The sequence below is a fragment of the Rhea pennata genome, chromosome 4, assembly GCF_028389875.1.
Source record: "Rhea pennata isolate bPtePen1 chromosome 4, bPtePen1.pri, whole genome shotgun sequence".
NCBI lineage: Eukaryota > Metazoa > Chordata > Aves > Rheiformes > Rheidae > Rhea > Rhea pennata.
In genome coordinates, this window is record NC_084666.1 from 26,131,184 (window position 1) to 26,275,362 (window position 144,179).

Consider the following 144,179-nt stretch of genomic DNA (forward strand, 5'->3'; position numbering starts at 1 on the left):
TGTAAATCAGATGAGTGAAATGATCTAGCTTAAAAATAACTTTTGCCTGAAAGAAAGGAGGGAAAGGGAAAGGGAAGCTGGGTCGTTATAACCTGGATTATAACCTGAATCATTTCAATGGCCTTGTGACTGCCAGCATATCAGAGAAGGTGGCAGCATATCACACAGTGCAATCTCCTTACGTGAGCTCTACTATGACAGCCAGGGTATCACAAAACTAACAGTGTGCACCTACTATTGCATGTGCCTTGACAGAATACAAAGTCTACAAAAATAAATTCAATATTTAGTACATATAAAGAGTGAATCATCTTTCTACAACCAAAACCCAGTTTAGGTATGGATATATTGTTTTTTATTTTGTGGGTAGGCACTTTTGCAGAAAGAAATGTCTGCTCCTATCACAGCCAAAGGATACAGTATTTATCCTGTGGTCCAATAAATGAGACCGTTTTCCTTATTCATGCTCTACCATTGCTCTCATACCGCACAGTTCTCTTTCAAAATATGGCATCACCGCCAGAAGCATTGTTGCAAGTCACTAAATTGCAGACTCCCATACTGCCTTTTTTAAAATTTATTTTTAACTCTTTCTGCTTCACATGGTAACTGGAAGAGGCATCTGAAAATAGCTATTTTTAAAAAAGTAAAAACAAATTTCTACTTTCTTCATCGGTCTACCAAGAATAAGTAAGTACTCTGTGAAATGCTATTTCTTATACACCCCATTTTGATGGATTACAAAACTAGAATGATGGGTTATACTTTTTCCTTTGAAAGTAATCCCTAGCATTTGCAACCAATCACTTCAACAAATTTTCTTCGTTTAATGGCAAAGTTTATTCATTCTTTTTTAACAATAAAAGACAAAACATTTAAAATTTGCAGTTCAAAACATGCACAGTCACCAAATGCCAAATGACATCTAACACTGCATAGAACTGAATGTATTACTAAGAGAGAACAACTATTTATAAAACACAGTGCATTTAACATCCAGTTAAAACTAAACCTGAGAAACTACCATAAACACTGAGTCAAAAAGTCTTCATTCATGCAGCTTCATAAGTTCCACAACAGTTTCAGCAGTAATGGTTTAGTGGAGCTGGAAAACCTCACTTTACCTTGAATGCAAACTTTGCTTGGACATAGTAACTGCTTTCCGTAGCAGTTCATACATATCAAACACTGAAAAACTTGATGAAAAATGAAGTTGAAGTATAAAAACAATCTTAATGCATTTATGGCTTCTATTCTACAGTAAAGAAACACCAAAACCCATGATTTTAAACAAACTTACTCTGGTCACAGCTTTGCAATTACAAATCACTCTATATAAGGAAAAGCGTTCATTTAAGTTAAAGTACCAGTCCTCCAAAGTGCCTAACTTTGCACATCATTACTTAGACAAGTAGTCCTTATACTTACAAACAGCCCAATTGAAGCCTATGCGAGTAAGGGTTTGCATAAGCAGGAACAAGGTTTGGAATGCTAAAATATTCCTTTGTTTAATAAAGATCTTTTGGTTAACAGAGAACAAACTTGGGGATGGAGGGCAGAGGAGGGGAAGGAAAAACACATTTGTTGAGTTTTGCTACCAGTGAACACATCCAGTTCCAAAAAGACTGAACTGACAAACTCATTTGCTTATATATCACTAGCTTCTGATTATATTATGAAGAGACTTTTAAGGAAGGCATTAAAAAAAGGGAACAGCAACACATCATACATTGCCTGAGAACACTTTAAAATATTATCTCATGCAGACAGATAAATTCATCAGAACTACACGTGCTTTTGCACAACACATAAGAAGAAAAAAGTGAAAATTTCTCTGCTTAAATTTAACATATATTCCAAATTATTAATCATTCAAGATGGGTTTAAATATAATGAAAGAAGTCTTAGGACATTTAATACACATCTTTGTAACATGGTTGACTTTCTGAATGTACATGGACATACAGGAATTTTCAGCTATGTATTACTGTTTCAAAATATTTATTTATCATTTTCATACAAATAGAATGATGATTAAATATAAATCTGTTGAAACTGCTTTGCAAAAATAAGTCTAAAATTAGGAAATGGCAAGAAAAAATTCCAAATACAAATTATCAATAGGTTTGTTAAAATTTGTTATGTCTTACTTACTGTTTTGAATCATTTATATATATATATATATATGTATTTAAAAATAAGCAACTGTATTTATATATATGATATCTGACTTGTAAGTGGCACTGCTTCAACTCTTTTGAAGGAAAATTTTTAACATTACCTTGTTACTGCAATATAGTGCACATAAAAACAGATGGAAAATTCCATGTGAATTCCATATTTAATACAAGTTCAAATGTTTAAAAAATAAGAAAATCTGCACTGTGATGAACAATGGACTAAATTGCTTTTTCTTTAAATAAATATCTGCACAATCCTCTTAATTTAACAAAGACATGATATACTAAACATGATAATAGACTATATTACCGTGTACTTAACATGAAAATAAAGTGCATATTATATATTGGATCTGATTGAAAAGTGGGCATAAATAGCTAAGATACTCTTTTATTTTAAAATAAAATTGTATGAGCAGTCAAAAACCATAGTTGTAACTGCCACACTGTCTTTTTACTATTTGCCAGAAATCTTCCCAGCACTAATTACCAAACAGTAAATAACAGTGGGTGGAAAATGTTTAGAGACAGAAAAAAAAATACATTAGAAGTAAGCAAAGTGAAAAATGCACTTTATGGGCTACTTACTTAAAATCCTGTAAAAATGTAAGGATGAAACACAGTGGTAAGATTATGTTATCTTAAAAAAACAGAGCAAAATATGGCATAGCACAATCACCAGCACAAATTACAGTCTAAATTCAGGATCTTAGAGATTTTTCAGTGGCTCTCTTCCCTTTTGGTATAGATAAACAAAACTGGAATATACTGTATGCCTCCCCCACTATATTACACTGACCTGATACATTTTTATTTCATATGAAGAATAAGTGATATTGTAAATTTCTCATGAGACATTTACAGTACATTTCTAGTCCTTGTGTCATTTCTTCAAAACCAGTATTTAAGCTGTTTAGAATAGAAAAAAATCAAAAAATAATTTACTAATAAAGAGGATGTATGGATTGAGTTCTTTCATTTGAGTTAAGTACACTGAAAGATTATAAGAAAATAAGTGTCATGGTTAACTTCAGAAATGTTTTAAAGTTTGCCATTGCCCCTCGATGACAGAAAATAGGATCCCCATTTCAGAAAGGGGCATGCCCCCAAATTTCTTCTTGCCTTAGGTCAAGTGATTTGGCCCTCCCATATTGATCCATCTGTTTATCTATGCTTGAAATGGCTTTTCTGAAGGCAGTTCTTGTCTGCATGACTGACTGGCAGCCCTGTTTCTAGTGGGATACATTCCCTTTGTCCCTATGTCTTCTGTTTTCTCTTCCATGTAAAGATCACTCCGGGAAAGTAAGAGGAAGACATTGCATAACATGCATATGAAATGCAGACTGTCTTCCCATTGATATGCCTTCCTGAATATATACCTTCATACAGTGCTTTTTGTTGGAGTTTTCATGTAAATTTGTTAGTTTCTCCTAGAACGGAACATAAGAAAATTGGATGGTGCAGTAAAGTTAGATGCTGAGTGTTCAGTTAGATGAAAGGCAAGAAGATAAAGTCAGCTTTAGTAAGTATACGACAAATCAGGGAGGACAGAGAAAAGATGGGAGTGTATGGCTTGTTACTTAGAAAGAGAAACTGAAGGATTTGGAGAGTAAACAAGAAATTCTTATTCTAACAGATCATCAGGAATGTCATTGTTCTATTTTTCTATCTAGTTCATCTCCATTCAAAGAAAAAACCCTGTCATTTCCACATTATGCATTGAAATGTATTTAAAATTAAAAGCATCTGTTACTCTATAAAAGGTATGTTAAACATGATTTTGATGGCTTTTAAAATCAGAATTAAAGGTGAACTAAAATGTCACACATTTTTTTTAAAGATTTTTTTGGGGGGAATTCCAATTTGAAAACAGCATGGAAATACCAACTATAGCTACTTAAAAAAACTCATCATCATTGTTTTCCTCAAGGGAATAAAACTTTTAATTTAACCTCCCTTCCCTTTTTGTTTTAATTGTGTGTTTTTTCTGTAATCACTTGCTCTCCATTTTTAATAAAAGGTGAGAGTATGTAGGTTTTCTTTATGATTAATAAGTTGTAAAGAGGCCACTGCAGTGCTTTTAGCTCCTTTATAGGAAGTGGCTTTAGTGCAAATAAAAGAGTACATACCACACACTGCTGAAGGGTATGCTTTGCTCTGACTAACTACGTTTCAGATAATTGTAGTAAAAATGTTGAACATTTAATTAGTAGTTAGTTTGTGTTTATAAATTATAAAGTTTTTGTTGAAGCTGCAGTATAAGCAGATAGAACTTCCAATACTAAGCATTCAAAAAACATTTAAAGATCGATAAAGGAAAGTAAGGCAGAGCAATTTTTAAAAATGTGAACAAATCAACAGTATGTGCACTTTATTTTACAAGTGCACAGTCATTTTCAGTATATGCATTATTAAATGAAAACAAAGGAAAAGCTTCTATAAGGCCAAAGGTGTAAGAAATTGTAGTTTTGAAAGCAAATGCCATAAAGGCCACTCAAATTAGGCTCATGGTACTGTAAATCTTTCTCTTCAAGTGTAGAGACTCAAGCATGCAGTTCTGAGATCTGGACTGGCGTTAATTTCCTTTGAAATTAATTCTGAAGAAAGAAAACATTTATGGAACTTCTTTGGCAAACATTTTTTAGGTTAGTTTGACACAAACATCTATAAACATCTTGATTCAAAATCTTTCTTAAAGGTGAGTTAACACCATTAATATATTATTTTGTCAGCACTTGTTGAAATCAAGTTATCAAGGCTTGTTATCAACTGCATTTAAATATTGATCACTTAAAAACCTTAACAGATGCTAATGGTCTGTCAATGTAAAGTATGTTTAGCAATCTGACCCTTACATTCCAAGTATATGACCAGTATTGATTCAGCTTCATTGTAAAATAAGCAAGCTGGCAAGATACAAGATAATTTTCAATCTGTTTACAAAAGCTAAGCGAATACTCCTTAAAAATTTTAGAGATGGTATGTTACAGTATAGTTGCACAGTGCTTATGTCTACTGAATACACAAATCCAAACTTTATGGAGTAAGACCATCATGGATCTTAAAATCTCTGATAATGGGGCCTTGGTCACAGTTCCCAGCAAAGATCTAGCAGTCTGTCTCACTGAAATAATTAATAAGGCCTAACTCTCAAGCTGCGTTCCTTCACCATTCCTCAGGCCTTTGTTTTGTGGTATCATAAGCTCTGATTACTTCAGACTGGGAAACTATTCCATTTTCATCTTGAGAGAAAGCATAGCCATCTGCAGACAGAAAACAAAAATGGAAATCAATTAAGTTTTGATCACAGTCTCACTCATTCCTCAACATTTTACAGTTTTAATGAAAGCAACCTAAAAAGGTCAATAGAGGTGAACAAATATCTTTCCAATGATTAGTAGGTGGAAAAATCATATTATTTCTTACATAACTTTGCAACTATCAGATAGCAGAAAGATCTCTGTGCTGTTCTTAGGAATGAACAGAATCCTGTCAAAAGGCAATGAACATGGCCTGCTCTGAAGGCATTCTGATCCAAATACAGTCACACACATAGTTAAACCTCACAAACAAAATATCTGATACTTACACATTCCATAAATGTCTTCCTTTTTTGAAAAATGATTTAATTAAAACAAGTTAAGGATACAGAAAATTCAAAAATTTAACTGCCAAATGTACATATAATTCAAAATAACTCATTAACTAATTCATTTGTTAAAGCTAATGCTCACATGTGAAAAAACAGTTCTATCCAAAGTTTCAAAAATAAAATGTGTACTCATAAATTGTATACATATATTCTAGAAAGCCTTAAAGGCCCTATGACAAATAGTAAGACATCTTTACTGTAAACAAGTGCAGTGAAAGGTAGAGTTTTATTTCTATATTTTGAATTCATACCAGTTTTTGTTATATCTCTGAACACTTACGAAGCAAGTTTTGCTGCAGAGAGTCAGAGCGATATAAGTTCACATGGTTCTTCTTAAAAACATTCTTCAGTAGCTGGGCTCTTTCAGTTAAACTAGAAAGAAAGTGGACATTTGTGAAAAAACATTTACTTGCTAATTGCAGTATTCTTTTACTCTGTTAAACGAGAGTTAGTTATTAAATTAAAAGTGTCAATTTTTTAATTGTGCCTGAAATAATTATTTAGCTGATTAAAAGCATATGAAAGGGCAGATTTATGAGGTTGAGGTCTCTGATACTGTTTTTATTTGTTTGCACTTGCCACAGTACAGTCAACATACCTGTTTGTCAGTGAACATCACTGCTTCAATACAAATAAATGCATAATGCTGTAAATATTTAGATCTGACTCTTTTAGAAACAAGTATAAAGAATGTATTGGCTTCCTTTAAGGAGCACGGCCCGATGAGGGACAAGCCAAATTACAGTCTTTCCTTTCTCTTTAAGAAGGAGTGCTTTTTGCCTTTGCTGACACAGTACCCAAAGGGTAGGGGAAAAGAAGATAGAGGGAAAGTCACATACATGGCCATCAGCGTTGTGTACTGAAATATGTTGCTTCCTGGCAAGCTGCCCTAGCACGGGGTATTCCCCAGGCAACTCCAGAAGGCATTTTTCTCCAGATTATACCCAGATAATGAACTGCTATCACTACTAGAGGTGGATCATTTCAGCCATATCCTTTCCAGAGCAGTGCTGATCCAAAACACTGTTTTGTTATGTGTTTATTATGCTCTAATGTAATCCAGATGAACTCTCTATTTCAGCCGAAATAGAAAAGAGAAGAAATATTAGATAGTATTTAAACTAACTGTGGCTCAAATACCATCTGAATTTTGCAAATTAGGTAGTGAAGGTGCCAAGTTTCCTTACAGTCCGTTTTTCTTACAGTTATGGTTCTCACAAAATAGGATACTACTTTACTAAATAATAGCTGGAATAGCCTTAGCTCAGAAAGTTTTCAAAATGCAATTGATGATTTTGATAATTTATTAAAAATGTGCAAGGAATTGTATTAAAATTATTGTTCTAAATTTAATATTCATTATGAATTACAGTTTGTATTTCAGAAAAACACTAGCCTGTCATTTAAACATCTCCAGTGGTGGAAAATCAGTGAACTAGTCTAAAAATTAATTAGTTATTTTTTTAAAAAATATCTTACTTTTATTCTGAATACATAGTGATTTGATTTTGTTATAGTTTTGCTATGTTATCAAAGTTGTTTCTTGTGTAAGTATTTAGTATTGAAAGATTTCACGTACATACTTAGTGAGTTTTGACCAGTCAAATTCCTTTTTAATCTTCTCGTTGACTAGCTAAACAGGCTACCTTCCCAGGCTGCCTACTAAACTGGAAGGAATAGAACTAGATTTCTTCCCCTACTAGATTAGCATTCAAACCGTTAAATTAGAAATGCTTGTTCTTTCTTCAGTGAGTACTTAATTTTTCTACACAAAGTTGAATTATTAAGTTAAACCAGAAATACTCTGTTTCCCCTTTCTACTCCCCTCCAGTTTAGCATCTGGTGATTAAAGCATCAACCAGGAGGTAAGAGCTTGTCTGTTTTAGGGTAGAAGAAGGAAATAAAGCTACCATTCCATCCATCCATCGAGGAATGCTTACTACAAAACCTACAGGATGAGGGGATGAGTGGGGGAAACCTGCTTCTGTGGACATACTTTGAACAAAAAGACTTCCTTGTGAAAAGGAAGTAGGCACCAATTCCAGGAAAGGGTTCAATGTCATAAAACCAAAGCCGAGATCTGAGCCAAAATCTGAAGAATGGAGAGATTGGAGTACTGGTACACACCTTACTTTCAATGTTTTTATTAGCTAGCTTGTTATTTTCTTGGTTTTGAATATTTTTTCCCTCCTAACTTTTCATCTAGGCTGCATAAGGGTCAAGTTTCTAGTTTAGGGCTAAAAACTTTTCAAATGACAAGATGACTGAAAAGTTACGGGCCGCAATGCTGTGCACATAGGAGCTCTTTGTAGTTTAAACAACATAAGTACACCATGGGAGTAAATAAATACCTTCAGGTAAGGTGGGAGAAGAAAGAGGTGAAAGAGCATGTGAATATTGACAAAAATATTGCCTGTATCTCTTCTTCAGCACACCAGAGAAACCTTTCCTAATATAAGTTGAGCTGAAATTCAGTAAATATCTATGAAATCTTTGGTTTTGACAGATGATGTATTCTAATACCAAAAAAAAAAAAAAAAAAAAAAAGGGCAAAAAAAGCAGGCTGGTTCCAGCTTTTTTGGTACCATGATTATGTTTTGCTTGTGTTCCAGAATAAAATATTCAGATTCTTTAAATGCTAAGCACTGAAAATATGGTCTTAAGTTTTACATCAATGTGCAGTATGCACCTTTACTATTTTCTCTATTATAAAGTATCCACTGTACATAGATGTGACGGTATAGAAAGTACAAATAAAGCAAGAAATACATCTGGGAAAAGAAAAGTGTTTTCTGCTATTCAGCTATTAAATTCTGCTCTATTTGTATACTTGAGGAAATAATGCAGGCTCTTTGATATGAATCACCCAGCTGCCATTCAAAAATCTATATGTATCAGAGTCAAAAAAAACATTGTTTGATAATTGACTAATGATAAATGATAGTAATCCATGGTTATGTTCATTATGTGCACCTACCTGGACAATATTAACTATTTTCAAATACATAACACATACACATTTACAGGCAATTAATCTAATTTATAGATAAAAATCTTACTGCTTTGTATATTCCTGATCAACCATTTGTACTCTAAAATTAATTTCAAAGTGGTTTGGAAGAAAAACAATGATTATTGCAGCAGCATTTGCATTTACACATCTCTAAAGACATTTGCACAAGTTAGGGATGTTGTTCATGTCATGGTTAGTATATGTAATGTTCAATCCAGTAGAAATATGTTTGCAGTAAATATTAATGTTGCTGTTGCTATTCTTGTTGAAATATTATATACTATGTATCAGAAAAGCCTTTTGGAAAAATAGCTTATATACAAATAGTATCCTTTAGTTTAATCATTTCAATTTTAAATACTTTATAGCATGTCAATTCCAATGGCTGTAGTGATAAAAATCAAATTTTATGGGGTATAAATTTATTAATCTACAAAAGCTGCTCTATTCTTTATGCTCTCAATGCATCCTCAAGTCAGTAGTATTCCAACATGAAAATTTACCTTCAATTAGAAAAGTGACCACATAAAACTTGCACCTTCTTGCTGAAGATATATTCTTACTTAACTGACAAGTATGTGACAAAAACAGTTTTGCTGTGTTGACTACATAAGGACAGAACAAATCATGTGTTGACAGTTTTGGGGAAAAAAAATCTGTTTACACATCTTTTTTTGAGACAGCAAGATATAATAGGAATGCTCTTCCTTAGACTTTACTGGGAATAGTTAAAATATCTTTTCAAGTCAGCACTGGAAAAATATGAGGGATGACAGCTCTTAAGACTATGTCAGTATGTTCTGCTTTTAAAACACATTCTAAGTTATAACAAAGATAAACAATATTTTAAACTATTCCAATCTAAATTACAATTTTATTTGAATTTTAAGAAAACAGCTGAAAGTGCAAACCTAAAATGTAAACAGAAAATTTGCATCCTAAGACAGATAGGAAAACACCGAAGTGTAAATCTTCATAATCTTAGTTATATTTATATGCATGTAATGTCAGGTCAACACAATTCTAACAATATGCAACAAATGCATGTTAGCTGAAAAAATAACATTAATGTACCTTTAAAAAGTCAAATTTCAAATACCATCTGATTATAGCATCTAACCAATGTTAAAATCTTGACTTGTTATTTGTGAAAGTTAAGCCTCTTACTTTGTGTTGTATTAATTTGAAGATGGAGATGAGCAGTAGGAAATAGCTGGAGTCATCTTTCTTACTATTTTACTCTTAATCAAAGAATGCTTTACATTCTCTAAGGGCCTGCATTTTAGATTATTTTGGCATTTCATAAGAACAAATCCCTTTTTTTCTGTTAGAGTGCAGGAAAGTACTTCCAGAGATATGCACACTAGAAGAATATTAGTTAGCTTTGAAGAACATACAAGAAATTGTCAAAAAATCCCATTGGTCTCATGTGAAAAGCACTATAACTCATGAGTAAAAATATCCCATGTGATGGCGTATCTAAAGTAGAGATGTTGAGAACATTCCTTTGTATTTTCATCTCTGCAGTGTCAACAGGCTTCTACAACTTAGGAGGCTCAAATATAGTTTACAGTAAAATGAAAACAAATAATGGTTTTCAGCAAAATTTCTGAAGATGTAAAGCCAGTTCATCAGACCAGAGACCTTTCAGGTCCCATTTTCTTAATGAGGAATACTTTCTACATAAATGATGAAATTTTGGCTCTATTATCTGAATTAAGATACTATATACAAATGTATGTCTGTATGTGTATTAAAAAAAATCATTCAGGAAATAAATCCCTGAACCTTAGAGGTATTAAGATGTCTAACATCCATTGATTTACATGTGAGACAGCAGCTTATATAATTTAAAGAATAGAGCTTTAAAAATGACTTTGTGGAGTAGGAATGGAGCTAAGAAAGATATTCTTGCAGATAAAAGTCTTTATGATACCGTCTGGACTACTGAATTGTGTGATAATAATAAAAAACTCTATTCAAAAATTGTTAGCAGCTGAAGGCTAAAATACAGAAGTAAAAAAGGCTCCACGATTAAATCTATTAAGTGATTTTGGAAAGACAGATTTTCTTTGCAGACTGAATTACTAACCATATAGGTGAGGGAAGAACAAGACTCCCTTAAAAGACGACATATACGTGATGCCTAGTACTTGGAAGCATCAAGTTTCTCTGACTTAAAAAAGAAGGAAGAGGGATGTAGAAGAAATTCTGTAAGATGAAGGAAGAGCATACTGTCCAGATAACTGAAGTAAAAGTAGCTAAATCTGAGATGACATGAAAATTCTTCAGAATGCAAGTATTGAACTCAAAGTGATACCTTACTTTCTTCTACATCCACTACAAGATGTTCACTTTTCAGCACTTTCTCATACTAACACAATTTTTTTGTGTAATTCATCCTTTTACAATTTTTGAATCATCTTTTATTTCTCCAGGTCTACTGAGCTGAAGATTATGTATCAATTATCATCATAATATATTAACCATATGCATATTCATGCTGTCAGTCAGGTAAACCTTTAGTTTTAGTGCTGACTGTTGGAAGACTTCTCTCTCACCTTTCTTTTTTGCCATCACCTTTCCTACAGGAACTTGTGAATAAAGGAGAAAACACAACTTGTATTTAATCTCTAAAGTCCAAACTTTTTCCAGAACAAATTCTGAAGGTGGAGGGGAAACAGTCAATGAGTGTCCTTCCTGAAAGATTTCTACACCCAGTAAGTCCACTTTAGTCTTCTTTGCCTATGTGTCTTGATACTTGGGAGAGGGTCCTAAGCAGGACCTTTCCCAAACCTGTACCAGTTATCTGGGTAAGGATTTCAGGATCCTTAGAACATTGACTTGAAATTTTGCCTGCTGTACCTGAAAGCCTTCATGATGGCACAGTTATTGGAAAGAGTGATCTACAGCAAGTGATTTTTTTCTTGTAAATGCCACTGAAGTTACCTGAACTGTTATAGGGTACACAATTATGAATGTTGGCTTCATCCTGGCAATTTCATAGAAGGTCATCATATAATCTATCATCCAGTGTCTCAATGCTGGATTGAAATAACTAGGCTTCTCTTTCTTAGAAAGGAGAAAAGGAAAGGAACAAACCTTTAAGATTCTGCCCCATGAACACTTGAAAACAAAATATGTTTCTGATATCCAGAGTATGAAGGAGCCTCAGCTCTGGAAGTGAGGGCTTGTAAAAGAACTAATGATTCTTTTTTCAAATTAAATTCAAAAATTACTTCAGATAAAATCTTACAATTTCTGAAAGAGAAGACAATCACAGTGACCTCAATTTCCAACTCTTGAAGCAAAGGTGAGAGTTAACAGAAAAGCTATTTTGATCAAAAGATGAATCAAAGAATGTAAGGCTATGACTTCAAAGGCCTCACTCATGAAGGGATATAAATATTAAATTAAGTCATATGAGCATTAAATTTAGTCTACTGTGGTCCAAGTGTCTAAAAGAAGAAAAAAGATCAATGACTTATTGAGAAACCTTGAAGTGATTGGGTAAGAAAACCAGTTTTTAATGCTACTACGTACAACTTTATGGAACAAGAGATGCAATAAGTATTGAAAGGAGAGAGTTCTTTCAGGGAAGATAGGCGCTTGGCCTAAATGAGCTTTGCAGCAAGAGGGGCATCTATAACAATCGATTTAGATCACTGTTAAAAGTAAAAGAACTCTTGCAAGCACTCGTTGGGTCTTGCAGTGAACAAAAAGTGTTTTGTGTGCAGCAATTATCATCAACTGCAGCACAGGATTTTGCAGCACTTAAGTACAAAGCTACTGCTACAAAGACAGCATATGGAGCCTAGTGGGAGAGATAGGATAGGTACATCCTCTTACACAGCCCACCAGACTAGACTAGGTGTTCCACTGGTGGCAAGATGAGCTTCCAGGCCCTGCAGTATCTCCACTGTATTTGTCTGTGGTACCATGGAAGATGAACTCCACTAGAGCTAAATGTACTTGTAGAAGAATGTCTAGGAAGAAATAGAAAAGTGTCAAACAATGACATAAGCTGGATATTCCATCCATCAGAAATGGTGATCATCATCTCAGTATCCCAAGCAGGGGTACATCATCTCAATACCTCCTGCTAGGAGGTTCCCAAAGAACTGGAGGAGGAATACAGTAAGATTAAATGAGAAAGGGAACTTAAGTATCCTTATGAACAGTCAAAAAGTGCTGCCTGAGGTTTGACCTACAATAAAAAGATGGTTGCTGATGTTTGTGCTGGTCTCCTTCCATGCATGCCTTGATAGGGGAAAAATACTTCTTGGCTAAGCAGCCCCCTCCTCTCCCACTTTCCCTGGAAGAGACTAAAATATCAGTAGTCTAAAAAGATTAAAAAAAAAAGAAGAAAAAGAAATATCAAACATCAATAGTTTTTTGTTTTTTACACAAAATTTTCACAAAACTCATGAAGATGAAAGAAAGCTCTAACCTTGCCAAATGGCACTAAAGAATTGGAAGTAGGGAGAGTATCCTCTTATACTCACATTCAGCAAGTACTTCCTATGAGTTCAGCTAGAGCTAAAAAGTCTGAAGGGTTTTATGAATGCACTCTACACTAAGTTTACAATATAAAAGTGTTCAGTTCTCACATTTACCTTCTCCCTTCTCCAATTAGCTGGCTGACACATGAGGGAGCATGTAGGAATAGAATTTTTGTGGAGTGTTAAGCTGAATTTACTTCTTATCTGATACAGATATGTCAAATTTGATTCTCTTTATTTAGTTGTAAAGATAGAGATGCACCCTCTGCACTGGCAATGGAGAGCAAAGTCAGTTTGTCTTATACAGTTTCAGCAAATCCTGGAGAGATATTGCTACCAACTGATTTTTTTTTTTACTTTTTTATTAAATAGTTGTGCTTAGGCACAAGTTGTAATTATAATCGTGAATGATCTAGGTTTAAATGCACTTTTTCTTAACTGTTTACACATTTAAACTGACAGTATTGAAATTCTACTACAACTTTGTTCAATACACAATAACTATAAATATATGCATCAGGTAGAAAGAAACATACCTGTTAAAAGCTTTGATTAAAAACTACCTACAGCTAAGCACATGAAGAATCACACAGGCTGAGTGCAGCTGCACCCTCTTTATAGATAGCTGCAGAGAATACTTTTGCTTGCGTGTTTTCGGAAAATAACCTTTTGCCTTTGACATATGTATGATGCTGCAAACATTTAGCATTATTATTATTAAAGACAATGTTCTACACATTTTTATAGTACCTCTTGCCATGCACAACTGCTCCAGGATCCTCAGACTTTGCTTCCAACTCCTGCACTTCATCTACCAGTGTCTTAAAAGTAGCTCTTTTCACTCTGTAAAAAAATACAAAATACCGCCAGATTCACTCGCTTGAAATCATTAGATTATTGTTTCACAACGTGTAAATAAACTTCCAGTTTACAAATGCATTTTTCCAGATCACTTAAACGTTGAAAGAAGAAATATTATAAAGCAAGTCTAAATAATACATTTTTATCAGTTGTTCTTGCAAATTATAAATGACAAATATTTTATTTATAAAAAGATTACAGTTATTAAAACACTTAAAATAGTATTAAGGTTTGCAACAAGATTTGTAAACTACAAACAAAGTGAAAAAGAATTTTACACATCCAGCAGATGTGAACTCATTTTTTTTTCTTATATTAGTAATTAGAACAAATATTTAAAAGTCAGTACCTTCCCCCATTAACATCACCATTTCTGTACTCACACTTTGTATACTACATCAAAAAGCAATGCTGTCATAGGAATACATAGAAGTCCCATCCAAAACACTCCAGAGCTGAACATCATAGCTGCCTGGATGGAAAAAAAGCACAAAATGTGATGAAGTTATGAAGAGAACTAGAAAAAAGTTAGAAATACCAACGGCTGCTTGGTTGAGAGCATAAAAATCAAATTTAACTGAAGCCTTCTAGACTCTCTAATGTAAACTAAGAATTTAACTCCTTTCTAAAATCTCCTTACTCACTACAGAAATCCAGCATTTAGTGAGCACTAATACATGTTAAAAGACGGGTAGAAAGATCACGCTGCTTAGGCTCCTTGAGAGAGAGGGAACCTATGCCTCCACAAAACCACCTCTATATCACCATGCTGATTGTAAATAATTCAATTAAAATCAGATTTATTTATTGAAAATTCATTAATTCTCTCCCATCTTTGCCAGTACATTATATATGTTATAAGCACAGACTATTTTCTTTAAGAGTAAATAATTATCACTGGCATTTGATATTGATATTGAATACTGTTATAATCATTTTGCGATACAACTCAGATCAAAGCAGATATACTTCCAATAGAACTTGCTATATCACAATTCCCACACTGCAACAGAGTCCTGTTCAACAAACTATTTAAAAATAAGAACTAAGAAAACGACTAATTAAATAAATACCAAGTAGTTTAGGAAGTATGCAATGTATCATTAAATGGAGATCTACAACGTTATTACTGCATGGTAAAATACTTGTAAAACATGTTACTGCTTTTACTTGTGGGTTTATTGCTTTGTTTTTGAAACACTACATTAATACATGGGAATTTCTTTTGTTCATAACTTGGTTTGTACACCTGCTAAAAATTAAAGCCAAAAACACCCACCAAAATAATAAGGACACTGAAGAAAACCCTTTAATCTATCCTTGTACTTGATGTACCGATATCTTTATCAATAATACTATGGCTGCAAGGAATACGATATAAAGTTAATCAAGCATATTACTGAAAGATTGGTTTGCAGTCAGTATTAAAAATGCCCTTGTAATACAGTTAGATTGCATAGAGATTAAACGTAACATTTGTGCACAATGATAGCCTTTCAAACCCTTTGCTTCATTTCTTGGAGACTAATTCCTTTTTCAGGTTAAACCTCAGCACCTAACTGAAATAAACAAACTGATATTTTACTAATCTTAATTAGCAGACAAATGCAGATAACTTGCAGGAGTTCAAGTCTAACTTTTGAACACATACGCATGAAAGTTTGTTTTAGAATTATACCTGGCATACTGTTACTTGTGTAAAAACAAAAAAGGAAAAAATCATTCCAATATAGAAAAAAGTCTCATTTACCTTGTTTTTGTATCCAATCAGCTGGATCAGTTACACAGATTCTTTGGAAAGCATTAGAATATATTTGAACGAAAACTTGGTAAACTTGCCACAACGTATGTTAAAGGACATATATATTTCCCTGAGATTTTAGCAATTAATTCTGCCAAAAGTTGTCAGCGAAAGTAACAGGTTCAAAAACAAAACAATTCACATCTTCAAAAGGAAGAAAAAAAAAGAAGCACTTCTATCAGGAAGTGGAGAAAATGTATTTGCATTGTCACTTTATAAGCAAAACATGACTTTTGACATACTTGATGACATACTCAGTTCTTAAAACAGAAATGTCTACCACAATATGTTTTGTAAGAGCTTTTATAATTAAGTAAGCGATTAGAGAGACTAATTGTTTCCTAAATAACAACAAAAAAAGCATAGAAAAATTTGTAGTAAGTACCATCCTTTTTTTCCTATTATTAATAACATTTTTTGGTTTATGAGAACACAGCAAAGAGCCGTCCTCGCACTAGCTACCCTGTATTAAATGTTTGCTGATGAAACAGCAAAAGTGATAATGTAGGTCTTAGGATGTTAATTCTGACCATTGTAATGCTAACTATGAATGAAGGAACAACTGGCGCCTACTATTCAGCCCATCCAGCCTTTGGCTTTACAAATGAACGACATGAATTGAAGAAAAAAAAAAAGTTTTTTGCGTCATATTTGAAAGCCTGTCAGATTTTTTTTCTTTTACAGAGTTAATCCAAACCTAAAAGACTTAAAGCCGACATTCGCATTAAAGACAGAGGGCCTCTTTGTATTTTTTGGACGAAGAGGGGAAAAATAAAATCCCACAGAGGTATTTCCTTCCTTTCTGTACAAGAAAGCTCCCCCCTCACTCTGTAGAAAACATTTTTGTTTCTAACTTTTCACATCTCTCTACACATAGGCAGGTCATCTGGGAAATGGCAAACCAATCCTTTTCAGACAATGGCACTAACAGGAGCAGCCTGTTCTGGGGACGGACTCTGGCTGCCTCTGTTCGTGGTTTACAAATTGTTCCTAATGTGAGAGATTTGTGGTCTATGCCAAGTTTTTCCCCTTTAGGCCTTGTGAAACCAAATGGAATCTGCCACAAAAGTGGCTCCCAGGGGAATTCAGAAGTAATCCAAAATGAGAGCTGGAAAGCCTAGTTTATTGTAGGACTAACAAATCCTGCAGGGAGGATAAATAATTTGTTGTCTCTGTAGCTCATGCTCAATTTTAGGACTTTCTACAATGAATTAACATTGCCGGTAAGCACAACATACAGATTTTATATTGGCGCGTAACTTTTTTTTAAGGAAAAAAAAATCTGAAAATTACTCTTTCCCAGCTTGATAGTAGACTAGAAATCATAGCAGTAAAACATTTTTAATGCACTGATGAAAATGTACTATAAGGAAATTACATGCCAAAATGAAGAGTGAGGATATTCCCTTTTTCTTTACTACAAAATGTTCTGCAGAAACAGCTACCACAGATTTGAAAAAGGATAGCCTTCTAAAAGCAGAGAGAGAAAGATGAAAAGAGCCATAAAATTACTACTGCAGAAAAGCTTATGAAAGCCCTTTTCTGTTTATTTATTTCAGGTATCCTCTAGGTAAAAATTCTCACCCTTTTAGATTATTATTAAAATAACACCTCCTCAGTGCTACTAGTCAAAACCAGCAATGTTTTTTTTTCTTACCATCTTATAGAGAAACCTTCATTAATTTTACTTATATGTATGTGTTTGTCTTTATACATAACAAAAAAACCCCTCACTGATGCAACAGTAAAACAGATGTGTTTAATTCCCAATGCAGTGAAGTTCCTACAAGTGAGTTCTACTAATATCTCCAGTCTTTCTTTGCTATTTGGAGCTTAGAAAACCATCTCATAGGTCCTACTAACTCATTAATGAGTTAGAACTCTGCTTACTGAGAGTATAAAGGGGATCCCTCCATTTGCTGATAATACATTTTAAACAAAACAAAGTCTTACTGATACACAACAGAACGCAGAGGTATTTAAACACAGCAGCTGTATGTACCAGGCAGCTGGGGAGCAGATAACTGTGGACATTTGCAGGCAGAATCTAGAACTTCTTACTCAAATAAATCCATGAAATGAAGAATCTCAGTAAGGATAGACTAAAGAATATGCCTTCAGTTTTTCCCAGCTCCTCTCAACTTCTTCAGCTAAGGATATCACCAATCCATTGCAAGACCACTGATTTCCCTGACTGCAGGTGGGATACAAAGGGTGGAATGCATCCCACTGAGGAATAAATTATGAGGATGGAGATACACACACACACACACACATATTTAATGTATATATCCCAAATCTCACAGATACACTCAATAAATCCTAAAGACAGCTTCAAGACAGTATCTCTGTGGTGACACTGGGAGTAGCAATATAGAGAAAACATAGATGAAAGTCTCTCCTCTGTTACAGGAGTGTCCTTAGTTCAGTCCCTTGTTTCCATGAGTACATTAATACTCTAAGTATCCACTGGAACATGGATCTTGCCTTTTTTCCCCAGAGAATTCCTTAATCACTCAGGTAGAGCAAAATCCAGCACAATGTCTATTCTCATCCAATAAATATTTAATTATTCCATACAAAGTGGACTAGTGGAAGGCTTATAGTTCCCTACTCAATGATTCTTTCACCAGACAGCATTACTCTCAAAGCTCCAAAGCACAGAGAAACTTAAATGTAACCCTGTCTAACATGCTCTAGGTGACCCTGCTTGAGCAGGGGGGTTGGACTAGATGATCTCCAGAGGTCCCTTCCAACATTACTGATTCTATGACTGTATGAAATTCAGCTCTTAGTTAACACTGATTTTGGGCAAGTGTTCTAGACATTTAACTATCAGATAAATGTGTATTTTGGAAAAAAAAATAGGTGATATAAGGGTCTAACTGTAAAAGGAATTTTGTGAATTATCAGACTAGTACTTATCTCTAACCAGAGTCAAGCACTTGAGCCCAAAAAGGGATGAAATGTAAAACTGTTTCTTACAGCATGTTCTTGTGACTAGCTTAGGGGTGTATTTACTGAATTTTCATTTTGTGAATTATGTTCATAGGCACTTAATTCTCTCCAAGCATTTTATGATAGTTTAGGGCACCTCATTATGTATTTCACATTTGAAAAAATAACACAGTAACAAATTATAGTGCCAGGAATGGTTTCTATCAGTTGCTATTTCAGTAGCCCTTAGATAGAAGTAATAATAGAAGTGCTTTCAAAAATGAAAAACAAGAAAAGAGTAAAGCTGGAGATCTCATAAGGAGTATTAAATAACTCTTGAAAACTTCCTCCAATAAGTCTGAGAGGACAGATGACTTATAAAAAAACCAACCAACCAACCAACAACTTTCCCCAAGAATTGGAAGAAATAATCAAGTTCTGTTAAGCAAAGGTCTGGCTAACAAGTATGTGCTACAGCACAGATTGACAGATCTGAAACAAAATCACCTTTAAACAAATAATAATAAAAAAAACCTAAAAAGAATCACCTGTTTATTTTTTTTACATTACTTTTAATTGTAATCTTGTTATGGAAGGAAGGCTCATCTATCCTCCTTTAAGTAAAGCAAACACCTATTGCCTTGGAGGGAAAAATTCTAGGGGAACCTATCTGAGTTCATTCAAAGACATAGCAAATAATGCCTTGAGTGGAAGGAGAGGTAAAGCAAGGATGAGTTTTGATGGTTCTACTGAATTTATTATACGGATAAAGAGACTACATGAACTATACTAGGTGTAGAAGGAAGCAAAGGAAACACTTAGTATCACTGAAATTTGCTAAGGAACTGAAATTGTTCCTCACAACTGGTGCACCAAAAGAGAAAGTTGGTAAAGAGAAAGATAGATGCTGAATATTATGAATTTTGTAAGGGTAGTTCTGTGCTTAAGTACAACGGAAAACTGTACTGAGTTTAATTTGTAACACTTTAAACAGAAAAAAAAAATAGTAACTTTTGCTTATAAAAAGCAAAGGGGAAGGGAAGGAAAGAAGGGAAGAAATAAAATTAAATGCTGAGATTGGGAAAAGACTAGCCAATAGAAAGGAAGATTATTAAAACTGCCAAGACAGCCTATTGTAAGCTGAAAAGGCAAATTTGATAGTTCAAACATCAGCTCCACTGTTTCCATTCATAATGAACTCATTAATGAATAACTATAGGAATGTGGCTACTGAATATGTAACAGGATCTCCGAAATTTATCTGGGAAGAGCAGACACTGGCTAACAAGTACCTAGTACTAGAGTAAGTACATTTAAATTGTGAGGTTTTGAGGACTCAGAATTGAGACTACCTAAAGGGAATCTAATAGAGAAAAGGTACTAATAAATGTGAAAAAAACAACTCCTTATAAAAAGAAAATATTTTGGATTCCTGAAGAGAAAAATTAAAAGAAAATTTTTAATATAAAGATCTGAATGAGCTGAAATGTGCTGCTATCACAACTGCAACATAACTTTAGGCTCTCAGGTGACGATAGATGACTAAAACAGAGATCTGTTATGGGATGGATTCTGTTTTGCTTAAAATATCTTCAAGAAATCATTTGAGTTCTGTTAGGCATGAATAATGTTCTCACGTCAAAATACAAAATACATTTGATTTCCTTAAACAGGAGGTTCGCAAAGGTATACAGGGCAGGAAAGAGGCAAAACCCTGATTACTGCTTTGTAAAGATTTACAGGTCTGTATAAGAAAAGCTTGGAAAACTTGGATAAGGAGCATTGGAGAAAACCTGAAAATGTGGTAAGAATGTGGGAAAAAGCTCAGAGGGAACTTAGGCTAAGTATGGGCTGGGAAAGACCTTAAACTGTTAAGTGAACACATTGGCTCTTGTCTGACTCTCTCTGTGTTCAGGAAAAACGGATTTTTTTCTTTTTTTTTTCTTTTTTCTTTTCTTTTTTTTTTCTTTTTGCAAATAAGCAAGCAATATCCCCTCACTAAAAATGTAGTACACCAATTACCTCTTCCAAAGTGAAGACCCAGAATTTTGGCTAGCATTTGAATTCAAGCAGGTAATAAGCAGTGAAAATAGGGGGAAAAAAAAGACAAAAATTACTTGCTAACTCAACATAACTACCAGGTCTTAATGCACACAGTTTTCTGTTTTGTCTTTATTTTTTATTCTGCAAAATACAGAATATAAAAAGTTATTATAACACTACTCTATTGATTTTTAAAAATGCAAGAGAGAAATGTCCATTAGTAGCATATTTCACTAGTCTGACTAGTGACTTTGCTCTCTATTACACTAAAACATCCTCTTCCTTCCTCCTCCCTCCCAATTGAATCAGACTTCAGTCAAACACCTCCCCTGAGAAGATCTTTTCATCAAAAGTTGAAGTATTTTGACAACTACCTTAAAAAAACTCAAAATATTCAGCAATTAAAATTTTAACAATTCCATATACTAGGTTATGGGGAATAATGCAGACTGAAGCAATACTTAAGAAATGAATACTGTTAGTGCAGTATATACTAATATATCTTTCCTATATGGTGCAGCTAAATTGTTCCAACAAGGAGTTTTATTGTTGTTTACGAAGATTCTCTAAATGTCATTCAAAGGATCTGAAATTCTGTAAAACACATGCTTGTTCCTTAATTTCATTTTCCTTCAGTAGTTTTATAGTTCCCCTGAGCCAGATAGAGAAGAAACAGCTGGTGCTCCGCAGAACTTTACAGTGCACTTTACAGTACCGCAATAAATAAAAAAGTTCTGCACATACTGAACTTTTGCTTTTAATCTCAGTATGTCATACTACTTATTTGAGTAAATTTTATATTTTTATACTCATCTGTTAATCAGATAGGTATATAAAAAAAGCACCCACAACCCTGAGTACACAATAACACACCCTAAATTCTCAGTGTAAAAGAACACATGAGCAATAATTCAGACATCTACAGAATCATTACTTGCTTATACAGCGTAACACTTTCCCTACAACATGCCTTGCCTCATAAACTGTTGTACTAGCAGGAAATATACACAGGCTTTGTTTATTTTATTTTTTCCCTCCCACTTAAAGATTTACAACTCAAATCACAACTGTATTTGTTCAAGAAAGAGAGAACTATATTGACTTAGAAATGTATCCAATTTTATCATTCTAAAGAAAAAAACAAAACAAAACAAAACAACCCTGCTTCCCCAAAAGCCCTTTCTCCCACCAATCTGCTTTTTTTAAGTGGTATTGAGAACAAAAGTTGATCGAATAGAAATATTAACTGAAAGAATCCACTGACACGGGAACAGCCAGTAGCTATTTGGATAGGTGATTCAAGTTATAGGATCTCTGCTAGTTAACAGTTTATTGCAAAAAGACTATATAAATAGCAAAATATATAATCCGTAATTTAATCACAACATCATTATTTCTTCCAAGTGGATATAATGCAAATATGGCAAAACAGAGACAACAGGAAATTTCTCTTGGTAATGCACTGCATCATAGATTGAAAATGCATTTGGCTTGGCATCACAGAATGCAGTTTGTTGTGTTACGTAAAGTCTCTTAAAGAAAAAAAAAATCTTTCTAAAAATTAAATACCTTACCAAATACAAAGAGATCTGGCCTTTATTTTTAGATATTTATGCAAACTGGATCTGCTATGTGTGGTTTTATAATGAGAAAATAGAGTGTAGTTCCTTTTAAAAAACTCCCCATAGAAGTAAATGCCACTATTCCCCTTCCTAATATTAGGCATAAAACCAGACTATTGATATAAGTTATATCAAAGCAGTAGAGAAAGAGATACACGCAGACAATTTACTGAGGTCTGCAATGAAGACGTTCTTCTACTAGTCTGCAGTGGCAATGTTCTACAAATTAAACAGCCTTCCCTTGCCAGACCAGGTAAATCACAGCACTGTGAAATTCAGAACCGAGTTTGGACAAAGGTGTCTTTTAGCATTTTTGGCCAACAAGCTGGCATGAGAAGAAATAAGCAGTTCCTGTGCCTAATTCTATGATTACTTATACTTCTGGCATTAGAATAAAGGTGCTAAGGAAAAATAATTTTAAAAAATTATCTGTCTAAAATAATTAAATATAGCAGCTATTTATATAAATTCATGTAGACATTATTAAAAATAAGTTTTAAGAACTCTTGTTTCATGTAATGAGTTAAAACAGATAGGCCATGATATGGTGAACGTCTCCATACTGGTATTAAATCTAACTAAGAAGTGACTGTAAAGAGATATATATTCTTTCTTATGCCCCTACATTTACAAGCACATTTTTTTCAAGTAAAATATCAAGAAAACAAGTTGTAAAGCTGCTTGGGGAGATGCTTCCGCACTGCTGCCACTGCTGCAGCTAAATATTGTACTGTAAAACTAAATTTGACAGAAATTGTAAAGTTACTATAACGTCACTGGCAACTTTTGGAAAGTTTTCCAGATTTTTCTCTCATATACTGTCCGTCAAGTTTCCTCCAGCAGAAATCTCTGTTTTTCCTACTACTACTGAAATTCTCCTAGTAGAAAAGCTGTTTTAACACATTGCTATAAGCAGATAAAACTTGAATCCCTTCTATTTCAGGATCTGTGACTAAGACTAGGAAGAATTTCAGATTATTAGAGTCATTTCAGAATATTAGAAGACTCCAAATGTAAAACTGATCTGCCTATGTCACTTGATCTAGCCAATGACTTAGTTATCACCCCCTTCTGTTATTCTTGTAAATGGGAAAATCTCCTTATAATTCTACAGCTTATTAAAACAGGATTTTTTAATGAACATATTCATAAAAAAAAAGCCCCCTCCAACATAATTTACCAGATCAGGCTACTGTCAAAACAGACAAAGAACTACAGAAATGTGGGTCAGCTTTTGATTTGTTTGATTAATTTCTACCAAATGTAGATGGATGGAGTTAGTTTTCAAGTCCGACTTACACATTAGAAGAAATTAGACAAACCATAACTGTGCTGGCAAATAGAAATGTCCATTTCCTTTCTACAGTTTTTAAATTTGTGAATCTTTTAGTTAGAATACTTGTTCCAAAGGTCTGGGCTTGCATCAGTGCAGTCCAGTGACTTCCAGTCTGCCAGAGCGCACCCTGGCAGGGAGGAAGTGCCCAGGAGCGTACCAGGTTCTTTCAGTCCAGTCTGTACCACAGGATTAGTTGATTAGGACTGACAGAACACCCTTCAGAAAGCTAGAAAACAGAGTTTTAAAAACAAGCACTTAAGTTCTACGAGAAGTTCAGGAGACTGTATTCAGATGTTACAAACAAAGCAACTCCGCACCCCTTGACAGAACAATTTGCAAACTCCACATGTCCTCACACCTAACGCTGCTTTCTACACACACATGCATGCACAAACACACAAGCTGCTACTAACAAAGTAATTAGCTCCATTTCAACTACAGACAAGTTCTGTCACAAGAAATAAGATAAACATGAGTTTTTAAGTCAAGCTACTTCATTGCTATGGTGAAGCCAAACCCTAAGAATATTTATTTTTGTTGACATAAACCTCACATTCCAAACAGCATTTTTTTTCAAGTTTGTAGGACTTTCCTTTCCTTTCAACAAAACCTTTTTCTTACAATAACTTCCTCAGAGACTGGACATGAAATAACTGACATTTTTCTTAATATAACAGAGGAGCAGCCACCTTTCTTTGATGTCCCATGCCAATCTCCTGCTGTTCCCACCGTGCTCATCACTATAAAGGTTCTTATCTTAAGAGTAACCAGACAATATTACAAAACTTGTAAAAAGAACAAATTTTAAAACATTCTAAAATAGTCTATAAGGTACATTGTTTATAAAGAAAAATACCCAGTATGATAGCTACAATTACTATAATTTAACATAATATACAAAATTATTTTTGAGTAATAGAAGCAACAAAGTAATGTATAAAATTAACATATATATGGAGATGAAAGGTTACAATAGACGGGAAAAAAATCATAAAAGTTACAAATTCACTTTTTCGTAGGTTTCCATGTATTCAAATTGATTCCCTGTGGCACTGCATCATGCAGTAGTTACTTAAATGTCTATATACTACTTTTTCATAACAGCTTATATGGGAGGTAAATTTTATGGACCTGAATCACTTCCAAGGAAGGAAGGGGAGTGAACCTAATTTCTCACATCCAACATGAGTTTTTTTTTAATTGCTAAATTATATAACAGAGGCCAAGTGGAGATATGCTTGGAGAACAATTACAAGAGTCTCTTGCTGAAATAAGCAGGTATTCTCAGTTTGTGGCTCCCAATGAGACTACACACCTAATGTCTCAGCTCACGAGGCACTGGCCATGCCCAGAAGCAGGCATTAGTGCCTGGGAAGTCCATACTAAATTTCAGCGGTTTTTGGAACTGAGTGGTTTTGAGAATTGGTAATTAGGATTGAAGTCCCAGTTAGATTTGGGCAGGTAGCAATGGCATTGTCTTTCATGGATTCAGTCTTATTTGCAACAGATCTTATTTGCAACAGACAGAGCAGCTATACACAAATAGAATAATAAATAAAGGCCAAATAAATAATTACTGTCAAAAGGTTAACGATATAGCACAACAACACATTCCAAGAAGCAAATTAATAGAAAAAGAAATTTACATTTGCTGATGTAATTTTAGGATGCCTCAAATGTTTGATGCATTTCATAGTTTCAAAAATTTAGCAAATTTGTAAAATTTAATTTACCGAAGAAAAGATAGCCATAAGTAATACACTACCTGTATTATCTCATTTTGAAGTCTCCAGTCAAATATGTAGTACAATTTTACTGAGTTCAGAATTTGGTAAGATATCTCTTTAAAAAAAATTCCAACTTACCAAAGAATGATTCATAGAATCGGTAATGTTGGAAGGGACCTCTGGAGATCATCTAGTCCAACCCCCCTGCTCAACAGGGTCACCTAGGATCACCTAGGGTCATCTTAGACAGGGCTGTATCCAGGCGGGCCTTGAAGATCTCCAGAGAAGGAGACTCCACAACCTGTCTGGGCAACCTGGTCCAGTGCTCCGTCACTCTCACACGGAAGAAATTCCCCCTCACGGTCAGGCAGAACTTCCTGTGCTTGAATTTCTGCCCGTTGCCTCTTGTCCTGTCACATGGGACAACTGAAAAGAGTTTGTCCCTGTCCCCTTGACACCCTCCCTTCAGGTACTTATACACATTGGTAAGATCCTCCCTCAGTCTTCTCTTCCCCAGGCTGAAGAGGCCCAGCTCTCGCCAACGTTTCTCAAAGGGCAGGTGCTCCAGCCCTCTGATCATCTTCGTAGCCCTATGCTGGACTCTCTCCAGTAGCTCCATGTCTCTCTTGGACTGGGGAGCCCAGAACTGGACACAGTACTCAAGATGAGGCCTCGCCAGGGCTGAGTAGAGGGGCAGGATCACCTCCCTCGACCTGCTGGCAACACTCTTCCTAATGTACCCCAGGAGACCATTGGCCTTCTTGGCCATAAGGGCACATTGCTGGCTCATGGTCAACCTGTCATCCACCAGACTCCCAGACCAACTCTGCAGAGTTGCTTTCAAGCAGCTCAGCCCCCAGTTTATACTGGTGCCTAGAGTTATTATTCCCTAGGTGCAGGACTCTGCACTTGCCCTTGTTGAACCTCACGAGGTTCCTCTCTGCCCAGCTCTCCTGCTTGTCCAGGTCTCTCTGAAGGGCAGCACAGCCCTCAGGTGTGTCAGCCACTCCTCCCAGCTTGGTATCATCAGCAAATTTGCTGAGAAGGTCCTCTGTGCCCTCATCCAGGTCATTGATGAAAAAGTTGAACAGGATGGGAGCCAGTACTGAGCCCTGGGGGGTGCCACTAGCCGCAGGCCTCCAACTAGACTCCACGCCACTGATGACAACCCTCTGAGCTCTGTCTTTCAGCCAGTTCTCAATCCACCTCACTGCCCACTCGTCTAACCCACACTTGCAGAGCTTCTCTAGGAGGATTAACAGCTTATAGCTTACCTGGTAGTTCTTCACTGTACTATATAATCACAGCCTGTTAGTTGAACTCCATTTTCACTAGAGTAAAAATTCATATTCAAGCTAATAAAGGTAAGGCCAATACTGAAAACTAAAAAAATACTCTTTGCACAAATTTGGAAATTAATTAAAATATACTTTACCTCTCCTGACATATCAGGTGCCATAGGAATGACTGGCCACAAAGAAGAGTAAATTCCAAAAAACACTACCCAAAGTGCTATGCTGCCCCAGATAGCTATATGGCTGAACTGTTAAAAAAAAAAAAAAAAAGAAAGAAAGAGAGAAAGAAAAAGAGAAAGAAAGAGAGAGAGAGAGAATAATCATCACAGATGCATTATGACTTAGAAAAAGATCTTTGCTGCTTACTGTTTGCTTTGAAAGCTGATGTTATGGATGAAATTTCCAGGCCTAGTATTAATTTAACTCTACTCCTTTGCCTTGTTATTTGTTAAAACAAGATGATACTTTCAGCAGCAGTAATAATTGCTAATGTGTTTTAAACTAATTTCAGTTCAATTACAACCAATTTGCCATCATTTGACTCTTCTAATTTAGAGATTATTTTAAGCCTTATACCAAAGCCGTCCTTTTCACTATTAAACATTATATTCTGTCCTTCCTCATAGTAACAACAACTTAGTTTGATACTGTGTCTGGCAAACTGTAAGGACATAATATAATAAATAGGAATAAAATAATACAATTATTTTTTCATGATACTTCTATAGCACATTTGAGAATATGATAAAGAGATTTGCTTACCAAAGTCCAGTATGAGGTCTCTAATCCAGCCTTCAAACACACAGTTAGAACCACAAACTTGAAGAAGGAAAAAAAAAGGGGGGGGGGGAAAGAGAGAGAGAGAAAAAAATCGTATTTAGCATATACAGTGTTGATTAGTTTGGTTAAAACTTCAGTAGAACACAGAAAATGAAAGTTAGTTATTTTCATATATTGGTTACGTTCATTGTCATATGTTGGTATGATTATGTTGGTTTTATTTAAACAAATAAAATAGAAAAAAGATAATCAATTTCTTCAATTTAAATGGGATATTTCTTAATAATATTCAACAAAGTACCGTGCAAGTCAATGCACCTAGCTGGGTATTAGTATCCTATCAAAAGTTCAGTAAAGCAAAATGAAGTCATTTTCATGGACTTCCAGAAGCTATGGAATAGCCCTTTCCAGTTCAATAGTTTTTTCGTTAGTGCTTCCATTTTTTTAAAAAATTTTAACATGAGTGAACTTAGATCAGAAGTTTAAATGCACTTTTGAAATGACCACAATAGAAAATTTAAAGATATCCCAGTAATTAACTAGTAACAGACTACTCAGAATTATCAGCTTGCATTACTAATCTTACTCATTCTTTTTGGAAAGCATTCATTTTTGAGGCACTTCTGTTGTACTAGAAATCTTAAACATTTCTTTGCCTCTCAGAACTCTAGAAGTCTTGGTCTTACTGAGTCTTTCGCTTCTGTATCTATGCCACTTTGGTTAGACGGAAAGGTTTGTGATATGTTCTGATTATAGAGATGTGTACCTCTGCAGAGATGGCAGACTAGGCCCTCTAGTTACTGAGATAATTTTCTTTCCATATGAAGAAAGGTTTAGATCAAGATACTGGGCTAAAAATTTGCAACTTGTTTAAGCTTACACTAAAGTAAATCAAACAAATAGTTTGTTCACTTCATTAGTAAATGAGTCACTTTTGCCAAACCCTGAAAAGCCAAAGTGTTAATGTCAATAGCCTAAAACCTATATTCCACATACCAAATAAAAAAATGAATGAATTTATTTTGTTATTTTTACTCTTTTTCCCCCTCATTTTTACTCTTTTCTAATCTTGGAGCACATCTAACAGAGGCAGTGAACAGATGCAGCAGTTTGTACAGCAGTGTCTGGGCTCTGCTTAGAACTTTTGGCGACCTTGTTGGAAGTTGTAGTGAATTTCTGGGGACCCTCACGGAACAAGAGGATGATTGCTGCTAACAGAAAAGGAGAGCTAGGCAAGGACAGCTATGGGAGGCCTTAATTTCTCCTGGGAGAAGCTCTAGCTAGGTGTACATGATCCTAAGGAGCTCTCTTGGTTGCCCCTGATCAGAAGGAGTTGAGGCCTTTGATCCAGTTGGCCCTTGATGAGGGTATATGAGCATGGATGATAACTTTTTGACACAGGTGTTGGAGGAGCCTATGAGGAGGCTGCTCTACTTTGTAATAACACATAAGTAGGACTGGTTGGAGGTGTAAAGGTTGGGGGCAGCCTTGATACAGTGTCCATGAGATGGTGGGGTTCAGGATCCTGTGTGGAGGAAACAAGGCAGTAAGTAGGATCACAACCCTGGACTTCAGGAGAACAAACTTTAGCCTCTTCAGCGACATACTTGGAGGACTCCCACGGGTTAGGGAGCTAGAAGGAAGGGGGTTCAAGAGAGCTGGTTAATATTCAAGCATCAATTCTTCCAAGCTGAGGAGCAGTGCACCCCTATGAGTAAAGACATCAAGTAAAGGGGGCAGGAGACCTGCATGAATGAGCAAGGAGCTCCTGGCAAAACTCAAGAAAAAGAAAGTACAGAATGTGAAAGAAGGGACAAGGCCACTTGGGAGAAATATAGGAATATTGTCAGAGTATGCAGGGATATGACGAGAAAGGTTAGGCCTGTTTGGAATTAAATCTGTCAAGGGATGCAAAGGACAATAAGAAGGGCTTCTTCAAATACATCAGTAGCAAAAGGAAGACTAGGGAAAATGCGGGCCTGCTGCTGAATGGGGTGGCTGCCCTGGTGACGAAGGATACAGAGAAGGCAGTTACTGAATGCCTTCTTTACTTCAGTTGTTACTGCTAAGGGCAGCCCTGAGGAATCCCAGACCCCACAGACAAGAGAAAAAGCTTGGAGAAAGGATGACTTTACCTTGATTGAGGATGATCAAGTTAGAAATTATTTAGGCAAGCTTGGCACCCAAAAATCGATGGGCCTGGATGGGGTGCACCCACAAGTGCTGAGAAGAGAATTGCAGAGGTGCCTGAGGACTAGAAGAAAGCCAGTGTCACTCCAGTCATCTAAAAGCACAAGAAGCAGAACCCAGGAAAGCACAAACCAGTCAGTCTCACCTCCATCCCTGGAAAGATGATGGAACAGCTCATCCTGGATGCCAGCTCTAAGCATGTGGAGGAAAAGAAGGTGGTCAGGAGTAGTCAGCATGGGTTCACCAAGGGGAAATCATGCTTAAACAATGTGATAGCCTTCTATGATGGAATGAGTGGCTGGATAGATGAGGGGAGAGTAGTGGCTATTGTCTACCTTGACTTCAGCAAGGCTCTTGACACAGTCTCCCATAACATTCTCCTAGATAAGCTCTGCAAGTGTGGGTTAGATGAGTGGACAGTGAAGTGGACTGAGAACTGTTTGAAGGGCAGAGCTCAGAGGATTGTCATCAGTGGTGCAGAGTCTAACTGGAGGCCTGTAGCTAGTGGTGTTCCCCAGGGGTCAGTCCTGGCTCCAGTCTTGTTCAACTTCTTCATCAATGACCTGGACGAAGGGACAGAGTGCCTGCTCAGCAAGTTTGCTGATGATACCAAGCTGGGAGGAGTGGCTGATACACCAGAAGGCTGTGCTGCCCTTCAGAGAGACCTAGACAGGCTGGAGAGGTGGGTAGACAGAAACGTCATGAAGTTCAACAAGGGCAAGTGCAGGGTTCCTGCATCTAGGAAGGGATAACCCCATGCACCAGTAGAGGCTGGGGGCTGACCTGCTGGAAAGCAGCTCTGCAGAGAAGGACTTGGGAGTTCTGGGAGTTAACCATGAGCCAGCAATGTGCCCTTATGGGCAAGAAGGCCAATGGTATCCTGGGATGCATTAGGTAGAGTGTCATCAGCAGGTCAAGGGAGGTGATCCTCCCCCTCTATTCAGTCCTAGTGAGGCCTCATCTGGAGTGCTGTGTCCAGTTCTGGGCTCCCCAGTCCAAGAGAGACATGGAGCTACTGCAGAGAGTCCAGCATAGGGCTACGACGATGATTAGAGTACTGGAGCATCATAAGGAAAGGCTGCAAGAGGCTGGGCCTATTTAGCCTGCAGAAAAGACTGAGAGGAGATCTTTGTCTACAAATACCTTAAGGGAGGGTGTCAAGAGGATACGGTTGGGCTCATTTCAGTGGTGCCAAGCAACAGGACAAGGGGCAAAGGGCACAAACTGAAACACAGGAAATTCCATTTGAATATGAGGAAAAATTTCTTTACTCCGAGAGTGACAGAGCACTCGAAGAGGTTGCCCGGACAGGTTGTGGAGTCTCCTTCTCTGGAGATATTCAAAACTCGCATGGATGTGATCCTACCCAACTTGCTCGACATGCTTGAGCAATGTGTTAATGTGCTTGCACCTTGCTTGAGCAGGGGGTTTGGACTAGATGATCTTCAGAGGTCCCTTCTGACCTCAACCATTTTGTGATTCTGTGATTCACTTTTTATATAGAGCAGTCTCTGAAAACATCACATCATTCCCCTGTTGAACATGTTTAATTTTAGTTTAGAGACCAGCTGTAGCTGAAAGTTTATAATTCCACAGCAAGGATTAGTCAATTTAGGAAAACGTTCATCTCTGTAAATTATCCCTGTAAATTCAAAAAAACAAGGAAGTTTTCCAATTACCAAAGAAATAGTTATTAGTTTTGTAACTCACATGTAAACCCATATTATAGGTTTTGCTCTGTGTACAACCTGAAGAACATAAGGCTGACAAACTGAGCCACAAAGAACAAGCTCCATCTATAATAGCTCTGTTTTAGTTTCAGACATCTATGGTTTAACCTCTAACCTACTGGCCAAGATGGCAATGGGCAGTTTGTCTGTGTTTGAACTTCAGTGATCCTCAGACACTCAGAAGAAATTTCCTTCAGTTGGAACCTAAAAGTAACCGATATACTTGATATGCCTTTTTTTTATGTTTGGGACATAGAGGGATACAAATCCTGCTAGAAGGCTTTCATGCCAGGTGTTCATGCTTTTAATTCTGGAATCTCCTATTCAACTAATGCTGCTCTATTTAGGATGACAAATTATATCTCCACAACTCCATTATCCAGAACATGTGTGAAATCTGACAAATTTAAGGCCCATGATGAGTGTTTTAACTTACCTAGTCTACCCAGTACTGGTGCTGTATTTGGCCAAGTGGAAAAAATGAAGAATTATAGAGGAAAAAAAAATACACCACTTATCTGCTATACTTGCTTCCTATTTTTGAGTTAGTCATTAGAAGAAAAAAAAACATTCCTTAGGATCAGATTAAGAATTCTCATTGTATAGACAAAATATATACACAGCCCACATATGCACTCAACTGCAGGTCTCTCTATAAAAGGAGTTACAGATTGCGTGAATATGTACTCTCTTTGCACCTTCACTGTTTTCCCTAAAAAAGTTGTCAGCTATGCACAGCTGCTTCCTCCAGGATTTGGGTTTTATTGCTCCCTTCTCTCTCTGTCCCAGACTAAGGATAGCTCACTGAATCCTACCCAGGAAAAACAAAACCAAATTGTTATTTTTATATACACCATTGAGCTAAAAAGGCCTCTCAAGAATGGTCATACAAATATTTTCATGGGACTCTACTGCTATTTGAAGTTTATGTTTGAAGTAGTAATTAATTCCAGGACATGATATGAATCAGCACACATTCCTGACTTTGTTCATGGATCCAAATAACCTATATTAATTACTGAATCATTCCCCTACTGATTTTTTTGCATAAGAGAGGGATTCATGCAACTTGATGCTCAGATGAAGGATTTTTTTTTTTCAAAAGCCTCTTGCAATGGCAGTTTGGATTGACAATTCATCTGGCATACTGAAATAAAAGTATTCAGTATACTCTAATGTGCTGCTCTTTATCATCTAAAATACTTTGTTTGGCAAGATAGAAATCCCTCTTTGATTTTTTTCTAGAGGCTTACTTCTGGTAAAAATTTTCCTTTTGCTTTTCTTTCTGTTCTTCTGAATGGCCATGTCCTTAAGTATAGAATTCCTAAATGCAGATTAAAAGCGGAGGAAGAAAAGTTCCTTAACCTGTTATGATATGTGGATTTTTCAAGACTATGACTTTCAGCCATCAGTGCAGACATGGTTCATATGCACAGATTTTTTGAAAAGCAGTCTCTCTCAAAGCTACATATATGTCCCAGACCTCCTTGAATTCCCATGCAAGATTAGGAACTCTATTGCATCCTCCCAAATTTCTTTTCAATCTGAACTGCAGGGAAATGGGGAACCTGAAAAAAGGATGAAAAAGCAGATTGTCTGGACCAGACAGATTTTATAACGGTGGAACAACAGTATCTTGGGAAAGAAACTACTCCTCTTTCATTTGGTATTTATTCAGCATAGCAACTCTGCAGGCCAGTAGTAAGCAATTATCCTCTCAAGAGGGCAAAGTTCCAGCTCTCCTAGTAGAAAAGCTCTTTTAAAAGGTGTAGAATTTCCCTGTTGGTTTTGATCTCTGTATAAACATTTATGCATACAGTTTGGCAAACAGTAGTGTGTAACTCCAAGTTATGATGTAACTTGGATGTAACTCCAAGATATAAGCAAGTATCCAAAATTAACTAATTTCTGAAGGTAGCAGAAGACGCTACTGCAAATCTGGATAAGCAGGCGCTGGTGTTTGAGAGCCCACTTACACCACAAATGATACTGAGATGCTCTACAGTACCCTGAGATGCATCCGTCAGTTGATATGTAAGAGTCCAAATGACTGCACTTTTAGAACCCTCAGCTCCACATAACCACTGTAACTCAGTAAACTCTTGCTACAGCATATGTAACTTATTTTCTTCTGGAGCCAAGCTTGGCTTTGGGAAGAAAAGACAGAGCTGACTAATTAGGATATTCTGAGATTGTTTCAGGATAGAACTTCAGATATGTTGCAGCAGTATGTTGAATAATTGGGTTTAACAAAAAGCATACCATGCTAACTCACTCTTCAAAATGATGGCCACTACAAAGGATGCTTTACGTGCAATGAAACAAAAGGAGGTGCCCGCTGTCAGAAAACTAGACTGATGTACTACAACAGGTGAGATTACACAACTCATTTATACATACATAAATTTTCAGAATAAACTTCAGCAGAAGTTTACACTTTAGTAGTAATTACAGTAAATAATTAAACATCTGTAAGCTCAGGACCTGGTGCAGAGAACCTCTCTTCCAAAGGAGAATCTAATGCTGGAGGAAGCACTGACATTCAGGTGAATGGTAGAGCTCTAACTGTTGCTCAGAATTATGAGACCACAATACAAACAGATCTATGCCAGTTGAACTACGTTTGCTGTCATTACAATGACTATGACCTTAGATCTTAATTTTATAAAGACTCGCACAGGCAACTGAGGATATTCCATCCATCCCTAATGCAGATCAGTTTATCATATGATAGATTGCACAATTGTATGTGACTACTGCTGACAAAACATGCTGCGCTTTGCCTTTCAGAACAGGGAAGGAAGTGTAGAGCAAACAAATTTTTCAGAGAATGTACTCATGCAGAGCACACTCAGGGTCCTTGTACACAGTGGCACAAGAATCATTTTATTTTAACTGACACAGCAGTAAAAAAAAAAAACGCACAAACCAGCCTGTGGTTACTGCCCTTTATGCTTTCACATGGAAGCAAGGGGAATAGATTACATATTAGCTGACTAGTCACCACTATTTAAACAGTTATCTCATACACAGGAGATGCCTACAGTAGCTACAGATGCCTACATTCTCAAACAACTACCATCTATTCTAGAATACCTTCCTGTTGCTTCAGTTGTGATGTTTTCATTTTTCCCACCTGAATTAGGAAATGGATTTTGATATAGATCTATATTCATGTTCCAGCCCCCTTACTTTTCTGGAAGAACTAACCTCTTTTTGGTCTAGACCAACAATAGGAATTTGAAAATTAAAGTTTAATTTCCAAGAGCAGAGGAAAGGGACCACAAGTTTAATTTTACTTTTGAGAGCAATCTGAGGAAACCCACATCTGTCAGGTAGGACTGATATCCAACAAGCAAAAAACTTGGTGTTTAACTTCATTAATTTATTCTAGGAGATGAAAGACTAAGAAAAAAAAACAGTAAAGTCTATAAAGTACAAAACTAACAAAAGATTACTGTTAATATGAGTTAGGCATAATTACTTAAAGCATTTTGGTTGTTTTTCAAAGAAAAATCCCACAAGTGTTGGTTCCATGTAGCTCTATCCTTTCATGGTCCCATTATAAATTAAGAGAGTGAGTTCACAAGTCCACAAAACAGTTCCATGTCCACTGATCTGTGATTTCTTTAATGCAGAAACTTAGCTTAAATTAACCAACATGTTAATTAGTGAATTACAGTTCCCATTATTTGCAAATATAGATGGTTCCCAATAAAGAGGAAAGACATATCTTCTGCATCTTTACTTTGCTAAACTGCTATGTTTTATAAACTGGAGTCAGGATGTATACGGTACTTCAAAGCTTCTCAGAGTCATGTAAGCACCATTTCTTATTCTTAAGGCACTCCGCTAAATCAAGTAAAGATAGAGTCAATACAGATAAAGAATAAATAATCAGCCAATAGAGCACCAAATAGCTGTAGTAAAACTTACAGTATAAACAGTGTTTCCCAGGAGCAAGTAATCTGAAGTTTTACCATTGCCAAATACAGTACCTGGAGAAGGACACAGTGAAATAATAAAACATTTAAACATCCAAAATAGTACAATATATATGAACTTTTATTTTTGATACTAGATCTCATGTGCCTAATAAACAAAATGGCAGTACTTCCTACAGGTACTAACAGCAGATTTCACCTTGAAGGGTAGTGAACAGTAAAAGATCTAAGATTGCACACTTTCTAAACTTTTAAAACTTTCAGTGACTTCTGGCATTAGACTAGAATTAAAAGCTTTATGTAACAACATGTACTAAAAATAAGTAATAATATATTCAGTTATAATTTGATTAGAATAAATTTCAAGTTTAGTGTTTCTTCTCTTTAGAAAGGTATGAAACATAGTAACTCTAGTGTGCATTGTTTGTAACACTGAACAGAAAACTTAGAGTTAGATTTTCATTGGTTCTGGATGCTTTTGGTATAGAAACCAGACCTTTGCTCTTTTTGTAAATCAGTATTTCTTAGATTCTTTTTTAAATAAAAACTATACGATATATTTCATTTTAATTCTTGAGATGACCGTTATGCATAAAATTTAAAAAATTAGCCAACTCAAAACTGTTGATTCATATTAGTACATGTATATAGTACATTAGTGTGTATGTATGGATATACACAGCATTTAGGCTAAGACTCAGTACCCTAAAGGGCAATGTGTGTTTGCATAAAAATGACATCTACTGTGGTTTGTAAGTTAAGAATTCTGAAGCACTGTATTTACATCTATTTAAACAGAACTTATTTTATGACTATTGCTAGAGCATGGGCTTTTCTGACTACAATTGTTTGAAATTTCTTTGTACACACAGGACTACATACAGCTAAAATATCTAGAGAGAATTTCTCATTCCCAATTAAAACTAGACTTTTGCATATTCAGTTTTGAAATACCTTTAGTACTCAAGATCATTCCTTGACTGCAGCCAAACCACAGCACTTACTGTGCTGCAGAGGTTCTTAACAATCATTTCGAATCATTGCTTTTCACTGCCATCACTCAAAGTGATATCAAAATACCGTGTATGTAGTAAGGAGGAACAAAAGTACAAGACAGAAAGCAAAAATAAAATCCATTAAGGCTGAGACAGCATAAGGAAGGACATTTCTAAAACCTGATTTTTTTTTTTTTTTTTTTTTTTTTTTTTTTTAAAACACCTCTGTTTGGACTGGTCAGAGGAATGTGACATGCTGATAACCTGGAGTTAAAACGACTTATATTTCGCTATCCTCAGTTAACATAAGGTGTGTTAAATGCTGCTAACTATGTATGTGTATTTGTGTCGAATGTTTTGTTAGCCTTTATATCCCCTTTACACATGCTGGAAATGAAACTCCTTTTAGTCATGAATGGGGAGTGCTCCTTTCCGAAAGCTTTTCGGCATCTGTGAGGCCAGTTTATCACTGAAAGAAGATTTATTTATTGATATTCTGGAAGACACAGCAGGTAAAAGTTCAGATGGAAAATTAGGTAGTCTGCAAACAATAATCACTCTTCAGTATATTCACTCACTACAACAGTTTTGTTTTACAGACACTTTAAGTCAGCACATATAGGAAATAGAAAAGAGTAGCTACATATTGTACCATCCACTTCTCACACATAAAGAATAAAAATGCTTGGAAAACAGTCCTTCTTAACCTAGCCCTTTCCCCTTTCCTAGCTGAGAAGCTCACAATAGCTACCTCCTTAGCTCCACCATTACTAGTTGCACTCTTGACACTTCTCTTGGTTAACATTTCTCCTCGGATAGACTAGCAGACCACTAAGAATCCCAAGAGCTCTGTAAGTCCCAAAACAAAGCGAGTAACATGGGTCATAAAATAGGTAACGGTAGAGTTACTTGTTCGTATACACTTGGCTTCTGTCATTTGCTATCATGTCAACAGAGAAGAAGCTTCTCTAAAGATTCCAATCCTTCTTATTCAGATGACATCTGAATTTATATTCAGATAACACTGCATGGAGGCGAAGGGCCAAGGTTTATGTACTATGCAATGTTCAGGTCCCTTAGAGAAAAATTCTGACAAACAATTCTCACAAACTCACCCCTATTCTCCAATCGTTTGTGTCTTGGTAGACTGAACTACAACACATACAGTCTGAAATTTTCTACTTACAGACAAGACAGACATGAACAACTGAGATTAAGGAGTGAACAAAAGAAAATTCTCAAAGAAAAGGCTGTGAGCTCTGAGTGATTTTCACGACCTTCAAGATTTTATTTTCAACATTCTAATAAATATCAGCTTGAATTTGCACAGTGATGCCTAACAATATATACAAAGCAGTAAAGATCTGTAGATATGTAAGAGCAGGATTTATTTAAACAGAATTTTATAACAGGATCAAAACAAAACAGACCTATAGTAATAGGCAGGCAGCTAAGCCTATTCTCATAAGTTGGAGTGCTGTGGGAGACCCAGCAGTCTTATGCAGAAAGCTGAGCTTCTCTCATTCCTCCTTCAGCCTCCTCAAAGGCCTTGTGCCTCTCTGTTGCTAGGAGAAAGTGGATGTTGAGCCCTCTTCTCACAAGTTCCTCTCTTGGGTGGACCTTGGGAAGTTACCCAACACCACGATCAGAAAGCATTTCTGATCCAGCCAGGGGAATCGGATACAGGAATCTGCAGAAAGTAATTCTGCATACTTTCAGCTCCATCTAAACAGAACCACTTTTCTGTACTAGTGCTTTTTGTGGCTGTTTTCCTGAAAAGCTAGCTTGAAGGAAAGGGACAAGATGCACAGGATTATTTGGTCCAAAGTACCACATGCTACAACCCAGACAAGATCCAACTTCCCCAAAGACTGACAAGATCTTTTTCTTTTCATATATACACAATAAATTAAGCTAGCTAGAAAAACAGTCACACTAGGCTGCAGGAAAGTGAAGGAGACTCTTTGCTCAGTATGAAAGATCTAATACGGAGTGAAGAGGTCCAGGTACAAGATAAGGAGGAGAAAAGGAAAAGCTAGGGAGAAAAGGAATAATATAGTTTCTTATTTAAACTCTTTCTCTCAGATTCTCAAAACCCTCCCTATAGGACCCTAACAGCATTATTTCCCTTTTCTCTTTAAGTAGAGAGTCATCACCAAGGGATAAACAACCGCTTCCATTCTGTGCTCATTTGCCCTGCAGGCAGAACTTTGTCCACCAGCTGTACCCACTGCATGTACTCATTACACTGTACACAAAGCCCACAACCCCCAGGTCCCATTTCTGCTCTCCCTTTCTCTAGGAGCGGACGAGGAAGACAGACAGCAATTTTTGCAGACTTACAGAGGGGCACTTGTGGATTGCCAGCAGGTCAGTTCTGGCCCACAGGCTTTGCGCTGAAGAGGGCTGCTACAGCATTCAGACAGCAACTCTGCAGTCTTATGCAAATCGTTGTGCTTTTCCATTCACACACGCACTCTATTCTGCATCACTGTGTCTACTCATTAAACATGTCTGCACCATATACACCAAAGTTATTTTTGCATTGGAAAATACCCACTCTCACTGAAACTGACTACAGCTTTGAAATGAGATTTTACATTGGATTTGAGTCTATGGTTTTAGAGTATGAATTGACATTTTGGGAGCTTTCTCCTGGGCTGTCTACAGCCCTCTCCAGTGTACATAGCAGCCACTGAACTTGCATTCACCTGACTTTCATAGAAAGCAAGGTTGCTACCCACTTCATTCACCCATCAAAAGTCACCAAGTATAAAATATTCTGCAAGAATAACAGTTTCTCTCTTGAGCTTTTTAGGTATAAGCAGCTGTTACCTTCTCACTATCTAGTCTTGACCACCAGAACCTTCTTAACGTTTCAAAAGGTTGAGAGATGATCAGAATATTTCTGTGCTCCCAGTACGAGGCAGTCTGCCTGGCTATTATCAGAAAAACTGAGACGACTATTACTTTTACAGAAAACCCTTAGGGTACATACACGGTTTCTCTATTTTCAGAAATTTTTCTACAAACTGAAATCGAAACATCGCTAACAAAACCCACCCCTGTAATAGCTTCAATACACACAAACATCCCCGTTAATCAGAAACACTGCTTTCAGTCTCCTCTGATTATTACGGCTTGCCTCACAAGCGTCTAGGTTCCTTCTGCCTCTCAGGTGCACATACAACAGAAAAAAGAACAGTGACAGGACTGAGCTGTCCAAGATATCTCAGTTTCACCTGTCACAAGCCTAATGATATAGATGTTTACTAATGGGTTAATACCTCCCCGAAAGGAGAGAAGGTATATACACAGGCAGTAAAGGCCTCCAAAACATAAGAGACTTAATGCAAGAGACATTAGTGACTGACTTAAGTTTTTACAAGTATTAACACCGTAGATTATTACACAAAAGTAGGGCAACTAATCATCAGGTTTTTTTCCTTCCATATGGTTTCTATTTACTTCAAGTACATTTATAAAATTTTAGACATATGTACATAATATTACTTATCCTTTTAAAAATAATTTAAATAAATCACTTCCTAGATAGATTGCATATTCTACTCTAGCTCTAAACTTAAATTTTAATTCCACAAAACTTAGTATTTATCAAGTGTTTTTAAAGAAAAGGTATTTAGGTATTTAGTTCCTTTCAAGATTTATTTGTGAAATATATATATATACATACACGCGCACACACACACACACACATATTTATATATATTTTATACACTTACCATGCTGGAGGGATTTTAGTGGAAACCAGAAGAGAATGAACGAGTGGAAGAGGCCATTTAAACAATGAACCCAGAAAACCTAAGGGAAAACAAAAATCCATGAGAACCATTTGCAATAAACTAGCTCCGTGAACCCTGACCTTTCTTTTTATCTGTGTGTTAGATGCACAAAACGCGTTTCTGTCAGGCCACCACTGTGAAGTAATATAACTGACAGGCACTTTCTGCCTCTTAGCTCTTCATGGGTCATTTGTTTATTTTTTTTGTTTTGAAAACTGTGTGTATTATCTCTCTCTTTTAATTTCAGATGATAAGGGAAATTAAAATATCTGTGTATGGTAATATGTTCATAAAAATTGAACTAAACCGGAGAACTGAAATAACTGTTATATAGAGATAATATATATAGAGATAATATATATAATAACTGTTATGTAGAGAACTACAAAGGACTCTAGCTTTAAATTTTACTTTTCATGTAATGAAGGAAAATTTTGATGGTAGAACAATCAAATTAGAACTTAAAATATAATATCTATATATTTCTACATAGAAATAAATTTTAAAAGCACAAATAAATATATCTTCCTTGGTTTTCTTATTATATGCTCCATTCATAAAGTGTATAACTTCATCATGTTTTATGTATTTGCTAAATAATTCTAATTTCACTTTCAAGTTTATATCCACTTACAAAGAAACGCCATCTGAAAAGAACAGTATTAAGTGTAAACATAAACCTCCTATTAATGCTTAACATAGTATATGGTATAAAGTTATAAAAAGACTTAATCAAAAATACGTAACTCGTGTCCTTTGGGATAGCAATCATGTTTTCTCATTAGCAATGCTTTTTTACAAACACAGCCTTTATTGTAACTAACTGACAAGTATTATGAGTTTCAAGGTGTTCAAACAATAGGAATTAAGTTGCCTGCCTCACAACATTTTCCACAATGTCTCAAGGCCTTTTGTTAGATCATACAGCTACACTAGGCTGTATGATCCAATTTACACTCCAATACTTTGCACATTTGAACTTGTGCTACTCATTAACCTTTGTCTCTCCTCCTTGCTGTGTCATTACTGCAAGTTTTTATTTGACAGAAAGCACAGGTGGGTGCAAGAAAAATTAGTTCTACTTTTCCATTTTCCTGACCAATACTTATTGTCAGATGCTAATCCTTTAACCTCTGTCATGACCCCATAACCTTTGATCCTTTTTACCATAACAAACATCTGCATCAACATTCAGGGCAGTAATGTTTCCAAATCTTTAACACCAACCATTCAATTTCTATAGCTGGGAATTTTGTAGACAGTTAACCATTTCAAGGGTTATGTGGGAATAGCCACAGAATTTCCACCGAAGTCAACAAGACATCTGTGTAATACCGAAAATTTCAAGAGTCACCATTTCAAACATATTTCAGCTACTGCAATGCTCTTCACATATGTTATTTTATTAAAACTATTGTTAACATAGAGGGGTCTGTATTAATAGACCATGAAAAGTCTTATATTTGTAAAGCATTCATCGTGACACAAGAATCTGACTGTGGGACAGTGAGGGAAGAGTGAAGGAGAAAAAAAGTCTCATAAGCTTCAATGAGCAAAGATGGTCTAGACAAATAATTCTATAAACAATATTCTAGCTCCATAAGAAAAATTGCACATCAATATCTGTTATCAAACATCACATGTAGGCATTGTTAATTCAATGACAAATCGAATGTACTTCCTAGTTCAACACACAATGAAATTACTCGAAATATCCCAACAATGTTTAGAAAAATCCAGTTAGAACTGTCTTACAAATGTCACCTGCATTCATGAAATTGCAAATTCTGGAAAGTTTCATTTATTTTTTTAATGGAGAGTATTTATGGACAAATTTGTAGCAATTATGTGTATTTTATACATTAATAAGCCCTACTTTCTTCTACTACTTCTTTAAATTAGTTTCTGCAAGATGGATATTGCCAATTTCCCATGCAAAGTAGCCTCAGATTTATTTTGATCCATCCACTCACATTTAAAGTATGTATCAAAGTGTTTTTTCCTAAAACTCAAAATGAGACCACAAAATTGCAACTCAAAATTGACAAAGAATAGTGCAAAGTGCTTCTCTGTATAAATCTAGTAACAGTTCTTATTGTCCCCTGCAATACTTCTCTATATACTTCAGTAATCTATTTCCATGTAACAGTACAAATATATACAACCCGATGACAGAGAGCACTAACCACTTCTGCCTGCAGAAGACAGCTTTATTAGCAGCAGTGAAAAAATCAGGCTTTAAAGAAAAATGCTCGTCATCCTTTTTCATATTTGCTAAAAATGGTAAATAAGATTTTTGCCATCCATGGACAACTGGACTACTACTGGAAACAGTAGTAACAAAAATCCCCACCATTTTTAACTATGGGAATATGCAGCATGGAAATCAAATGGGTGTCTATTGAATTACTATTAATTTTTGCTTTAATTATATTTGATTTTCATCTACCTTAGTATTGAAGTCCAGTGCATTTTGGGAAGTCTTGTATAATTCAGGATATTTCAGCATGTTTTCTTTTCGGCAGGATCTCTCAAATATTCCAAGAGTTAGTGGAGGCATTGCTGTAAACATCTAATATAATGTATTAAAAAAAACATATTGCAAAACTAGAAATGTGAGAACTTATGTAAAAGCTTGCTTACTTAAAAAACTTTCATGAATATAGTTGAGACAGAAACTGAAAATAAAAAAAGGATCTTACCACATTGTAAAGACCTATACACCATCTTTCAAAAAGAATTTGTCCTGAAAAGCCATTGACAAAAGCAAACCAGATCTGAAAAAGAGAAGAACCACACTAATCAAATGTCTTGCAAGGTACAGTAAATATATTTTTCCTCTACATCACAAAGAGAGATATTCCTAGAACACATTTACAATGCAGTTGAGGATATTCTGGTTGAAAATTATATATATAAAAAATCTGTAAAGAACCTGCTTTCAGAAGACATGATGCAGACCTGATCAAAAGTGTGAGCAATTCTGTCCAAATATGAAAACATTTCAAAGAGGTAGCCATTTTCAGAAGGAATTCCTTGTTCAATTATTTAAGAGTGATTTAGCTCACTACATTTGTACTGTATTTCAGTCTTCACAAAATATGAATTCTGAGAAATACAGAAGTTCCAGGAAAATACTATAGATTAAAAGTAGTCATCTTCTAATCAGTAGCATCCTCCCCAACTTATGGAATTCATACAGTAAGCTGTAATTTTGAACTGAACACTTTATAGGTCCTTTTTCCTACCTGAAACTCATGAGATAATGAAGACTTACCAGAGTACTAAGTCAATTACAATTATGCAGTTAACAAGTGCTGATTCAATTATAGAGTAGTCTAGAGGAGTAGTTGGGAGCCTTTTTTTGCATAAATATTACCACTTTTGCTAAAACTGAATTTAATTTGAAAGGCATGATTCATCCACATTTTCTTATGTTTTTCAGCACGTTATTCAGCATGATAGTACTTTCTTATATAAATCATTTTATGCTTGCATTACATCAAAGAGAAAGTGGGTAAGATGCATATCTGATCAATCTTTCTTAACAAGCTACATTGCAACTACATTGCATACTACAAATGTAAGTTATAAGGTGACAGAAGTTATTAGCATCCAAACAACATTCTACTCTATTTAACACTCATTTTCCAGAAATCATTAGATAAATAACCTTTTGGCAACATATGTCACTAACAGTAAAGCCAAATATGCACTTCCAACTTAAAAGCTCTAATTCAGTTTAGATAATGGATCAGCAATAGGATTACACACACACACACAAAAAAAAGGTAATTCTGACACAGTAGTCCAGGGAATTTTTAGTTGCAGCTTTGCAGAGACTTTGCTTGCTACAGTTCATGTTTCATTTAACTTTACTATGGCATGAATTGCTACAAATCACCCATTTACCAATACCTACTCAAGCTGGCCTGCAGATGACCAGATCACATGAACAAGCTCGTAACATTTTAACATGTGAGAGAGACATTCATGAATACTTTGAGATAGAAAAAAAATGAAATTAGAGCTAAAATCCAGCTAAAAATTTAATGAAATTGAAAGTAAATAGACTTTTTTGATGGCCAATTATTGCAGCAAGACTGCATACAAAATTATGAATGGTAGAGGTTGCAACACAGAGACATCACAGAATTTATTAAAGTTTCTGTCTTCCTAATATGAAATTTCTTTGGTTTTACTAAAACAACACTAACAGCTATACTCTTCTGTTTTCTAATGCTTCAGTTTATTCACAGAACAGACTCATTTTATGGGAGAGTTTATGGCAGTTGATTAATCAGATTTTTATTAAATCTTCTGGTATGTGTTTTGATTTTGGATTTTTGAAATCAGAGCTACGTTTTAACTACTATGAATTTGGAAGACATTTACTAGCAGCAGTTTCTCAGTAGTTATTCTTCCAAGTTGACATGATTTACCGTATGAATATTGTGGAATACTTTAAGTAATTCTATGTTGCGATGGAGTATAAATGCTTATGTTGTACAAATTGTATCAGAAGAATGTTACTTGAAGTGAAAACCATCAAGTGTTCAAACATTAAGAAATGACCAATACAGTACGCTACATAGTCATAACCAATGCAGTCTGTTTTATGCATTAGGAAATAGTTCTCAGTTGTACGACCACATAACTTTCGTTTCCAACTGGACCGTTTCCTCAATCAGGGAAAGAGAAAAAAGATATTTTTCAAATATTTCTCAGCAGACTCAAACGAATTCCACAAAACATTCCCCTCTTGTGAATTTCTAGAGTCTGCTGATGGCAATAGAGTTGCTAAAGCCTCCAAAGAAAGGAAAATGTCAGGTAAGTATGATGAAGGAGGTAGTTATCACCAGCAATTGCTCAAATTGCAAATAAGAAATTATTTTAAAATCATAAAAATAAGTATAAAAGTAAGTGAATAGATATTAAAGAACTACTTGTGCAATTTTACTTTGAAAAACATTCTAGCTCCCAGGTAAAGAAAGTGTCTGTATTCAGGAAGATAAAGCTAAACTAACACACAACTGGAATGCAACCTGAGCTTTAGTTTTATTCTTAGCATCTTAAAGAAGAGTTGGCTTCACTTCCTTAGATCTACTAGGAAATTCCACCAACGAATACAGTTATACTCTACTTTGCCTGTCAAAAACGGAGGCTATTCACTATCATCCCTCATACTCACTGTTACACAGCTTCTGAAAACCTGTATATGCAACTGTATAAATACTGTAAGTGTGTGTGTGTGTGTGTGTGTGTGTGTATACGTGTATGCCTGAGAATGTGCTCACACGTTCACATGTGCTCAAATGATTATACAGCTAAATCTCACTCTGCTTTTCTTCATTACTAAACAATTGGTTATGCAGTCAACATCAGTACAATGTTTTGGATGCTTTACAACGAAACTAAACATGTGAATCTAATCTAATTTAAAGGAATCTCATCACTACTACCTTCCCTCTTTTCAACCTTTGGATTATGCAGTTACTATATTATTCTACTCCAAAACTAGGCAGATGGCTGGTACGCTACTGGGCTGTATCATGACATGGAAGGACAGTTACAGTGAGTGAATAAGGGCTAACATCTCAAAAGGCATAAGATAATGCTGTGAGACTAAAAAAAGCCACGAGGCAGTCTATGATAAGATATAGCAGCTTCCTTCCTCTCCTTTTGTTTAAGGTTCAAGCACATGCTAGGTGCGATGGTAATGAACATTACCCCTTGAGAGAAGAGGTATTATACCCCTTGAGGTCAGGTATTATGCGAGTTACCCATTCTTTCAAATTTATTTTTTGCATCAAATACTGGGGTAACTTTCAGACTTAAATTTGGAAGGGGTATGTGTGTGTGAAAAAAGACATGCTACTAGAAAATATGTGGCATATGTGCATATATGCAGGGCGTGAAAGTTTGGGCATCTCAGTGCTGGTGATTTCAGAAAGTTTAACAAAAGTACAATTGTTTTGGAAGAGTGTAGAACAAATATCCAACAGACATATTTGACCCCTGTCAGCACCAAGGAGTATATGGAAAGCATATTAACTTTCTGTTGTGATTTAACTAGTAGTCAAAACTACATGACACTCAAAAAGAAAGGACCAAATACATGCATTGAATCTATTCCACATATTCTCTGCTATTGAAGATAAGTAATTTTAAATAACACCTGAAAATGTTTTGAAGCGACTGTTTTAAAGAAATGCAAGTATTTATGATCAAATTTTGATTTACATAGGATGTCAGGTATGAAGTTGCTACCAAGCCTTTCAGCAATGCTATTCCTTAAACCTCTCATCACTTTCAGTTTTTATTTTGTCCAGAATTTAACTTACAATTTTTCAAGCTGTTGAAAGTCTGAAAATTATAATTTTACTATAAAATTGTAAAGCAATCCTTTAAGGAACAATATTAACTTGCTGAAATCACAGATTTTACTCTCTTCCAAGCAAAGTATGCAAGTTACAGGTACTTCAGTTGGAAAGTAATAAAGAACTGGCACAAATCTTGGTCAGAGAAGTGGAGATGCAGACTCTTTCATCGTTCAACAGCTACAGAATTTCCCAATGAAATTAAAGATTTAGGTTCATAGCCAGCACAAAATAAGATGGGCTGCAAATACAGATCCTTACATCTGTTATTTTTCAAACCATATAATGAAAAAGTGGGCATGACCACTATCACTTCTGCTGTCCATGTTTTAAACTGAACTAATGCAGCTTCCATACATTAAGCATACTGATGATATAGCACACAGACCTCTTATAATTTAAGTGTCCCCCTCCTCCATCTTAGTATAAGTGACAGAACAACAGCTCCTAAACTGTGGCTCAGAATCAGAGTATACTAGGAAGTCTGCTTAGGTTTAGATTTATGCATGTTAGGGTCCGAATATGATTGCAGGGATTCATCTGATGTGCCAGGCTAGAGAATCATGAACAAAATGGGAAACTTCACTCATGGACATGAGCAACAGGAAGGGTGTCTAACTTAGTAGAAGAATGCAAAATGCTTGAGGGGAAAAAGATAGTAAATGCAATTTTAGCTATGTTAAACTTGGGAGATAAGAAAAGACATCAGAGGGACAGATATAGGATTGCATAGAAGGAAAAATAATCAGCATTAGAGAACTAAATGTACAAATAATTTGCAAAATAGTAAAAAGTTATGCCACTGTCTGTAAACAGCCACCATCCAAAGTTCAAGGAAACAAATAGAGGTAGGTACAGATAGTAAAGTATTTAGTACAATTTAGTTGTTTACACAAGATCATTTAAATGATGACATATAACCATGTTTAGGAATTGCTGACTGGACTTTAAACATGAACTCCATGAATTGGTTCTTTTGTTTACATCCTGGCCTTTTATCTAGTCTTTGTTTTGAATTTTCTCACCGAAATGACCTAACTAGATCTTTACAAATTCTTTTTTTTTATTGTAAATTGTCTTTATTTAACATGAAACAGTTATTCATTACTAGCTAGCAGATGACAAAGGAAAAATAGTAGGAAAATTTGTTCCTCTGATGTTGAAGGGAGATTTGCTAACTAACTTCAAAGTGAGAAGCTTACCAAAGTGTATATGCACTAATGGCAATGAAAAAAATCAAACCAATTCACAAAGGAGTTCTCAGTCTATCTTAACATCCTAACGATCGTTAAAAGCTAACGACTCTCCCCTCAAACTGGGTCTGAGGCTCTGCATAAGCTTATCCCATGTGAATCTGAGGCTCTGTACAGGCTTAACAATGCACATTAAAAGATTACTAGAAATTCAGAGTTTGAACTTACAATTTAGATTGATATTTTAATATATAACCACAGGAGACTAGTCCCAAACAATAAATGAGGTCCACGTTTAAATATCTACTGAATCAAGACACAGAGTAGAAAAAGTTTTTACAGACCACTTCTAGTTTCTTATGAATGGGAGTTTAAACATATAGAAAGTGTTGCTATAGACCTTTAGTGTGTTCTGCTTCAAGAAACCAATGAAACTTATATCAATGCACAAGCGCCTAGGAAAAAAGCTGTGGTTTAGATTAAGTGGCATCTATCATATTACATGTTCAGTTAGTACTAAATAGACATTTACAAAAATGTGTATATTAAATAAAGGTAGATAGTATTAGTTGTCTTCAGCACATAAAAGGAAATTGATTGTAAAGCAACTTCCAGACATGCTTTTCATAGCATTATTTCCCGAACGCCGAGTCCGAGGAGGCATGGCCACACAGGCCTTCTCCTGAGGTGGCACTTGTGCATAGTAAGCAGCAGCTTACAAATACTCATTGAGCTCCCTGCTCCCACGCCTCATCAGTACAAAAAACTTGAAAAGAGACATTCAAGACTGGCAGTTGTCCTTTCTAGAGACATTCAATGACGAGTATCTGCCCATTCATTCACAGTATTGACATGAGCTATTAACATCCGCAAAGGATTTTTGAGCTGACAAATGTTGGCTATATGAGAATTCAAGTAAAAGTCATCTTGTCTTCCAGAGAAGGTATATATATAATAAAATGCTTGTAGGCACAATATATGAAATGTAATAATCCACATAAAAATAATTTCTTTGCCCTTCTATCTGCTTCTCTATCTCCTCTAGTCTTTATTTTTTAGATTATGGTCTCTGTATCTTGCATTTAACTTTCTTGCACAAGAGAAAACAAATGGGAGGATATTTATACCTGATTTAAGTTTTAAATTCACAAAGAGTGTGCAGGTAACAATGACAGAAAATGAAGAAAAATAAGGTAGTACATCCTAAAGCCTAATTTTGTTTTCTATAAATACAAAACATGCGTTAATACTGTTTTAAATATTTATTTAGTTATTCATTTAACAGTATTTAATATTATTTTACTAAAAGGCTGAAGTACTTAAAAATACCGATGAAGAGCTACAGCTAATCAGTACTTCTGGAATCAAATGTTCTGCTTTGGAAATGCGGGGCCTAAAAAAGCTGCCATCACTTTTAATGCAACTAGGGATTTCTAATGGAGTGTCTTTTTGCATTGCTTCCTACTTTATATGTTATTCTAAATAGACTACAAAGTTGTTGATACTTACATTGAAATCTATTCACATTAATAACACAAGAATAAAGAGAGAAAGCACACAAAATTTAGAAACTGTAAAAAGGTGTTAAGAAAAATACTTACCTTTTGGCTATAACACTTCTACATAAAAAGATGTTTAAAGTGTTTTAAAATATTACAAATTACATTGTAAATTTAAAGTTCAAATCAAATATAAACATAATTGCTGGACATATATTTGGTTAGAGGAAAGCACAAAAGAAGAAAGAAAGAGAAACGGTAAATAAAGGGGGGAAAAGAAACACTTAAAATGTATTTAAAAGTATAATAAAAATGGTATGGATGCAAAGTGGTCACAAATATCATAAATATTACAGTTATATATATATTGTCTTAACTATACCTGCTAGTAAGCATACATTTATTACAACACAATCCTCTCACACTACTGTATTTTTCACAAGACTCCAGTCTCATTAAAATCCCAGATGAGAAAACTAGGTAAACTACTTTTAGAAAAATACCTCTGTTCACAAATTAGAGTCTAGAACAGACATGGATTCCGCATCAAAAAGTAAAAGGTGTAGTGCAATAGTGTAATTAAGCATGTATATAAAAAACACTAAGTACTGTTCTGAACAGCAACAGCCTAAACATGCAGTTCAGCAGTGGTCTGAAAACAGTATTTAAAAGTTTGTAAACAGGACAGCTGCAGACCCCAGTTCAACAGAAAGCTTAGGAATATACACGTCTTGGTAAATTTAAGGCTACTTGTAACTGCATTCCTTAGGTACTGTAAGATGTTACAGATAAATATTTTTAATAAGCTAGCAGTATGATGCAATACAAATATTCAGTGCAATACAATATTCAGTAGGTATCTGCGTGAGAACAAAATAACAAAAATCAGACTATAACATTAATTAGTTTATTATAAAGCAAGATTCAGTCCAGTAAGTGGTCACTGGCAGTTTAATGCTTAGTAAAGATTATAGATAATAATCAAAAGCTCAAAATAATGCTTAAAACTTTGAAAAAGTAAGATTACCTCAATAATATAAAGGACTATATTCTTGTAGAAACAGTATAAGATGCATTTAGCTACTCTGTTATAGTTCCAGGCACCATGAACCAACAACAAGTTCTTCAAATACTTGAACTGCAAAAAATGAAAAAGCACATACTTAGAATATCCCTGCATTGATATTAATATGATTTTAAATTACTTTACTGTAATAATTTACAGTGTAGTAACTTACCTGAGCAATTGAGTAATCTGAAGAATTAGCAGCCTGAAGACCTTCATTTCCACTAATACCAACACCAACATGTGCTGTTTGTATCATACTAACGTCATTTGCTCCATCACCAATTGCTAGAGTTACTACCTTAACCTGTTTTTTAACCATTTCTACAACTTCAGATTTTTGAAGTGGAGATACCCTAAGGGGTAAAAGAAAGCAAAAGGTTTAATATAGGAATTTCAAGCGAATGCATTTTTAAAACATACTTTGTTCTGCAACAAGGTAATAAAAATAGGCCAATTAACATCCTAGTCAGTGACAGCTTCTTGTTATTGCCCTTTAGGATATATGATAAAAGCACATTTCCCAGCAAGATTAATGCAAACATTTAACTTAAGTAAGATGTGAATAGGATGCGAGACACATAGGTCAAACATCATCCACCTGTGTAGGCCTGCTGTGATTTTGTAATAGGCCCCTAGAATGGAATAATGAAAGAAACCCTAAGAAGCACAACTGCCAGTGTTAGCTTAGAACAGTTGCATATTTTTGCATATTTTGCTTTTATGCTGTTTATTTTCCTCTCTGTTTAAATATGTATTTTATAAACAAACAACAAGATATATAAAACATAGATGTCAAACCAAATAGGAACAAATAAGATGTAGGGAAACACCAGTAAATTATCACAAACGATGTCTACACTGCTAAATAAAAGGAAGCAGCTTTGATCACTGAACCCTGATCAACCACTTCGCATAATTGCTAGCTTGCTTCCTGGTTCTTCAGGACTGCTCCAACTATCTCTTATCAAGAAAATGCCCAGCTACAGTTGAGGGGAGAAATTACTCCAGGAATGACTCCCAAAAGCTGTATTGATGAGACTATCATTTTGACTTAGTCTATCAACCTATATATCACATATGTACCTTCCATATCAGATTGCAAAAGTTCTACTCTGTAGGCTGCAACTCAGTTCTTGTAGTATTTGAGACCCCTTAACCGCAAAGATTATAGAGAAATTGTGTGTTCTACAGGCTGCGGAAAGGAAGGAGTAAATCCTAAGCAGCGTGACCATAAAATCTTGTGTTCCTGGCACTGGCGTTACCTCCCCACCCACCACCTTGTTTAGTTGTACAGGCAGAAATAAGGAAAAATGCAGAACTCCTGTGCAAGTCTATTTCTCCTCCCAACCCAGTACTGTTCACTGCCTCCAGCAGAGCAATTCTGGTACCAAAGTGATTCCTGCTGCTTCTAGCTGTATTTTCTGTGGAGCTGCTAAGGTGCATCCAGTGAAGTGCAGATCCTATTTTCAAGCACTTCCACCGCATCAACAATAAATAGCTAAGAAACAAACAATTTATTATGATAACGCCATTCATCCTACGCTTTTCATCTGCTGCTTCAAGATACAGAAAAATTTTACCGATGAGTTAAAAATGAAAAAAGGAAACAGTTGGAAGAAAATGGGTAATGCAGGGAAAAGTTAGGTAAGACAATAAGAATGATCATTCTCGGTTAGAGCAAAGATCTGTAGCTTTATGTTAAGTTTCTAATGACACTCAGGGGCAAACAGTTACGGTATGAGTATTAAAAAAAAAAAAAAATTTCCTCATCTATATTTCCAGCTTCCATTTGCCTTCATGCAACAGCTAAACATGGGAAAGATGCAGAACTTGCCACCGGATACTGAATAATACCAAAAATTGTGGAAAAATATATATTTCTAACTAACTTTCTACAAACCTACATGCACGTTTACAGCAATAGCCCCTCTGGCACTGTAAGCTTGTGTAATTTCCGTAACTTTGAAGCTGGGGCTGTGAGAGATTTTCCCTGTGCAGCCAAAGTTCAGTGCTTAGAGTTATAAAGGGATGCTCATACACTGATTTAGTTCTTTCAGGTTAAAAAAAGTACTCCAAGATAAAATACAAGGTCTGGTAACAAACTTAAAGGAAAAGCACAAAAGAAAGTTAGCTCTGAATAATGTTTTTTTCCTGAACATCCTCTGTATGTTGACATTGATTAGGATACAGACAAGTAATGTGGCCTGTGTAGTTCACAGGTTGAGTTCTCACCTGAATGGAGAATGCAGCAGGGCACTCATGTGCTCAGTAATAAGAAGTGTTATGATCAGACACCAAACATTCAGCACTATTATAGCATCCATGCAGTCACAGAGATTTTCACAGAAGATTCTGATAGCTCGAGGTCCCAAAGGCACTATTCTAATGAGTACCTGAACACTGAGAGGCCTCAGGATACTTGAAAATATTATACCATTATAATTGTTAATAAGATTCCTGGAGGACAAGTTCTTTCCAGTTAGAAGAACTCTAGCTAAAAGAATTCTAGCAAATCTGGTAAGTTAATGTAGCAAAAATCACTGCCCTACTTATATTAATTTATAGGATCAGAAACCAGTGCTAATGAGACCAATAACAAATCACCTACAAAAGAAACAAAATCTTTCTAACTATATACATTAGTCAAATTACTAGTCAGCACAAACTCCTGGTGTAGTAAGATGCTCCTCTCTCCCCACTGAACACTGCCATTACAGCCAAGGCTAAAGGATCTGCTTCTCTTGACAGTGGATAGTCTGACAAGTTAAAGTTCATTGCTCATTATAAGAACCCAAATGTTGATTCATAATTTCATTTTCTAGAGGAAAAGTTTTCTTTCTAACTTGATGTATAAACTTTCTCATCACAATTCTTCCCCTCCCCCCACAACCCCCCCAAAACCTCACACACCTTTCAAAATAAAAAATGAAAAGATGTTAAATTCTCCACGTATTACAACTAAGTTTTATTGGTTAAAGAACAGTGATGTACCAATTACCTTTGTTCACGAAGCACGCAAATACTGTTAATAGCAAAGTTTGGCCTTCACTTTCTAGCTACCTGTAACCTCTAGCACAACTACCAGTAAATACAACAACAAGCAATTGCATGACTGGCTAAAGTTAATGGTGATGCCAACTACCTTCCATTCTGCTTGTGTGATAAAGCAACTGGGTGACACTTTATTTACACAACACAACAAAAATTTACACAACAAAATCCAATGTCCACAGGACAGAGAAGCTATAAACTTAGGGAAAAAGAAAAGAAAACAAAACTTTTCTTAGAATTGGCACTGAGGCTGATGACTGATTTCATATTTCTATTGAAAAAATAAAAGCAAAAGAGTCGTGAAAAAATCAGAAAAAAAGCCCATGAAACCACTCACATCACCCTGCTGTTATTATCCATCTTCTATTTCTTTTATAAACAAATCCAGGTTACAAATCTGAGGCTAAATACTGAGGGCAAAAGGAGAAACGGTCTTCAAGAAATTTTCCTGAAAATGGTCTTTAGAAAATTCTGATTTTTATAAACCTGCAACAGTTTTCTATGATAGGAGAACACTTTCTCATTAAAATAGAGGCTATTTAATTTTTAGCAATCCAAGGATAATCATCATCACGCTGAAATACATCACATCTATCAATTTATGCTGTTAGTCTGTAACACCAAGATACTCATTTTACTATGGAAAGGAATGATACGTGATCTTATTTTGGTTGTCACGGAAGAAATACAAAGCAACAGTATGAAGCACATAGTTCATTTAAAAAAGAAAAGCTTCTCCATTTCTGCTCTAGCAAATGTCAATATTTTTTATTTTGTCTACCTTATAAATTTACAAAAAAAAAGTGTAATAAATAAAGCCAAAACACTGGGTAGGTTACTGAGTTCCCAGTAAAGGGGTATACTAACAGTGGTTGCCTCTCTTTCCTAGACCATGAAGAACAGTGAGATAACGTTGCTAAGCAAAACCAGGTGCCTAGAGTCTACATGTCCTTCCTCCTATAGCATATTCTAATTCCCACTAGGAAACACCTTTGTGGCTCCAATCTAGTCTTCTAATCTTCCTCTCCCTGTGCCACAGGACACTTTCTCACAATTCACCTGAGGGTGATGCCTGACCAGCTAAAAAAAATCTCCCAATGCTATCTTGTGCTAATTAAGTAAAACTTCTTAAATTTCAAGTGCAGTCAATCAAAAAGAGGGTAGATAAAGCCTAACTGCATGGTCTTCCAAAAGCAAAAAAGAAAGGAGTGAAAAATAATACAGACTTTAGTTTGAAGGTTGCTATCTAGTCACTTTATTCAGCAGCCTGTGCCACACATCTGTAGGCTTTTGAAAAAGGTACTGTACATTTTTTTTTTTTTTTTTGCAGAAATTGGGATGGCAGCTTCTAGGAAAGCCCTTCAAAAGAATTTCCACAGTCCAAGTATATCAAGAAGTGCTTCTATGATCAAAAGATTGTATATGTTATATATATATCTTACTTGATGATATCAAAACTAGCTACAGCTAGCTTCTACAGAAGATTCCTGACCCCAAGAATTGAAATAATTTAAAAATGTTACAAACGTAGAAATAAAATTGAGATTACTATTACTAAAAATAAGATGTAAAAATATTATTTTTCTTCATCATCTAAACCTTGTGAGACACCATCTGTCTTTTACAATATTACTCAACAAGTACCTTAAAAGAGAAACTGATTTTTTTTTATTTTATTTTTGCTTCAATACTAAAAAAATCAATTCATGATGGTACACAGATTTACCCTAAATTATCCCCTTCAGAAATGCTGCTTTCCCCTGACATGATAAGATTTTTATTATTATACTGATGAGACACTTCCTGTGTCTACCTGGTAATGAAAAAAGTGGAAGTTAAAGCTTATTTTTAAATGTACTTACTTTTATCCATTTAACTTCCAAGGAATAATGTGTTATTTCCCTTTTGGACGATCTTATAGGGACAGCTGGAAGATCACTCTCTCTTTCATTGCCACATGAAAACGAAGTGTGTACTGGATGCCTTTGAATTCATAGGGAGAGCTGTAAAATGTACCTTCTGTTCAATTTGGTCACTCTAAGCTGTACATTTTTGCTACAGGAGCATCAGTTTAACATTCTTTTTACATATATTCCTTGGAAGCCAATATACGGTCGGAATTCAGCTAGTTAAGTCTAAGCCAAACATCTGCTTGAAATTAGTAGCATATGCAGATTCTTGAAGTGAAACGTCTACTGAATGTTTGTCAGCTTCATCTGTGTTATGGCTACCTTTAGGAGTTTATTGGTAATAAATGCTTCTGAACAAATGAATACAGTCTGAAAACTTCAAAGAAAATGATGTCGTTTTTACTTTCAAAACCAAGGACTGCTTAAAATGTTTACTGCCTTTATACGGATGGAAGAGGCCTGTATTTTGATTTACTCAAGATGATAATATTTTTAGGTGGATAAGTGATTTACATTATTAACTAAAATTTAATTTCTGTGTTTGTGACCAGGTGAAAAGATTTAAAAAAATATATTAGAAAAAATAATATTTAAAGAGGGAGCATTAACAGAAAAAAAATACTTCGGTATAATTTCGGCTTTTGAAAAGCAAGTAATACTTTCCAAAAAATCTGTATGTATTAACACAGTGAGTGCTAAAAGCAGATGTTTTAGTTTGAAACCTGCAGCCAATTCTTAAGGCATGTCAGAGCATATACCTAGACATTTTGAAACTAGCTGACCTAAATATATTATGGAAATGTAGAAATGGCAGAGAGAAAGTTGCTAGTACAGAAACGCTAATTTTGTACTTTTTGTTGCTTAATCACAGAAAAATCACAATAAAAAACAGCTGTTTGTACAGGATATCCTAAAATGGTTCTAGTTTAATAGAAACTGCAACACTGTTTCTTTATACAGCATGAAATGTAGCTTTAAGAAAACAAGAAGAAAAAAGCAGAGGTTCGAAATGTCAATTCTTCACACATTTACTGCTTGTTACTTACTATACTGACCAAAATTAGAACTAGCAGAATGCACACAGAGCTCCTATTTGCCTGTGTGACTGTTGTAAGGACAGTTGTCATAACATGGAACTGATTAGAAAGATGTTTATTCATCACACAAGTGCTAAAGATCTTAGTTTGAAAGAGACTTTCATGCTGGAGCAAGGCCACAAAGCTAAACCTTAAAAATCAAAACAAAAAACGGTTTCTCCTCCTTTTGCAAGACAGGCAAATTTCATTCTAATACACAGATCAACTTTGAACATACTACTTCTTCAGAAGGATCTGTTTTTACCTTAGTGAAACATTTTTAAAGTCTATACCTGAACAGAACACGAGAACTTAAAAAAGTGTATTTAAGTGTATTTTCAACAGTTCCCAGACCATGCCTCTACCTTCAGATACCAAGGTAATGGGGAAAAAGATACTTATGTAATTTATTAAAGGAAGATTTAAATTTGGTGAGATATGATGCTGAATTCTCCGAATTTCTTTATTCTTGTATAAGACACCAGCTGACTTTCCTTTTCATAGATTCTTCTTCTAAACCAATCATAATCAGACTATGCAAAGAAAAGTAGAAATAGATGTAACTTGAGAAGATAAACAACCCTAAAATTTTCAATACTTCATTACCTGTGAGAACTTGAGTCTGTAACACCATATAATTTTGATAAACAGTATGCTCTAGAACAGAGTTTGAATGTCTTGTTCCTGAGTTTATTATTCCAGATCTATTGTAAGAAATAACTTTGTCTATACTAATACAAAGCTCAAAATAGTGAAAACTTGAGAACATTAATTACATAGCCTTACAATAGTCCCCCTAAGCAAATAATGAAAATAGTAAGTTCTGGAATTTTTGACAGCATTTCTAACAAGGGTGTTCTACCTAAGTTCTGATAAAGAAGACTCCTTGCTTTTGCTTTTTGACAAATCAAGTCACTTGGGTTCAGCCACTTGTTTAAACACCAGCAGGAGCAGTTCTTGTTTATCTAGCTAATAGTTGTCCAATTCCCTTTTCTTTCAATATTTGAACGTAGAAGGTGATGTACTGCACAGATGTTTGCTGTTTCTACGTTTAGAGCCATATAGAAAGCGCAAAGAAGGCCCCAAACCACACAAGCTATCGTTTTTACAGTAATGATGCATTCCTTCCCTAAAATAAACCTGGAAATGTTAAAAGCCTAACCAAACTGCTTTCATATTTTGCGTATTTGGAGAACACATATATTGAATTTTCTTTGACCTAGGAAAAGATCCCTTGTTACAGCTCTAATAGCCGCATTTACAGTAGGGGATTTAAGGTCTGATTGTTTTGGAAGAAACCTAAAACAATAACGAATAAAAGGTGTTTCCATCAACTTCGGAAAAAAGTATCACTTAGAATCATATCTTTTACATTTTTTCCGTACTATTTATGCAGCGTAATCCATGCTTTACAGAAATGGCACAGATATAAATTCTTGCCTGCGGAGGCAGCTCTGCAAAACAATCTAGATGTGCCAATGTCAATTTAAGGTTCATATCAATGTCTGAGACTATCCTTGATAGACAACAACTGATTTTTCTGGGTATATGCAACCTGAATCACTTTTTGACAGGTATGCACCTATTTCATCCTACATTACAGAAGCATTTTGCTTGAATGATTATATTTCAGAATTTTGACCACTATAACTTTTTATATTTCATGGTTGGAAGATAGGTGCACATATATGTTTTTGCCTACTCTGAAATGGAAAATATTTATCAATTTTCATTTATCATTAAAAAAAGCTGTAGAGAAAGAAAAATGTAAACCTTACCTGCAACAAATAACAGCTTTACATGACAAAGCCAAATCCAAGAAATACTGTCTCACTCCAAATGTCAAAGCATACTTCAGGGATTTGCCATCAATGATAAGAGCAAAATCATTTTCCTTCCTTAAAGCATCACCAAGAGTACTGCAATGATGGCTAAGCGTCTCTCTTGTTCCCTATTGCACATAGAAGAGTTGATTATTTTTAATTCCTACTCTTCCTATTTTTAATTCCCAAAATATTTTTCAGTGTAATTAGAAACATCTGTATTCACCTTCCAAGGAAATTACCTTTTGATTATGCTATCAGATCTATCAAATATATCACATAATAACAACATAAAATGTATTTGCAATAGATGTGCTATTAGAAACCACAGTGGAGAATGCTCACACTACTGCCGTAAGCCTTTGTCCCCAAAAATGTTCAGAAGTTGTGGTAGAACTTTTAATGCCTTCTGAAGGACAACAATAGCTGCATAAATGACTGCTAACAGACATTACTGAAGTATGTTTTTTAAATAGCTCTCCAAAGGAAAATTCACATATATAGATACCTAGAGAAATATTTTTTGTTCATTGTTATACAAAATAGATATAAAAGTTTAGGAAAAAGTAAAAGGAACCTCAAAGATAATTCACAATATAAGTAGATACATTATAACCGATAATCCTAACCATCTTATTAAAATTATACTTTAAGCCAACATTAACAACATATTATACAAAAGACCATATTTCATATTTTTTCAGCTGCTGTAGAAAGTTTGAATCACCTGCACAAATTGCTATTCTGTGATTCAGTTCTAAGACCTTTTGATTATATTCAGTGGACAATACCTTCACTTGTATCTATGTAGCAGGATTTCTTAATCAGCTTTGGAGAGGTCACTAATACCTAGTTAGTTAAAGCAAAGTTCTACCATACAATGTCATCAAGAAGAAGAAAAAACAAATAACTGCTTATTTTATATATATATATATATATATATATATATATATATATTTTTTTTTTTTTTTCTAAATGGCCTTTATAGAGCTATGACCATCCTTTTCTTCTGCTGTTTTTTCCTTCAAAGACCAGAAGTAAAAGTATTTTGGAAGGGAAAGTATGCTTGTATAAAAGTGTATAAAACTCAATTTCAGACACAGTCAAATCCTGTAACAATAATATTCTTGTATTTTTTTCTACAGTCTTAACAACTGAACAATCATTTTAGCAGGGGCATGCTAGTTTAGGGATGTCAGGTGGATCTAAATGAAATCAAGTGCATCCATCTAAAAGAAAATACTAAGCAGTTGTAAGTATAAATCTTAAATACTCTAAAATGAAATTAATGATAAAACTCTGACTCCCCCACTCAACTTCCTCCTCTATTTGCATTCCCTGTTTTTTGTCTGCTTTGCTTTCACGAGTCTTCTAAAAACTGATTGCTTTAAATTGAGATCAGGCTCTTGGGGTATTCTGCACTTCAGTGGTTTTCTCTCTCTCCTTCTCTGAAGGTGCTGCAATGGAAAGGAGGTGCCACTTTGTTTAAAATTACATATTGAAAAAGTATTAAAAACTCCACAAGTACTTAGTTTACCACAGAGCTTAAACAACACAAAAGCCTGAAACTTCATATGCCTCTCATCTCCTATTGCTCCTTCTCATATATGTAGTATGAATTCTATTGCTTAAGTTGTCATTAATTTTTTTAATCAAAACCAGACATGCCCTCAGGTAGCTCCAAGCAGGCCATGTACAAAAACAAATAAGTAAAAATACAAACCAAAATAAAAACTCTTCCCCTAACTGTAAAGCTGTTTTAAAATTCCTTTATGGCCTTAAGTAGAGCTCTATGCTGAAATCCACTGTCTTAAATCAAAAGCAGTATCAAAGTATTCCTTATTTACTTCTATACCATCTCCATGAAATACTTCTCAGTGAAATTGAATGGTGATTGATTCAAACTACTTTTCAATTTCCAGATTAAACACTTCTGAGTTCGCAGTTAAAACAATAAATTTATGTTCTCGTGATTTTCTTCCATGATAGTAAAACCATATTGAAATTTTATCAATTCATTAAGTTAATACAAAGGCAAAAATCAAATTTAGTGTATAAGACCTTCAAAAACAAAATGTGCTTTTGTTAACAAGCAAAACATTCCTTGGAAAGGAACCTCAAAATAAATAATGTTGCAAAAATGTAGATATACAAATGTTTTGTGGAACTGATTCCAATTCTCCCTCACCTAAAACATGCTAATTCAGGGAGGAGGGATATTTTTAATTGTACAAATATAGGTATCATCTTACAAAAATATGATCTCTTATTTCAGTGGGTTTTTTTTGTAAACTCAGTTCACTGAGCTGAGATATAGCTTAAACATGTATTTTACTGACTGTCTAATTTCCTGTGTTTTGGATGCTAAGGTGATAATAAATTCAGGAGGCATATATTTTGTTAAATCTGTTTTATATGTCTTAGGAAAGACTATCTGTCCCTGAAGGATCCAGGTTATCCTGGCTAATGTTCAAAAGAAGCCATAGTATGCAATAAGTATTGTAGTATAGTTATAACAACAAGGGCAAGAAGAATCCACTAGTGTTACTCTTTGTTCAGGACTAAAGAAATACACTGACCAAGAGAAGCCAGCCTTCTGAACTCTTATAAACCAAAATCTCCACAGAGCCCAGATTAATATCCATTCCTTGAGGAGCCAAGGAGAAGAGGAATGCCACAGCATATAGTACCGTTCTCTGAGGTCTTAGATACACAGGTGCTACTATGCTGCGGGACAGGGAAGTCCTGTGTACTCAGAGAGTCCTACAACATGGTAGCATGTGAGTAGACCTGGTGTTTTGGATGGGAAGGAACTGGAGCTAGGCACGTGTTGTGCGCCTGCCCTAGGCACGCGGAGGCAACCTTGGTGCTCCCAGAGCTCTTGCCTGTGTGCCCCAGTTAGCACGGGAGGCATTTGAGCAGGGTGGCACTCCTAGTAGTAGGTTGGCAGGAAGGAAGGTGAGCTGGGCACGTTATGGGTGTACGAAACGGTAAGCTCAATATCCAGAGTTTTGGCCATATATCTTAATAGATAATATTTCAAGTAATCATCATGGCCTTTTCCCAGATCTCTTCGGTATGCACAAGGAAAACAAATAGTAGTAGTTAAAGTAGTAGTTAAATAAAACTACTTCAGTTTATTTCATTACACATAAAGAAGCACATAAAGCTGTCAATCTTTTTCACTTTAAATCCATTGATTAAGTATGCAATAGTTCTGAAATCCAGTTAGTGCAAACTAACCTAAATACAGGCTAGTAGTTCTCATTCCTCTTGCATTTGTTAATTTTTACTCACAGTTGAGTGTGAAAGAGTCAAAAGCAAAACAAAAGGCGTGAACCAAAAACCATTCATGTTTTTTCAGCAAACAATGTTCGCTTAATCTTTTTTAAGCTATCCAGTGAACTAAACTAAGAAAAGAAAATTGTCTCTCTCCATTAATATCACCGGCTACTTGTGTCAAAAGCTGCTTAGTATTTAAGCAAACTCTGATTCCAGGCATAGATTAATGCCTTCAGCTTACTCTCTGTTAGGATTTTATTTAAATTTTTATCAACAAAATATATTGCTAAAAATAGCTTATATTTAAAATATATTAATCATGACTGCATTCACACTCTGATGTTGAAAATACGTCATGCTAAGTGAGTCAAAAACATTTAGATAAAGTACTTATTTAGAAAAAGAAATATTTTTAATTCATGTTGCATTCTCCTACCCTTACCCTTATAGTTAGTCTGCTCCTTTCTCACTGATTCTTTTATTTTTATTTACCTTTTTTCCCCCTCTTCCTTTCCTTAAACGCAGTCTTGAGCAACTTGAACATAATATAGAGTAAATTAACCTTAGCTTCAGGGTTTTCTACAGAGGCCTGCTGTACAGGAAATTTTTGCTAGAAAAGTGCTTCCATTTTTAAGTTAATTTAAGGCTTCTTCTAAAGGTTGGTAACAGGAATTACATTCTTCTTTTCACAGAATTTTATGTGTAATCTTGCATTTCTGCATTTGCTTATTGCAAATTTATGTGTTTGGTTATTTGCTCATTGCATTTGCTTATCTAGAAAATCTTTTCAATACAAAGCACTGTAGATTGGTAGTTTCAACCTTTATTTGTAGGTCAATATCCTGCTTAGAACTTGAGTTGTTTAACCACATAATAAAAATTATTTTTTGGTAGATATTAAGAATGCTCTAAGAAACAGCATTACAAGAAACTTGGGATTAGTTTGGGTACTGCCTGGTGCTACCAGAAGCATGTGGGGTTGCCAGCTCTTTGCCTGCGTAGGAGATGGCACTACTACTAATTCTTATTATTTGAAATTTTTTTGATTATCATTCTGAGTTTCACATGGCTACACTGTGGTTTTGGAAGCTGTGGACTAGCTTTCTAGTTATTCAGCAACATTTATTCACAAAGAGGACAAGTCTTCCAAACATGCAATACTAAATGATGCGCCAGATAAACAGATGCTAAAAGTTCTTTTTCTACCTTCCCCTCCCCTCTTCTGGATCCTTTTTTTTTTTTTTTTAAGTAGTTAAATAAAACAGTGTTCACTTTTTCGCTTAAAATTATTGCTTATATCGAAAACTTTGCAGGTTTTACTTACATCAAGAGAGCCTTCATTTATAACAATTAGTCCCATGTTCTTTCTCAACAGTTTACAGGAATGACCTGTTAAAAATATTTTTGCTTTCAAAATCTGCTTGATAAAGTCCTTTACAATGTAACGAAGCATTTTTTTATGTAAGCAAACTATAGACAGAATTAAAACCAAACTGCCCCAACTGAAAACAATGGTTAAAAAAATTATTATTTTCCATTCTATTAAAAGTTGGATATACGGAATAAGTCAGAATAGTCAGAATTTTCCTTGTTGAAATTTGCAACTGTTGTTTCTCATCCTGTTGAGCACCTCTGAATAAAGTGCATCTTCTCTATAAATCCCTTTCAGGTAGCTGAAGACAGCAAATAAATCTCCCTTAGACTTGTACATTTTTGGAATGCAAACGCGTTTCTTACAAATAACTGCATATAAAAATACTCTCATTTTTTCTGTTATCTTTTGAAGCTTTAAACAAAACATGTATTCGGTTATGTGACAGAAAGCTCATCTGCACACATGCAAAGGAAAACAGAGGCACAATGGCAGATGGGGAACTTGAGTAACATTTTGCCTGGCTACTCCCAGGCCCATCACAGGAGAGTGGTCAGGTTTATCTCCCCAAGCACAGAAGAGTGCACAGAGGCAAGGTGACAGGCCGAGGAACCCAAATTAAACTACTCAGAGGGATGGACATCCTGTCCAGCTCCTCCCAGGGCTGTCCCAGGAAAGCATCAGCCCTGTTGCCCGGGTATGAAACCCAGTAAAGTGAGTCAGTGGGAGCAGCTGTTCAGAGCACGTTTCAGACTAAGTGGGGTCACTGCCTAGAGGTATGGGATGCCTTGTGGGATGCAGAGGGAGAGCATTTTGGGATTGCACAAGACTTATCATGGGATGTTTAGGGGAGGAATAAACACGGAAACCAGGAATAAAGGGCTGTCCTGTCTGCTTGTTAAATTCCTTTTTCTAACTATTCTCCTGGGTGAGGGAGTCTCTACTCTGTGTGTGTAGGTCTGAGTGCTACAACTGAAGTCAGACCCCAGGCCAGAGGGCTCATGTGTCTGGTACCAGCAACTGGAGGCGTGTGACTGAGTATGGTATCATCACTAGCAGCACACTAGCTGGCATGTCTGTTAACTGCCATGGGAGTCAGGTATGCAAGTACCTCACTCCTTAAGGGTGAGACCACAGAGAGTTGGCTGCTGGAGAGATCAGGGGAGACCCAGCTAACTGCACCAGCTTCTGGATGGACTGTGCCTCCAAGGACAGCTACAGGACAGATCTACAGTATACGTAGGCAGGTGCATGTGTGTATTGTGCATGAGAGTTCTTTACCAGCAACTGGAGTGGGGCTGCAGGCCTCGGGAGCTCCTACGTCCAGGTGCCAGCAACAGCGGAGACTGGGGATCCAGGGCCCAGGTACTGGGTAGATTAAGCTTCTAAGCCCAGCTACTGGGGAATCCACATTGTCCACACACACACACACACACACACACACACACACACACACACACACATATATACATATATATGTCCCACTGATGGATCTTTCTCCTGATCAGTCAGAACAGGAACAGGATGAAGCCATTGGTGCTGTTTGTTTCTGAGTGAGTGCTAAGCATGCCTGTTCATGTTGATCTGTTGTGGTTGGCCGTATGCATATGTAAATATGTGTGGTATATGTGTGTTTGTCTACTGGGAATACATTCTCAACCTCACTGCTGGTTGGACCTGACGGCACTGAACTGCAGCAGCCTTGCCTCTGTCAGGCTTCTGAATTCACCTCCTCCAAACAGTATGCTGTATGCTAATGATGCAGTGGGCCTAGATAGCTAATATACACTACTACTTCTAATAAACTGAAAATACTGGTATTATTGCGTTTCCTCAACCCTGAAGTTACTAACAAAAATAACCTTAGATTAACTGTGTTGCATGCACAGATAAATTTCCTTAAGATTAAAAATTAATAATAAAAATAAAAAGGATCTGTATTATCAAAACAGTGTCTCAGGGCAGATATTTAGATTAGTGCAGAAGTGTTGATACTCTTTTATGCAAATAATCTTAAATCTTAAATGCAGTCTTCATATATTACTATTTAACCTACAGATTTATCACTATTTGAATTAGTTGAGTCATGATTTTTTTTTTGAAAAAAAGAAACCTCTGACTGATAATAAAGATTAAAACACTTTAATGTACAATCTGCCTGTCTTGTTTTGCTTTAGTTGAGATTATGAATAATATCTTTTCTGGAAGGAAGAAAAAATTCAAAAAGGAAACTAAGAATACTTACATTTCCTTAATATAATTCTCTCTTACGGTCAAAAACAAAACAATATATTCTTTATGATTTTAGCTGCTACAAAAAGCACAAACGCCCATTTTTTTTTCCTCCTCTCTAGGATAACATGAGTTTTTCTAGCTGTTACTGTTGTAATGGAGGAAGAATTTACCATTCTCCACTCTCCCCCTATCAGAGATTGAAAAATAAGTTAACATTCTGGAATGCCATATATTAGTATTATTTTTACAAGACACCTTTGTGTTCTGACAATAATTTTACTCTAACAAGATCTATGATTTCTAAATCAGGTAACAAAATCATAAAATAAATGCAAATACCAATGTTAATGGCAGTCTCTTGTTTGTCCCCAGTAAGTATCCAAATTTTGATGTCTGCTTTCATGAGCGTCTCTATAGTTTCAGGCACTTTGTCTTGTAGTTTATCTTCGATTGCTGTTGCTCCAAGCAGCTGAAGATTCTGTGAAGACAGAGTATTAAATACTTGAAGTTTTTTCATTTAAATTCAGTTTTCCTCTTTTAGTGCTTTGCTGGTTTTATTCTTTAAGTTTTCCACATTTATCACAAGACTAGCACTCTGGAAATTCATCAATCACTTAGTATCAACTAACAAAGATCTTCCAGTTTATTCTCATGAGCTTTCAGTTAAATATCTATTTGGTTTGATAAGCTGTACAACACAAACACTACAGCTTCACTGAATTACTCACAAGCTCAATAGCTTGTTTGGCAAAAGCTACCTTTTCTTGAGAGGCAGCTCCGATTTGAAGACCTAATGAGTACCTTAGTTATAGCCTCTTTCACTTGTAATAACTTATCTTCACCTTGTAAAAACTATCTACTCATCTTAAAGACTATAAACTTGATTATGTTTGGTTTTAAATCCTCACACATCTAGTCTACACTGTTTTCCCTGAATACAACCATTTTGATATTTCACATTTCTCTAGCTTTAAAACTAGCTAACTCTCTTAATGCCAGTATTATAAATCTAATTGTGTTCAATGCTCCTAGTAGCATGGTCTGCATACTACAAGGCTGAAAAAGTACTAACACTAGTACTAATTTTTGTCAATACAAAAATTTGTATGGCTAGCAAGATAGCCATGGCATTAACAAAGCTATATAATTTTAAAATTTCTTCTTTCTAGCCGCATAAATTGCATATTTACATAAATTGAAGTCTCAGAAGTGATGGCAGCGATATACTCTCACTCTTTTTTCCTCTTTTTTCTTTTTTTGATAAATTAAACATGTCAGGTTCTTTCAACTTCCAAATTTATAGCAGTTTCACCAACATAATCCCTCCCTGCCTTTAAATAAAAAAAAAGGATTAAAAAAACCTTCAAACGGTATTGATCTCATGAACTCCCTTTGCTATCTAAGAGTCACAACATCCTTTTTAATTGCTGCAATCAAGTCTAATCATATCCTTTGCTATTCCTGCAACAGTGTTGCCAGAAAGTCAAGGGAAGCGATTACTACCCTGCTCTTGGAAGGCTGTATTTAGATATTACATCCCCTTCTGGGCCTTCAGTTCAAAAACAACACTGACTGAAGCAATTCCAGTGGAGGGCCACAAAGATGCATTACCATGTGTTACGAGTAGTTGAGGGAGCTGGCCTAGCTTAACCTGCAAAAAAAGAGAGGTGACTAAGGAGGAATTCCATTAATATTTTTTGCTAACTGAAGGAATTCTGTTAATATTTTGCTTACAGGGAAGTTCTATTCCTAAGAGGTGCACAGTAGCACAACAAGAGGCAACACTGACAAGCTGCAGCAACAGAAATTTTAATTCAGAAAAGAGGAAAAATGAAATTGAGCACCGAAGAAAATGATTACAGCGGCTGGAGAATCTCCATGCTTGTAGATACTCAAAATTTGACCAGACAAAGCCTTGGGCAGCTTGGTCCAACTTTAAAATTAGTCTTGCTTTGAGCAAGGGATTATGAGCAGATGACCTCTAAAACTCTTTTCTATCCTTAACTGATCTATGGGTCTAAGATCATTATACCTGAAGGAAATGTTTTGTCTGTTTCACATTTTATTCTAAATAATAGCAATTCTGAAAAATTAGCTCAACTGAAAAAAAAAAAAAAAAAAAAAAAAAAAAAATTTTTGGCAAGTACTCACTGCAAAAACTTTGTAAAAAGAATCTTCATTTCTGATCATCGGAAGCATAAGAACTACATGACTTGTCTGTCAGACTGCTAGAAATTTTTCTGTCTAAGCATTATTTTTCAATAAAGATTCAGATTTCATGGAATACAAAGAAGGAACATGAATTAAAAAAAAAAAAAAAAAAAAAAGAACACCTCTTCCTCCAACCCCTGAAAACTACATACTTTTTCAATCAGTTCATAGCTCTCCTCAAGTTTGAGTGCTCTATTCTGTATAGCTGTTGAAGCACGATGATAGACATCCAACCACTCTCGATATTCACTTTCTGAAATTTCAGCCACAGCAAAACACAGAGTTCGTAAACCTAAGGAGAAAACAGATAGCAAGCATGATTCAATATTTGTTAGTCCCTTCCTTAATATGCCTGCAATGAGAAACTACTAAAACCTAAATTTATTCTGTATTTTATGTATACTTATGCCCAATTTTCAAGTTACTGTTTCATATCCTGAATGACTTTGTTTCACATATATAAAGTAAAAAATGTAATAAAAACAAATTTTTTCAATGGAGTAACTCTATCAATGCAGATGAATGTATTACGGGTGACACTTCAGGGGGAAAAATAGAATTTTGTACAAGATTTAAGTTATCTTAAACTATACAGATATGCAGGTGATAAAGTGAAGAATTCAATATGTATAGAATATCAGCAAATGTTTTTTCAGGGCTAGTTTTGTTAGCTTTTTTTTTTTTTTTTTTTTTTTTAAAATCAGAACCTAATCATTTTTCTATTTTTAAGAAAATTCTTTTGATTATAATTGAAAAGAAAAATCTTCCCAAAGAAAAATGGAAAACAAAATATCATTTGGTCTGCTTTTTTAACAGATCGGAACAACAATGTAGAAAATAAATACACTTTACTTATCCAAGTAGGCATTAACATTCAAGCTTAATAAATGCTTAAATATAAATGCCAGCCATGCTAACCACTTCATTTTTGAACAACACATCAAGAACATGCAGCAAACGCCAAGGACATACTGTACTGCCACATAAAAGGATACACAGCAGAAACTCTGAAACATCATCAGCTGCAATATAAATTTGATGCAAAAATAAATACTGATTTTTTAAATCGATTCCAGAGAAAGATGAACTTTAAAAATTTAAGACTGAATTTAGTATTTTTGAAAGTTTAACAAGTGACTCTTTTGAAGAGTCTCTTTTTAATCTGTTGAGCAGAAAAGTTCAGAAAGCACTTGAACAAACTTCTCAGCACTAATATATATGAACACTGGTTTTAAAAGGCAGAATTTTTCACTTTTTTCTATTGATTCATTTATGTTGACTCAGCCCTGGCGAGGCCACATTTCAAGTGCTGCGTCCAGTTCTGGGCTCCCCACTACAAGAGAGACATGCAGCTACTGGAGAGAGTCCAGCGTAGGGCTACAAAGATGATCAGAGGGCTGGAGCACCTGCCCTACAAGGAACAGCTGCGAGAGCTGGGCCTCTTCAGCCTGGGGAAGAGAAGACTGAGGGGGGATCTTATCAATCTCTACAAAATACTTTAAAAGGCAATGGGTACAAACTGAAACATAGAAAGTTCCGCCTGAATATAAGGAAAAACTTTTATCATTGTGAGAGTGACAGAGCACTGGACCAGGTTGCCCAGAGAGGTTGTGGAGTCTCCTCCTCTGGAGATATTCAAAGCCTGCCTGGATGCAACCCTGCTCTAACATGCTCTAGGTGACCCTGTTTGAGCAGGGGGGTTGGACTAGATGATCTCCAGAGGTCCCTTCCAACCTCAGCCCTTCTGTGATTCATTCAGTCTAGCTTGAGTGCTTAGGAAATATGGTATCTGTTATATCACTGATTTAATGAGAATGGTAATTAAGAATTGGATTGAAATTATCATATTAATTCACTCAGGACAGCCGATATTAATCTATTTTGCCTTTTCTGCAACCACACATATAGTCTACAAGATAAATTAATTTTTATTACCTTTTCTTGGACTGATCTTGCCCTGAGAACTGTCCAATCAGTTCAGATAACTAGATTCTGAAGACCAAAAATGTATCAGGGGTTTTATGCTGCCGTGATATCAGTCAAATTTGTTTAGTTTTAGTTCTACTTTGAAGTTTCTTCTAGAACAAATTTATTATAACTTTCATACTTTGTAAGATTAATTAAGGCTAACCAAAATGTTTTCTGCAGAGATCTTGTTATGGAAAAGAAACAGAATGAAAAGATTTGAGGCTTACTTCTCCTATCAGAGACAGAATCAAGAGACTGAAGGTGTTGGCTATGACAGTAGCCAAACTGATAAATTCCATGGTAAACCAAAAGAGAATAATTAGAGAAGTCATATGGTAAAACATACAGAAAAAGATCATTGCTGGTACCAAGAAGATTTAGTCAGACCACAGATCTCAGCTATCAAAAGGTAAAGAGCCTATTTAAGAAGGAAAAAGTAACTTTTTCCATAAAGGGAAAATCTGAAAGACAATATGGGACAAGAAAGATATAGTTTTATTTTAATAAAGTTAAAATTTAAGTAAAAGCCTTTTTCTTAAGACATATCACTGATATTTGTAACATCTTAACAACTGTGTTAAAAAATTTGAAGAGGTAAAGAATCTGTAGTTCAGGTTCCTGTAACAATTATAATTCTGCTTCTAACTACTCCCTTGATCAGTTAGAACATTTTGATACTTCACAGTGCAACTCTAATCCTTGCCATGCCTCCTTTCTATTATCTCAGGTAAAGGAAGATCTAAGAACAGTGCTGCAAGAGCTTATACGACAGCAGAAACCCTTCCAGCAAATAGAAAAGTAGTGGTGACAGCTCCACTTATAACCACCAGTAACAGAGAAAATATACTGTAAAGCTGCCTTGAAAACACTATGCTAGTCATCCTAACACCTTTACATCGGCTGCTTTTTCCTGTGCAATTTTCCTTCTTGGGTGAGGAAGATGAAATCCATCAGGGAAAGTGAAATCTTCACAGAAGAACTGTGCAATGTGTTTACTCTTTGAAAAAAATTTACCTTCAGTTTAAAAGCCTTAATTTAATCCCAAATGCCCCTCCTTTTTTTTTTTTTTTTTTTTTTTTTGATGTGAACTTATTACTGAGACTTCTTGGGGAAAAGAAAGGCAGTTTTTGGAAGGCATTACTAAAACATTGTAACTTTCAAACTTAATGTGAATAAGACATTACAACAATATAAAAACCACAAAAATAAAAAGTTGAACAGAAATTGAGTTTCAGATTTAGTTTTATATTGCATAATATTACTCACCTTCTGTGGCAAATTGCTCTAGATGTTTTAAGGTGATTTCTTTGTATTTTGAACTCTCAGCAAGACGATCATAAATTACAGTATCCTGTATTTATAAATGCAAATAAAATGAACTTGGAATAATTTAATAGAATAAATGAGATTTGTTGGGTTGACAATACAAATTATGTAGGAAAATGGCAGAAAAATATGCACAGTATTGATTTATTTTGGTACCAAAAATAACTAGAAGTGAGTTTCTTTCAGGGAAAGGAAAGTACATCCAAAGTCCTCACATCCTACAAATTTACAACTTCTGCTATCATGCAGTTTTTTTCTCCTACAGTTTTTATTGTAGTTTGTTGTTATATTGAAGAACATTTTTTTTAAACCTTTGCCTTGCCACATGAGGCTTTTTGTCTCCTAAAATGTTGTCTTCCTCTTTAATATTAAGGCAACAAGTTAAAAAAAATAATGTTTTTAATAACTCTCAGATTCTCAGATTTTTTTGGCCAGCTTGAATACACAGAATATTAATGATACCTTCTTGTCTACACTTGAGAAGATATAGAATGGACATTTATATTCAATCATCTTCAGTTTTTAATACCATCTAGGATTTGGATCCTTCCCGCCCCTCAAATTTGACTTCAGATATGGAACAAGAACTAATGAAAAACTCTACCCTCCTGGATACACTGTGATCTAAGTATCTTCTTCCCATATATTCTTTTTGTTTCCAGGAAAATTTACTTCTGGTATAACAGCAACGTTAGATCACAATTCCCACCTAGTCACTGGTGCTAGATTACTATTCCTATCTAGTCATTTATACTAAGCTGCGTGGGCAAACAAATAATCAACTAATTCAAAACTTCAAACATTTTATTGGATTACAAAAGAAAACAATTAGTAGCAAGTACAGAGGTGCTAGTCAAAGTACAAAGAATAGAATGAGTAGGTCTGACTTACCTGCATAGGCAGTTAGAAAAAAAAAAAAAACAGTATAAAACACTAAATAATAAAATTAAGTAAATCAAAAAGGCATTTTCCTTCTCTCCATTTTGAATGCTATGACTACAGTTATAATAAACTTTTGCTTTTATGTTTGTGTCAGTAGCACACATTCTTTGATATAATGAAAATAAAATAAAACTCACAGCTCCTTTGCAGTAGAGTCTTAACTTTCCTGTCGGTGTGCGAACTATCACTGACATTCTCTTCCTAGTGCTGAAAGAGAAATAAGTACCCTTTGTGTGTATACAGTTCATAAATATTTGTGTTTGCCGACATTTTTATCTTAGACTATTGGTATGTATGTCAAAGCAAAAGAAATAAGGCCTATTCTGAATGATGTTCTTCAGGTGACTGGGATGGAAAAAACATTTTTACTGCCAAATATGTTGAGTTAACGTGGTAACTGCTTGTAGGCATTTTTCCTTCAAAACTGTATTTCAGAACCTTCATCTAAACACTGTCCATGAAGAAGCATCTCACAGCATAAAATATTTGTGACTGAGCTCATAAAGAGTTAAGGCATCTCTCTCCATTTTGTCTTATCCAAGAAATCTCAGACAAGCAGAGTTCCATAATCTTTAGACAGTACCCAGCTGGACATCTGCTGTGAGACCAATGGAGAAATTCAGATCATCTAAAATGCACTTATACTGCCTAAATTAAAAGCAAGCCTCAGACAGATTCACTTTAAATCCTGGCAAAATGATCTAGCCTATAGCTACTAAAATTCCTTACGCTCCCCTGGAAGTTCCCTTTAATTATGGAACTAATACAGTTATTTAGGGTTTGTATAAACTATAATTTTATATACGTACATATTATACACACACACAGATGTATTTAACAGGTAAAACCTCCATAGCTTTGCAATACCAGAAAACTGCAGTCCCAAAGTTCAGCATACAGTTGCATGTCTATCAGTCTACTGAGGATGTATCAGAGAATAGTATTTTCCTGTCGCCTTCTGAAAATTGAGCTATGAAGACAGATACTGAATCCTGACTGATAAATACATTTTCACAGTAAAACTACAACAAAGCTAGTGAGTAGGACTTACTGTCAAGGACTTCGACTTTTTATGATGTCAGTTTTATTTCTTTTACTTAGTGAAATACAGAAACCATGAAATAACACTATTACAAACAACTGAAAAACTTTTGAATGTTTTGTTTTGTTTTCTTCACCATGGGAAGCAGAATAGCTGGTACCTGCTATTCTGGTATGGAGTTGTTGCTGGATTAAAGATGGATATAAGGGGAAAGAGATGCTTTCTTCTTTCACAGAATTTGCTACCTCCAGAATTTGGGAGTGCAAAAGGACAAGCTCCTGATTGGCTCTGTTACTTTAAAGTCCATCTCAGATTTAAGATCATGATTTCATCATTAGTGCAACAACACAACCACAGAAAACAAACACCACTACAGAGACTTTGGTACCTCCTTTATCAGCCTCTCTAGCTTTTCTTCTGCATTTAGAAGTTTCAGTCTTTTGTTACAGAACAGAATCAGTTTTGGACCTCACTGAATGATGGAAAGGAGCTAAGATCTCAAATTCTCTAGAAGGAGGCCTAGTACAACAATGAAGGCAATGTGTATTATTTGTAGGACGGATCGGATGGAAGACTAGTCAAGCTACTGCTGCATTTCAAGTAAACACATTTGTATACTAAACTGAAAGTAGTCTTTAGACAAGAAGCTTTACTCTATAAAAGCTGTAGAAGGCTTTTGCTAGAATGTAGAGAAATTTCCCAGTGAGGGAGATGAAGATCAGTCATTAAGTCAATAGATGGTGAGTATTCCCAGATATTGAGATATTATTATCATGAATATACTCAATACTTGTCAGTAAAATTAATTTTAGTGCTAAAAATTCAGTTCATTCCTCTAACAGCACAAGTAGGTACAATCAAAACCTCTTAGTAGCACTGCTGGTAATGGCACATGTTGATGCAAGCACTGATGTACAAGCTGTGATGCAGGCTGTGGAAGTCAAGTCATCAGAACTTTAAGGCACATAGTGAACATAGCTTATGCTTACTAAAACAAGGAATTACATGCTTTAAACCATGCTCATCTCTGTGACTGGTTATACCTAGTCCAGGTGAAAAGACAGTACATGTACTTTGCACAGGGATGACTGAAAGCGTTAAGGTATTCTTTAATTCTGGATCCTTAACTGATATGGTACCTTCCCTTTATACTCCACTGAAGGTACATATCCTAGGTGTTATATGTTGGCTTCCCAGAGATAGCCGAGGAGCCCTGGACAATAGAAGGTCTCAACTACTCTCCACTGCCTTGAGCTTAAGATATCACAACAGTTGTGATAAGATAACATCTGAGCTAAGTATCTACTGGGGGTAAACTCATCAAGACACCACTTCCTCCACAGAGATCAGCACTACTTTTTAGGAATAACTGTCAACTAACTGCTTTCGGATTATCATTTGCTTTCAGTATGCTTACACACTGGTAGGACAGAAAACTACTTCCATGCCTATAAAAGTATATTACTAGCATATTTTATAAGTATGCTACTTCTCTTTTCACAGGTACATCTTATGATCTTCGTAAAGAAATAATACCATAACACACAACTCTACCAAACATTCCTACAGATTTTACCTCTGTGACTCACTTCTCCAAAAACCTACCCTTATTAATGCTGGAACGCTGTAAAAAAACCTCATGCTGGAATCAGTACAAGAAATCAGTTTGCATTTTTTTCCCCCAGGAAAAACAACTTACAACACCTGGAAACCCTTAACTCGGGAGTCTTAATTGTTACAGATTACTTCTCTGAAAGTACATTGCCATTCAGATGGTATTAGGTTTTGGAGTTGAAATTTCTTCTGCTGTGGAACAAGGGTGACCTCTAGTGCCTCCAACAAGTCAGTGCCAAGTAAAACTAGGGAATACACAGAGTAAGTAAAGAACAACTATAAAATCTGAACTCAACTTTACAGTTGAGTGATGGGTATCCACTGAAAACCTTAATCCTCCAAAGATTAAGATTCACAAGTAATTCTCTTTTCACTAGGAAGTATCACTGTTTAAATTATAATAAATTGATACTGGTCTGAAGCTTATTCCCCTCAAGAATATCAATTTTCTAATTCATTCCCATGGTGCTAGTGCTTTCAGAAATAAATTTAAAATCTCATTTCTCTATACTCTCTATTCACACTTTAAAAAAATTTTCAGAGAAATTTTTTGGAAGCTTTGAGTAAAAGTGAAAATGAAAAATATTAGCCAAAAAGGAGATGACAGAAAAATTATATACCTCTGAAAATAATGTTACAATACAAACAGACTGTGATCTTACTCATGTGCATTGTTTTGTCTATAGTATGGTCATACACTCTAAAGTAATAAAAGCCATACAACTTGCACTCTTTGTAAAGTATAAAACTTTAAAAAAGATTTTTCTTTACAAATATAGCAAATGCAAATATTTGTATTTGTAAGAAAAATTCATAAAGTACTCTAATAAAAGATGTTAGGTGTTCAACATGCCATTTACCTTGTAAATTCCAGTACATTTAGCAATTCATATCGTTCTTCCTGCCCCAACTGAAAAATAATAATAATTAAAAAAAAAGAGATAAGAATTAATGCAGAAGGATTTGCTGTAGAAAAAGATACACAAAGAAACAAACCACACTTCAACAGATCACAGAATCAAAGAATGTTGAGATTGGAAGGGACCTCTGGAGATCATCTAGTCCAACCCCCCTGCTCAAACAGGGTCACCTAGAGTATGTTAGACAGGGTTGCATTCAGGCAGGCTTTGAATATCTCCAGAGGAGGAGACTCCACAACCTCTCTGGGCAACCTGCTCCAGTGCTCTGTCACTCTCACAATGAAAAAAATTTTCCTTATATTCAGGTGGAACTTCCTATGTTTCAGTTTGTGCCCACTGCCTCTTGTCATGCTGCATGGTGCTACTGAAAAGTGTTCAGCCCCACACCCTTCACATTCCCCCTTAAGATATTTTATAGGCATTGATAAGATCCTCCCTCAGTCTTCTCTTCCCCAGGCTGAAGAGGCCCAGCTCTCGCAGCCGTTCCTCACAGGGCAGGTGCTCCAGCCCTCTGATCATCTTCGTAGCCCTACGCTGGACTCTCTCCAGTAGCTCCATGTCTCTCTTGTAGTGGGGAGCCCAGAACTGGATGCAGTACTCGAAATGTGGCCTCCCCAGGAGTGAGTAGAGGCAGGATCACCTCCCTTGACCTGCTGGCAACACTCTTCCTCATGTACCCCACAACACCATTGGCCTTCCTGGCTTCAAGGGCAAATTGTTGGCTCATAGTCAACTAGCTGTCCACCAGTATTCCCAGGTCCTTCTCTGCAGAGCTGCTTTCAAGCAGGTCAGACCCTAGCCTCTACTGGTACATAGAGTTGTTCCTCCCTAGCTGCAAGACCCTGCACTTGCCCTCAGTAGGTTTCTCTCCACCCAACTCGCCAGCTTATCAAGGTGTCTCTGAATGGCAGCACAGCCCTCTGGTTTATCAGCCACTCCTCCCACCTTGGTATCATCAGCAAACTTGCTGAGCAGGCACTCTGTCTCTTCATCCAGATCACTGATGAGTAAGTTGAACAAGATGGGACTCAGTAATGAGTCCTGGGGAACTCCACTAGCCACAGGCCTCCAACTAGACTCTGCGCTGCTGATGACAACCCTCTGAGCTCTCTGCCTTTCAGCCAGTTCTCAATCCACCTCACTGTCCACTCATCTAACCCACACTTTCTGAGCTTGCCTGGGAGGATGTTATGGGAGACAGTGTCAAAAGACTTGCTGTAGTCAAGGTAAACAACATCCACTGCTCGATAAGCCACTGCTCTAGATATGTGCCTAGATGCAGTTGTTTAGAAATTACTTAATATGGCAATAGAAAATACTGCAAATAATACTGTTATTATAATGTACTTACAGACTCTATGATTACTGAGTCAGGTGTCCTTCCAGTGAATACAAAACGAAGATGCCTGGCTGCTCTGACCAATGCTCCTTCATCTGCAATAAATCAATTAGTACTTTCAAAGAAGTTCCACAAAATTGCTATTTACCCCCATAATTCAATGAGGACAGCCCAAGATTTTCTACTTTTGATTTTCTTTTTCCTCGATAGGTTTGTAAAATTAGAGGTGATGACTGAATAGAAAGACTCTTTGTTTCTCCTATTAAAACTGTGCTGAAATGAGTTTACATTTCAGAGAAAATATGCTCCAAAAGGGACATGCCTCTCAGTGCAGTAAAAAGAGCAACCTGTTTAAAGTTTAAGTTGCAGCCTTGTTAACTCTGCATTGCTGTAGATACGACGATACAGTTTCATCGAGAGAAGGCACCCTGCCTGTCTTCTCCCAATAAGCCTACCTTTTGGAAGTAAGACGTTTGGATGCTCTCTGACTAAACATGGCTTAAAGAACAAACCTCCCACTTCTGGGCAAGTGCCTTATTCAGTAGGACATCACACAAGAAGGTAAGTACCTTCTCCAAGTAATGTTTTAGAAGACAAGGGGCTAACTCAGTCTTGTAAATAACAGATAAATTTAATGCCTACATCCAGGAAAGGTTTCAAGTTGTGACTCAGTCTCCTACAGGCATCAGTTCTCCCCAGACGGTTCAAGATACCAAACCGAATTAGCTCACTATGCCCAACAAAATGCAGCTCTCGTCTCGTTAACTTTATTTTATTTACTTTATTTATTATGGCCCTACCTCTGCCCTGTCTTTTAATTCTTGTAGGACAGAATTTGCAGACAAATGGCTACCTAGGAGTTGAGACAGACAGAAAAAGAAGGCTGGAGACTGAGCTTCATATGCCTTCTCCTATCGTAATTTGTCATATTAAATTACCTCAGTAGAACTGATCATATTTCAATCATTTTGCCTTGCTCCATCAGGCCCTGAATTCAAAATTGTCTATGCAGCAGAATAGGCCTGAACCAGATCTTTTGTACTCTAATCTTTTTTCCACTCTGTTTATCTAGTAGAGCTTATCACAACTTTTATCCCTTAAAAAATATATATTTTTTTCATTTTTGATTAAAATATGGTCTTTGTTATAACTTAATGCCACTGTTACCAAATATGGAACAGGTACAAAAGCAAGAACATCAGCTTGCCTCCTGGTTTATTTTGATTTCTATCTGCATTTGAGTAGTTCACTCAGAATTCCACAGTAATCTGATAACAGCTTAGTAATACTACAGTTACCAATCACCCCTTGCCATTATGTAATCCACAGGAAATCCATACATATTTACTAAAGCAAAGGAAATCCATACATATTTACTAAAGCAAAGTGAGCAAGAAAAAAAAATCTAATATTATTTTTCTTGATAAATCTGTTTTCAGATGACACCAATTCTCTTTAGGGAGGCTCGTCTTTTTTAATTTCAGTAGATACTTCAAAATAAACAATACCTTTTGAATACGATTTTCTTGTTGGACAGACAGAATACTTTGCTCTATGTTCACTCCATTATTTGACTCTCACCTGGAGATGCTGCTTGATATATGATCTTATCACCTTCTCTTTCAGGAACAGCTGTATGACACACTGCCATCATTGTCAAAAACTCACATATTATAGGTGCAGTTGGCTAAAGAAAAAAGCGTCAGAAAGTGATAAATCAATTGAATAATACATGCAATTGAAACGTAACAATAAATACGGACAAATAGGTAGTCAAGAAAAATCTAATGAAATGTTTTTTTTTTGCTTTAACTATCAAGAACTAAATAAAACAGACATTATCTATCCTCCAATTTCAGCAAGCAGAGTAACTTCTTGCTGCTATACTTCAATACAGACTATACAGATATTGTTTAATGGCATTTCCTATCATAATCATCAAAAGGGAATACCTAGAAATGTAAAATAATTCACATAAGCATTTTACAGGAAAGCTAAATTTGAATCCTGTATTGAAAGAATTTTAGTTTAAAAAAAATTGACAACTGGTTTTATTATTCACTTAAGTTTCTTCAAATGTTATTTATTAAAAAATATTCCTCTTTATATTACTTGTTTTGTTATATTGTATTTGACAGCTTTTAAGAACCTTTAGAAAATGCAGCAACAAAACTCTAAGATCTATGGAAAACACTGCCCGGTCAGGTAAATGGAATTTGTAAAGAAAAGAATTTAAAATGGTTTAACCAAGGGAATAAGGGAAAAAGAAAAGATCTAATCAAAATAGTTGAAATGTGTGACTAACATACTAGTAAGACATTTCATGTGCGTCTGAAGTTGGCAAAAGGAAGGAATCTATTCATGAACAGTTGTTCAAAAAACCCGCATCATTTCCCCTAAATAAGCTAAAAACAGCTGCCACCTCAAACTGAGACTTTTTGTAGAATATTTTTAGCATTTCTGATTAGTAGTACACTAAGAATATCAACAACAGAATTGAATTTACAATTACTCTATAAAATATAATAATCTCTCAAAACTTAATTCTGGAAACAACGAATGGGTGAATTCTTATATTATTCAGATCAAATCAAAGCTCTTTATAATCAAACATGGGATCAAGTACCTATTATCTTCAACTGAGAGCCCCCAAATCCTCCAAGACATGCTCCAAAGGTTCAGTTATAGACTCTTTTCCAAAGCACTTCTGAACACAGTCAACCTACAGTGGTGAAGCCTCTCTGAATTTGTGCCTCCATTTCTACTTTAAAATGCATACAAACATCTTTTTTTTTTTTTTTTTTTTTTTAAGGGAAAACAACTCGAAACATTTTGCCCGATTTAATGCATATTCATAGAGATTTAATACATCTCTAAAGACACTTTCAAGATTCAAGTCTTCTCCCCAAGTCTTCTGTACACCTAGGATTCTATAAACAACATTACTCAAAGGAAAATTTATCTTTCAGCCTACATTACCAGCACCTAAACTGGCCTGTACATTTCTGTATGAGAGATCCCTCTGTCACATTTGTAGGAAGAAAATACTTCAATGTCTGCCCATTCCCTGAAACTATCCTCATGGGAAGACAAAATTTAAGCAAAAAGGGTAAACTGAACAGTTTAAGGATTCCAGGCAGGTGTTCTTTGTTAATAGCTAGGTAAAAACATCTCTAGCACAAATGACAAACATTAATGATTAGACTTATCAACTATAATCAAATTATAAACTAAACTATTAATCCACTGTGAAATGTACCATCTCTTTGGAGCAAATATCAGACTCGTGCTTGATTATAAACGTGTATGGTTAATTCCCTACTTTTAACTCAGCCTGGGAACAGAAATAATTAATCACATCAAGATAGTAAGTTGACGCGGCTAATCCTGCAAGCTTTGATGGATAGCATGAGAAACATATGAACAGCATGACTTAGGATGGTAACTTCAGGGGTAAAAATACCCATAGAATCCACAACGTAAGACTACTATATTTCAGTCTTAGAAATTCTGAGTCTGAAATTCCTTACAAAGGAAGGCTCTCCGCAAGTTAACACTGGATGTTAGTTCTAGATGAATCTAAGTTACACACATCAATAGTGAACAATTAAAAAAGTATTCATGACTACACGTAGGTTTTGTGTAAGTACTTAATTTATTTTCCTTCAAAGGAAATCATCTTCTAGCTTACCGAAAGACAAATGTGGTTTCACAAAACAACAGTTATTGTTTCTGTATCACTTACATGATTGCTTTGAAGATTCTCCAGTAATGACGAGTCACTAAATGCTTTATCTTCCCCATTTTGTGAGCTCTGCCTAGAAATAATTAAGTAGAAGAGAGAAAACCATTAGCATGTTCTTAGCAATTCATCTGGAAATCATCTACACTACTGTGCTGAGATCAGACATAAATTTCCATTTGTAAGTTGTGCAACACAGTGCTGTGGCTGCAAACACCTACGATGAGAAATTGAAATGAACAAGTGCTTGTTACATATCTCCAACATTTATCTACTTTAGCTAAACTTTGATTTACATAAATATTCTCACATGCAGGGAAGTTTTTCTACTGACTTCAGATAATGCAGGAGGAAGTAAAAATCTACTAACATAAAAGATTGTGGCTTCTGGTCTCCCTAGGAGGAGATTATTAGAGGCACATAGAACAAGATAGGCCTTAGGAAATAATATTTCTGTGAGAAATGAGAAGCTTCAGAATCGGATTGCACACATTTACAGAAAAGCTAGTGAGGTAGCTAAAAGAGTTAAAGTAAACTGAGTTTGTGCATCAGGGAGGTCTGAAATGAGATGGCTTGTTTCCTATTGCCCACGACCAAAAAGAAATTTAGTGAACTGATGTATAAAGATGGAGCAACAACGCAGGAAGGGATCAAAGACAGAACTCAGAAAACAAAATACTTCTAGATCTGTTTATATCTTGTTACAGACTTGCTAATACAGCTGACTGTTGAGCATGAGGACAGTCCATCTGAGTTTGAATCTCAGTGAAACAAAATAGGGCTGAAAAGCGAGCCTAGTTTGGAGAAAAATTATTCTTTTTCCATTTACATTGGATTTTGCCTTGGTCACACAATCCTAGAAGAGCCTGAACATACTCAGTGACTTAAGTTGGAGACTAAGCCACAGTCACATCAAAGGTATGTCTAAAGATTCTCTATGGAAACAAGAGAGGGCTGTTGCAGTCCTGTATTAACGTGAAGGAACATGAAATGACAGTACCTCCTCCACATAAATTCTCAAGGACCACTTTTTGCACAAGCCTATAACAAAAGCAAGAAATCCAAAGCATTCTCAATCAATGAGAATTTTTTAAAAATAAATATTAAAGCAACTGGCACTTAAAGTGCTGAAAGGTAACAATTTCAAAAAAAAATTAAGTTTCTTTAGATCTTAAGGTTTAAACTTTATTTACTTAAAGCTTTCTGATAGAAAAACTTCAGGATATAGATCTCATCTGTAGCAGCAAAGACAAATAATTTCTGAATTCTCAGTGCTAAAAATAAACTGCACACTAGTCCGAGGTATAACTGTATACATATAAAAGTAATACATACAAGTTTACTTACATATAAGTGTAAGGTATAAGAGGACACAATAAGTATTTTATGAGTAAACATGCTAATTTTATATATAAGCAATAACATTATTTTAACAAAATCACTAATTTGTGCATGGCTAAGCATGCTCATCCATGTTTGTAAGAAATGGGCCACTACAACAAATACAGATATCCAGGTCAGGTAGAATTTTAGGGCACGTGCGGGTGTGAGATTTTTTTGGGGGTGAGTGTGGGGAGAGATTTTTGTTCCCTTTTTTAAAAAAAATCTAGAAGGATTGTTAATTCTAATTTAGCAAAACAAGTTTTTTCCTCACAAACTTTTTAAACATACAGAGACAACATACAGCATAGTTTTTGGTGCAATATCTTGAATAATACATAATGATAATTTAAAAACTGCATTTTTGTCCCCTTTTTATTTGAGCTAATTTTGAACAGAATAGCCAATGACTGGTTTAGGAAAGAACAATGAAGACAGTACAAGGCATCATGCAGATGGGAATAGAAAGGAAGTCAGGACACCACCTTTCCTGAGCTTCTTGTTTAAAAGACTAATGTTGGCTCCAGGTGCATTTGGGTGCTTTAATCTCAATTTCAGTTAAGAAACTTAAAACCCACCAAGACTCAAATAAACAAATAAACAAACAAAAAACCAAGTAGCGCTAATATTCTAAGACCCTGTGTAGAAAATAAAATATTAACAATAGTTATTACATATTTTTTCACTTTGAACTTCAGACTATTCTTCTAACATATTATTACTAACTCATTACTAGGTAACAATAGAAATATTTTCAAAAGTGTCATCAAAGCCACCTTGATACCTTTATAAATAACCAGAACTGTCTCTCTAAAAGCTTTTCTGAATTGTACTGTCAGCAGGACAATTGTGCTATGCCTCAGTGGCTGTATTAGTTAATGATTCTGTTCCAGAGTACCCAACCTGATCACTTACAATTTGTGCTGACAGAACTCTATAAGCCTCAGTCAGCCTGCAACAATTTGAAGCTAAAACACCTTCTGAGAAAAATATCTCCTATTTAGCTCTATTTCTAAAAATCTATTTATCTCACTGATTTTAAGCAAGAATCTTAAACAAACATCACATACTCCATGATTTTTAGAGCTTACCAATCATCTGAAGGAACACTATAATCCTCAGGCTCAGGGCAATGGCTGCACAAAAAGTAAGAGAGGAATAGAAACAGGTAGAGGAAGAAGAATCACAGATGCTACAAAATTTGATCACGTGTAAAAGAGAAGTTAATGAAATTACGTTACTAAGAAGTGAAAGATTTAAAAGCATTTTAATGATTATTTTCCCAGTACCTAGGTAACAATAAAGCATTGCAAAAAGTATGATACTTCTGGTTGAGGCTTTATAAACCATAAAGGATAATTTTTGTTTGATTTAAAGCCTACCTATTTACTAATGTATGCCAGCTGATATACTAGCATTTTTCCTCTTTATAAATCTTGCTTTATATTTCAGTATACATTAACCAACAAACTGTCTTTTACAGAAGTCCATGTCAAAGCCTAATACATAACAGTTGAACAGGCTGTTATGACTGTGACTTTGTTCTGGAAATTGGTAAAAGTTGGTCTAAAATTGGAATATACTAATTTTTAATGCAAGAAAATATAGTAGGTACTCAGAAACTGAGGCAGAACAGCTAGGAGCAGATGTCAAAAAAAATATCTTCATAGTAAAAAGGGAATGAGGTAGACAGCTAGTAATTAGGTTGAAGACAGCTAAAAGGAGAGCCCACTGAAAAAGAGACTCCACTTTGAAAGTCTGAAAACTTTATTGGGCTGAAATGTTACATTGTTTCACTTGAAACATCTAATTGTGTTGTGACTTTGTTTCTGTACACATCAAAATCGGTTCCGCCTCAGCAGCTATCACTTCTAACATCAGATATCACATCGAACCTGCCACCTTAACACATCTAAGAAAGACTCAGTCAGAAAATAGGCAGAAAGTATATCCAGTGCATACTAAACAGAATGAAAACTACCACAAACATAGTGTTTTGGAAACAGTATTTTAGATGCCATCTTACTAATTTAAAGCGTACACTCAAAAAGACAAAGCAATTCCTTCCTCCAACTGCGTGGAATCCTGGGACAGTGCTACAGTTTCATATTAAACAAATAGTAGCCTTTCTTGCCATGTTAATCAGCTTATCCGGCTGAATTCAAAAAATGTTAATGCAGCTAACTGTAGCATGTGAAAGATCTGGCCCTATGACAACACAGGTTCAAATATATCGCAAGTTATACTGCACTGAAAAAGAAGAGGCATGGAAGATGGAACAGTTACTTCCACTCTTTTCTGTGTTCCCAACCTCCTTTCATCTGCACCAATACAGACAGAGTCAATTTGTTGTCAGAGAAGCCATGAGAGCTGCTATAATGATTATTTGCTGTATAAGGAAACTGTTTTCTAAACAGAGTTATGCTCACTGAAAATGCCAACATCTTCTCAATAAGAGGTGAATACGAGCTGGGAAGCACAGCAAGAAAAATGAGATTGCTTTTCTTAAAATACATTAACAGCCTGGTTTTTCAAAGGAGAAGTCTTAAAATTTGTGCTAAATCAGCTTCAGATAAACAGATACAATGAACTGAATATCAAATGTTGATTTTACTTGCTACTACCATTCGTGTATTCTTGTTGGCTTACAAAACTGCTGTACAAAGAATTTGAGAATAGATGTCTCAGAGCAGTTTCACTGAAGTAAAAAGAATAGCTCCTATGCTTGAAGGTAAGCCCAAAATAAAGTGTGGGTTTTGTGGGTTTTTTGAAATACCAGAGTTGAAACTATTTAAAAAATGAAATTATTAATTAAAAAAACATTATGATTAATATATTGAAGATCTAAGTTTTCAGGAAACAAAAAACATGTATCAGACTGCTCAAAATTATTTTAGGATCTTCAAAAGGATCCAAATTATCCCACAAAAGCCTCCCCCCCCCCCCAAAACCACAAAGCCACAAAAGCCCAAACAACACTTTAGAAGAAGTTCAGTACTTAAAATTTCATAATGTCTGCCTGGTCTCTGCCCAACGTTTGAAGAACTAGGGGTATCTAGTTATCTTCTACTGAACATTCAAAAACTTGACTAGGCCCAGCATTTCACTTACTTCTGGCATTTATAATGTAGGCACTTTTGCTCTATTTATTGCTCTTATGAGTTTCTTGCAGGTCAACAACCTTAGAGAGAACTTTGAGGCTTTCACAAACGTGGTCAAAGAATGTGACTGCAACTGTAGACAGTACGTAATAAAATGCTTTGTCTGCTACTATTTGGAGAGATTTTTTAATAGTTAAAAACCTACATTTGGAGTTAGGCCATTTTAAAGCTACTCATAAAAACCATTACATGTTATAGTAGTGTAATCCAAATTCTTGCTCATCTGGCAGAGCATTCAGGTAAGAGCATGGGGCTACATGAAGCATGGACAACTACAGAAGTTTTCTGCAAGTATGTGGGAAGTCATTTTTTTAATAATAGCATTAAACAGACTGAGCTATAGAAGAAGCAGGCATACTGAAGTTGCTTTATGACAATAAATCTTTGGTATCTATATTTTTGTTTCTCATTCCAGAAAGGGGTGCTGTAACTGAAGTGATAAATGTTACAAGTAACATTTCATAGTCACAAACAAATTGACTCTAAATTGTATCTACTGCCAAGTATACGTTTGTTTTAAATGAAGCTTTACATATATTTGTGTGTACATGCACACAAGCAGAGGAAGAGAAAGGCATACAGATATGGAAATAAGTATATATGAAAATACCTACCCATATGCAACTCCTGCTATAGTACACTTCTTAAATTGCATGACATTGCATGTCAGGGTACCCGTTTTGTCAGAAAATATGTATTTGACCTAAACAAACGGTTAAAGTATAAATTAACTTTAAATAATTATTTACACATTTATTACAATTCATGCCTATTAGCACACTAAGTATCTTTCTTTTTTTAAAAAAAATGAGTTTTGCACACTTCACACAGTTCACAGGATATAAATACATTCAGTATACGTGTTGCAGATGTGGAGTCCTGACACCTATTTGCAAAAAAGCAATCAGCTATGACTCCATGAAAACTAGGCTTGCTTCAATGCATGCTAGTACACTTAACTATTGCTCACTCTACATATTGTTGATATGCAAAATCTAATGAAGACCAATGGCTTTGCCAGTAATATATTTCATTTTTGACTGAGAGCAAGATGGAAAAAGAGTATCTATACACATTTCTAAACCTCTCTTTTCATGACAGAAATATCTTCTAAAATTCAAAGCATTAAAAAAAGCAAGAAATACAAAGTTGCAGGAATAAAGTAAATACCTTCATTTTTACCAACTCTAGAACTATTTCCCTAACATCATAGCCATTTCCCCACCAGAAACTACTGCATAAATTATTTTTAAAATTGGAGTTAGAATACATAATCTGTGATATCTTTTGTGGCAAAAAAATAGAGAAAACATTTAAAAGGTCAAAAAAAAAAATCATCTTCATTTTATACAACCATGATTCAGCCCTAGAGCATATACTTTGTCTCTACTGAGCAAAACAGACTGTGTGAAAAAAACCATATGGACACAACAATACACACAATCATAGTATATATAGAGAGACTAAATTTACATGCCACAGACAGCTTTAACTCTTCAGAATTCCTCCGAGTAATACACTTCGCAACTTTAATAATAGTCTTCAACATTGTTTGGTATGTAATATATAAATATACTTAAAGATGGAGCCAAAAACCCACTTATATTACCTTGGATTACACTAGAAAACCATTTAGAATCTTGGATTACCACACACATCAATACAATGAATAGCTTTTCTCCTTTAATACTCGCTTCAAATATTTACCTTATAAGTATTACAAAGTGTTTTAAAGAAAAACCTCTCACAAAATTAAGAAAAAAGAAATGAGCAAATAAAATAAAGAGCCAGTAATTTCTTTGTACCTGTCCAAGTTCTTCATTGAGATTGGAAGTACGAGCCATAGCAGCAGTGTCCGTAGGTTCATAGCGCATATCTATATCCTACAGAAAAAAATATATGTTTAAAAGTTTGTCTTCCATAGCTTACAAAAATGTTTGTTTATAAATAGAGAGGCTAAATAAACAATAACAAATTGAATATGAATACAAGTTTATTTCAACGGGGGAAGCCACAGACAGTCAGACTGCTTCCAAGAATCCCAAACAGAAATTAATTTCCTCTTTAAAACAAAAAAACCTGTATGATGCTTTAAGATTTTACTTGGATTACTCCCAGTGATTTATACTATTGAAAGACTGTTTTACAAATTTATCTAAAATAGAGACCAATAAATAGAAACACTATATTGTAATATTTACTGAGAAGTCAATCTTATCTTTTTATACTGTATTCACATCCAGCCTTTCCTAAGTGGTAAAATACACAGACAAAAACAAATTTAAGAATACAGAATAACAAACATAGGTTACATTCTAAGTATTTCTTTTGCTTGTTCCAAAAAACTCAAAGTTTAGTTTTTAAATACAGGAAAAATTTAAAATACAGTATGGTTTAGCAATGCAGTGCCAGAGATTGTAGATGGCTAAATTCTCTACATCAGGATCATAGCATACACACAGCAATCATGTTTAAGACAGTAAATATCCAGTATCCCAATTAAGATAAGTTGACTTTTAAAGACAACTCTCTCTTTGTTATGTGAAACTGGATGAAAAAAGGTTAAAATAGTCTTTGTTAGGATTTCTTGCATAAGTACTAGTTATAAATCTACTCATTCAACTTAGGTTATATTCTTTCTCTTGTTCACCAAAACCTTTGTCAATTATTTATTTTGGACTATAGAACCTAAAGGAAGAATTGTGTTGCATTATCTTATTTGTCAACAATATTTGTGCTGCAATAAAAAGAACAAAAAGAAATCAATAATAGTAGATTGCTTTCAAAAATGCTTAAGTTTTAAAATCAGAAGAAATGTTACCTGAATTATGTTACTGTACATAATTCATTTATTTATATTTGTATGACATCACATCTCTCACACACAAATCCATTTCACGTATTTGATCAAGGAGTCAGATCAAAGAGCTCAGAATGATATAATTAAGCTTTTTTGGGAAAAAAATGACAAATTGAAGGCATGATACTAAAAGTAATTAGATGACATAAAAAAGTCAATCCTTCTTTGCCTCTATCAATTCACTAGGAAAAAGTGAAGGACAACACAATGATCTTCATCTATTTTGTAGAAGATTGTATCAGTAGAGATTGGCTTCATACAAAAGCATTAAAGGATAGTAGGGGAGAAGATGGAAATCAATGAAAGGTACAGAAAGCATGGCCTAAGATCAGAAAGAAAAATAAGATCTAAAACTGGAAAAACTACTGGATTGCAAAACACTCTTTTATGACCATTCTGGTTTAAGCTCTGATAACTGAATATTAAGAATGAGAAGGACAAAGCACTGGACAAGGACAGAGCACTGGAAAAAGCAGTTCTGATCACAAATTGAATCCTGTGCTGCTAAAGAAACACTCAAGAAAACCGTATTGTCTTCTCAGATTCCAATAACAAACTATATACTTGGAAGTATTTATGGAAAAAGTCTGAGAAATGTTCATTCAGATAAATGAAATCACAGAAATCATTCATAGAGATGATTGGCTAATCATTTCACTTACTTGTAAGCAGCTTGATTTTAGAAGTCTATGTAAATTACAGTAAGAATAATATTTACCCAATTTATGAAATATGCCTGGATAAATTTAACGACTTCAAGTGTAACCAGCAAACTGATTGGAATAAGATTATTGAAGAGAATGATGAAAGTCAAGAAATTCAACCCAAAATTGCTTGCTCCACCATCTGCCAAAAAACAAAACATATCATAAAACATTTAAGACCATACTAAATACACACACACACACACACACACACAGTGTGCATCCAGAATACCACCACATACTGCTGATTTTTAAAAATGCTGCATCAATTTCTGAAAAGCAAACTTCCCAGCCTTCACCTTCTTTGACTAATTTCTTTATTTTAAGATAATAATCTGTTTAGAACATCTATACATAGGAACCAAAGTTTTAAATATGACTTCTTAAAGTTTGACTTTTTTAAAATGGCAGCTGTGGAATGGAACTTTTCTCTATCCACCCTTACACTTTCCTATTTTCCCCCAATGAAAATTATGAAAAAGTTAAATTCATACTACCTAAAATTATGACATGAGATTAGATTGATTAATCAATCTTCTAAAAGAACAGAGAACGTAAACATACCTAACCTAATCACTTCAGTCAACATACAATGAAGACTGATGAAAAACCAGCACTATGTAAAGTTGAAAGTTAAACATCCTCCTTTCCAGACAGTAAGGATTTAAGGGCAAATGAACATTAAAATATTAATAAATTATTTTACAGCTTACAGTTTAGATCAAGATACCAGTCTCTTCCAGTATGCCTTCGATTCCAGATAGCTGAACCAATAGAGCAGATCAAAGACATGGCAATAAGGATGCAGAACAAAATCAAAATCTGAATATTTGTAATTCGTTCCACATTAGACATTTTAAGAGGTGGGCTTGTGGAATTCTGCAAGAGACGAAAACAAGAGTGGCTATTAAACATTAAGAGGCATGCATACCATTCTCTCTCTCTTCCCCCCTCCCTCAAATTGTGCATTACTGCATCCTTTTCTGATTTTTTTTTCACAAATAGCTCATCACAAATCATTTAACTATTTCACTTAAAAAAAAATAAAAGAGAGAGACAAACTTATGAATTTAGGTTTTAGATTTGTATCACAAGCACTTTAAACAATCACACAGAACACTCATAAAAGCAACAGCTACCAGTAAACATTTAAAGTTTATGTATGTACATCCAAACAGAGCTATAGAAAACAATTGCTCATTAATACTAAAAACAGTCAATCTAGGTTTTACAAATCAGAAACGGAGTAAGAGACATGCATGACCAAACTGAAAACATTGATTTTGCTTGACAAATGCTCTTTAATTTGGATATTTCAAACAACACTAGCAAAAATATCTTCATAGTCTGAGAATCTTTTTTTCCCCTCATTATTTTGCAAATGAGTAAAATTTCACTTTGTTTTCTGACAAGAATGCTTACCTTCATCTTGAAAGAAAGCTCCACAACAGGACAGTTTTAGGAGCAGTCAAAAATAAAAAAAGATGAACAGGCAAACTATAATGATCCAACTTGCTAGCAAAAATAGTTTTCAAAACACAAATTACAAAATAGCACCATATATGCTTATTAGTGGAAAAACTACTCTGTGGCTAAGTGACTGATTATAGTCTAATAGTTATTATCAGAAATTGTTTTATTTTTATTGATTTTACTTCTTAAGAAAGATGATCTGTTCTCAACAATTTAACTTCTATAACAAAACAGAATTCAGAAAAATTCCAAGCCACAAACCTGCATGAGTTTTGTATCATGTCCTGTATAGACAACTATTCCGTGAACCCACTGAGTATTTCTCAACTGAGCTCCCCGTAGAAGAATCTGATCGGATCCCAATGGAACAGTACTAGAAGGAAGTAATTTTATATTTTATCATCAAAATAATCTATTTCAAAGAATAAATGCAACCAGCAGTTGCTAAAGCTTATTAGTTAATTTCTTAAGCATCGCTAGCAATTTGGATGTTTATGATAAATTTACTTGGAACCTAACTTTTAAAGTTTTTTGTGTTGGCTTATATATAAGCTGATAGTTTAAAGCAAGTCACATGGGGAACCCAAAAATTTAAGTTTGCAAAAATATTACTTACCATTTAATTTTGAATACAGTCACTAAAGATATGGGTTAATCTTCCTTTGATTTATGGATACAAAAGTTTAGAAAAACTTCTATGATGAAATTCAGGTATTTTTATAAAATTGATTCTCTGTAACAATTCTCAAATTAAATAGTTTTCTTTGGACTCTCAACTGAATCCATTTTCCCAGTAAAATTAATAGCCCTTATGAACTCGATTAATTACATAAAATTTATAACTGTAATTTCTGTATCATCTTTAAACCTCAAAATCAGTTTTGGATTTACCTGTATTGTTCTTCTAAAACTGTACTAGGTAAGTGAAGAATAAAAATTCATAAGAGATGTTGGAGTTATCTTATAGTCTTTAAATTTAAATAGCTGACTTTAGACACATACTGTAACTCAAATTTCTCTTTGTACCCAAAAGATTGACGAGAACCTTTGTTTCTTTCATTTGCTCTCCCATAAAGGGAAAAAGGAGGAGACAGCAAAAGCCTATCAGGATACAACATTTATGAATCACAGTAGTCTGACATTCCAATCAGTTATTTAAAGCAAAAAAGAAGAAGAGGAAGAAACATTTTCATTGTTCTCTTGTTGCTCTTGCAAAAATGTTAAGATGACAGTGGATAAAGTGGGAATCATAACTGCTAGAAGGAAGGTCTTAAATATTTGAATAAATATTAGTTAGACGAATCTGTACTGCCTCTGATATGTGCAAAAAGAGAACTCATCTCTGATTTTTCAGGATGGAAATAAGGTCAGGATCCAAAAAAAGTTACTTACCTGCAATTCTTTTTCACTGAAGGTAAATATTATATTAGAGCCACACTTTTGAAACTATTCTACTGCACAAGAACTATAGTCTAAATATTTCATAACTAAATTTCTCAAACGGTAAATTGCTTGACCAGAAGGTGGCGTGCTCCTACACATTCGTGAGGCATAATAGCCAGTAGCACACTCAATGTTTCTTTTTTAACCAAATTTTAAAATTAAATAATTAAAAAAAACATATGTTTTTCCCCCTAGACAGGGAAGAAGGATGGATGTGTGGATCTATTATAACTATTACCTTCAGAGAAGAATTACAGGTAAGTGTTTTTCTCTTCTGAACGACAAGTACAGTGGAATTATAATAGATCCACACTCTTGCGACTGAAAACTCCCGGAATGCATCTGTAAGAAATCAGTAAATAAAAAAATGGAATATATAAAAAAAGTATGTTATAATTAGTAATATATATATAGATATATATCAGTCTAGAAACACAAACATGAGTAATATTCTATATGGAGAAATAAACACCTACCAAATTCAAAAAATCTTGTAAAAAGTCAGTCTTTGGAAATGAAGAATTCAGTAATTCTGGATGTAGTAATGAATTTTATAGTTCTAATACACCACATTAGGTTTGACCATACAGAACACTCCAAATATCAGTGTCAGGTAAACATTAAGTATTTTAAGAATTCTTGAAGCAATTTTAAAAGTATGTAGGTTACAATTGCACTGGTTATCTATTTTTACAGAAATATATTTCCAGGAAATTAAGGTATTAAATGTCTTTTAGATGTAGCTTGAGTATAATTTAACACAATATTCTTATATCAAATTAAAAGAATGAAGTATATAGTAGTGAACTTGCTTCCACTCCAGACTTATAAACACCCCAGAAACTTTTTATAGTCAGCCTCTATAACAGAGGCTTAACAAAGAATGAGATGCAGAAAAAGCGAGTTACTAGCAATAAAATACAAAAACACTACCAGAATTTGATAACTACTCCCTTGTATTTATAATAGCTATTGGTTTTTGAAGGTCATCTAGTAGATAAAATCAAGTTGTAGACAAAAGATGTTAGATTTTAACTTTCTGCTCTTAAAAGAGTGAAGATTTCAGTATTCATATTTTAATTTGAGCAGTTTAACAACATATATTGGATTCTATTGAGATCTTTTCCCTTAGATTTACATACCCATGCCCATCCAGTCTGATGTTTCCAACAAAGTCGTAGAGATGTCGATTTGGGCTCTCACATTCAATTCTGCCTGAAAGTCTCATCAAGCTTTCAATGTCCTTTATATCTGACGTTAGTGGCAAACCCTGTAAACAAAACGTTTTGGCATGACATTATAAACCACTTTCCAATATATAAATATATATATTGTACTGTAACTGTGATAATGCAAGACCAGCAAATTAACATCTAAAGCAAGAAATTCCATCTTCACTGGAGTTGAATGCAACTACTGCATGGTACTGTCACATTGCTAGCCACTACAGACAGTGAAAAAGTCTCCCTGGTATCTTGAAATATCTTGATGGAAGCAGGGTCATAATCCCCAACACTCAGTCACCTAACTCCAGTGTGTCCCTGCATACAGACAGCACACTCGGTTAAAAGCTGTCATCTGCACCTCCTCTGCCTGTTCCTCAAGGGCAACCCTGGCATTATCAGATTCTTTCTGCAGGGCAGTCCTCTCAGCTTCTCTCCTCTGAAATCAAAGGCAATACCCCAACTACAAACCTTTCCCCCCTTATTCTATCAAAGAAAAACGCTAAACAAAGTGCAAGGAATGCCTTAGGAGCCCATATTTGCTCCTTTTGCTTGAATATACACTGAATACACAACATTTGTAAGATACCAATAATCCACAGCTTTTTATTCAAACTATTAAAATGTCACAGCTTTCTATAATTGCCGTTAATTTCCTAAAATGTTTCCATACTTCTCTTAGCAAGCTATATACATGCATTTTAAATAAGTAGTGATAGACTGAAAACAGCAGTATAATCAAAAATGAAATTCTTACCTGTCGAATTTTTAAGTTTGTTTCACCATCTAAGTTTGACGTTTCGATGTAGCACATTGCTTGTGGTTCACTATAAAAAAAAATTTTCCTTAATTTTAAGTTATACTGCCAAAATACACAAACTTTTTTTTTTTACTCTTCTGATACATACTTATGCATTCAGTTTGTTTTTTCTTATCAGATCTTCAGAACTATAATACTTCATAATCAAATCTGTAAAATTACTAACAGTACTTTACATTTCCAGAAAGCAGTTTGCCAAAACTTGTCTTCTTAGATCAAGCACTGCTAAAAATCTTGTATATAGTTGAAGTTCTATAAGTTTTCCTATGTGGCTTACATGTAGGCACAAATTTACTCTCAGCAGTAGTTAGATATGAAATTTTTCTTGGAGAGGCTTTTACTACAAAAAAATGCCCAACAATTATATTATGGTTACCATAAGTTTCAAAATAACTGTTTTTAATGCTATTTTTAAGAAGGTTTTTTTTTTGGTTTTTTTTTTTGTTTTTTTTTTTTTTTTTTTTTTTACAAATTAATTAAGATTTTTAAGTTTATACAGAACACTACTGCATGAATAGCTTATTCTTTTGATATTTACTGATAAATGGCTTATTCTTTCCATTTATTTTTTTCAATACTTTCTATTGACGTATAACATGTAACAGCAATTTTGTATTTTAGAAAATACTCTTCCATTTCTTGTACTAAACACATTATAGAGATATTAGTTAGAAAAATGGAGACAGGAAGACCAAATGACTTGTCTGTAAGTGGATGTTAAACAAGAATAAATCTCACAGGTTAGGATTTCTGAACTATTCCACCCACCTGCCATTTTCTGGACATGAGGACTGAGCACTTAATATTTATATTTATATTTATGGTAGAAACAAGTTTTGATCACATAAAGACGCAGAAGAGTCATGACAAAACCTGTCATATTTACTCTCTACAGTGTTTTAAAACTTCTAATATTTTCCTTCTTTTCTAGCATGAAAAATTCAACATGAAAGGATTTTTGGTTATCTTAATGCAATAGTGGCTGGTAATAAATGACTTAACTTTATCCTGCAAATATTCTAAAACTGTGTAGGTTATTCTAATATATTTTTGTAAAGCATAAGCATTAAAATGTGATAGATTATCAGAAATTCCTTTCAGGCTAATATTTTCCCCTTGGCAAACTCTTCTAAAAATGTAAATAGTTTCTGTTTAGATTGTTTGGATGGAATCACCTATATACAACATTATTCCAATTCTAGTGCTTTTTATTAGTTAACTAATAGAACAAATAGTACTTTTCTGAAATACTTTTAAGAAAGACTAGAAACTAAGGCAGCAAAGACATTTCAAGTGAGAGACATGCTTAATTATAATTACTTTAGCAGATAGCAGTGACCTCCAAAAGAAATAAATTGCATTTAGATCAAGGCAGGCCCATTGATTTGTTAGGGAAAACAAAGTGCAGTAACGATGCAGACGATAGCATAAAGCTGACATGTCTAAGTAACATGCATTCCGTCACAATACACAACAGCGCTGCTTTTGCCATTGCATGCAGCAGAGACTGTGCAACATCCAAGTTTGTGCAGAGGGTCCTCTACCACTCCTATCAACATTACACTACATTCTTTATTAAAATAATAGGTTGTCATGAATATGTATATTCCCCTTAATTTGCTTTAAGGAATTAAATATATGGTTATTCTTGTGCTTTACTGTGGGTTTAATGAGAACTTGTCTCATAAAATTCAATGATGACAATGTAAAAAGAAAGGAGGACTGAAACAAGTTTTCATTTCTTGGAGTGCTATCATGTATTTACACTGTAATGATCTATATATTTATCAACTGAACTTTTCTAATTTTATAAAAGGCGTGGGTTTTGTTTAAGGAAGATGAGCAGCAAAGCAAAGATTATCAAAGCACCAATGTTTTTTGTATTTGGTGTACGAGGACCCACATACACATATCCTGTGCAACTAGTTTATTCTAACCTTGAAGACAGACTGATGATATCAGCTGGGAGATGCTCCCCATTGGTCACTTTCACTACTTCCCCTACTGCCACCTACACATCCCAGTTTAAAAGTGATTAGAACAGAAAAATAAGTGACGGGGAAAAAATAAAACAAATGGACAAAGACAAAAAGACAGAGTTTGAAATTATTATACAAACAATACATTGTTAATTAAAATGTCTGAAGACAATTTTTTCAAAATCTATTTTAATCAGGTCAGAAAGAAAAGAGCTAAAATATTCTCATTTTTACTCACATGAACTGTTTTATTTTAAAGCACCAATTTTAAGTTGCAGAAAATATTCATATTGAACACTAAAAATAAAACATTGCCATGTTTATTCTCAACTGAAAAGATTTCTAGCCACTGCATACAATTAAAAAAAAAAAAAAAAAGAAAAGGAGAGGGGGGATCACAACAAAAAAAGATTTTCATGAACTTTTCAGGAAAGTTAGGTGACAAGAACTCTTAAGAGATAGACATGCTGAAAATGATTTTGGATCTTCAATTTCAATTTACACTAAACTGGAAAGAACAAAATAGAATTAAGCCTTGGAGGGCTGACTCCTTCCACAGCAAGAGATTAGTTTCCTAAAAGAATTAAGATCCCCGATTCCCCAGAAACTTCTATTGCTGGCAAAAAGAACCATATTATATCAGTTAGAAATAAAATCAGGCCCACAGATTCTCATTACTGTTCAAGTCTAAAATGTAATTAGCCAGCAATAAACACCTAGAAACCAAAACTGATGACACAGTCTTCTTGGTGAATGTGTGGCCATGTGAAGATGAGACTTCGAGAAGGAGAGCACGTGTTAGTAAGTAGACAGAGGTGATGCAGAAGCAGAAGGCTCTCTCCTGGAAGAAAGGTTACAACAGGCCTCCAGTAATACTGCTGAGGAATAAAATTTAGCTGTAAGAATTTCAGAACTGGGCCCAGAGAAGCAATCAGGAATCAAACAGCCATCTTGGCAAGCTGGATCCTAGAAGGAAGTCTGATGGGAGAATTCAAGGTGAATGACAGTCATCACTGGGACATGTTCTGATGAAGAGGAAATAAAAAAAGTGAGGTGAAGCAAAGAAGATAACAGTCCTGACAAGTCCAGTAGCAGCTAAATCTTACTTCAATAGACCAAGAGACAGTGGATGATTATTGAGGGAGGGAAAGCAAGGGAGGAGGCGCAGAAACAAGGCTTTATAAGCAGTTTCTATTTTTGAGTGTGACTGGAGAACACTGCAATACAAGTGTTCTCCCAAACCAAAAAGGGTGTAACAGTGAAGAAATCCAGGCAAAGACTAGACTCTCTAACTTCAGGAGTTTTTTCAGGATGAGCACAATGGAACTGTTCTGAGATGAGGCAAACTGGTTAGCCTACACTTATTAATACAAGACATGAGAGTTAGATCATGACAGTTGACATGAAACAAACTATTATCAGGCTGATAGAACAAATGTTCTTGCCCCTTGATATATTGTCTACAAAGACATTGGTGGAGAAGCATCAATACAATTATAAATGCTTCTAAGAACTGAGAGTAAAAGGTTTAGAGAAGATATATAATGATAAAACATCTTAAATTATGATAAATGTTAGCATTGAACAAATGCTAAGACCACGGGAGAATTTACAGAATTATTCGGCTCTCGGTAACAACTTGTTAGAAATATTGTAGAAATAACTGCACTAAATTTTGAATTATAATGGAAAACGGAATAAATTATGTACTGGTGTTCACCAGAATCTGTCATAGACACGCATCAGATCCTAACCTTATTAACTGTACGTATTAGCGGATTCATTAATGTCAACGGGACCATAGAAGGTTTATACCTGATCCATAATTATATGCATTTAAGTAGTGTTTCCACTTTTACCACAAAACAGATGTACATAATTTCAAAATAAAAAATCTAAGTGAAATACAATAGATCTTTTTAAAATAATCTTAACTAAAAAAAATCTTAGACTACACTGTCCATTGACCTGATCAAATAGATGTTGAAAAATGTGCATCTTCCACATAAGGTGTGGATTTCTTAAATAAAACTGTCCAAGGAAATGATGATAAACAACCTCTAATTCTCCATGTAAGAAAGTCACAGCATTAGATTACATAAATTGTCTTGCTTTCATATATGAAATTATTCAATGTACATAATACAGAATAAATTGAATGTTCAGTTCATAAAGACACTTCTAATTTGATGGTTCATATCTCACATTGATATTTTTTTCCTGCTTCAACTCTCAAAACTGGCGACTATATCTGTTAAAATTAATTTCTACTGCCTGCAATATACCGTATTTTGATTTAAGATGCAATTTATTGTGCACCTATCAAAAAGCCGACCAACCTGGTTAAATATAGCAGTTGAAATGCAATGTTGAGGTAGTGATTCAGACTTTTTTTTTTTTTTTTTAATTATATTCAACACTAAAGTAACATACTAAGTTTTTCTTAGGAGTAAACAGAATGCCAGTATAACTTTAAAATTGTAATTGACACAATTTACAAAACATTGCCTGAAATTATAAGTGCCCAAATTAACAAAAAAAATACACTTGATAAAAGCAGCATTTTTGTTTATACCTTATTTCCTTGGAGCAATCGCAAAATAAATAAATAAATAAATAAATAAATAAATGCAGGGTAGAGAAACCAGCCTCTACACTATAAGCATCAGTGGGCATCTCTACCTTGATGAGAGCAGTACAGTGTCAGCAGGTATATACTCTTTGCCTTTTATTATAACTATATCTCCAACATCTACCTGAAAGAAAACTGGGAATTGGTTAATGGTCTCAAACAAAATACACTATCCCTTTGTTTTAAGCAGAGTAAATATTTAACTTGCTGATTTGCTAGAAAGACTGATAGAAACTTAAACACTTTTAAAGAAACCTACAGGCATTAGTACTCAAAGGTCACTGCAGTTCTTCAGAAACCTATCCTTTAACCTACCCTACATATCTCTTTACTTTTGCTAGTTATTGGAATAAATATTTTACCGGTAGAACAAAGCTGAGTTAAAGAAGAAACTCATCTCCCTAAGATCACAGTTCTGTTGCATCGTGCTATAGCCCTCATCTTGGTTTTCCCAAACTTATAAACCTAATTCCGTTGAATCTTGCCTCCAAATCATTGTGGGACAAATTTTATTCAAGTTTTCAGGTATGAAAATCAATAAAACTAAGGGACTAGATGGACTGTATAAGATTTATACCTAGACAGCTGATCCAATGGTCTTTAAAATTCTCATGCTTTAAGCCAAACAAATCTGCAAATATGCAAAATAACTACTTCCCAGAAAGAAGTTTCTTGCTTACTACTACAAATAATTCTAAGTTATTATAAGATCTTGCCATATGTGAATAATTTTAAGTCAATCATGTTATTCAGGTGATTTTTCACTGAATTTAAAACCCACCATTTAACGGCAGTTTTGCTTCCCTCGTGCCACCAGAACTGACTTTATTAAAAGTACATTTTAAAAGACAAGTATTTACAAACACGAAAAATAAAATACAACAAATTATGCATTTTCCATTATACCAGTTCATTCTTATTAATAACAATTATTTGGAGAAACAGTAAATATGAAAATTGTATTATGCTCTAAACATTCTCAGAAAACAAACACACACCTTTTCCCAGTGAACAATCTCCCATGCACCATTTCGCAGTACTGAAAAAAACAAAAGAAAGGAAAATTCTCCAGTTGCACAAATAAATAATATATAGGTCTATGTTAAAGTATTTAACAAAAGCCATACTGACACAGTACATTCACAGCATGCCACATTTCAATAAATTCTGGTAAAGCACTTCAATAATATAATATGTATTTTGTATGACAGTTCTTGTACCACAGAAACCTATTACAAAGTGAGTCATGATATTTTACAAGATATTACTATCAATTAAATCTGATATGCATTGTATCACGTCAGGAGAGACGTCTTCTAAAAAAATTCAGAAACTGGAACAAAGTTCCAAAGTAAAAAAAAAAAAAAAAGAAAGAAAAAAAAAAAGAAAAAAAGAGAAAGAAATTATTACGGGCAAAAAAAAAGAAACCCCAAGAATATACATTTGTTCAGTTTAAATACAAGAGGATCATTTCCTAAAAAAAAGGTTCATATGAAGTCATCAGTAGGCTTAGGATACAGGTGTTCTTACTGTTACTGGTATGTCATGGAACTCCAGGATAAATTCAGTCATCTGCAGACATCATCTCCATAAATATAGTATCAGTCCCCCAAATCAATCTGTGCCATTCAGCATAAGACTTGGTATAGTATTTCCCTGACATTGTAATGAATATTCCAATTACACCCCACTACCATAATTTTAAGTATTGCTACTACAATACAAAAAGACAAAGTCCTGTTTGCCAGTTAATTGCCAGGATTATATTCTCAAAGAATGATAAAGGTGAAATCTTTATTAACATCACTTAAAAAGGTATTGAAGATTGTTGTAAAAAATAAAATGAAAGTGCACTGACATGTATCAACATTCAGATAGCTTCAGGAGATTGCTCTCTTTCACTACGGCTCCTAGTTGTCAGGGGATCAGAGGGTCAGAATGCTTATCCAAATACCTAATCAGAATCCAATTATTATGAAAGCATGTTTTATTTCACAAAAGTGGATCAAAATCTGAGAATACATTGCCCTTGTATCCAAATCTTCCTTGTGATTCTGCCTATATTGGCCCCACTTCTTTCATACTCCAAGAATTTCTTCAAACCAGTAATTAACTTGGTTAATAATTCTTTAGGAATAGTTTAGGAATTTAGAAAAAGTATTCTCAGCCCTTTCTCCCAAATTATTAGTGCTGATATGCTTAGGAACAGTAAATGGAACAGCCTCCCTTTCAGATAGTAAACAAGATATTTTCACGGCTATCTCACCTATCAGTCTATCAACACACTAAATCTTTTTTGACAAACCATTCCCTTTCACTGGGAAAATTATGGATCCACAGTATGAGGACCAGTAGCAATATTGTCCCAAGTAACTCAAGATACTTGCTAACTGTGCCACCAACTACTTGCTTCCATTCCCTTCATTCCATTAATAGTGTAACTATTACAGTGGAGTTTTGTGGGTCCAAAATGTAAATAAGCCGCCAGAGGTGTCCAGGAGCTTCTTAAAAAGCGCAACCAGAAGTGCAGCTTTGCATTGCCACTGCCAAGGGGAGCTCCTGTTCTGCCCTCACCCCACACAAAGGTGCATGTTCTCACTGCTTAATGTGTGCTGGCACCGGTGCTCGGTAGACTCTTTGATAAGCCAGTTTAGCAAACTGTTGGGTTTTTTTGCTGGGTTTGTCTAGCACAGCTAGTTAAAATAAGCTCACAGACAGATGAATCACTCATGAGACTGTACCAAGACCTGGAATCTCAGCAGTACTCCACCCTCAGCTTGATCCAATAAGCTTGTTGGCAAATTAACATACACTAGCATTCAATCAAATCTGTTTTCTTAAAAAAGTGGTGTTGCAATTCACTTCTTACACAACTGTTAGAGAACTTGCCCCACAAAAGTCATAGCCTTAGAAGCCTGGCTTTCAAATCCATATTCCCCCATTTTTTCAGCTAGTATCTCTAACAATTAGATTTCAAAAGCAAGGCTGTGGATAGGCATGTTCCATCTCCCTGACAGAAGTTTTCTTCACCACATTGTAGGAATACATGCTTCACTGTGCCAGAGTGTGTATGTGTATCTTGGTGTCTAGCTATTCAGTCTGGAGTAACAAAATCATCCCTAATGCAACTTAGTAAATCAAAATCTTCTGCATAAGGTATTTATAGTAACAGAAATTTAGAAAGTTAATCAATTATATCTTGAATTAAATGATGGTCATTTAAAAGATAACCAAGTGGGGCTGGACATACTATACACTAAATATAAGCTACTTTTCAGAGCTACAGAACTGCTGAACAGATATAAAAAAAAGATAGAGTACTGATTAACTCTAAATTACTGCTTTGACAACAGTACACTAAGGTCAGCATTGTGGTTATTAGTAAACCACCATTAGTAAAAAAACAAAACAAAACAAAACAAAAAAACCTCTTCATTGCTAGCAATATTTTGTGTGTCCTCATTACAATTTCAATTGAAAGATGCTTTTTATGTATCCAGAATTTCAGGAATAGTCACCAAAGAGCCTCATGAGAGGTAACCAAACAGAGGAGGCTGGAAAGACAGTAAAACAACAGGTGTCTACTCATTTAAAACTTCTTATACCCTGGATGAGTTTGAGAAGGTACTTAAAGATTCAATGATAATTAAAACTGTTCACTACCTCAAAAGCTAGGTGAAAGAATTTGACATCTATGTTAAGCTTTTATTTGTTTTTGTGTACAGATATGAGATGATCTGTTTCTCTAGTTCTGTTCTCTCTATAATATTCCTAAACAACTCTCCTAACTCTACCTAAAACATCGGCTAAATGTCCAACCTAGAAAGAATGCTCAGATGCTTTATGGTCTAACCAATTAGAAACTAGAAAATTTCCCATGCTTTTAGTCAACTTATTCATCAGAATTGGGTGTTTTTGCCTCCACTCTCCTTCTTCCACATCTGTTATTAAGCACTAGCTCATTTGTTGCTGAAGTTCATGTTGTTTTACATAAATTGTGCATATATCTTAAGTTAACTATAAAATTTATGTAGGCTTTAAAATTTAGAGTTTGAAATAATAAAAATTTCTAGTGGCTAAAAGTGCAAGGCAATTCTGATTATGTAAGATCTTTACTTAATGAGTGCAATCCTCCCTAAAAAGCTTAATTATATGTTTTGCTTTCCTTTAAATAAACAAGATTCTACACCTAGCTGTATTAATTCTCTTCTGTGAAAAGCATAAAATAAGTCAACAGCAAAATCACAGGAAATCCAGTCCTTCCCTATTAAAATAACAGGACTAGCCCTATCAAGAAAGGCTTACCTCAGAACAGCCAAAATGAGAAGTTCAAGAGCAGCAAAGTGGGAATTTAACTTGAACTTTCTGCTTGACAAGTGTCTTTATCATTATAGGACATATTAACTAGTATCATCTTCACTACTCACAAACACACAAGCATTTTCATTCATCTTTAGCAACAATTTTGCAGCATCATTGAAAAGAGTTCAATTTTATGGCTTTTCCTTCCAATTCCAAAGTGTTCCAGAAATGAATTATTTCAAATTTGCTGGTTGAATAAAATTATGCTTTGAGAACTTACAAATTCAAAGACTTTTCATCATAACTTGGTCCCACTCAATCCAGAGTTGTGATTAGCTCAATTAACAGCTACTGTATCACTTGGGTAAAGTGAGTTAAATCTAAAGTTTCTTAGGAGCCTTATAGATTTTTTTTTTTAGATTGTATTTCATGTTGTGATTGCAAAATGATTTCAAACTGTCATTTTATATGTTTAAGTCCCAAATGTTGAAGTAATTTGCACAGCCAGTTTCCAGCTCAGTTACTTGCGTACTCAGCGTCGTAGTTATGTTACTACCATTTGCAAAAAAAGAACGTAACCAAAATCAACCCTCTTCAAATTGTAGTTAAGAGGCTTTTAAAAAATTCTTACCTTGAGTTTGTTTCTTGTTCACTGCATTATCAGCTTTATGTCTTTTCTGAATTAAAAATGCATAGTTGTTAACACAAAAAACCTTTTACATTTAAGATAAACACTGTATTTATTCATGAATTCAATAAACTGACTTAAAAACATTTTAACAGAACTACAGATTACTCACATAGTCATGACTATCAGGAAAAAAACACTTCCATTCGAAGTTAACAGTGTAATACTAAAATATCCTCCTATGTGGGCAATTGCTATGCAGACCAGTTCCTTTAGATACAAAAGTGCTGTATTTATGTACCATATTATTATTTATGAATCATAACCTTGCCCTCTACTACAACTGGAATATGATTCTAAAGAAACAAAGATCACGGAATCATTCTTCAAACAAGCACTGGGTTTAGATTACAAACCAGGCAATGATTATTGAATGAACATATGACTTATCTTCCACGCAAATGCCCTACAGACTCTAGGGCAAAAGAAAAAAGTGAAAAACCCCAGGCCACAACCAAAAGGGCAATGGTGTCTCTCAGTTTTCATGTAGCTGTTAAAAAAACTTCTGATAAAAATCTTCTGATGTAGCTAAAACAGCAGCATTTTCAAGGCATAATCAAGTCATTTTGGCTACAAAAAGGTTAAGAAAATACTAGTTTAAACAAAATATCTAGGAGTAAGAAATTCTTTTTTTTTCCTGAGCAGGTTTATCCCATGGTGTAGCATTGTTAAGTTTGGCTCTTCTCCATGAAGGAAGGAAAGTCTACTAGGATGCCTCAAACTGAACAGAGGCTCACTCTGCTGCTGATTTAGGGTAAATACTAGCAGTGATTGCAGCTTAGATGCTGAGGAGACTCTCATTGACAAAATAAAGCTCCCTTCATTGCTAGGGAAAACTACTACTTGCTCCACCAATGGCTAATGTATAGTGGGTAAAATACGAGACTTATTTACACACTGGTTTGGCATGATCATGGCATAGGAAAACTAAAAAACTAGAAATAAAAAAAATTCTATAAAATTTTAAAACTGAATATAGCATTCAGAGGTTGAAGTTAAATCCAGCTCACAAGTATTACCAGTAGGAATAAAGAACTCTGCTCAGGTAGGAAGAAAAAACAACCTCACTAATCAGATAATTTTTTTAAAGGTTACTTAGTTTTAAGTAGCCTTCATCATTCTGAGATGAAGTCACTAAATTTCAATCTTCTTTTATTAGAGTCCTTGTTCAAGAAAACTGGCAACACTCTGCACTTCTCTGGGCTCTTTGGAGTCAGTAGAACTTACTAGTTTTGTTTACAAATCACACTTCACTTGCAGAATGCTTGTACATCATCAATGAGAATTGTTGTTTAAGTAACTCATTGCAGTCAAACAATTACCCTATATAATAAACATTAATCATTGTTTTACCATGATGTTATCACTTCTAGATATAGTAAGCACTTTCAAAGCATAACACCATATTCTAAAGTTTTGCATCCTCAGAAGTAGCTTTAAAAGCTTTCAGCAACATCCAGAAGCCAAGAATGGCTTCACATACATTTATTTTACAAGATTTCTGCAATATCATCTATCAAAATTTGAAAGTTACTTACAGAATATTTCTATTAAATACTTACAATATCCTCTATTATCTCCTTGACTGCAGCTACAGCTAAAATAAATAAGAGAGGAACCAATGTTGTGTAACGACCTGTTGGTGATACATCTGGAATTTGCTATTAAAAAGAAAAAGAGAGAGAAAAGCTTTGTTTGTATTCCTAGCTAATAATATATTTTTATTACAAGAAGTATAACTTGCACAGGATGTTGATTATTTCCAAGTGAGTGTCATTGTGCTAGAATCAAAAGAAGTTGCTACAATTAACAGAAAATTACATTTTAAATTGTACTCAGTGGAGTTATTTTCAGAGATCTTAGTATCTATTTCAGTGTTTCAAATCAAATATGTATTTATAAAATATAGGCTTTTTTTCAGTTTACAGATTTGTATCAGAGTAGATACAAGTCAAAGGCATTTTTAGTTTCTCATAGTTTTAGTTTATAACATTTTTTTTACAAGTTGCTATTTGACAAATCTCAAATAACCACTTTCTGCCAGATTATTATAAGAAATAAGTTTTTGATAAGTAAGTACAGGTACAAATGATGTAAGCAAATGTGTGTATATGTAAAGTAAATGCAGGAAGGAGATGACTACTTGTATGATATACATTGATGCCTCATCATCCACAATTATCTGAACATTATCTACAGTTTTCAATGGCAATGATAATTAGTGAGAATTATTTTCAGACTTGTAGATAGATTTATAGAAGGTAATGCAGCCAATATGACTACAAGGAAATCTTTGAAGAGTAGAGTATATTAATAAATGGTGCCTCAATGTAGAACATATCCTCAATTTATCATCAAAAATTTTGAAAAAACAACCAACATTAATTATAACTGTAGACATTTTCTTTTGAATGCACAGCGCAGTGGCAGCAAAAGACCACACTTCTCAAGTAATTTAAGTGGAAACCAGACAAAAATAAGTTGATGTGTGGCAAGTACCTGTTTGTTAGCTATGTGGCAAAGAGACAAGGTACTTGTCCAACTCTTCTAACCTTACTTTCCTCTCTCCGTGTATTCCCAAGTGCCCCCATTCCAATTACACACTGTTTTCCAGGCAAAATGCAAAAGCAAAGGTGCATCACCCCATCACCAGTTCCATTATCTTTCCTAGCACTCTGGTCTTGCACTGATAACCTGATAGGAGATGGTGTGTAACTCCACAATTCCTTCGTCACAGCCTTCTTCCTGCCACACTGCAGCACACCCACCTGCTACGTTCTCTCTCAATCATGCCAAGTCTCAGACAGCTTCTGAAACTTCACATTCTGCATCTTCTGGTGTGACTTGCAAAGTGACACCAGGGTAAGGAAAGCAACAAAAGAAATATTGCTACACCATTAGATTAACCTTGAGATGCCAGAGAGGTTCAAGAAGCTGCTTCTTTAGGAATCACAGGTTTCCAAGCAGACAAAGCTAATGAAACTCCAAACTTAAGATTTCTCTTTTTTTAAAAAAAAATCCAAGAAAACAGTGTAAGCACTCTGTGCAGATGCATCCCAAGAAACTTTTCCACACACTCATCCTTTTCAAGCAAAGGAACTTGAATGTCTACAGAGGAATCAACATTCACTTGCTGAAACATCTGAACTGAGGAAGGAGAAAAGGTACAAATGGCAGTGCTTTTATTTTAGCTATTTTTTTCCCTTACATCAATTCCTAACACAATGATCTCAAAAATCAACACACTATAAAATATGCATTAAAAGCACATTTTTGCATAATTGCTATCAAATATTATTAGAATACAGAACTAGTCAAGGGTAATTATCATGGTCCCTCCCCACTGTTCAATTTTTTTCATTAGCTATAACATTTGGAAAGTGAAAGTATTATACAAAAAAACCCACAATCTGCCTTATCAACCAATTAATGCAAAATTAAAATATTCTAGTATATCTGAAAAACGTTATGTACTTTTTTCTCAAGTCTCAATAAGCTGTGTCAGGGACAGTTATTTCACAGAAGACCTTCACAAACTAATACTGAATGAAGCGACAGTGATGATAGTGATGATACAAGAAGGACAGTATGCTTTTTTTTCCCCAACCAGTGCATCTAACTAGCATCCAAATGCGAAATGCCTATTGTATTTCAGCCACTTGTTTCTAGAAAAACAAAACAAAATAGAAAAAAAACAAAAAATAAAAAAACCAGCTGAAGTTAAATTTTTATCCACTATAGTCTACAAATAATCACTTCTCCTCAGTATCAACTCTCTAATCCCTCAAAACACACTATTTCTGTGAATAGAACAGGCTTAAAGTGCAGAAAGTTCATATTTTCAGGCAGTACCCTCCATTATAAGAAATAGCAATTATACGTAACATTTGTTTTATGAATAATTGATATTTTAAATGGGATTTTCCTGTAATAAATCTTTTTTTCAAGTGACATTTCAGTTATTCTTAACAGAATTCATACACAGATTTTTTGGTAAAACAGGTATCCCCAAAGATTTTTTTTTTTTAAAAGTATTTATTAAAGGTATGTTACACAATATAGTAGCCTGCAAGGTTAACTAGCTCAGAAAGAAATAGCTTCAGTATCTTTGCTGAAAGACAATATCACTGTCTGCTGCATAAATGTCCTCAACAGGTCTCAAACACTAGCATTTTACTGTTGGCCTTACCTGAAGTAACGCAATAAAAAGAAAAAATGCATTAGCAGCTCTTCTGAACTGGGAATAAAGGAATCTTGGCAGGAATGTGATTATGTTGTACTTCGCAGTGCTGACAGAAAGATAAAAACATGAACCCTTATTACATTCTTCAAATATATTCCTTCCCTCTCAGTTATCCAAGCTTTCAAATAAACCAGAGCCTTCTCTGAATCTTAATCTAGCTGCCAGATTCATTTTGCCTAAAATAGTAATTTAAAAGATTTTTACAAATGTTACTTTGGACCACAAAAAAGTGGGTATGAATTTGCCTGATTCAATGCATCCTCAAGATTAAAAACCCTAGCAACAGGACCAACTGAATTTAAATGGAGCATTTAAGCAATAATTATAGAACATTATTTGGATATGAAAAACTGTACCCCTCACAGAAATGAAAGTTTGCTTTTCTTCTAACAGATAAAACATTAAGCGTAGCTTTCCTAGGCTGGAGAACAGAAAGCAGTTTATCCTTACTGCAATAATCTTAGCTAAATCATACACACAAAACAAGACTCCTGGCTCTATGTCAGCATTACATTTGTTTAAGAACAGACTGCTAACGTTTATCATCCTAAAACAATACTAATGGCCAAAACTGACAAGAAGACTAATAAGAATAGGTTAATCTTTCTTTTTTTTTTTAATGTTAATAACATTTCCTTTAATGTAGCATAAAATGGGCAATTCAAAGAAGAAATTAACATATGGTGCAAAAAGCTTAGTATTGTCAGGAAACAAAGAAAAAGGCAGTAAAGATAACAATTGCGTATACAAGCAAAAAGTATTATAAAGTATATCCAGTTTATAGAAAAATGACTTTATTCTTACTGTCTATAAAACGTCTGCATATGTTAAAGATACCTTCGTAAAACACACCTAGCTAGAACAGGGATATCTTTGCTATTCACTTATTTTTAATTTTAATAGCTTAACTGAAGGACATCATCAGATCTAAACTCAATAGAAAAAAAAATATATAATACTCAGCAATGGCCTAAAGCCCACCCTGGAAATTCAAGAATAGCTCCATAAGCAACAACAGCAGCCCTGCAGCTGGTTAACTTAAAAAGGTGCAGAGTTTGTAAAGCATAAACAATGCCATGCTCAAGTAAAGCACTCTGTGCTTCCAGAAATACATTCAAAGATGAACTGAACTTCAACTGAACTGATAGTTGAGAAAAAAAAAAATCTGTACTCTAAGGGATCTAGGGATATGCTGACGGTGTAGCCGTGAAGACAATGCTTTTCTGACTAAAGCATGCCCTCTAATTTCTTACCCAGACCTTTCTCACTCTGTTCTTAAAAATTCTGAAGATAAAGTCTGTAAAAGAAACAGCTCTGCTGACCTAGTCGTTCTGCAAGTAAGTATGTAGTAACATTGGAGTTAATACCTGACATGATTATTGCAGAATTTGGTTAACTGAGGCTGATTGATGAATATAGTTCTCAATTCCTCTTGATCAGCTAAAGAAGTTTTCTCTGAAACATCATCTGGCTTCTCATACCCTGTAAAAATACAGCAGAATTTTTAATATAAATATATACAGATTTTTAATATGAACAGATACATACACAAGATTCAAAAATCTTCACGACAAGAAAGGAAAAACTCAAGTCATACCTATTGTGAGTATTAAATGAATGTATTTGCATTTCTCACAATAACAAGTAAAGTTGACATAAGAACAAACCAAAAAAAACCTTTGCCTTTTTACTCATATTTGTGATTAGGCTATGTGGATAAAAAGTACGCAGTCAAGATATTTTGTAAAGCTATGGTAGTGAATAATAACTGTAAAATCTGCTGAATTCATGAGTACACCTTAACAGCTTGTGTTACTTCATGGCAATTATGAAATGAAATATAGGTATGTTGATGCACTTTGATCCAGAATATGAGCTTACAAAAAAAAAAAGTCTCTTCCATCTCTCCCTGCTGAATGATCTGTTAACAATTTGCAAGCCTCCAAAAATGTACTGAGATAAATAAGTATTTAATATGGAAGACACTAAATATGAAATATGAAATTAGAAATATGTGAACACTAACATAAGAAAAAAGCAAAAAGGTCAAGAACATACCAGTAATATGAGTAATTCTGGGCAACACAACAGAAATGTCATTATCTCCCAAATAAGCATCATAAACTCAGAATCTGTATATTGTGCACTGAGCATTTAATAGATCAGTTCTTAAGATTTGCATGAAAAAATGTAACATTAACTCATTACTGAATCTAAAGATAAGTCAAATATTTTAAAGGATGCTTGTTTATAGCCTTTATACAATCTGTTCCATATTTTTAAATCTGTTTTCCTGTATTATATCTGCCTAATATATAAACAAAACATTCTTTCATTTTGAGTTTTTTTTTTTTTCTTTTAATACATAGTTAAACACATGCACACAATAGTGTAACAATCAAGAGTTTGCTAACGTATAAATGCCCAGGCTGTTTCCTACAAAAGCTTTGTGAAAATGTAACCATTAATCCCAGTGGTAGAAAAACAGTTCATTAATAAGATATTTGAACAATGAAATAGAATAAAAAGCATGTGTGTCATATAGATATCTCAAACTAAATGACTCAAAAATTCTGTTTATATTCACAAATTGCCCATGAATCTGAAAAATATGCAAAAAAAATGCTTGTTTACAATTAAAACTAAATAAACACAGAAAATGAATGAAATTACCTACAGTTAGAGCAATTACATTCTTTCTACTTTTCTTCCTGATGAGCTTTTTAGTTGTAAAACACTCTCTGGTTCCCTTACTGCACTCTAATCAGATTTGCTTTTTATGATCAGTGCCAATTGCTTAGTGATCCTCCAGGAGAGCCCACGCCTGATTAAAGTTCATTAACGACCGCACTCTAATCTGCATCTCGCTTCAGTCTCTCTTATGCCAGGAAGCCCAGAAATGGGCCCAGCATGCCAGATATGTCTCGCAAGGAGAGGGGAAGGACCGGCTGGCAAGGCTCTTCCTCATGGAGCCCACGATACCAATGGCACAGGATACTAATGGTCTTCTTTGCCGCAAGGGGGCATTACTGGCTCACGGGCATTTCATTGTCCACCAGGACCTCCAGGGCTTTCTCTGCAAAGCCTCTCTCCAGCAGGTTGGCCCCCGGCATGTAATGGTGCATGGGGTTATTCCTTCCCTAGTGCATGACTTTGTTGAACTTCATGAAATGCTTTTCTTCCCTTTTCTCCAGCCTGCCAAGGTCCCTCTATACGGCAGCAGAGATGATTTGCATGGCAAATCATCTGACATATTAACCACTCCTCCTGATTTCATATCATCTGCAAACTTAATGAGGGAGCACTCTGTCTCTTCATCCAGGTCTTTAAGGAAGATGTTAAACAGGATTAGACCAAGTATCAACCCCTGGGGTACCCTACTCATGACTGCTTCCACCTGGACTTTGTGTTGCTGATCATAACCAGTTAAGGCCAACATTTTAGCCATTCTTCAATCCACCTCACCATCCACTCATCTATCCCATACTTCCATCAGTTTTTCTATAAGAATGTTATGAGAGACAATATCAAAAGCCTTACTAAAGTCAAGGTAAACCATATTCACTGCTCTCCTTTCATCCACCAAGCCAGTCATCTCATCACAGAAGACTATCTCCAGTCTTTATGAACCTTCCCCAATTGCCATGACCTTTCAAAGATAATTGAGGGTGGCATTACCATGACATTGGCCAGCTCCCTCAGCACCTGTGGGTGCACCCCAACAGGTCCCAGAGACTTGTGCATGTTAAGCTCGTTAATGTTCCCTGACCCGATCCTCCTTTACTGAGGGTACATCTTCCTTGCTCCAGCCTTTCCCACTGGTCTCAGAGGCCTGGAATCCGTGAAGGAACACATTATCATTTAGACTTAGGAGAAGGCACCGAGTACTTCATTGTTTTCCCATGTCCTTTGTTATCAGGTCCTCTGCACTGATTCAGCAGTGGATCCATATTTTCCCCAGCCTTTCCTTTGCTGCTGATATATCTGGAAGCCCTTTCTGTTGCCCTTCAAGTACCTTGGCATACTCAACTTCAGATGCATTTTGGCTTTCCTAATCCAATCCCTGCATGCTCAGACAGTGCCTCTACATTTCTCCTAGGTCATGTGTCCCTGCTACCATCTCTTGTATGCTTCTTTTTTATATCTGAGTTTATTCAGGCATTTCTCATTCATCCTATGCAGGCCTCCTGCTACCTATGCTTGATTTCCTGCTTTTTGGGACAAACTAATCTTGAGCCTGTAGCAGGCGATCCTTTAAAAACATGCCCACTGAGCATTGGTTAATGGGATACTAACACCTCAACTACCGCAGTTTTTCTGTATAATACTAATGGTTTATTCCCAGACAGGTGACTTTTGTATGTTCTTTATCTTCTGTGTGCTCAACCTGAAACAATGTCATTTGACTTGTAGTCCTGAGCACCTGCAGACACAAAACAGTCAAAGCTGAGTTTTGAACATATTATTCTATGAGCCGTGAGAAGTCTTGTAGCAATCTGCGTCTGTAAAAGGAGACAGCAATGCATCCTCAGAGAAGGCTTTTCACTGATGTCCCGCCAATCACTCTCCCATTACAATGACGACCAATAGGCCTAGGCAGTTCATTCAGGCTGGAGGTAAAGCATAAACCAATCACTCCAAAGTTTGAAAAACATCATCATCATCATCATCTGTCTCTCTCTTTTTTTCTCTCTCTTCCCCCCTCCCCCCTCCCGTGTGTGTGTGTGTAGTTGCTTGTAAAATAAGCAGTTCATGCTGTATGCCAAATAAGGAAGATACCTAGGGGAAAAAAAAAGTATGTTACAGGGCACCTGAATATCATATCATAATGTATATGCATTTGAAGGCTAATTAAGTTGCACATGAAATCTTAAAACTTATTTCTAGCACATACTATAAATAGTAGACTATGCAAAATTCAAACCATCTTCTAGTCCACTAACCTATTCCACATATTGTTATTGCACATAAAACCAGTAGTTCTAGCCTCGTTTCCATTACATGCAGGGCATATTTCATGCAATCACTTCCTTGAAAGGTCAAGTCTACACATATTAAATGAAATATATCTAGTGCAAAAAATCAGTAGAAACGTAATTTCATGCCATTTGCCATTCAGAATTCACGTATTCTATAATTAGGCTGAAAATCCACACCACTACAGTCATCTGCTCTATCTGCAGGTATTCCTTTATTTCTTTTCTTCCAATTCTCCCAATGAAAGACGCATTCAACCCACTTCTACCAAAAATTCAGTATATAACTCCAGAAGACCCTTCAGAAGAAGGGCAGCCAGCCTAAAGACTTGATGCATCTGAACAGATGCCCATACAATACTCCTCGATTCAAGGAGCCACAAGCAAGCATGGGGCAGACTAAGTAGGCCACATCCTGCTCCTGTCATTACTTCTCCTGAGAGTGACAACTCCTTCCCACATTACACAGTTGGCTGTGACATCCATCACACTATTCCATGAGCATATATATCCCTATAACGCACATCTTTGACTAAGAATGCCAGAGTTTTAGTCAAGTCTCAGGTGCACATCCAATTACATGGTTATACATGATCAAATATGAATCCATCATATGCAAGTACACCTTCGTTCTGGGTGTAAGATACCTATTTGCCCATTCCCACTTGCCCATTGCTTGCATACTGACAGAAGGCAAATACCAGCAAGCGTTAAACATTATATCTCACTGGTTTATTTAAATAACTATGAAACTACAGGCATTTATTTTTATATATCAGTATTAAAGCAAAATTTATTTGCTCTTCAGGGAAGAAAAAAGGTGTAAAGGAGCTTCATAAAACATGCACTGCCTCAGTTCCCCTTATCTTGAGTTCATTTTTTCAACTTTACTAATGTAGAATCTTAAGAGTTCAGCTCTGAGCTTTGTGCAGAGCCCTCAGTAGGCTGTAGCTTCAGCCAACCCAGCTCCCCTGCCCTGGAACGGCTATACTACCCTGAAAGTCTTAAAGGTTACATGTTTCCCACCACTCCTCTGCCTAAACTTTAAAATACATTCATTGGGCTACACAGATTAAACTGACACACAAAACTAAGTATCAAGAGAACACAATCTTTCTTCGTGTGGGTGTGTATATGCATATCTACAAATATTTAAAAGCTAATATATTACTTAAAAATATTACACTGTCTAAAATTGACAATACACTTAATTTAAACGATTAGATTGTCTTCTAAGCACTAAGGGACACAAAATGCTCTTTGAAATTGCCTTCACATAAGATTACCTAAAAGAATGTTAAAAAGTGATGTAATTCTAGTCCAGCTTTTAATTATAGAGCTTCTGCATCCTACCATTCCACAATGTCATTTCTTTAGAATAGTCATATACCTGTTTGCAACAATATCATTACACGTTTTACTTGCATTATCTACAGAAGAACTTCAGCCAAGAGTCAGCATACAGATGTTTCAGCTCCTCTGCAGCTATGCAGTTACCCTAGTTAGCTAATACATACCTACTTAACAGCCAGAAATTGGGCACACTTCTTGCCAGGCAGCAGCTGATTTTCACAACCGCCTGAGGTCAAACAGAACCCTTTGTGCACAGCTGTCAGGCAAGTCAAACCTCAGGCATGGTTTCTGGCTCTCAGCACACCAAATGTCCTCAGGGGCACCACATCACCCCTGACCTGCATGCTGGGCCAGGCCTTCCCTAGAACATGGGTTACTTTTTTTGTTTCATTTAAAAAAGTCTAGACAGTATGTTTTGTACGTGAAACTCTCCAATACTTGCCAAGCTATAGGACTCTGTGTTCTTTTTACATTATATAGCTATCACCTTGAGCATGAATGGGCATTTTCCCACATGGGCATCTTCAGAAAGCCATTCTAAAGCATTCAAATTTTCTGCCATGTCTCACCCTCGCTCCTCTAGTATAAACAGATTTATTCATCACAAGCTTAATTATAACCACTCTTTCAAACATGACCTGCAAGGAAATTTGATTCACATTACGTAAATACATTGAATTGAAAAACTTGACATCAACTTGGTGGTACTCAAACAGTCAAAAATAATGTCTGGCATGTTAAAAAAACATCCTAAGTAGTAGTCATAAATGAATGAGATCTTCAACCAAAAAAAAGGATATTACACATTATGTGGGTTATACATTCATTTGAAACACAAGCTACACTGCAGGGGACAGAAATCACGGCTGTAGATTTGCCCCAACATCATGATACCTGCTGTTCTCAAGCTCAGAGAGCATGAGACAGTCTGGCACCTTATGGGAAGTCATGTAGCTAAGATATGCATCATTTAAACTATTTACTTTCAAGTAGGAAGTGGACATCTATTAAACTAAACTCGTTAATATTAGTTTACTGCATATGACATACCCTGACTTTAAGAGCTACATTTCTAAATTCTTTTAAAAAAAATTAAAACAGACATAATATTGCCTTAATTATAAGATAGTGCTCAACTGCTGACTAATTTAAAAGATATTTCAGTGCAATTAGATCTACATACAAACTCAGCACTTTGGAAGAAGAAAGCTATTACGTGCTGAGTTTCACCCTCCAGAAGAATAAGGATCCATTGGCATCAAAACATTTTGTACAAACTCAGCCTACTAATAAAATGAGCAGAGGCTTTTTTTCATAAAATATTGCTTGCAAGTAATCACAAAGACGAATAAAAAGCCACTCATATTTAAGAATTGAATGAAAATTTCATCAGATCATCTCTTGGTGAAAGTAGCTATCATTTTTGATGAAGGAGGATTGAAATCATGCATTTAACACACCATAAGAATTAAAACAACTTGGCTGCCCTTCTGTAATCATGTAGGTTCCAAGACAACAGATGAATGCTGACCCAACTATTTAGCAAGATGAAAGAAAGAGAGAATATATAAATAAAACCTGATAGGAACAGGATAGGAACAGCAACCCAGATAGGAAACAGGAAAAAAAGAGAAAACCACAACAAATGCACAATTATAGCAAAGCATCAGCTGTTTCAAAAATCTAATTATGAAGAAATATTGTGAAAAATAAAAGTAAAAATTTAAAATGAATAATCACTCTAATCTCCGTTCAAAAAATGCACAATTATTACTATTACAAGTGTTAAATTGATGTCCATCTAACTCACTGCTTGTTTGTTGACACTATGATATCAGAAGAGCATTGTTCCAGGGCTTAACTTCATTTTAAAAGCACTGTCTCTCTTCTAGCTCTTATCTAAGGTTACAAAATATTCTGAAGTACTATTTAGCAATAATTTTAGTAATTCACATCTCGCAGAAACAAAAGAGTGATTATCACCTTTCAGACAGGAATTATAATGCTGCAATCAAAACATTTATTTACAAACCTGTTGCATAAAGCAGAATGATACTACATAATATTTTGTTTTTCACTTAAATCTTTTTTTTTTTTATTATTATTATTATTAGCAGAACACAAAATCTGGAAGTTGTTGATGGACTAGCATAAAACACACAATGTCGTTCCAACTCACTTAATAAGTGAGGCTCAGTACAGGATTTCTTTAGATCTATTCAAAATTGAAGAATGGAAGTAAATTATCATAGAATCATAGAATCAGTAAGTTTGGAAGGGACCTCTGGAGATCATCTAGTCCAACCTCCTTGCTCAGCAGGGTCATCTAGAGCATGTTAGACAGGGTTGCGTCCAGGCAGGCCTTGAAGATCTCCAGAGAAGGAGACTCCACAGCCTCTCTGGGCAACCTGGTCCAGTGCTCTGTCACAATTATACGCAACTTCTGGGAATTCTGAGAATATGGAGACTGAGTAGTTATGCCTTTTCAGAGTAAAAGCAGTATCTGCAAAGATTTTGTAGTAAAATGCATATTTTTAAAAATAAAATAAACATTTCTTGAAAGTAACATCATCATCAACAACAAAACCCAAACAATCAACCTGAGATCCCATCAGTAAGAGACTTCACTAAAAAACACATCTTTCTTCCAGAGTAAACTAAGAAGAGGTTACTATGAAGGAGAATTTCCAAACAAGTTTTGGTAACTAAGTTTCTAATTTAGTAATTAACCCCCCCACACACACACAGATTCTAAACAATATACTATGAAGGACAGTTTCTAAACCAGCTTTGGTAACTGAGTTTCTAATTTAGTAATTAAAAAAGCACCCCCACAAATTCTAAACAATATACATTATTCAAATCATTTCCATCTTTTAATTTTTTCCTTTATAGCTAACATTTTCAGTTTTCATTCTTTAATATGATCTCATTTTCATTAAAAAAAAAAAAAAACAATCCAGGGTAAATGAAACAGAAAGAAATGAGAGGAGATGGAAATTTGTTGTTAAACTGTGCAACAAAAGTAACTACAAATGAAAGTCTAGTCCAGATTTGCTACAATCCAAGCTTAGACTATTGCTTCAGAAGTGTTTACCTGTATACACATCCACACACATACACTCTTGTGTAGTGTAAGTACCCTGGTTAGACACCCCTATATGGTCACTTAAAAATTTTGGAACTCATGAACTTTCCTGTTTCAATTCAAACTTTTTTTTTTTTTTTTTTTTTTTTTAAATCTCCAAAGGAAATAAAGACTGTAATGTTTCAGGACATAGGACTGCTGCACAGTGTGTGCGTTTGAAGGGAAGGTTTGCCCCCTGCTCCACAAGGACAGCAACTGCTCTACCTTTTCTAACGCTTCTTTGTCATGTGTATTCCTTTTTTATATTCACTGCTTTCTTCTGCCTGCCCTTTTCTCCTCCCACCCAAACTCAATGGAAAAAATTACTCAGAAACTAGTCAATTTTTCAAAAGGAATGAAATCTTATCTCACTCAAATCACCCAAGGAATTTTAATTTGTTTCACCTAATCATAAAAAAAAAAAAAAAATTATTCTCAAAAGTATGGCATTGCAAAGCTTTGAAAGCTTGTTCTGTAGCCAAGACTTTCTCCCATGAGTAAGTTTGCTAGCTGATGCTGCCAAAGAACGCAGCTCAAAGAAGGAATTAGGAAAAGGAAGATGTCCTCAGAATTATTTGTCATGATACGACTTCAATGACCAAACTGATACTGAGAACCTTACCCGGTAGTCTGTATTTCTAAGGTGTTAAAGAACAGAATGAAACTGGAATGATCTGCTCCAGTCTGTCAATACCGCTGAGATGGCAAAGTTTGTATTCTGAATTAGCCCAGATTTTTGCAGTTGTAGAACACTAGGACCTCAACAGAGTATGCAAAACAGACTTTTCAGAAGAGAACAGGCACACAAATAACTACAGCAAATACCAGGTCTGATACAGTACTATATAGTCCTGTAATCCACTAGTAGAAACATCTAAGGATATATTAAACATTACAAAAACATGTTCTGCTGAAGGACAATCTGATGAACGAATTTCAAAATACTTATCCTCTTCATATGAAAATTATCTCTCTTTGCTCAGCTTCGCCAGTTGTATAGAAGCATTTACTAACATGAAGAACTAGTTATTACCTGCAGCTGTTGGTAGACAGCACCATGACACCTCAAATTTCTACTTTCTACTATTGAAAATAATTCCCTCAACTCCACTAATACATGGAAGAAAGCATTAATGCTTCTGCCATCAGAAGACTTGGAGAACCTCTGTAAAAACTGCCTATCACCATTCCACTCTCCAAAAGCATCTCAGAAGAATGAAATGGAACCATTGACCCCACAAGTCTTAGGCTGCTTTAAGGTATTCCTTACCTTACTGCCTACTCTGCAACAGCACTTACGAAAGCTGCCATCTGAAATTACAATATTACCAGTGACTTCCAAAGAACATACAGTGACTCTGCCAATAACAAGAGTTGCCTGCTCTGCACTGTAGCTAAGACTTTGGTAGAGGTCTCAGAACCTTACCACCACAACACACTGCTTATCTAAGAGACTTGTCATGGCCAGAACTTGGGTTTCAGTGTTCCTTTATAACTTTTAAGGTACTACAGAAGAGAATCACATTGTAGAACTCTAGAATTTTCTTTTTTAAAAACATAGTAACAGTAACTTAGAAAGAACTGTTTAGAAACTCCAACCACGCAGGTCAAGCAAGTAGATTTGGATGCCACTTATTTCAAAAAGAAAAGCAGGCAGTAGAAGACTCAATGACGTGTTTCAATGTTAATGAACTGAATAAAAACAAAATGAATTAGCAAACTTCACATTAATCTAGGAGTAAAGGAGCAGTAATAATTTTTTTAATGAATTTTTGACAAGTATTGTAAGAAACAGTAGCTTTATTGCTATGATGAAAAACTATCACATAATTTTCCAAAAGTGGGTTTCTTAAGTTTCATAGTGGTTTTGAGTCTCAAATGAAGTACTTTAAAGAAACCTCTTAAACACTATATTGAATTATTTTGAAGTCATCCAAGCTTTGACACTATTCAAATAAAGTAGACTCTCCCCTACCCCCAAATCTATGCACATCTTACTGGATGATGGGGAGACAACATCACTTGTTCACTGAACAATCCTGTCATTTATTCCTACAAAGATTCGTATGATTAGAAGATTTCAAAGATAGCATCAATTTTCCCAATTTGTGCTCAGCTTTTGAGAAAGATTAACTGATTTGAAAAGAATTCCTGGAAGAGAAGTGAAGTTAAGCACTTCTTGCTTGGCCAGCTAATATTGGCTAGGAAAAGGAAGTAAAACCTGTACTCCGACAAACTCCGACCCCCTTTTGGGGGAGAAATGTAGGCAGCATTGGAGAAATGGACTGGAACGTTTGGAGAACAACCTACTTCCACTCTATCTTTCTCCATGCTCTCCCTGTCATTCACACACATGCACACACACACGCGTGTGCACGCACATGCAAATGCAGGCCTTTGTTTGCAAGTAAAACGAAGAAAGATACAGGGAGCAAATTTTTATTTCCCTGCATAGCCAAACAGAGGCGAAGAATATTCTACAAGAGGTAATGGCCTTATTTCAGCACTAAAACTTTAAGACAGTCAAAGGAACGAAACCTCCTCGTGAAGTAGGTGTAAATAAAATGACATCACTGTTATCATTTACAGTGACAGAAAACCATACGCTGTCCAAAGCCAGTGTTGTTTTAGCATTTGTGATTTTGAATTTTACTCCCATATGGAGTAAGCATCATATTAAAATAACACCCCCCCCCCCCAAAAAAAAAAAAAAAAAAAAAAAGAAAGAAAAAGAAAAAAGAAATGAAGAAAAGCAGCTGACAGCACCGCAGAGGCAGACCCCGGCTCGCGGATCGCGGCAGGCTCGCTGCGCTCCTCGCCGGCGGGAGGCTCCGCGCTCGCGGAGGCCCCGGGCACGGGGGGGGGGCGGCGGGGAGGCGCTGCCGGAACAAAGCGCCGCGCCGGCGGCAGCGCTGCCCTTCAGCCCCCGGCGAAGCCGCCGCCGCCGCCCGGGCGGGCACCGGCTCCCGCCGCTTCCCCCGCTCGTCCCCCCGGCGCCGTCCCCGGGCGGGGGAGGCGGGTGCGCGGCCGGCACTTACCCTCCGCGCGGGAGCGGATCTCCGACACCGTCTTCTGCACCGGCGGCATCGCGGCGGGCGGAGGGGCGGGCAGAGGGCGGCGGTCTCCGCCCGTGCGCCCTGCACCTGCCGCCGCCGCGCAGAGGAGCGGAGCGGAGCCCTGCGCGGAGCCCTGCGCGGGCTGGGGCGGCCCGAGGCGGCAGCCTCCCGCCGCCGCTGCGCCTCCCGCCGCCGCCGCCGCTAAGTGACAGGAGCGGCGCCCGCGCTCCCCGCCCGCCCCTCCGGAACCTACCAACTCCTCCCCGCCCCCCGCCGCTTCGTCCCGCGGCCCCGGGCCGCCATCGCCCGGCCCCGCGGGCTCACCCTGCCCGGCCCGCAGGGCCTAACGGCAGCCGGCAGCGCAGCCAGTTTTAGCCCCGCTTTTGGCGCTAACGGGCGGTTTTCGCCGCGCCTGCCCCCCCTCCCCCCGCGGCGTGAGGGGAATGGAACGTGCCAAGCCTCAGCCTCTGCCCTGCGGCGGGGCGGCGGCGGAGCCCCGCGGCCCCGCGCCGGCGGCGGCGCCGGGCTGGGGGAAGGCCGGCCCGGCCCGGCCCGGCCCGGCCCGGGGCAGGCCCCGCGGGACGGGGCTGCGGAGCCCGGAGCCCGGCCCCGTGGAGGGGGCCGCCGGCCTCGCTGCCCGGGGGGCGGCCGGAGGAGGGCAGGGGGCGGAGGGGACCGGCGCGGCCTTGTTTATGGGCCGCGGGGTGGGCGCGCCGGGGCCCGCAGCGCGTCCCGCCGCGGCTTGGCAGCGCGGGGCCGCGGCGGAGGCGGGCCGCTCCCCGGTGGGCTGGCGGGGAGCAGGTCGCGGCCGCAGCACGCGGAGAAACGTCTCTTTGCGGTGTTGTCCCCGCGCCTCGGTTAAAACCAGCCGCCCCTGCGCTGTGGGAGGACGAAGGAGGAAATAGGAAGGGTGGCAGGATCTGAGCTGCAGGTCTTCTTGGCGTGATTATGTTTTGCGTCCATTTCTGTAGGGCACCAAGCGTACACTGCCTGGGAGAAGATGGAAGTTACGAAATAGAATTGAGCTACTGTTGTCCCGGGAAACTGGAGAGCATCTGAGCCTGACGTGCCGGGCAAATGCCAACATTGTGTCCTCCAGAAATTAGATAATGCATTCAGTCAGATTACAGAGGTGGGATTGCTGAGAGCATGTATGGATGTTATGGAAAAATAAGATAAATACAGCCTTTCTTAACAGCAAAGTCGGTCTTCTGGCTTGATAAATTTAATCTGTGAAAGTCAGGCAGTTAGTGCTTCATCTAAGGAGAAAAGTGAATCAAAATTTTGTTTTTCTTAAAAGCCTAGTTCAGATACCAGGAAGCCGATTATTTTGCTTCACAGAAGACTGGATTTGGAAATAAATGCAGGTTTTTTTGGGCCATTGGCCAGGAAACCTGCTGGAAGCTTGTCTTTAGATGAGAATGCTCTTCTGCATCATCCTCTGCAGCACTCTAGATGTGCTTTTTTTTTTAGATGAATCAGGAACAAAGATTATAGGATGATAACTATTTGTGTTATTTTTACTAGCAAAATAAAATGCCTTGAGATAAAAACACAGATTACATGCACTTCCTATCCCATTTTAAGAACTGCTTGGTGCAGCTCATATTCAGACATCGGTAGAGGCCAATCAAGTTACTTTCGTTGAAAAACAACTTTTTTTTTTTTTTTTTTTTTTGCTTTTCCTGAAATTCCATAAAAGCCTGACTGAAGCAGTCAGATGACTGACTCAGGAGGAGACTCAACATATTTATAAAGGTCAACATGAACAGGACCTTTTCCTGACCAAGGAGATATATCATAAGGCTGCAATTCAGATGGTGAAATTTCCTGGCAATGCCCTGGCAAGTCACTGTAATGTACATGGTACATATATATAGCATATATTTTCCCCAAATCACCACAGTTCTAGTTAATTCAATAAATGACAAATAGGATTGCCATTTAAATCCATTTTAAAATCCATTTGTGAAAGGGCATCTAAAATTTTCTCTGATGTAGGATCCCTGGCAGGTGCATTGGTGTTACTAATACCTATAGACAACTGAAAATTTACCCCACTTGAGTATATAAGATACTAAAATAGTGCTGGCAAGTGCTCATTAACATTTGTGAATAGTTATTTTGCAAACGAAGCCATCTTGCACATCACAATGAAAACAACATAGCAACAAAATTGGGAACTTTATTCTCAGTGCATTTTTGTGTACTTTTTAGATTATGAATTTTTAATTTCTCTAAAAAAAGCCTTTTTTAATTTATATTGTGAATAACAAAATCATAAGGAATAAAGTTTCTATTTTGTGTTTCCATCACTACAAGAAGATTTCAATTTTTATTTTAGTAAGCCTCAATGGTAAGCTAAATGTGTTTCATCCATTTAATTATGCAACAGACACTCTCCACCCAGATGTCATCCAAATGCAGGAAACTATCTTGACTACTATATTTTGTAAGACTTTTGTAAGACACTTGCAACATGCTCCAGGAGAAGCCCAGCAGCATTTCTTTGGTCTCTCTCTTCCTCCCCAGGATCTGCAGGGAAAACAAACTGTCCCGTGTATTTCTTTCTTCTCTTTGGAAGAAGAGTGTATGAGCTCCATCCCTTCATCTCTTTTATGGCAAATATGACCTTTATTGCTAAGGCAGTTTCCATCCTCACATGCTTCCTTTCCTTTTTGGGTAGAAACAGGTTAGAAAAGGCTTTTGCAGATTTTCACATGCCCTTTGCGCTGTTTTGACATACACACTTCAGAGTATGCCCATATTTAAGGAATCCCGTATTTGCTTCTGAATCATCAGTTCTTCAGGATGTGCACAACAAGGATGCAAGAAAGAAGCAAGCCAGGCAGAGGCCCAGTTTAGCCACAAGCACGTGATCCAGCACGCCATGATCATCCTTTAAGATTAGATGGTACTCTAGACCGAGCTTTCTCTTTAATTTGCATGTAGATTTCAAAATATGCTGAAGCTCTGGTGCAACCAATAGCAATTTCTTAGCATTGCAGTTACAGACAATACCTTTTTACACAGAAGAGGACAGAAACTGCCTTTTCTAAACATAGGAGAAATATTGGGGATTCCGCAGAAAATAACCACACAAGTTATTTCAGCTGGAGGAAAAGCCTTGCAATGACAGTTAAAGTGTTGAGCTAGTAAAATAATGTTCTCTGGTGTGTTTTCTGTAATGCTTTGTGGCAGCATCAAATGGCCAACATCAGACATGGTTCATAAAAAGACTTGATGTCACACATTTAAAGAAGCTGTGGGAGTTGCAAGCAGCCAAACTGCAGGTGTCTACAATGGCACAATGCAGTTATGGTCAACTTTTAGCCCGTTTCTTAGCATGGCCTTGGAAAAACAGTGTAGATATTGTTACATCAGCCATCAGGAACATAACCAACAAAAGCAAGCATGTCAGTGCTTCTTAAGATCCACCTTATTGTCATTTTCTAATAAGAAGGAGACACAAGAACTTTTCTACGAATGTGGAAGGAGAGAAAGCTGTTCCTCACCTACTTCCAAGATAGACTTTCCCATAGCTAAATTTGGATGTGATAATAATGGAATGGGTACACAGAGAAGGAAGGCTACATGAGAAGAGGTGCCTGGGGATCTCTGCCATCAGTTATTACCATGTCTACTTGACTGTGCCATATACTTCTGTAAGTTGTCACATATGACTTCCAGTTTTTCAACTTTAGCTTTCTTTTACATGTTGAACTGCTTTTAGCATGACTTTATGCCTTAGCAAGAGAAGTATGTTTGACAATTCTATATTCGTCTGTACTATTACCTCTACAGGACTGATGGGAAGTGAAGTATCAATGGGTTTTTTTCTGAGCCTGCAAGGGATCTGTTATTAGACCTTGGATAAACACTCATCGTCTATTTTAATCCCATTTCTTTGTGGTTTGACCTGTTTGAAGGAAAGACTCCCCTCTGATACACTTTTGGGTGGTGCCAATCCAATGACAGTTGGGTTGTGACAACAGTAATAATGTTAGTGCTAATGCTGGTGCTCATTTTTTTTATAGGAAGTTTTGATACTATGCAAGACTGGGCCCAAATGATCCTACCATCTTGGGCTCCCATGTTCTTAAATAGTGCATACAGGTCTCAGTGTGACAGTAGAGAGTGTTTCTTATAGAACTGGTAGTGCCAATAGGACCTTGTATGCTGCAAAAGAAAAGGAATAGCTAAAGGAGAACAGGAAAGTACAGGTCTGTATGTGACCCTCTGGCAGTCACTTAAAGCTGTAGAAACTATGAGGAAGAACATAATGCCTGAAATAAGAGCTGAGATAAGGGAAATAATGCCAGAAAAAAGACTGATTTTGTCTCTTGCCAGAGTACTTGGCATTCATATTGGGTTCAAGACTGTTGTAGCATGCTGCAGGCATCCTTTGATGTTTGTAAAGCTGAGACAAATGCAGGAGCCCTCATTGCTCAGCAGACAGAAACTGAAACAGTCGTGCTGGTAATTTCAGTATAGAAATGTGGTAAGCAGCTTTGACGCATAAGGAAAAGAGCGCAGGAGCAAGCACTGTTGGCACATAAAGAAAATGGATCAGGGAGAGCATGACCATCTGGGTATCTGTTTTGTGGCTAATCATATATTAATGCAAATACTTGATTAAAAGCACACACACACACACGAAAAAAACCCTCAGAAGCGGAAAAATATGTAGATGTTTATATCAGATTGGTTTCTTCCATGAGGACAAGCCATGTAAGAAAATGTTAGAATAATAATGACAAGCAGATTCCACAGGTCTTCTGATTATAAAATGTGATCATTTAATCCTGCTATTCACTGATTACTTTCACTTTAAGCAGTTGGTGCAAATTTAGGTTATATGGCTTTATGCAGATAAGAATAGTATAATTCACTGCTGTATTCCTCCATTTTATGATGATGTTAACACCTTTGATTTTAATGGTATTGTGATACTGTAAACATGGAATAACTGGATGATGAACTAGGATAGTGAAGTTTAGATTTAAAGCAGCTGCAGCTACTTTCCTAATAGTATTTTACAATGCTGATATCTAATTAGATACATGTCTGTAGGAGAATGAGAGGGGAGAGGGGGAGCTTCTGGAAAAACAAATGCTTTCAGTTGTCCGGGCAGTCAGTTAAGAAAAGCACTTCAAGAAGAGATTTACATATCCGTATATATAGCACCAGGAACTACGGTGACAGAAATATTCAAATGTTAGCAAAGCAAAGGAAATCTTGAAACAAAAATGCATCCTCAGTCTGAAATCCACCCAAAGCTGAGTGGATTCTGCTAGCAGAGCAGAGCAGATACGCTGCGTGAGTCAGCTCTTTGTCTGGAGGAAAGCAAGCAGGTGTCACTCTCTGTAGTATTACGGCAGCGCAATATGCACTATCTGTCTTCTTGCAGTGTAGCAGACTTGAGCTTGAAAACAGTGCCTTCTTGTCTCGCTCTGATTTCACTGCACCCAGATATCAGGAGGAAAGCTCAGTTATTTATGATAGAGAAAGTGGGCTATGGTGGGGGGCTTCCTATGTTAAAAATACTATATAACTATTTAACTGAGAAGCTGCAGAGCTTTTGCAGAGACTCTGGTACTCTACCTGAGTGTCAGAGCAATGCGTTATGCATTTCTCAGAAGAAATTAAAAATAAAGTCAACTTAACCCTGGGGAGCAATGAGTCTGAAAATCTCAACTTGCATATTCTCAGTGCAGTCAGAGTTTGACAGTCAAATCTGTGGCTGTTCTGAATTTTGGCAGACCTATTCTGGTGGGGGACTATGGGAACAGAGCAGGTGTCTCATCTGCGATTGCTCTTCCAGTGTCTCCTCCAGGATCAAGAAGGCCATTACTAGGTTAGCATTCAATCAAGAAAATTTTAAATTTCCTATGCTCTTCACATCACTGCTACTCACAAGTGTGTAGTAAGGAGGAAGACATGTGACTGCAACCCTGTTTCCTAGAATCAGGAAATGGTTGTGAGAAGGGAATACAGGAGGAAGGAAACATTGTATAAATCAGAGGAAGAGAGATCTGGCCTGGGGATTAAAAACAATAGAAAAGGTGTCTTTAGCTACCAAAGTACAACTCTTTAGGCCACTTGAATTATGTGCCTACCTTTTGCCAAAGCCAGTCTTTAAGAGCAATTGCCTTCATGACTAATTCTAGAGTCCATGAGAATGTGCACTCTAAGATTTCCACACAAAAAGTGTGACATTCAAGAAGCTCCTGCTTTCCACAGACTCATGGATGTACTTCTGATATTCAGCATGGGGATGGGTACTTCTCCAAGTCCTCAGCTAAGAGTCTCAATTCTTGTATGATTTGCAAATGAATAACAACCCTGGCAGCAAATAAGTGTTGAAACTCCTGACTATCAGCAAATATTCATGGAGTCTGGTGCTCGTGTCACGAAATGATTCTACAAGGATGACAGTCCATCTATAAAAAGTAGCTTTGATGGTAAAGATATCAGATGGTACAGATTTAAATCTAATAATTTTAATGAAAAATGAAAATAAATCTGCATGATAGATTTTTTGTTGATATTACTCTGGAATGTGTTTAAAAGCATAGGATGTTACACTTTAAAGGTTACAAAACCAATTTATCACCAGTTAGAAGTAACAGAATTCAGGCTACATGTTGACCCTTATAGGCTTTTTCTGTAACATGCACATGAAGCACTGCCAGTTTAGATTTTGATCATATACTTCTTTTCCTAAGTTCCCAAAGTAGTTCCATTTGCATGTTGCTTTTCTGAGGATTTTGTTTCTAAATTTTCCACATCTTTCCTTAAAAAGGAAATAACAGGAAAGAAATCCTAGATATGCTTAACATCAGTCTTTTTTGCTATTACCTTTATGAATGCAAAGATACTACCCATAGTTTTTTTCAGTAGTTTTTAATCCATCACGTCAGTATTTAGTCTGTAAAATACAAACCAAAAACCTGCCTCCGACTAACAGTGCAATCCCAATACTGCTATAAACCAGTATTATTCTATGATAATGATATACTGCATTATGCATTTCCTTTCTATTCTCTCTAAGCACATCGTTTGGGACAGTTAGAAAGAGATGAAGGGTAGAAGGGCATTCTCATATAATTTTTCAAACAGTGGGATTTCCAAATGAAGAATGTAATTATGTATAACCTACTTTGGGCATACTTGACAAGGCATTTTACTTTCCAGTGCAGTAAAAATTTGAACAAACAATATAAGGAACTAAAATCTCCCACTTTAACAGTACCCATTTGTTTGTACAGCCTGGATCTGGCACATTTATACCTACATAAACGCTGCCCAGAGGTAAAATTTACTGAATTGTTTTGCATAGACTGATAGGTCTTGTTGATGTTTTTGTAAGTATTTACAAAGCAGATTCTCTTTTACATAAATAATAAATATAGGCAGATTTGAGGAATGAGGACGCTGTTCCTGCAGTTAGAACCTCACAATAGTGGGCCCTTATGAAATGTTCCAACTATGTGCATGTATATAATAGTTTTTTAAAGAGTATTTTGTGTGACCTTTACACAAAATAATGTCCTTATGCTGGGCTCATTACAAAATGAAAACATGCACCATGGTAGGAGTCTCTGACAAGTTTTGAAAGGTTCTAGTGTAGACAGAGTGAATGTAATATGACAGATGCCCATTCTTCTGTGTTCGGGAGGTGAGAATTCATGTTTTATTTTTGAGATGTTTGACATGCCAAAAAAATCTCTGTCAGTCTGGGTAATCAACAATGTAACAAATGATTTAGCTCATATTCCTCTGCTCCCTTTTCATTTATATATTTTCAGACTGCAACAATTATATGCTATTCTATTTATGCCTTTCAGAAAAATAGCCTGTTACATGATTAGTCTGTTAAATGTGAAAGTAAAAAGTCCTTTATTACTTTGTTTACCTCTTCAAAGGTTAGATTCATTCAAAGTATGCTCAAATAAAGGCAGTGGAATGCAATCAAATGAAACAAATACTGACTAGCAAGTAAAGTTTTAGAAAGGTGTGCAAGGAGCCAAACATACCTTGCATTGGTCCAAAGTAACACCTGCTATCTGACTGGATGACTTGGCAGGTACAAGATGCACACACTTAGCAAGCACTCAGGACAAGTGTCTCTACTTTCTGAATCTATTCCCAGGGGTAGCAGGTTATCTATCTGCTCTAAATCTGAATTTAGCTGAGTGTTTCAGTTTAAAATATGAGACCTTGGAGGTAAAGATGGGCTTAATGTTTCTGTACAGATGGCATTGCTCAAGTGTGGAAGCTTAGCAGAGCTCTTGGCACGGCAGCCGAAATTGCCAAGCATTATCTGTATCTATGCATATACTTCCTCATGAACTCAGAAATCGTGGCTTTTATATTTAAAATATTTAGTGTTGGGAATATTTAGGATGCTTTCAGATCCTCTGCAGACATCCAGCTAAACTCTTGACCAAAAGTTTGGTCTGTGGTATACATGGCTTGTCAGCAGGACTTCTAAAAGTTCCCATGGACATGAGAGGTCCTGGAAGTTTCTTTTGTTCTTCTTTTTTTCTTTTTTCTTCTTAAACCATGACCTAAGAATTGGGGCTTCTTTTTCCCATACGAATCAGCTACAAGCTTCCTAAATTAAAATTTCCTCAACTTCTGCAGTATATTTCCATGTAAGTTCTGAAAAGGTCACCAGCCTTGTGCAGTGCATTCTGTGTGCAGTATGCATTCAGGGTCCATGCTCGGCATCATGATTTCATTGATATCTACCCATTATCTACACTGAGTGGCTTCCCTGTTGTAGAAATCACAGACTATAGCCACAGTACTCCCATACAAAAACCACTCTCTGAGTCAGAGCCTAATGGTATTACAAGGTCTGCAACAGCTGCTGCAGAGATATATCTGTGAGTCATCTGAAATCTTACTATGAATAAAGCACTAATCCAGCATCATAGCCTATTCTGCTGGCCAAATAAAAATGCTAAATATAAATAAATCTAACAGAATGCAAATATAGTGACAGGCTGGTAAGATGTCAGAGAAATCAAAATGTTCTAGTTATTACCCCCCAAAAAGGAAAAATGAGGGGGAAATGAAAAAAACATTTTCTCTAAGTATTTCACTTTCCTGCTAGATGTCCAGAGGTACTGACATCCATTTAGATATCATAAGACTAATCTGATATTTATCTGAGAGAGAAGAATCATAAAATGAAGATGAGCAAGTGGAATCATTTCCACTTCATTTCCACATCAAATATTTGGAAATTAGAGCAAAATGATCAAATTTTGAAATACAGAACAGAATTCACCATGTGTAAAGTTTATTCAATCCATGTAGTGTCAGCCGCAAAAGTTCCTGACTTCAGTAATGCTAAATTTAATTTTGTATGTCTTACCAAGTTGGTTTGATACGTACTAGGATATAAAGATTATACTGCTTCATATATTATTTCAATTCTCAAACATTCGACTGCTGAAAAAGGCAGCCAGCAATTCTTATTCAGATAGATACTTGCTGTAACTTCAGCAGAAATACTTGAGTCAGTATCACTTTCTGTTCTCTGTAGTACTCTAGGTTAAACTAAATATAATGTTACTGAATACAACGATTAGAATAAATGGAACTGGATGTAGTTTGTGCAAAATCTTGATATTAGTAAGCTTATTTGTTGCTTTAAAACTGCTGAGCTGGTAATCTGTTTATATTTCATCAATAGTAGGGACAGGTGCAGTGCGTTTAAGACCCAGAGCAAACAGTGATCCTGAACCAAAAGGAACTCTAGGCAGAACTAATTTAAGGGTAAAATATAGTTTACCAAAGAAAAATAAAAAACAATTGACAAAAATAATTATGTGCTAAACTTTTCTAGAAAGGGAGTGGAGGAAAAGAAAGACTTCCTACCCTCCATTATAGAAGAAGAGCATGCATTCCACTGTCAGTTTCCCTCTTTTATCTACTTTCCTTCATCAAAATAGAAAAGAGGCAAGAATTTAGCTACAGATAATTCCTTTCATTGCTTGCAATGATTTCCACAATTGTCTCTTTAACCAGTAAAAATGTAGCTGATAATAACTTTTGGTAAGATTTATAAAATTCTCAGTTTAAAACAAAATGGCTGGTATTACTAATTTTTCAGTTTTCTCTAGTAAAAGAACAAGCACTAAAAAACTACCAAAAAGAAGTTTTTAAAATAATGTGTTATAAAACTGTATATTATTTTGCAGCCATACTCAGCATTTCATGTATGGAAAATCACCATAGCTTTGGAGATCAGTTTAATCTAATTGTTGGTAATGTTGAATCATCACTCAACACACAGTGATCACACGGTAAGTGCAACAGGCTCATAAATCAAAGCCATGACTCAGCATTCAGCACACCGTCTTTGCCTTACTTTCCTCTCCCAACGAAAACGTGACAACCAAGAGAAAGCGATTCCTCTCTCCCTCTAGTACACCACCATCTTAGGAAAATACAGTGATTAAAGAAATGCTCTTAATTTGGGAATTCAACATTAATATCAAGGTGAGAGGATTTTATAATCTAACGTAAAATCCTACCAGCTGGCCTAAGCATGGTGCCTTTGCACATAAATATATCTGTGTTATTTTGCACTGGACAGAGTGGCAGAAGTTTGTATCTTGTTTGTTGGCAGAGGAGTAGAGGAAGATGACTCATTTTCCCATTTGGTGAAGCAACTTTCTTTATCTTCCTTCGGACAGGTCCATTTAACAGCTGCAGCTTATGGGTAAGGAGCAGTGGTTTCTCCATATGAAAATATCTATTTTTCTAGAATACAGGAAAGCTGAGGATGCAGTTATAAAGATCTGGAAAGGAAAGCAAGGTCTAATTTTCCTTCATAAAACCATCAAGCACAATACTTAACATAAGCATATCTAAAAAGCATCTGCATAAACAGCACTTTGAAGATGGACTTGCAGACCACAAGCTCAAGCTGCTCATTACAGGGGTACAGAAAAACGTCATCAGCTTGGTGTTTACTAAGTGTGGCTTTCCTAAATCTGAAGGCAGCTGAAGGCAAGTGCAACTGCTCCAGCTCTTGTGCACTTGCCTCTCCCCGGTCTCAGTTCTCCTTGCGACCGTGGCCACTCGCTCCGCTCGTATCGCTTTCGCTCTTAGTGTCTCCCTTCCCTGAACGGGGACTCTGTGTCGCTGCCTGAAACAGGATTGCAGCCTCAGCTGTGATGGCCATGTTAGGGTGTCAAGTGTGTTTGGGCAACCTGATCCCAGGCCACGCATAGAAAACAGAGCCGCAGCCCGGTGCCCTGTTGCGCAGCCGCACTGCGTCGTATGCGGGTAGCGACCGTGTCGAGTCCTGCTGAGCTCCGCTGCTTCAAGAAATGCTCTCTGGTACAAGGCTGAGGCAGAGGCTCCAGATCCCTCTTTTTAGATATGTGAAGAGATGAGATAAAACCAAGGAGATGTGTACATTAACGGGATTTTTGTTGGTTGGACAAGAATTTATCTTTACTTGGCTTTGTGGTTAAATCATTCTGGGGATGAGGAACTTTATTTGAAAAGGCACCTGTTATAGGCTGTATTTGACGCATAGTAAAATTCATATTGTTGGGTGAAGTTCCTGCTTCAGCACACGTACTTGAGAACAAAAGAAGCAGTTGTAAGTTTATCCTTTCAATCTCTGACCCAAACAGCAACTCCAGGATGCTTTTTTTTCTGTAAAATGAGAATTTGATTTTAGATCTGTGTGTACAAAACTTCTGTTTCTATGGAAGACAAATTACTGGTTGTTATACTGCACAATTCTGGAAAATAATACCAAGTACAAGATAAAAAAAATCTTGGAGGGTAACAATCATCTTACTATAATACAAAATAATGAGACAGAATCCCCCAACACCAAACTGTGAGTGGTCATTTATGAAACTAAAGTAGGACATTCAGCCATAATGTAAAAAGAATAGCGAGAACCCCATGAGATGCTGGTAATCACATTTACAAGAATTAGGAAACTCATCCATTCCCTGTTATACAGCATTTATGAATTATTCAGTTAATCTTGTTTGGGGAAGATAAATGTTGCATACCAAAGGAGCTGATGCTATGGTATTTATTAACATTATTCAGTGTTTGATAGGTTTGAAGTTTGCTTTTCCAGAATGCAAAATATCTTTTATTTTAGTTCCTGTGTTTTGCTTCTTATCACTAAGTTTACAAGAACCAACTCCATCTGTATTTGACATGTGTTTGACCATTTGACAGGTTTTCTGAAATGAATTAAATGTGTTTTTTTAAAAAAAATCCATTGTAGACATTCTGTCTTTGCAATATATTGACAATATCTGTCATCCATCAAATAAACACAGCTTATCTGGACTCTTCCCATGCCTTGGAATACTTTTATTGTGTTTTATACTTGGTTTTTGATCCAGGTCCTATGTTGATAGTGATATAAAATTTCAAACTGATATATGTTTATGTACTCATAAAAATCAATGCATTCTCCAAACTGTCTGGAAGAGTAGTCAATCAAGCCTCATTATCTGATTGGGTGAAAAAAGTTTGTTTGATTTTAAAGTGCATATAATACCTTATGGCACAGATTACTGCTACCTTGTGTTTTTTCTCAGGGCTGCCATCCTTGAAGCTCTGTAGCTTCAAGCTTTCTGCAGCTTTGGATGCATTTGGAATTCTTTCTAAAACAGTTGGAATGTTTTATAGACAACCCATTTCTGTTCTTATTTCACCATGAAATACTTTGTATATTGGCTCGTAAACAGTGTTTGCATGGTTCAAGTGAAGATGGCACTGCTCTGGGGAGCAGAAGGGATGCAGTGAAGAGCTTGCTTTTTATAGCACTCAGTGAAATGGGACATGACCTTTAATCTGTCGGGAACCTACCCCTCTCACTGCAGCGTTGTGATCATGCTGCCCGTGTGAAATCAGAGGGCTAACCAAATGCCTTCGTCAGCTGCAAGCTAGAAGCCAGAGCTGGCACACTGACAGAAAACCCTGTCGTTTCCTAGGCACTTGCTTTCTAGGAAAACCTTTGCCTGTTCCCCTCCCCGCTCCCCGCAGAAACATCTCTTTTCCTCTGGGTGCACTTAATCTGTCACTGTCCTCTTGTAAAAGCATACGAGGATTGTTCAGTCTGTCAAGAACACGGTGCCTGGGAGAACTGGGGGAGCTGGCTGAAAGTCCCCATCAAAAGTACTCTTCTGACGGTATCACGATCTGAATGTAACTAATTATTCTGAAAATATATTGGAAAGCACGTATCAGATCGATGGTTGATAATTCTGCTACAGATTTAACCATCTAAGAGTCTTCTGCATCTAACTGATGATCCACCTGAAAACAGACCAAGGGAAACAGTAGGATATCTGAAAGAATCAGTTCTGCTGATCAGAGATACCTATTGCATTAATGGAAGAATAGCACAGGCTCTCCATAGCCCTTGCGCTCTGGCCACCTGCACGGGCTGTTTAGCTGCCATCCTCAGGGAGCATTTCATGTATGCCAAAACCGTGCCTTTGCTACCAGGCCTTGATGTCCCTGTTGTATTTCCAGACTAAAATCTTTCTGAAAGTTTTTTTTTTTTTTTTTTTTCCTGTCTCAATATGATAAAGAGCAAAGACAGAAGCCTCAAAATAGTGTATGTATGGCTTTAAGGTGAATACACACGTGTGTGTGCGTGTGCGTGTGTGTGTGGGGGGGGCTAGGTGTAGGTCTATGTGTAAAAGGGAAGTAAACAGCAGTGATTTCAGCTGCCCAGTCCTGGGTGTGTTAATCGGAGGTGGAAGACGGAAGGAAATGAAACTTCAAGTAAAATGCTGTTTTATCAAAGATACCAGAGGTTTCCCTCCTGGGTTTTTTACTGTAATCATTCCACTTAACCTGAATCTTCCTTTTTCTGGCAATGGAGTTATTTTCATCCTAATTACTTCTCTAGCCTGTATTTGTTATTGTTTTCATGAAGTGTGAGAGAGAAACGGGAAAGAAAAAAAAAAGAAACCAATGAGAAAAGTCCCAACATTTACCTACTGTTGTATTTTGTTTAGACTAGCAACTCTCCACAGTGAAATATGCTGCGCACCATTATTAGACCTCTGGAAAACATCTGAGTTAACAATTAACAGAGCTACTATAAGCATCTGGAATTTGTCCTCCTTTGTAAGCACTATTTCCAGATTATAAAGTGAAGCAAGAGCCCAAGACTTCCTAGGCTTGGTCTTTCTAAGTTTACAATTTAGGAAATTTTGGTCAAATTTTATTTTCTATACTTCAAAAGATGCCTTGACTTTTCCACTCGACTACTCCCACTGCCTCCCTCCCTCCCCTGGAACATTAGGATTGTGCCAAATATGTGCTTTCTGAAGAAATTCATTGTTTCAGTTGCCATTTCCTGTTTTCCCCTCCCATCCTTGAGGGATATTGAACGCATGCCATATATTAAATAAGATGTTAAATCATGCATTTTCTAATCTTGCCAGATTTTTATTTGTCTACATTTTCTCTTTTCATTTACTGTTGTTTAGTGTTATCTCACATTATAGAATACTTCCCAAATTATTTCTACTAGCAGGGATAATAATTTGTCTCTTGTAAATTAGAATCACTTAAAGACATTTACTTCTCATTTAATAGTAAAAGATGTGTTGGTTTCTTCCTTTCTCAATCTGGACCACATGCTCCAATACAATATGAACACTCACATTGTATACACTCAGATTTAGGTCTGGTATAGATGCTGATTTGCTCAGCTGTCGAAATCTGATCAGTTGTGGGCACTTGCAAAAGGGGAATGAGCTGGTGTTTTGGGAACTCTAAGGCCCTAGACTACAACCCCTACCATGTTTGAATATGTCTAAGGTGAGAAAGTGTCTGAGTGGGGAATTCAGCTACATCACTTGAGATTTTATAATTCACTTAAGAAGTGTATTTTTAAAGATGGAGGTCAGCTTACCTGATGGCTCTCTGTCCTGGAGAGGGATGGTTCCCTTCTACTTCCTCCTTTCCCCTATTGCTTCTATCTCCTGCTTTCTTTGGTGAGGTGCTTCAGGGGGGAAGAACACAATCATGACCACAGTATTTACATTAAAAAAAAATAAGTCAGTACTTCTCTGCCAATTTAGCGCTCTAAACACCTTACTATAGCATCAGACATATATTAGCGAGGGTCTGGGACCACATGACCAGGAGTGAGAGAAAGGAGGGAGAAAGACCATCCTTTTCAATGGCAATCAGGCATTAGAATTATAGAATCAGTAAGGTTGGAAGGGACCTCTGGAGATCTGCTAGTCCAACCCCCCTGCTCAGCAGGGTCACCTAGAGCATGGTAGACAGGGTTGCATCCGGGCGGGCCTGGAGACTCCACAACCTCTCTGGGCAGCCTGTTCCAGTGCTCCGTCACTCTCACAGGGAAGAAATTCCCCCTCACGGTCAGGCAGAACTTCCTGTGCTTCAATTTCTGCCCATTGCCTCTTGTCCTGTCACACGGGACAACTCAAAAGAGTTTGTCCCTGTCCCCTTGACACCCTCCCTTCAGGTACTTGTACACATTGATCAGATCCCCCCTCAGTCTTCTCTTCCCCAGGCTCAAGAGGCCCAGCTCTCGCCGCCGTTCCTCATAGGGCAGGTGCTCCAGCCCTCTGATCATCTTTGTAGCCCTACGCTGGACTCTCTCCAGTAGCTCCATGTCTCTCTTGGACTGGGGAGCCCAGAACTGGATGCAGTACTCGAGATGAGGCCTCCCCAGGGCTGAGTAGAGGGGCAGGATCACCTCGACCTGCTGGCAACACCCTTCCTAATGTACCCCAGGATACCATTGGCCTTCCTGGCCACAAGGGCACATTGCTGGCTCATGGTCAACCTGTCATCCACCAGCACTCCCAGGTCCTTCTCTGCAGAGCTGCTCTCCAGCAGCTCAGCCCCCAGCTTGTACTGGTGCCTAGGGTTATTTTCCCTAGGTGCAGGACTCTGCACTTGCCCTTAGATTGGCTTAGTCATTAAATCACTTCCTAATCCGCCTTTTGAATGCCTCATCTCTGTTGTGGGCCCACCTCTAAGCCCACTGAAACATATCAAAGAGTTTTCATTAACTTCACACCTTAGTCTAAACACAGTTACTTTAAAATAATTAGGGCTTGATTAGGCTTAAATTATGCTTAAAATAAGAACCATTTATTTATAAAATAACTTTTAAATAATGACCTCCCTGGATTTTTCAACTAAGATTTAATTAATCTTTTACTAATAAATCTAAAAATAGAGACTGAAGGAAAATCTTTTTAATGTCTCATTATCTTTCCGTGGTTGTAGAGCTAAGAAGAGTTTGCAATCAAATGATGCACTCCTTTCTTAATGGCTTGGTCAGTCCTAAGATATGTAAAGAGTTGCTGCATCATTTGATATATTCTTTTAACTTAATTGGCAGTTAATGCATACAATATTGACCCTACTGTAATTGTCCCCACCATGTTGTTCACAGAGAGTAATTATTTTGTCACAGCCTAGCATAAGGTGACTTTCTTACTCTCCTACTTGTGAGGCTGAGCCCATGAATGCATACTTAATGTACAAGGATCACAGGGAACACCAGTCCCTCCCAGTTCTGCAAGCACCATGCACTCTAACTCCCTGCCACATGAGTTAACTATGAATCCCTATACCTTGCACAACTGATGTAACAGACTTGGAGCTAATGGAAGTGGTGTTGCCACCATGCTGCACAATCTGACTTAACTGCTCAAAACTCAAGCCTCCAGCTAAATTTGTCCAAAAAAGAAAAAAGAAGTCACAGAATATTGTCAGCAGGTGACAACGGGTGACTGTGAAGAGCTGAAACCGGGAAGAAGTTGCCAAACAAGAGGTTAAAAAATCCCCTCAGATTAGTAGTGATGGATTATTATTTTTTTATATATAGAAAGAAATATGAAACATCTACTGTCAAGATGATTGGCATGGTCTATGCAGAGATTTTTAGTTTGATCTTACCAACAGTGTAACACACATTAAACAGAAGTGGCTTCATCTTTAAAGCCTTTGCAGGTGCCAACATTTCTGCTTGGATTTTTCCTTGTGTTTCATATTTATGGCAAAGAATTGATAAATAGATCCTGAGGGCTCAGCTCAGAAGACAGAACCTGGTTTAATGGAAGTGTCTGGGATAGCATTTAAATTGTTTCATACACCTGGAAGATGGCAAGTCTACTTCAGTCATTTCTCAGGTGGATAATACAACTCTGTAGTAATGATCACCAGAAAACTGGAATTTCTGGTTTTGTGCTTCTCTTTTTCAGAAGAGACTTTTCTCTTGCTATTCATCTTTCTGCTTTTCTGACGGGTTCATATGAAAACAGAGACCATGCCATGCTAAGAGCTCTCAGTTACTAAGACATTAAGTATTATATAGTTTGGACCTATAGTGATCTTGAGTGAACAATGAGGTCTATCACAGTCAATTCAACTGTAAGCTTCCTCCATGACTCATTTACTTTAGGAAAGAAAAATTTTAATTTACCATTTCCCCTTTTGTTTGTCTACGGTCAGTAGTCATCTGTGTAATTTGTTTCCACCTTAATCAATAAGCACTGTTGCCAGAAGTTAAGTCTTATATATTACTTTAACATTCTAAATTAGCTATTTCATTTTAATGACCCAATCATTCTTTCTTGGCATCACACTCATACTTCTTCCCCCTCTGCCCCCTTCCCTGAGGAGAGTTCCATTTAAATATTAGATTAATGTTAAGTGAGGAATAATTTGAAATGTCTAGAAAATGAATTTTTAAACGCTAATCTAAGCTGCTCCCTCTGTGTCAGCTATTATGCACATTATTTGCAGTCATTCTCTGCCATCCTGTTTCACACACCACTACAGACACAGATATGAAAGTATTGTCCTTAGAGGCAGGGCGACAGGAGAGAGTACAATGCCCTTTCGTATCTTTTTCATCTGTCAGCTCCCTGGCTCGTGTGCCATAGCAATTGTACACTATCCTGCAGAAGGGTGAAAACTAATACTGGTCTATGAACTGCCTGGTTTTGTTGTCTGCGGTATTCTAGCTGCCTCTTGTCTTGCTGTCCACAAACAGCGGGCAACTTTTAGCCTAACATTGCTAGTTTTAATGTACTTTTTCTCCCAGATGTTGTGAGCTCCACACATACAGACATGATTTCCAGAGAAGAGATTAAACATGAAACTAAGCTTCCCAGAGTAGGTAGTGCCTGAGGCTGACAAGGGGGGAAGAATCTAGTAAGCTTAATGTGAGCATGAAGACTGAAAGAGCATGTGCAGTAGAGATGCGTAGCACTGCTATGCTGCATTTCATTACTCAGATATCATTTTTTATTCAAGTATTGCTGGTGGTCTTGCATCATCGCAGGTAAATATGAGAGTACTTTTCTAGAGCAGCTGCTGTTAAAACATCAACCCAGTCACTGTGTATCAACAAGGTGAAAACAGAATTAGGATTTGGGGTGTACAAATATTTCTTATGTTTCTACTAGGGCTGCAGGGAAGTGATAAGGAGAAGATTTGAGCCAGACAAAAGGGCAGAATAAGAAAAACACTACAATTAACTGACCTAGATTTAAAGCATGGCACTTCATGCAACTTGACAGGAGCATCTGAGCAAAAGAGGTGGCATGTTTTCCTTCCGTTTAAACTAGTCATCTGTTTTACCTGTTTAAGATAGCTATCTTTTTGGTTTGTATTAGGCAACACAGAGTGCTACAACTAGATTTTACTAGAGGAAAAGAGATAGCGTTTAGTAACAGGTGCAAAGAAGTTGCATAAGTCAATGAGCATTACAGAGAAGGAATATGTCACCTTGCTATGCACGTTAAGGTGCAATAAGATCCACCTCTCTAGTTTGATAAAATATATATTTCCAGATTATTTCTCTGGGTTCTGGCTATCGATCATCCCAGGCAGTTAAACAAAGATTTTAGACCTTTCCGCATAGCTGTTCCTGAGCCTGCTCTGCTGATCAGTTTATAAGTTAGAATACAGGTTTTGTCTCAGGTAATTTTCCTACCTACACAGCAGCCTATGCATTCAGGGGGCCACAAAGAGACTAGGGTCTGGGATTTTCCTTAGTTGCTAAGCAGAAAAGTATAATCCTCTCTATATACCTAAAGAAATTAAGCAATAAAAATATGGACTATTTTAAATCTTCATGCTTTTTTTCATTCTTTTTCTCTTTTAAGTAGGATACATTAACATAACAGAAATGTATACAGTTCCAATCATTTTTAAAGAGTCAGCTTCTCAGCATTTCAGCTTTTGCAATGCCTACCTGTATTTGTTTGCAACAGAAGCTCTTGATGGCAAGTCCTTTTGCTCTGTTGGAGATCAGATACATATACTATGAAGTAGCTTAGTGAAAGTTTCATCTGCCCACTTTCAGCTACAGTTTCACAGCATCTATTTTTTAAGTTAGCTAAATACTCCCCCCCCTCCCCCATTCTGGCTTAGTCTTTAAAACAATTCTACACTTGACTGGGAGCAGTTTTCTTTCAAAATGTTGTGTATTGTGATGTATTCAGAAAATTATCAAATGGTGGCAAGAATGAGGACTCCAAAATGTTACTCAAGTCTTCAGAAAAGTGGCAAATGGAGCTTTTAAATGGTCTCAACTACTGGAGAGATAGGGCAAATGCCAAAGGAGCTTTTATTTCCTCTCTAAACTTTTTTTTTTTTCCTTTAATGTACCCCAAAAGGGCATAAGGGTTGCACAGTGTGATGATCCATTATATTGTTAATTTTCAGCCACATATGAAAAAAATATCTTCATTGACTTTCAAGGAAAGTCTGTAGCATAGGCCACATTGTCAGTGCTGACCTAATGAGACACGTATTAAAGATTAGTTTTGGTATTATTTAGACAGAAGTTTTTAATTTTTAGGCTGTGGATCACATTCAAAGAAACCATACAATCTCCTCTGTTTCTAGCCTAAAGGGAATGTTTTCCCTCCCACTTGCAATTCTGAATATCCTCTCTATTCCCACAAAAAAATAGTTAGAATGTAGCACTATTAGAAAAGAATGATTAGATCTTCTTTAACTTGTTTTGGAGAAAAAAATAGTTATGCTCTCTACTTCCCCCACCATTTCATTTCTGTCACTGTTTTCCTCTGTTCTACTCCCTTACATTTAACAGCCAAAGAAAGAATGAATTTGTAACTCACCAGCTCTCTGCAGCTTGGAAATCTCTGTTTTGAGGAACTGCACTAAGAAAAAAGAAAAAAACCTTTCAACTTTGCTTCTTAATCAATGCACCAATTATTGTTTTTAGGAAAGATTTAATGACTTGTTGTGAAAGATTAACACAGGCAGTTTCACTGGTTTAAGCCATTAATTAAACCAGTTTTCTGGCTTAAGCCGTCAATTACATTCTGTTCATTCTGCTCACCTGAGCCGCTAGCCACACGTGTCCCTGAAATGGCTAATTCCAGTGTGAGCTGCGTGTTCCACTGCACAGCACCCCCCACCCTTTCCATTTCTGAATACACAGTCATATATTAACAGCAGCACATTGCTACTGCTTTTTTCCCCCACTCCAGGGAGGACCGCATTTCACTGTGTGTTTTTAAGAGGTTGGAAAATACTTGGACATATAAGGGAAAGAAAGAAATATTACTCTCTCCAAAAGTCTGCCTTTCCTAATTCACTTCTCCATTTCATTTTGAGAGGTTCTAAGACCAGATATTATTTAAGAGTGAAATCTCTCTCACCCACCGGTCAAGGAACTGAGAAGTTTGCAGGTGATCTATTGGAAATTGCAGTGGAGGATAAAGTCTTCCTATAAAACTAAAAAACAGCCGCAGTCCCAGAAGAGCAGGCAGCTCTGAGAGCCCTTTTTTAGCTACTGGAACTGCTTGTTTCTTACACCAGTTTACTGTGAGTCCTGCTCCTCTCACCCAAGAGATGCTGTCTCTCTAGTTATATGGCAAAGAGTCTTTCCTTGACTGGGTACAAGGATGACTCAACTTTGCCCCCAAATAATAAAGTAAGTCAGAAGCTTTTGAAAAAGCTGTATTCCATTCATTAACTATTGCTCACAATGAAAGATCTACAAAACCCTAGAGCAGAGCAGCTTATCATGGCTCTGTGGTTCCTGATGGGAAAACAAATATATCATTTAACAGGAATAAAGTGCTTTTCTCTGGTTATCATTCCACTCCAGGCTTCTGTGTTGCAGATTGTCTGGCAGACTCTCACAATTGTTTCCTCCTGCAGCTTCTGGAAATGATCTTCTCTTCTCATCATTAAAGAGAAATATGCCCAAAGCAGAGATGGGTTTTATTTGCTATATTCCTTCGTATTTTTTCCATTTTACCATTAATTGATTTTTAACTCTAACCCTATTTCACATGTATGAATGTCATTTATGTTAAGACTTGTACAGTGCTCCAGGAAATTGTTGAACTGCTCTGAAATCTGTGTCCTAGTAATGCTTTGGTATCGTTGTTAAACCTTTGGTAAGCACACTGACCCCACCAATGGCACTCAGCAAATGACTCTGCCTTTCAATAGTGCAAATCTGGCTGCACATAAGGAGCTGAAGGATCACATACAGCAGGCCCCAAAGAGGAAAATCTGATGCAATTAAAAGCCAATATGTTGTATACTGAAAAGCCAATATAGTATTACCTAAATGAACCCTCCTCTTTGATTTTCTAGAATTCATTTGCTTAGGCTGTCATCAAAACTACTACTGTAGGCGGGCAAGGGAAGAATAACATCCAAGGCAACTGCTTTTGACTAAATCTGATCATCCATCTAAAAAAAGGGAGCAGCGGGTGTTTGGCCATGAGCTAGCGGCTAGTCCACCCTCAAAGAGTGCTTCTTTCCCCCCTTTCCGTCCTCTTCGGCGGTAGCCGAGACGGTGGCAGCTCCCCTCCGCCGGAGCTGCTTTCGTAGCGCTGCCCTGCAAGGAGCGTGCAGGACCTGACGCCCCGCCGGGGCTCCTCCCGTCCTCCGTTTGAGGAGGGACTTTACGTGTGGGAGGCAGACTCGCTGGCTGTTTTCCTCGCACCCCCTGAAATGCCCCACAGTTGACGGTCCCAGAGATAAGCATTTCCTACCTCTCTAGCCTCCTCCAGCCCCACCACGGAACAAGTTGTTTATTTTTTTGGTTACTTTCTTTGGGAACTGATTGCAGTTGCTTCCTCTGTAGGTAGCACTGCATCTGTGCTTGTGATTTATTGCATTGCTTACGGGTGTTTAGAGTCTGGAAGCCTTCCCTAAGGGATGATTTGTAAATATATCCAGAGAAAATATACCCACGGACAGAGGACAAGAGAACCCCGGCACTTCACTGCCTGCTGCGTCGGTGGAGTATGAAGGCAGGAAATGCAAAACCCGTCCAAAGATATCCGTTCGCCATTGAAAGAGCTCAAAATGGAAGCTTAATTTTAAACAGGAGCAGCAAGACATACACGCAGTTAACAGTAGTGTTACCAGCTGGTTGCTTTTAAATCATAGATGCCAAACCAATTCCCCCCTTCCTTTTGAGGGAGGAAGCGAGCGAACAAGAGCCGGAAGACGCTTTACGCCGAGAGGTTTGCTCGCGGCGCCCCGCTCAGCGCTTTTGCCCGTTACAGACCGTCAGGCGAGACTTCCCTCCACTGGAAGCACAGAAGCAGAATTTGGCAGCTCAGTGCTGAGAGAAGCGAGGTGGAGCAATCACATGTGAACTGCAGTGGGAGATAGAGTCAGCTTTTAATCTGATTTGCTATAACTTTGATGTCACTGACTTTGAACCATCTGTATTTTTCTCCTGCACATTTCCTAGATTTAACCACCCCGAGAGTGGAGAAAACCAGTGCTGCCGTACAGAAACCACTCGACCCTGGCGCGGCATTCTGACCCTGCCAGCAGCAGTGCTGGACGTTTTAGATCCGGCACACCCAGCTCCTATCACTGGGAGGGACAGCAGCTTGTCACTGTTAGCAGACCAGCCCTGTGATGAGGGCAAGATGATTGGAGCTACCAGCTGAAGGATCGGGAACCCGGTGACCTCTGGCTCCATCAGGCTCTGAGAAGGAAAGATCCCCAGTGCATAGACAAGGTTTTGCTCCTCTCCCCCTCTTCATCCGCTTCCTCAAGGGCAATGCTTTGTCTCACCCCAATTCTTTCTTCCTTCTCAGTTTGACACAGAAGTTTCTCTTTCAAAATGGTTGGAGCTAACATCCTTTTTCTCACTGGGAGCAATCCCCTCAAAGCAAAACAGAAATCTGAACCTTGCTTTACTCCAAGCATTCCTGCTCCTCTGCAACTTTCAGCATCCTCGTGTTTTTCCCCTCCTCTGTGGTCGCACAGGCCCAACCTTTTTGCTGCAGCACCTGCCAATGACCAAAAACCAATGGCAAGCTGATTGCTGTGTAGTTAATCAAACTGTTTTGCTAATGTGGAAAAAATGACGCATCCCCCCTCCTCCACCAATTCTGTTCTCTGACACGACAGGGCTTTTTTTTCCCCCCAGCACTGCTTCCAATAAAACTCAGCCTGAGGCAAACAGCCTCAGAAAATTTTAGCCCAAATAGTTAGACAGAGATATAAACAACAAAAAAGGATCTATCCATGGAAGCTGTCAAGCAAGCGACACTAGGCGTTATTCCCAGCTCTGCCTACAGCCGTGTAGCTGCAGCCTTCCTGCGCGTGCTGCTTTTGCAATGATGCACTCAGAGGTATGAAATACTTGAATAAATCAGTTCCAGGCTGTCTCCGTTTGGTTGCCTACAGCTGTTCAGATGGTTTCAGTTTTAGCAATATTTGTGGCAGAATGTAGCATAATGAATCTATGACCACTATTAAACGGTGAGCAATAGAAGTCAGGGGACATTTTTGGATTTTGTACTACCCTACAAGTGTGCTAACACTTGTACATTAGCAACTGATTAATTATTCCACCAAGTCCCAGACTATGAGTAACTATGTACCATTTTTTTAAGGAACCAAGTAGCCCATCTACTTTTTCCTTTTCTTCTTTCTTTCTTTCTTTCTTTTTCTTTTCTTTCTTCTTCTTTTTTTTTTTTTTTTTTTTTAAAAAAAAAAAGCCAAGCAGCACAAGTAAAACACTTACACAAAGAGGGGAGATAGTATAGAAAGGAAAACACTTCTCAAAAAGACAAGAAAAAGCACGTTCTCATGATCTGAACTAGCTTATACTTAGAAGATATTGATGTAGTATAATACACTTGAAATTACACCTGCATCAATACCTAAAAGGAAAAAAAAATCCTTTTAGCTCAAACTAAGAAGAAAACTAGTTTTTAAATTATCATATAAATTCTTCCAGGTTCTTATGCAAGTCTATTAGAGTTTAATCATATAAATATCATCCTGTCAGGGCCAAGCATTAAGTACAACCAA

The 144,179-nt window shown here is 36.2% G+C and overlaps 1 protein-coding gene across 3 annotated transcripts; it reads right to left on the reverse strand.

The window, feature by feature from the left end:
* Positions 1 to 2,148: 2,148 nt before the first annotated feature.
* ATP8A1 (ATPase phospholipid transporting 8A1) lies at positions 2,149 to 119,916 on the reverse strand. 3 transcript variants are annotated; one of them, XM_062575507.1, is made up of 37 exons: positions 119,808 to 119,916; positions 108,681 to 108,795; positions 107,260 to 107,359; positions 104,633 to 104,731; positions 103,014 to 103,059; positions 99,079 to 99,119; positions 95,407 to 95,480; positions 93,407 to 93,476; positions 92,569 to 92,696; positions 90,245 to 90,356; positions 89,224 to 89,389; positions 88,525 to 88,652; positions 86,752 to 86,829; positions 85,561 to 85,649; positions 82,877 to 82,921; positions 80,409 to 80,481; positions 78,245 to 78,350; positions 76,676 to 76,758; positions 75,265 to 75,314; positions 71,886 to 71,955; positions 70,747 to 70,831; positions 67,665 to 67,804; positions 65,641 to 65,779; positions 63,019 to 63,083; positions 58,368 to 58,540; positions 50,722 to 50,905; positions 50,511 to 50,621; positions 43,114 to 43,188; positions 42,861 to 42,983; positions 40,352 to 40,430; positions 35,606 to 35,667; positions 27,732 to 27,788; positions 27,110 to 27,217; positions 14,592 to 14,680; positions 14,098 to 14,190; positions 6,113 to 6,204; positions 2,149 to 5,443 (listed from the first exon to the last, which is right to left on the reverse strand). In XM_062575507.1, exons 1-37 carry the CDS (start codon positions 119,854 to 119,856, stop codon positions 5,346 to 5,348), a joined length of 3,495 nt encoding a protein of 1,164 aa, XP_062431491.1. In that variant the 5' UTR covers positions 119,857 to 119,916; the 3' UTR covers positions 2,149 to 5,345. The 3 variants fall into 3 exon arrangements, with proteins under 3 accessions (XP_062431491.1, XP_062431492.1, XP_062431493.1); XM_062575508.1 differs by lacking the exon at positions 95,407 to 95,480 and adding an exon at positions 98,131 to 98,204; XM_062575509.1 differs by lacking the exons at positions 82,877 to 82,921; positions 95,407 to 95,480 and adding an exon at positions 98,131 to 98,204.
* Between the last annotated feature and the right edge of the window lie 24,263 nt (positions 119,917 to 144,179).

Coding starts and splice junctions, on each gene's coding strand:
- ATP8A1 (XM_062575507.1), bottom strand. CDS start 119,856: ATGCCGCCGGTGCAGAAGACGGTGTCGGAGATCCGCTCCCGCGCGGAG. Junction 92,697..93,406: donor CAAACTTAAAAATTCGACAG/GTAAGAATTTCA, acceptor TTTTGTTTACAG/GGTTTGCCACTAACGTCAGA. Junction 14,681..27,109: donor CACCTGATATGTCAGGAGAG/GTAAAGTATATT, acceptor TTTTCCATCCAG/GCAGCTATGATGTTCAGCTC.